Below are 142,375 nucleotides of genomic sequence, written 5' to 3'. Positions count from 1 at the left end.
CGAAACAATAATCCATCGGCAAGATCCTAACATAATAATGCCGCCATTTTCAGAATTAAAATATCCTGTACCAAGATCTCTTCCAAGTCATGATTACTTGCCATCAAATCATTTGTACAATCCCTTGATTATCGTGCAAACAGTTACCATATCCATCTAAACCACCTCGACCCACATGCGCGCGGCATAGAGATAAGTCCAAAATACCCCTACTCCGAGCGGCTTATAAATAGATTTCTTCGGAACGCTCGTCTTCTACCCTCAGACTCCAATCTTTGGCATTCTCTCTTTCCGGCGGCGACTCCGACGAACAACTACGCGACCTCAACCAACAAGAACTTTTCTCCAGCGTCAACCTTGAGTCTCCAGCTCGTGCCCCCATCTACCTCAAGATAATGGCAATCAACTTCGACGTCCCTGCGGTTCGTTCCACTTCCATTACTTTTTACCTCGATTCCTTTGGTCTTTGCGAGTTCATACAGTTGGTAATTTTTTCTCTTTTTCTTTGTCCTTTGGATCCTCTAAACTTAGGAACTTCGCAACAAATTAGTTATTTCAACCGATCAGCCGCATTTCCAATGCCTAGGACCAATGGGCAACCCAGATCCAACTGATCTGATTAATGCAGAGGTTAATAGAATCCCTTTTAGAGCCCAAAATTTCTCTCTGAATTTATGGAAAGATACATTCCGATCTTGGCCCAAAACCACCAAAGGGTGGAAAGATTGGTACTTGAGGGTCAACAGGTCGATGCAAGTACACTGGGCAGAATGGAAGCTAGACCAATGCATTAGGCTATCCATTGCCGATATGCAAAAGAACGAGTCAATGATGATTGCAGCTGCTTACTTCTGGTCAGACACAACAAACACTTTTATGTTTGGACATGGCCCAGCTACTCCCACACTTGCCGATGTCTACATGCTCACTGGCTTGGACATTTCAACTACCGATGAAGGCTCCATCTATGGCAAAAAATCTGAATATAGGGTGAATACCCACAACATCGGCGGTTGGATGGGATATATTCAAGAATGCCAGAGGACCAGGATAGTTAACTAGAGGGAACATGCCACATTCTTGAATATGTGGTTAAAAAAATTTATCTTCTGTGGTCGACCAGTAGGACCAACCAACGCCTTCCTCCCCACGGCTGAACTCTTGGCCAATGGTGTAAGGTTCCCTCTTGGCCGATACCTTCTGAGCTCCACTTATCATCTTCTTCATCAAGTGTCTCAGAAACTTTTGCTTGGCGAACCCATCGGCAACTTAGGAGGCCCGTGGTGGTTTATCAACATGTGGCTGAATGCCCATATGCACAAACGTTTGCAATGGGACTTTTTTGCCCAACAATTCCCACGAGAAATTGCTGAAGACCACGTGCTTGGGGATGAGAAATCGGCAACACGCTCACCTCTCAATTTTGGTGAAGCCATAATTGTCCTCCCTGGAACAGAGGCCAATGAAGACCAGATCGGCAGATTCTTCCAAATCTTCTACAATGGTCTTTCTCATGATCATAGGGCCTGGGTATCTTATATTGACGAAGAAAATAGATTCCCCCTTCTTTTCAACTTTGCCGACGACACTCTAAATCAGGATAATGAACTCATGATGGCCATCATTACTCCCAGGGCAATCCCAGTAAACACATTCGGTAGCGGGAAAAACACCAATATCACATATGAATTTTACAATCCATCAGCAGTATCCCATCAATTGGCTTTTGGGCAACTGCCAATCAAACTTTGTTTTGCTGATGTGATCAAACCCAGAGAAACAATCACCTGCGGAACAGATTGGAGCAGGGTAGTGCGACTCTCCCCCGATGCCGATACTATAGATGTCGATCTATCCATCTGGACGCTAGTATCTTTCATCACAGAATCATATAAGCAATGGTGGCAAGAGTGGAGGGAACAACTGTTTGCAACATCTGCTCACACATATCGGCACATGATCGACCCTAAATATGCCATTCCCGATGACGCAGTAAGTTTCTTTTAACTCCCTTCTGCTTTTTCCTTTCATATATCAGTAACTAACTTTCTCGTGATAGGTTAACAACCCAGCACCATCTATGAGCAAAAGTGGGAAACCCTTCGATCTTCGGCCTGTTTCCCCGATATCACCGATCGGCTACAATGCCCCCACCTTAGCTGCTTTGACTCACCAGAAGACCCGTGCCAAGACTATCACCTCCAAGTCCAAATTAGCTACAGCTAGGGCCTCTCCATTGGCTGCTGCTACAACCCTGATCAAGGCATTCAAGGTAACAACCCTGTTTATTTCTACTCATGCCGATTACAGACTGTATTAACATTAATCATCAGGGTGTAAGAGCTGCTGCTGGATCATCATCGGCAATTCCTTCGACATCAAGCACCATTACCTCTGACAAACCTTCAGAGGTATTCCTTTGATTTTACATTTTATCTGTTAAATATCATACCTTACACTTATTTTGTAGCAATAAATGGGTACATCGGCAAGCGTACCAGATGTTCAAGCTCTACAACCAACAAGTGCCGATGCCCCCCAGCCAACCGTTGCTGAGGCCCAAGCAAAGTGCAAAGCCTTAATAGATGCCGAGGCACAGCCAAAACGATAGAAGTCCATGCTGATCCCCACATCTGCCCCAACGTCTACAAGCCGGCAAAAATCAGTCGATGCAACTGAGCAAACAGTTAATCCTCCTGTATAGGACATACCATCGGTCATCATACCCCAAGGGCCAACCACCGATGAGGCCACAGAGGATATCCCATCAGCAAGCTCAGCCGATCCTCCACACGGCATACTCCAAGCTGCTTCCTCCAGCCAAGTATAGGAAATTGCCTTAAAACAGGTAAGCAGATTGACCTAGTCGATTTATAATATTCATACTTATCCTTAACTAACCTCCTTTTCTTTTTCTCAGGAACAAGACTCCCCAAACAGCCTATTTTCCTTTGCCATTGATGTTTATGATGATGATGGAGAGGAAGCAAGTTCTTCCCTTGCACTGGGAATAATATCGGCAGAAATTAAATCCAAGTTGGAAGCTCTCCTAGACTTGTTACAGCAGGATACCGCCCAACTGGTAGATGACTCGGACCCCACAAAGGCAATTTTCAAAACAATCCGTGGCCAGGTCCCTGCCGATGTTGAAGAAGCACTCTTCCCAGCAGCCCATTTAGAAAGCCGCCAACTACAATATCAACGGGCTGCTCAACGCATTGCCGATAGAGCAGCTCAGGCTCAACTCAAAGAAGAGATGCTACAACTGAAACAGATTGCCGATGAGAAGCACAAGGGCATCGGCAACTTGCAGACTTCGGGCGCTGAACTTAAGTAGAAAATCTTAGATTTATCGGCAAAGAGGATGGTTCTATTGGCTGAATTGAAAGAAGTCGAGGCAGCCTTAACTCATGCCCAACAAGAAGAAAGCCAGCTACCCAATGCCATCAAGGCCCTTCAGCAAGAAAGAGACATCTAGGCTCGCAAAGCCTTGGCCATGAAGAAAAAACTTAAGCCTGTGGAGGGTGCTGCCGATGAAGACATCAAAGAAATGAAGGAAGCCGACCAGATTCGCCTACGTGTGATATTGTCTATCCAATCCTTGTTAAACTTGTAAATCTTGTCTATTGCATCGGCACTTTATGAGACATTGACATCCTTGTATAATTCTAGCCGATAGGACTATTATCGACACTTATACTTTTATGCATCCATCCAGATACTAGAGTAATATTTCTTTAAATATTTTCCATTTAATGCTCTGGGAAACACAACCCCTTCGAGGGTTTCTAGAATATATGCATTACCAGGAACAAACTGATTTATCCGATATGGACCTTCCCAATTAGGAGACCACTTTCCAAACTTTGAACTTTTAGTTCCAATCGGTAAAATCAATTTCCAGACCAGATCTCCATCGGCAAACTTCTTTACCTTCACCTTCTTGTCATACCATCTGGCTACTCTTTTCTTATTTTCTTCGATGCTAACTAAAGCCCTTAACCAATGACCCGCCACATCTTCCAACTCATCGTTCATAAGAGTATCATAATCATCGGCTGTCAGCTGATTTTGAGAACATATTCGCCTAGAGCTAGTTTTAATTTCCCAAGGCAATACTGCGTCGTGTCCATATACTAACTGATAAGGCGTTACTTTGGTTGCACCATGACATGACATCCGATATGACCACAAGGCTTCATTTAATACTGTGTGCCACCTCTTAGGATTTTCTTTAATTTTGCGCTTAATGAGTTTGATGATCCCTTTGTTAGAAGCCTCAGCCTGACCATTAGCTTGAGCATAATATGGAGAAGAATTTAAAACTTTAATTCCCATACCTATAGCAAACTCATCAAATTCTCCCGATGTAAACATAGTACCCTGATCGGTAGTGATAGTTTGAGGAATACCAAATCGGTAAACAATATGCTCTTTCACAAAATCGATCATATTAGCCGATGTCACCTTTTTTAAAGGAATTGCCTCAACCCATTTTGTGAAATAATCGGTAGCAACCAGAATAAATTTATGTCATTTGCTCGATGGCGGATAAATCTGACCGATGAGATCGATAGCCCATCCCCAGAACGGCCAAGATTTAATTATAGGGTTCATAGCCGATGCAGGCGCTCTTTGAATATTACCAAACTTTTGACACCCCTAACATCCTTTAAAATATTTAAAACAATCTTCAAGAATAGTCGGCCAATAGTATCCATTCCTTCTGATCATCCACTTCATCTTGAAAGCCGATTGATGCGCTCCACACACTCCTTCATGAATTTCACCCATCAAGCTTCTCGATTCATCACTGCTAACACATCTAAGTAAAACTCCATCTATAGTTCGATAATATAATTCATCATCGAGGAGCACATACTTGGTAGCTTGGAACCTTATACGTCTTTCAACCTTTTTATATGGATTCTTTAAATAATCGACAATCTCCTTTCTCCAGTCATCGGTATCGACTGCCGATGTTAGCACTTCCTGAATAGGCTGATACCCTGAAGCATGTTGAGCTAGTCGATTAGCCTCTTCATTATGCAGTCGAGAAATATGTTCAAGATGAAAATCTCTAAACCCTTTCAACAATTGCAAACATCTTTCATAATACAAAATTAAAACTTCACTTCGGCATTCATAAATCCCAGCCAATTGATTTATAACTAGCATAGAATCACCAAAGATTTCAACAGCATCGGCACGTATCTCCTTCAGCAATTCTAACCCTTTTATCAAGGCTTGGTATTCAGCCTGATTGTTTGTCGATGTAGCAACAATCGGCAATGAAAACTCATACTTCCTTCCTTGAGGTGAAATCAACACAATGCCGATACCTGCTCCTTCACCACATGTGGACCCATCGAAGAAAAGTGTCCAAGGAGCAACCTCCAGAGAGTCCACTGTATTACAATGCTGAGTGACAAAATCAGCCATAACCTGCCCCTTAACTGCCTTAGTCGATTCGTAACATAGTTCAAATTCTGATAATGCTAAAATCCACTTGCCAATTCTACCATTTAATATCGGCATCGACAGCATATACTTGACTACGTCGTCTTTGCATATGACCGTACATTCAGCAGATAACAAATAATGTCTTAATTTGACACAAGAAAAGTATAAACACAGACATAATTTCTCGATGGCCGAATACCTTGTCTCAGCATCCACTAATCTTCTGCTCAAATAATAAATAACACGTTCTTTCCCTTTAAATTCTTGAATAAGAGCTGAACCGATAACGGTATCATCAGTTGACAAATACAACCTGAAAGGTTTCCCGTGTTGAGGTGGAACTAGCACTGGAGGATTTGTTAAATATTTCTTAATTTCATCTAGGACTAACTGCTGCTCAGCTCCCCATACAAATTCCTGATCGGCTTTCAATTTAAGTAATGGACTGAAAGCCTTGATCTTATCCGACAGATTAGATATGAATCTTCTAATAAAATTAATCTTACCGATCAAAGATTGCAATTCAGTTTTATTGGCAGGAGCAACCACCTTGTTAATTGCATCAATAGACTTTCTACTGATTTCGATACCCCGCTGATGCACCATAAAACCCAAGAATTGACCTGCCGATACACCAAATGCACATTTATTAGGATTCATCTTCAATCCATGCTTCCTTGTGCACTCCAGTATCTTTTGTAGATCGGCTAGATGTTTTGTGATATCTCCAGACTTAATCACTACATCATCAATGTAGATCTCCACAATGTGCCGATGTATTCATGAAAAATAAAGTTCATAGCTCTTTAATAAGTAGCGCCGGCATTTTTCAAACCAAACGTCATGACTATCCACTCAAACAACCCTACATGACCTAGACATCTGAAAGCAGTCTTGGGAATATCTTCTTTAGCCATGAATATTTGATTGTAACCTGCATTACCATCCATGAAGCTGATAATTTGATGTCCGGCTGCAGTATCAATCAACAAATCAGCAATCGGCATTGGATAGCCATCCATCAGTGTGGCTTTGTTGAGATTCCTGAAATCAATACAAACACGAAGTTTTCCATTTTTCTTATAAACAGGAACCACATTAGAGATCCACTCTGCATATCGACACTGCCGAATAAAGTTTGCCTCAATTAATTTAGTTATTTCGGCCTTAATGTCAGGAAGGATATTAGGGTTGCATCGGCGCGCTGGCTGCTGATGTGGCCGAAATCCAGATTTGATAGGTAACTGATGTTCAACTATCGATTGGTCTAATCCAGGCATCTCAGTATAATCCCAAGCAAAACAATCTTTATACTCTTTTAACAAATCAGTTATTTGCTACTTACACTTGGAATCTAACTTAGCACTAATAAAAGTAGGTCTTGGCCTATCACCATCACCAATATCTACTTCTACTAAATCATCTGCCGATGTGAACCCTTGACCTAATTTTCCATCATCGGCAAACCTATCCATTAAAACTCTTCTTCAGAACCGACTGCTTGGATCGGTGGAATTTCATAATCAGTAACTCTAAGGAACTCTTTTTCCCAAACTTCTCCTGATATGCATTTAGTTCGCTCATAAGTATCTGATTCTGCCGATGCGATGATATAAGAAGAATCACCAGGGACAAACTCAATCTTATCCCTAATCCACTGTACGAGGCATTGATGCATTGTAGAAGGAACACAACAACTAGCATGAATCCAATCCCTCCCTAGAAGCAGATTATATGCACCCGTGCCATTAATAACAAAGAACATCGTCGGTAAGGTTTTGCTACCGATGGTCAATTCAACGCATACTGCCCCTTTAGCCGGTGACACATTGCCTTCAAAATCCTTTAGCATCATATCGGTTTTGGTCAAGTCTTGATCTCCCTTACCAAGTTTCCGATACATCACATAAGGCATAATATTAATCATAGCCCCTCCATCGATAAGTATCTTAGATACAGGCTGCCCATCAACTCTGCCTTTCACAAACAAAGCCTTAAGATGCTATCTCTCGTCATCGGTAGGTTTCTCAAAAACAGCCATCATTGGATCTAGTGTCAACTGAGCTACTTGATCAGAGAGAACAACTTCTTCCTCATTATCAGATAGTGCCAAAAACTCCATCGGCAACATGAATACCATATTAACATCTGCCGATGGACCCTTATTTTTGTGTTTTACCTGCCACTGCTGATGACCGGACCTCTCATTGGAGGAATTTTCCTCTTAGTATAAATCCTCCTGATGCTCAGGTTGCATCCTCCTTTTCTGTGTCTTTGTCAGACCCTCCGGGCACCATCGAGGAAACTTGGTTTTCCAAATCGGCTGATAACAGGTCCCAGTTGATTCTACACGGCGTATATTAGGGTCCCTATAGAATATTTCTTCATCGGGAACTCTTGCGTTTGCCATCTCCTCAAGCTCCTCTTGATTCCTTAGAAAATATCCAGCACGTTTACCAAGCCTTTCATGTACACTAAGTCTGCCCCCTAGCCGATCATGCACTGATGCTCTGCCTCTGATCGGCTCATTGATAAATAAACCCTGATTGCTAGATTGAAACCTTCTTTCTAACCGATTGACCTCATAATAACCATTGCACTCAGGGCAATTTTCAACAGTTGGCAATTTAATACCTTCTTCCCAGCAATGGATGAAAAACGGACACCTCCAATGATCTTTATGCCGATACCATTCTTCCCGACGTCTCTCTTCTTGCTGTTGTCGATATCGGTCCTTATGCTAACGCCAACCCTCCTGCTGCCTTCGATGGGTAATCACAATGCCAGGTCGAGGAGGTTTTTTTGGAACTACTGCTTTCTCCCAGCAAACCCTTACTTTTTGCATCATCGGTAGTTATCCGATGTTGGGGATCCACTGATGCATTTTTCTCAGCAGCCTCTGACGTCAATACCTTGGTCTTCCCTTTGGCCTCCAACATATTTGCTGGAAAAGGGTGTTGATCAATTTTCATCGGCTTCTGGGCCTTGGAAGTACCAAACTTAATTCTCCCAGATTCAATAGCCGATTGTAACTATTGCCTAAACACCTTGCACTTATTTGTACTGTGTGAAGTTGCATTGTGCCATTTGCAGTACAAGATCTTCTTCAACTCTTCTACCGATGGGATCATATGATTAGGTGACAGCTTAATTTGGCCCTCTTGAAGCAGAAGATCAAATATCTTGTCGGCCTTGGTGATATCAAAGGTAAACTTTTCTGGCTCTTTTTGACCAAAGGGACAAGATATCGACTTTTTATTCTTAACCCACTCAACTAAGCCGATAACTGGTTCTTCATCAGAATCAGAATCTCCTACTTCTTCAACAAATGATACTTTTTTACTCCAATTCTTTTTAGGTTCAAAAACCCTAGTATCTTGATCAGAGATCCTTTGCACAAGATGACTGAGGCTTTCAAACTCCTAAGAAGCATATCTGTCTTTAAGATGTGGCAATAACCCTTGGAAAGCCAGATCGGCAAGCTGCCGATCATCCAGTACCAGGCTGTAGCACTTATTTTTTACATCTCGTAGCCTTTGCACAAAGATTTCTACCGATTCATCATTACGCTGTCTCAATTTTACTAAATCGGTAAGCTTCTTTTCATGGATTCCAGCAAAGAAATACTTATGAAATTGTTTTTCTAGATCAACCCAAGTAATAATAGAATTTGGTGGTAATGAAATGAACCATGTAAATGCCGATCCAGACAAAGATGATGAAAATAATCGAACTCTCAATTCATCTCTGCTAGCTGCCTCTCCACATTGAATAATGAAACGATTAACGTGTTCCATTGTTGATGTATCATCTTGCCTAGAGAATTTAGTGAAATCTGGTACCTTGTACCAATTTGGGAGAGGAATTAAATCATATGCAGGAGGGTATGGAGTCCGATAAGAATAAGTATTGACCTTGGGATTTATCCCAAACTGATCCTTCATAATTTCTGCTATCTTATCGGCCCAAAAAGCATCAGCCTCCTGCTGACGAACTGGCTAAATTTCTACAGGAGGTGCCTACTGATATCCCTCCACATATCTTTGTGGCCCACGATCTCCAGCAATCGACATATTTGCCGTTACTTGTGGTCCATTAACCTATTGGAAAGGATTCATCGGCTGAGCTGCCGATGCTTGATTTTAGAAACCAGCTTGCATATGACCTTGTTGAATCCCTACAACCTGCTAATTTTGCTGAACTGTATGTTGAACAGGTAACTGTCCTGACCAACCATTATTAGAACTCATCGGTATAAAACTTACCGATGGCTGGTAATTTGCTGCATTGTTGGATAATTATAACCAGCTTGAGGCATGAACTGAACCCCAGTTTGACTCATAGCAAGGGCTTTCTGCTGCATTGGTAGCAAGCTTGCCGATGGACTTGAATTGGGTGTTTGAACCAAAGGCATCTGGAAACCTCCTGGAGTTGGTTGCACAGTAGTTGCTGTGACATATTGAGACACTTGAGCCATCGGTGAAATAGCCGATGGTATAGGAGCTTTTCCTACTACATTAAACACTTGAGGTAACCCAGGATTGAAAGCAGATGACTCCGGAGGCATACCATATCCCCACCAATTAGCAGGAATCTGGCTATTCTGAGACACAGGGCCTGACATAGCTGATGCCGATAGATCTGTATTAAGCTGAACTCGTCCTCCTGGTAGTATCAGATCTGATCGTATCGGTGTAGATTGAATATTAGGTAAGCCTGCCGATACTGGAGGAGAAGTAACTTCTGTACCCACAACGGCCAAGGGAGCCGATGGAGTATTGATAGATGCCGGCTCTGGTTGGTGATAGGCAGGCCCAACGTAATGCGGTGACGCTTGTCCTTCTTTGAGAGTTCGAACCACAGCATTATGAACAGTATTGGACAACACATTGGAATGATTAATCAAAGCATGATTTACTGTAGAATTAACCATCTCTTGAAGTTTACCAGGATTGGAGTCAAAGGTAACCTGCCGAGGCAACGACAAATCTTGCTTCTGGATGACTTGTCCACTCTTGTTCAGGCTAAACGATTTCAGACAAAACTGCCTGTATTCTTCTACAGCCTTTTCCATAGCCTGCCTCTGCTCTTCCTTAAGATCTTCTTCTGATACCGTGATAATGTTCCCTAAATCGATCTCGAGATTGAACATATTGATCGGATTGATTTGGTCCCACTGGGCATGCCAAAAGATGTGTTGATGCAAAAGTGGATCTGCAAACACAAAGGGCTAATACCCGAATCGATATCCAAAGCATGCCAGTCGATTTGACCTGTTAATCGACAATGATGAAGATACGAGCACTTTGGTCCTGACAACAGCGATACGTCCAGAAGTCACAGCCAAGAGATACTCACGCGGAACTCGAGAATCACCGAAGGTCGCACTGAAGCGATGCAACTCGCCGAATCAATGAGAACTCGTAAAAAGGAAAAAATATGCAAATTGACAAAGTCGCCGAAAAGTAAGTAGATGCAAATAGGAGTAAAAATTGGTTTTGATATTGATTGATATATATTACATTGCCCCTCAATCTATATTTATACCCTGATCTAAAGAGACATAACCAAATACGACTAGGACACCAAGTCCATATCTAAGGAAACACGTGACTCTTACATGAATCATACTCTAACAAATATAGAAAAGAAAATCAACTCCTATCTATTTCCCTGTCCACCTCAATTACGATGGAATTCTCACCGACCTCCTTTCCATCGGCATACTTCCTGTTTCATCGATAGTAGTTTTAAAGCCTTCCTTCATCGGCATCGACAATAACATCTCCAACCTTATCGGCAATGCCCGAGCCTAAATCAACCTCTCCATCGATCACCACCATTCATCGGCAACCATCTTTACAAGCTGATTTTCATCGGCTGTCAGCGTATACAGTAACTTTCCTCCTACCGATTAGCCCACTCTGATCATTTTGACACATGCAAAAAACAGTGTCAACACGACGATGAGTGGGTAGCGACCTAGTCTAGCGACGTGGGAAGGATGGTCCCTCTAATAAAAAATGATCAAAGATTCTGACCAGCTAAGGAAGGAGGAGATGACCGTTTCGACGACGCATGCCTCTCTGTAGCGCACTTTGTGCTAGCGCTTGGAGTAGATGGCATCAGATCCCCTAAAGATCATGAGGCATTCCTTAGGATTGGGAAAACCATCCCCATCCTTACCCGCCATGCCTCCTTTCTTGGCCGCTGCCTCCTTGCCCTTTCCTTCTTTGGGTCCACCAGCCTGTCATAGAAAGCGCTTGAGGAGTTCATGGTCTTTATAGAGGTATTTGATAGGATAGGCGTGGTTGGTGCATGGACTCTCCATGAGCTTGTCGAAGTGGTCGGGCTGGCCCTGCTGGAGTTGCTTGCCCGCGTGATCAGCCGTGGCGACCAAAGCGGAGTTGGCTGGTCGGCGCTGATCCTTCTTGTTTTTTTGCCCCTTTGTGTGGGGGGCCCTCGTCTTGGTCCTCGTGCTTGGCCTTGCCCTTATCTTGGCTTCCACTAAAGACCACTCCAACAACCTTCTCACTGAAGGCGTGGTTCGTGGCGACATCGAGCAGGTCGTGGGTGGTACAGGGCTTTACACAACCGAGCTTGTGGATCAAGGACTCATAGGTTGTCCTAGAGAGGAACACACTAATGACATCCGTGTCAGCAACATTAGGAAGAGAGTTGCATGATTTCGAGAACCTACGGATGTAATCCCACAGTGACTCGTTGGGCTGCTGTTAGCAACTCTTGAGGTCCTAGGAATTCTCAGGGCGAACATACATCCCTTGGAAATTCTCGATGAAGATCCTCTTGAGATCCACCTAGTCGCAGATGATGTCAGGTGGGAGGAATTTGAGCCATGCTCGAACATGCTCCCCCACATAGATGGGAAGGTATTGAATGATGAAGTGGTCATCATCCACTCCTCTGGCTCAGTAGGCAAGCCAAAAGTCTTTAAGCCATATATCAGGATTTGTTTACCTGGTGTATTTGGTGATGTTGGTGGGTGGTCAAAAACGCCGTGGGAACGACGCTCTCTGGATGCGACGACCAAAGGCCCGTGGTCCCGGGTCATTCGGGCTAGGACTTCGATCGTCTGGTCGGTGACCATGCCTAGGGTGTGTTTCCCAACTTCCCTCGATGGTTCGATCGAGGCCCATGCTGCCTTATCTCACCACCCCTTGATAGACATCATCATCACGCCGGGCTTGATGTTGATTGTTGATGATGCTGCGAGCGTCTCGGTTTGGCCTGAGCCATTTGCGCACAGGCGACCGGTGTGGAGCGGGCGCCGGGTCAGGCCATGGTGTAGCTGCGGCCTCCTGTTCCACGCTCGACGACTATAGTGGTGAGCGGATGGAGCGGTTTGACTGGTGTGCCCCCATTCCCCCGGTAGGGAGAGAGGCCGCGAGTTGGTGTCACGACATGGAGCTCTCCGCCTATTGAATGGCGGTGGTTTCCACCAACGTCCGGAGGTTCTGGTGGATCGCCTGCTCCTGGGGGTTGTCAGGCTCTAGAAGGCCGCATAGAAGCATCGCCGCAGCGACGATGTTCTGGCTAGCCCGAGCAAACTATGGGGGATCGTTCCCCCTATCCATGATGTTGCGCTAGACCTGGCAGGCGTGACCCCGGGCACCGCTCGCCGGGTTATGCGTGTGGGGCACAGCGTGCTGCGCCGAGCGTGCTGGCACAGGTGGCTGCTGGCTCTGTCGCCTTTGTCGTAGCTCCGTGTCGTGCTCCTGCACACGTGCGAGGGCCTCCGCACGATGGTCTAGAGGGGTGTGAGTCTGTAGGGACTCTGCCACCACCGATGGCTATCTCGGAGCGTCTGCCATAGCGCATTCTTGGGTCAGAGGATGGTTAGGTGCCACAATGTCGCCGATGCTGGAGCCCTCACTTTCAATCTCGTCATTCACGAGGTCGTGGAAAGCGGTGAGGGCGTAGCCCGCCATCCCCACGAATTCAGATGTGAGAGGAGTCAGCGTCAACATCCTTCAGAGCCCCCCGCACGTACGCGTCTATGGGGGACGCGAGGCCGTAGGGGAACCGGTTGCATGGCGGTCACGGTTGGGACAACAGGGTCCCTTTGGAGAGTCGGCGGAAGATATTAAATAGCGAGTAAAGAACAATATGTACGTTACTCACAGAGGGGTTTGAGCCCAGCATGGGTTCGGAGTGGAGTGCAGGTGCCTCGTCGTTGAGGTCGCCGGGTGGCCCAGAGCCGACGGAGGGCGCTCTTCCTTCGACGGGCGTCGGGACAAGTGCCTCCTCACAAAGGCAAATCACGCCGAGCTGGTCAGCGATGAAGTCTAGGCTTCCAAAGAGGAAGGTCTGGGGTGGCTCGAAGATGGGAGAAACCCACATCCCAACAGGTGGGAGAATGGAAAACTCCAACGAGCCGAAGCGAGTCGTATCGCTTGAGCCCGCCATGCCGAAGATGGCAGAAAGGCGGGCCATCCGATAACCAAAAGCGTGAACGTATGACGTCCTTCCCATGGACGGCGCTAACTGTCGGTGCAAAAAGTGATCAACAAGTAAACATTTATCGTTTTGCCGTATGTTGTGATCGGATGTGGCCTAACACTCAATAACACAGGGTTTATACTGGTTCAGACAACGTGCCTTACGTCCAGTTTGAGTCGGTCGGTGACTTTATTCCTGAGCCCAGGTGCTCGAAGTTTGCTGTGGGGTTACAAACGAGTGTGAGTAAGATGGGGGTGTTAGATGTCCGATCGGACTCTGGACCGAAGGGCCGAGAGTGACGGAAACTCCTACGTGCGCTAAGTATTGAAACGTATGCTATGTGTAGCTTTAGAGTTCTAGAGCCATAAAACTGTTCGAATGCTCAGAATGTCTAAACCTTAGCAGAGAGCGAGTCGGAATGATCCGTCCGTCTTAGGAGAGAGCGCATCCTCTTTTATAGGTGAAGGAGATGGCCTTACAAGTGAGAGAGAGAGTGTGTGCTACCTAGTCTTGTTGCCCACGCCGTCGGGTACAAGACGGTTTGTCGGCGCCTACAGTACTGTTGACGACCAGATGCATGTGGTAGGCTCCATCGTGTTCTTCTGGTATGGCAAATGTTGGCGCCTGCCATACTGTAGGATAAATGTCGGCGCCCACAACACTGTTTATGTTCTGACATGGCCTGATAGTACTATCCTGCAGGTGTGCAGGGTACGGTCCTCGATATTGCGGTTGACTTGAGTGCCTTGCCTTATCTGCTCCGCCTGATTCTTGGGTCCTTACCGAGCGGGCGTCCCCGTTCGGTCGTTTTCCAGTCGGCTCCGACCGCGCCGGTCGGAGAAGAGTTGTAAGCAGAGGTTCGGTGTACTTTCGGTTGGAGAAGTGGGTCGGAGTCGGAAGCGAGCGTCCTCCCCTCCTTGGTCAGGCCTTCCGGTCGGAGAAGCGGGTCGAAGTCGGAAGCGAACGTCGTCTCCTCCTTGGTCAGGTCTTCTGGTCGGAGACTGGATCGCTCTTCCGGCCTGTTGTTAGGTATCTGGGCCGGCTCAGGAGTTACGCATTGTTTGTAATGTCGTCTGCTGGGCCGAGCTTTTGTTGAGAACCAAACCCATTAGGGACCATGTGTTTATAAACCCGACGCCGGTGACTAGTGCCAGTTATACTTTTACGGATCTTTTTGCCACGGTCATGACTCGTGAGCACAAGAGCATTGCCCTGTTTTTCAGGTTCACATTGACACGCTGGGACTAGCAGCTTGCCCTTGGAGCCACTCCAGTTCCGAACCTCACTCTTCCTGATCAGCCACCACGTTGCCACTTGCCAGGCACCACCAACACGGCACCACCAAAAGCTCCACCGGGCATCGGCGCCCAGGCCCAGCCAGCAGACGAGACGAGGCTGGAGGCTGGAGCTCACACGCTGAAGTGAAAGGGATCGGGCAAGCCGTGAGACGACGGGCCTGCGGCCGCTGTAGGCGTAGTTGAGTGCCATTAGTTGGCTAATACGACACGGCTTACAGCAGGGCTGCGCCATCAGTGAGTACTACCATGCTCGCGTCACGAGCGCGAGTGCTTCAATTCCACTCCACTAGTCTCGTTTCATGTACAGCCGCAGCCCGCAGGGGCAGAGCTAGAGCAAAGCATTCAGCTGGATGCCTGGATCATGTGCCGATGTGCGTGTCCGATCCTGTCACAGCAGTCAAACTGTTGCCCGGCAGCAGGCAACACAAGGGACACTGGGACAGGCAGTCACTGGCACTCCGACTGAACTGTGTGAACCTAGGGCTAGGCAGCTAGCATGTGCTGGTAGGGCGGTTATGTACTGGTCACAGTCGTCGGCAGTCAAAAAAAGGGGAGCGTGAGATCCCATCCTTCATCCCTGCCCGTTTGTTTCGCTTGGCCGAGTGAAAAGATGGGGGTTTGTTTGTCATGGGACGGTGCCAGTTCAGTACAGTACGACCGGGCCAGGAGTTGCACCTGCAGTTGCTGCACTCCGCTCGGGCCAGCTGCGGCGCTGGGTGAGCGAATGAGACAACAGGACGAGGCTGCAGGTGGTTGGTGAAGGGCCGAGGGCTGAGGACGACGCCACACATGGGGTGCCCCGAAATGAATCCCGATCCACTCCAGCGCCAGCGCCAGCGCCATCGCCATCCAATGAGATCGAGCACCAGCTCGCCGCACATTGCAGTTGGCCCTTGGCCGTCCCTGCCCCTGCGCAAATATCTTCGTCGGCGTACAGATCCAAGCGGCCGGGCAGCACCAGATCAGTTCTGAAAACGAAATAATGAACATATTTGTTTTCTTATAGGCTTTGTTCGGTTATTCTTCATTTAACGAAGGTTGGAGGTGATTCAGAGGGTTTAAACCCCTAGTAGGCAAGTCAAAATCCTCCAACCCCTTAGATTGATTTACAACGGAACAAGTCCTTATAGAATCAGACAAAAGAGTTGTCAGAAAATAATGAGCATATTTGGCTTTGCGTTGTCTGCATATGTTTCAAATTATAAGGCGTTGCTCTGGTTTCTCTATGTACATAACAAAGCTATGCATGTAGATATAGTGTATCTCTAGATGCGTAGCAAAAGTTAAGCCGGAATGACTTATAATTTGGAAAATGAGGTAGAACGTAAACTAAATAATACAATAGTCATTGATGATTTTAGTTTTAATAAGATTTGACCAAATCTTGTCCTGAATGACAAGTTTAGCCAGAGGGGAAGATTTCGTAGTTCAATCATGTCGCTCTAAAGCCGCCTGGGGGGTTCTTTGTCCCACGGTTTTCATTCAAAAAAAAATCATGTCGCTCTAAAATTCAGTTCTAAGGAGACGATTATGTGGCCCAAAACAATTTCGTCGAACAGGATAGACTTAGGGTCTGTTTGGTTTCATGGGACTATTCAGTAGTCCCCCATTTTAATTCCATTTAGAGTCCCTAAATTGCCAAATAGGCGGACTAAAAGAGGGACTAAAGTGGGTTGGTCCTGTAGTCCCTTGAAAGATGACTATTTGGGACTACTAGCCCAAAAGGACAGCCCATGTCCCTCCCTCTCTCTCCTCCCTCACGTGGCGCGCGGCTCCCTCTCTCCCTCGCGCGGCCGCCCGCTTCTTCCCCGCCACCGCGCCCACACCCCACGAACGCCACCCCTGCTCCCTCCGCCTCGCCCTCTCCTTCCCTCTCTCCCTCTCTTTGCTGTAGTTCTCGGTTGAGATGAAGGGAGGAGGACGTTGAGCCATGTCGCCCCCAGGACCCCGGCCATCTCCGACACTGCCACCGGAGCTGAGGCCGTGACCGTCGCCGCGCCCCTCTTTTCCCTACGCCGCCCTGCCCCCCGCTGGGAGCTCTCCACGGTGGGCGTGGCTCGTGGATCTAGGAGCTCCCCGCTGGGGCGTGTCCGAGGACGCCGACGCGTCCGATGAAGAGGAGAAGGGGGGCGTTCGATGGCTCACGAGCTTCTCGGAGAGCACGGTGGGAAGGGAGAGGAGCAACGATGGCGGCAGGGGAAGAGGAGAAGGGGGGCGTTTTGGTCTTTGTTCAACTACCTTAATGGTCTTTAGTCTCATTTAATCCTTTGAAAAAAAAGGTTATAGACTAAAGTTTAGTCTCTGTTTTAGTCAGTATAGTTCCATGGACTAACGAACCAAACATGCCCCTACGGAGGTACCCAGCCCACAAAAGCATGTGAAAAAGAGCAAGCTTGCAATTGTCGCAGCAGACCAGCAATGTGCAATCACGGCCCAGCCCAATGCTTAACAGCGGAAGTGCACGATCCAGCTGAATCTGGGAAGGCCCAAAAAAGCAGCCCAATACGCGCGTTCCACTGCGCCATTGTTTCCTTGGTAGTGAAGCAGAGAGAAGTCCCCCCCCTCCCTCAACTCCCACGCCACCGTGTCCTCCCCCCACGGCGTCGCGCATCAACTCTCCAATTCCTCCTCGCCGAGCCCCCACCTAAACGCCTTCGCCGTCGAGATCTCACGCGCCCGCGCCCGCGCCCGCGGCATGGCGACGCGGAACCGGACGCCGCTCTACCGCAAGTACCGCGACGCGCTGCGGCACGTCCGCGCGCCGGCCGGGGCGCCGTCGTCGTCCGGCGGGGGCGGGGGAGGGCCGGTGATCGAGATGGCCTCGCTGCTGCTCTCCGACCGCCCCTACGCGCCCCTCAGCACCGAAGACCCCTCTGGCTCCAGGTGCCACCACCTCCAACTCACAACACCCCCCTCGCATCTCGTCTGGTCTCTGTGCCGTTTGGGGATCACTAGAGGTTGCTAGCTGCGACGCGGGGTTGCGAGATGGGAGTTTCTCAGCTAGATCGAGAGGCATTTGACCATGCTAACGAGTAGAGTGAGCTAATTCACCGGCGACTCAAATGAATTGGTTGAATTGCAGAGCACTAGACTCGCCCACTAGCTTGTCTGATCTAGTCAAGCCTTTGTGTATTTGCTAATTGCTAGGAGGCAACGACCTGTGTAGCCTTACTGGGGATATGGATTTCCACCACTAGATCGAGCGAATGGAAGACTTGTTATAGCATGTTGGTCAGTGATCAGTGGCTTAGGCAGTAAGCTGTAATGGTGTTTGACATTTGGTTTCTGTGTTTCAGAAGAGGCGCTGTGACAGTCGGGCTACCCCCAGCCTGGGTGGATGTTTCCGAAGAGATATCTGCAAACATGCAGCGGGCAAGGACAAAAATGGCGGAGCTGGCTAAGGCACATGCCAAAGCCTTGATGCCATCCTTTGGCGATGGCAGAGACGACCAACGAGCAATTGAGGTTCTCACACACGAGGTAACGGGCTTGCTCAAGAGGTCCGAGAAGAGGCTGCAGAAGCTGTCCATGAAAGATTCGTCAGAGGATTCAAATGTCCGAAAGAATGTCCAGGTGATGATAGAACCTTATTTATCATTGGCAGTTACAAGTTAAAGAGTGACAGTTTGTTCTTTTTTTTCCCTGTTTGATGGACAAATACCCCTGGCTGTTATGTGCAGCGTTCTCTTGCTACAGACCTGCAAAACCTGTCAATGGAGTTCCGGAAAAAGCAGTCATCATATTTAAAGCAGCTTCGCCAACAAAAAGAGGTTCCCTTCTGTTGGCATCATCAGATAATTAGGTGCTGATAGAATGCTTGTCCAACCCTGACTGATATCTTTGTTGACGAATACCTTTGCAGGGTCAGGATGGTGTTGATTTGGAAATGAATATAAATGGGACGAAGTCTACATTTGAAGACGATGAGTCTGACGATGTGGTATGTTTTATTTTGGTCTTTACATGCTTGATTCTGGTGATTCTTTTTGTCTCTGCATATTTGATATTAGCATGAGGAGTGCCTATAGTAACTTATGTCAGATTTAATGCACTATGAGTCAGTCTTTACTAGATATGGGATGTTAGCCGCATAGTAGATATTAACAAGAGGAGTGTGTTTGGGAGAGGCTTTATGTGTTTTCTCCCCTTTCTTTGTACATTTGTACAATTCTTTTTCTATCTTAATGAAATGACACAAAGCTCTCCTGCATGTTCAAGGGGGAAAATCTTTATTCGACACTTGCTCACTCTCCGGGACTCCTTGTGACTTCCATACTAGAGAAATAAACATTTTCTTGACAGGACATGCTTCCCTCTTTATGCATAAATAGAAAAATAAAAAAAAATTACAGGTAAAAGACAAAATAATAACGACGAAGTTCTGCCTTATGTGCACTGGTGTTTGTTTATTTGGGTTAGTTATACAGTTCATAATTCAGTCTTTGAATCGGGTTTCCATTATGGGTAACTCAGTTCTCCTCCTCCTTGATGCTGTGGCTGTGGCTGGGGCTGGATGCTGATATTAAATTTGTCTGTGGAAATGGATAACTCTGTATTATGCCTCCCTGAAACCTTATATTAGCACTGTTGATATCCACATCTGTGTACAGAGAACACTTCCCACCCTACCACACACACATTTTTTCTTTTGGCTGCAAACACACTGCTTTGGATAGCATAAAATAGATTATGAATGGAGAATAAGATTGGATACTAAGCTATATACTATGACAAGCACCTGGGTAGTACCTGGTCCTTTTGCCTAGCAACTTTGAACTGATTGAAAAGGGCATGGTGCACTCCGTTTCATTAGAGGCTGTGGTATCGTTATTTGAGGCCCATTGTAAGAGATGGGCACTTGACTAGTAATATATGCTGTATATGATATATGTGAGTAAAATGCAAGAAGTTTCTTTTACTTCCTTATCTTGTTGTAGCAATTAACATTGGCCCAATTAAACATAACAGCACAACCATGCATTCACCATCCAGAGTATAGTCCTGCAATGATGCTTTAGGAAATTCTTCGGCACTATCTATCCTTTATTGTGTCAGTATTTCATTTCTTTCTTTTTTAGAATTTTTTATTATCCATGCATGATAGATTTGGCTGAATTTGAATTTATTGTGTTAAGAATATACTTGTTGGGATCCAGACCAACAGATGATGAGAAGTGCAACTAGTTCTTTAAAGTTTAAGTTATTGATGTAATTCATAATTGTATTTTGTTACTAGGGTTTCACTGAGTTTCAGATGTCAAAACTTAAGAAAAGCGAAGCGTTCACTAGAGAAAGGGAGAGAGAAATTGAGCAGGTGAGTTTTTATTTATTTCTCTGATGGTTCTGTCAACCGCATTTTTATTCTCTTTTTGACAGCACATGTTCTGAAGTCTGTTTATTATTGTTTGTGGCTTGAAGGTTGTTGAATCAGTCAACGAACTTGCACAGATCATGAAGGATCTTTCAGTTCTCGTGATTGATCAGGTATATGAAACCCTGATTAATTGTCAATATTGGTTTTAGATAACTAGTTGGGACCAGACTCTTGATTTCTTACTTCAAACAGGGAACCATCATCGATCGGATAGACTACAACATACAGAACGTTGCAGCTTCAGTTGAGGAGGGTTACAAACAGTTACAAAAGGTTTCATCCTCAAATCATATTTACCCTCACTAATGTTTCCGCTGTATACATTTCTGTAACAATGGACCTTTAGTAATGATGAACCAAGCCTTTATGCTGCTGGTAGGACTTTAAGCTGTATGGTGCTTGGTTGTTTTTTTGAATAGCATGATAGGTGTGTAGAGATTTGGTCTTTTGTTATATATGCCTTCAGGGTACCCATAATTTTTTGCCGTCGGTGGAAATCATGCGAGTAAAATATTTCACCTTTTTAGCTGGTATATTATCTCGAAATATCCTGATTGTCATTAAACCATACCACCCTGCCTTTATTTCCATGTCTGTAAAAGATGTCATTTTCCGCGACTGGGGCGGTAAATTACTAAATTTTTAACCAACCCTTCAGGCTTCAGTTTACTGCTTACTGCAGGCACTTTCTTGTGCCTTTATGATCTCCCCCCCCCCCCCCCCCCCCCCCTCCTCCTCCTCTATGTATTCATTACTGTTAAATGTGTGCATTATGTTGAGGTTCCATGGTGATCATGTGTGCTTCACTTACAGAACCCAATAGCGTTGCTTGAAATAAAGAAGAGTAGCTGCTTCACTTGTGGTCTAATATCTTGGTCCGTCTGTTCTGCAGGCTGAGAGGACCCAGAAGAAAGGGGGCATGGTGATGTGTGCCACTGTCCTTGTCATTCTGATCTTCATCATGATAGTACTTCTGATTTTGAAGAAGATAATTTTCTGACATACATAGCTATCTCATTTTAATGGTTGATGAATGGTGGCCAAGCACACACCATGCTCATCTACTCATGTGAGTGAGGATTACACCATGCCTGCATATGGAGAACGCCACAGTTCATCTGAATAGCGCGATACGACTCACTGATCTGAAGATGGTTCTCCTGCCCGTGTTCATAATGGCTACGCCAGCAACTGTCTTCAGTCTTGGCCACAATTTTTTGCATCGTTGCAGATGTAGAGATGCCCTATTCATACATGCCTCTTATTTTTAGAAAAAAAATCTGAAGAGTATTGTTTGACACGTTTCACCTTCCAGTTTGCCATGGAGCAACCAGGTTAGGCTGGCTGTGTATGCCTCTGTATAGAGTGAGTTGTATCATACATGAGGTTATCAGAAATCCGAAAGTAGATTAAGTTCCTGTGTCATCTCTTTTCTGCTTTATGTTGTCTGCCCTTGTATGTTGAGCTAGTTTTGAAGTGGCATTTCATTGTACCAGACATTCCTAACAATTTTTTGACAACTTTTCGCTCCTGTGTAGTTACAAATGCAATGGGATTTTGTGTTGGTGTGTGGGGGGCAACAAGCAGCGTCCTGTTGCTACCAGTCTATCATCACACAATTTTATCTGCTGATTATTATTACTGGAATCAACCTATGCTGTGAGCCACAAATGTTTGTTTGGAGCTTGTCGGTGTTTCGTACAAGCACCGGCAAATAAATTTATAGTAATACGCGTTAGGCCTGGATGGAGCGCTAAAGGACACAAGATTTATACTGGTTCGGGTCGAATGTTCCTACGTCCAGTTTGCTGCTGCTTGTGTTATTAGCACCGTGAACGGTCTGTAGTAAAGGGTACAAACGATCGAGAGAGGGACTGATCCCAAGTCTCTGATGAAAGGGTTGAAAGGAGGTCAAGAGCTTCGTAGCCGCTTGACTGTGTGTATTGGTCTCGCTGTTTCCTCTTCCCCCCTCTATGGGAGAAGTGATGAGGACATGGCACCTTCGGATACGAACAATGATTATAAGGTGCGCTCATTCCTACATTTGCATAGTGGCTTTGGTTATAATTCACTTGGTTCCACATGTACATGTTACTATTTGATGGTAGGTTCAAATGTGTTTCATAATGGAAGTTCATCAAAGTTGAACTTTCGGTTCGTCGGCAGCCCGACAGTGCCTCATTGGGAAGGCCATAACTCATCCATCCGGAGTACGATCGAGGTCAATGAGCACTTGATGGAAAGCTTGTTTGATAAGCTTTCAAATAGATCTGGTCCCATCTCAATATCACGTCGGCAAGGCCTCCAAATTACTAATATATTCTGTCGCTATTTTTGGTGGGAGCTACACTATCGTCATGGGCTTGTTAGACATCCTTGGGACCCCGGCCCAAGTTGGAGCACGCCCCAAGAAGATGGAGAACACCTAAGAGATGGCCTTGGACGTCCTCCTCCTTGGCCACCACCTTAGGAGGCCAGCAAGGACGTCCAAGCCAAGCCAGAGGCCCAGTCCAATCCGAGTTCGAGTCTGCCTCGGCCATCAGGACCAGTCTGCAATAAAACGGACGCCCAGGACGCATCCGAACTCCGTTTTCGATGATCCACATATGGATGGAAATATAATTTGATAAGGAAGCCAATCCAAGTGGTTTCACATCAAAAGCTCTTCGGAATCAACGGGAATCGTCGAAACAAGTCAGCGTCCAGAATCTGTCAGGGTGCTGCGACACCTTCTTTTGGGCCGTTGGGCCTTGTAACGTGTTGGGACACCTTTAGGACGTGAAGAGGGATCCTTGGACATCCCTTAGGCTATATAATCAGTAGCCACCACCTACTTTAGGGTTTGGGGTTTTGCTTAGATTATTCTGTCAAGAAACAGTTTCGCCGTTCTTCGGTTTGTGAGACCCCAACTCGTGAGATTAATCATACATCTGCAATTTGGTTGCGATCTTTCTTGTTCTTGCTTGTGTTCTTCGTTGCGCAGGCAGGGATTAGCCTTCTTGGCGAGGTCAATCTGGTCCGTGACTCGATTGATAACCAGAGGAGCTGTGGTGCTAAGATTGCAGGGTTCGATCTTTCGATCTGAAGCCGGATCGGTGTGTCATTCTCCGCCACAACGATAGTTACCATCACCTGACGGAAGATCGGGATCCCCGTCTCCATTAAGTGGTAATCAGAGCTAAGGTATACCATCAGGTTCACATTTATTCCCTCGCTTGAGTGTTTCGCATTCATCCCATAGTCCAATGCCATACTCGTTTTTCCTGTCCTAGAACCTTCCGCGCCATAGCCTTTGCATATTTCAGTTTCAGAGTCCGCTTTGTTGAGTTTGTGTCCTAGGTCAAAGTCTTGTTGCTGGTTTAGATTGTGTTCTTTTCTAGTTTGTGTTGATCCCTTCACCCGCCGCTATTCCGTATCACCATCGGTTTACATCTTGTGTCCACTAAAACCCTTATTCGAGCAGCTTCCTTAAAACAGTCATAACTTTTGCATCCGAACTCGAAACGGGGAAAAATTTATATCGACAGAGAACGCCAGAAAATTTTAGATCTATTTCATCCCAGCTTTGCTGGGTTCGCAAAAATTAGATTTGCGAAATTCGATTAGGAAAATTAAGTTTCTGGGCCCACAAGTTTTGGTATGCTTTTTAGAGCACAGTCCTAATTTTTTATAGGCCACATCTTTTATTCAATTGAGCTCAAATTTTTTGTGGTTTATTCTTGTGTGCTCCTTGCTGAGAAAAAAATATCAAAAGAGCAAAAGCAAGAAAAAAAAGATTGGACAAAAAAATAAAAGAAAAAATAGTAAAAGAGAATAGAAGATATCGAAAAGGAGCACATAAGAAACACTCAATAGCTCTATTGTTTGTGGTACCTTTTGCCTTGTTCATATCCATTGCTACCTTTAATACTTGTTTCCTTTCATCCTTGTTTTCTCTCTTGTTTATCACAACTGGTGATAGGAACACGTATAGGCCAGCAACTAGGACAAGTGCTCTGGACATTTATTCAATATTGCTGTCTGTCACTGACTTGTGTGCCACATATACATATTTGTTCTTTTGCGTGCCTCCCAAGCTCCACATATACTTCAGATCGGTACAGAAAAAGACCCTTGCAATCTTGGTGTCACACCCTCACAGGTATCATGTACCAGCCACCGGTTGTACCGTCCACTGCTTTGCGTTGGTAAGAACCTTGCAAGAGCTTGATAAGGTGTTTCCTTTTGCTGTGATCTTGAGAGGCAGCACCACTCCACCTGCGTAGTAGGATTATTAGGGATAACCTTCACTGTTTGTTCCTTGTTTTTGTGTTTACAATGACAGGTTGTTCGTATCCACCGACTTATGATGGTATAGGTGCTGATGAGTACATGGAGTGGGAAATTGCTATCGATAACATATTTGCTACTCGCCTTATGTGTCCAAGGAGGAAGGTAAAAAATGCAGTTAGTGTTTTGCGACATTCTGCTTTATCTTGGTGGGAGTCTTTAGATCCTTCTAATAAACCTCAAACTTGGAATGATATGAAACTCCTTATGCGAGAAACCTTTATTAATCTACCTCCTATTTTGACTTCGTATGCTGAGGTGCACCATTTAGAGGAAGAGTCTGTTGTTATTCCTCTTGCTATGACTAACCTTCTGCAGAATAATGTACATAAGCGAGAGGATGATGTGGAAGAAAATGAGGAGCTCACAACCTCATATGCAAATTCAGAACCATCACTTCACCATGCACCTATTACTCCTGCTGAGAACACAGGTAATGCCTATGGTCCTACACTCACGGAAGGTGAAAATTGTCTTAATGTACTAAATTTTTCCACAAACCATGCTGTCATAGAGCAATTGTTAGTGGAACCCTCTCTTGATTTATCTTTGTCCCATGATAATTTGCTTGATGTTCCTTGTGACAAAGATGAATTGGTTGAAGATGCTTTAGTTTTACATGTTTTGGAACCAATTACTTATGCTGAACATAAAAAATTGCTTCCCATTGCTATCGAAAAAGATGAAAAGAAATTATTGTATTCTTCAAATACTTTGGGTTACATTGAATTTGATGTTCCGTGTAATCTTAGTTCTTTAGAGGAGAAACTTTATGCATATGCTGATTTGCCATGGTTCTCAAGACATACATATCATTTTATTGGAAAATATAATTGTAAAGGAGAGTATATGGTGCATCGTGTCTATATTTGTTCAAATCTAAAATCTCCTTATATTGTGCAAAAGTATGATCAACCAAAGGATTGTAATTGCTATAATCTTGTCATGTCGAGTTCCCCTAGATTTGTTATAAAGAAACATGTTAAATTTCAAGAAGGGGAGCAATGTTGGCTACTACCAACAATGTTTTCTTCATCTAATCCCAAACCGAGGACGGTTTGTTGTCAAGAAGGGGAGGATGATGAGGACATGGCACCTTCGGATACGAACAATGATTATAAGGTGTGCTCATTCCTACATTTGCATAGTGGCTTTGGTTATAATTCACTTGGTTCCACATGTACATGTCACTATTTGATGGTAGGTTCAAATGTGTTTCATAATGGAAGTTCATCAAAGTTGAACTTTCGGTTCGTCGGCAGCCCGACAGTGCCTCATTGGGAAGGCCATAACTCATCCATCCGGAGTACGATCGAGGTCAATGAGCACTTGATGGAAAGCTTGTTTGATAAGCTTTCAAATAGATCTGGTCCCATCTCAATATCACGTCGGCAAGGCCTCCAAATTACTAATATATTCTGTCGCTATTTCTGGTGGGAGCTACACTATCGTCATGGGCTTGTTAGACATCCTTGGGACCCCGGCCCAAGTTGGAGCACGCCCCAAGAAGATGGAGAACACCTAAGAGATGGCCTTGGACGTCCTCCTCCTTGGCCACCACCTTAGGAGGCCAGCAAGGACGTCCAAGCCAAGCCAGAGGCCCAGTCCAATCCGAGTTCGAGTCTGCCTCGGCCATCAGGACCAGTCTGCAATAAAACGGACGCCCAGGACGCATCCGAACTCCGTTTTCGATGATCCACATATGGATGGAAAGATAATTTGATAAGGAAGCCAATCCAAGTGGTTTCACATCAAAAGCTCTTCGGAATCAACGGGAATCGTCGAAACAAGTCAGCGTCCAGAATCTGTCAGGGTGCTGCGACACCTTCTTTTGGGCCGTTGGGCCTTGTAACGTGTTGGGACACCTTTAGGACGTGAAGAGGGATCCTTGGACATCCCTTAGGCTATATAATCAGTAGCCACCACCTACTTTAGGGTTTAGGGTTTTGCTTAGATTATTCTGTTAAGAAACAGTTTCGCCGTTCTTCGGTTTGTGAGACCCCAACTCGTGAGATTAATCATACATCTGCAATTTGGTTGCGATCTTTCTTGTTCTTGCTTGTGTTCTTCGTTGCGCAGGCAGGGATTAGCCTTCTTGGCGAGGTCAATCTGGTCCGTGACTCGGTTGATAACCAGAGGAGCTGTGGTGCTAAGATTGCAGCGTTCGATCTTTCGATCTGAAGCCGGATCGGTGTGTCATTCTCCGCCACAACGATAGTTACCATCACCTGACGGAAGATCGGGATCCCCGTCTCCATTAAGAAGCGCATCCCCTTTTATAGATCAAGGGGCTGGCTTTACAAGGATAAGGGCTTTAGCTAGTCTTGTGGTTCACGTCTACCCGGTTCGGTCCTTTATTCTGATGAGTGCTAAGGAAGATAAGTGCCTACAACACTGCTGATATCCCTGTAGAGTGTCAGGTTGATTACAGAATGTTGCCCTACTCAGGGTATGGGCTGTAGTACAGTGGTTTTGACTCATTAGCCTTTCCCAGCCTTGCTCCGCACGTCTTCCGGTTCTTGTGAGTCTTCGTCGGAGTGTCGTGGGATCGGGGTCCGGAGTAACATCGAGGTCAAGGCCTTCTAGCTTTGGACCTGAGGGGTCGGGAAGCGGGCGCCGCTCCCTCGGGTCTACAGCGTGGTGACGGAATTCCCGTCGTTCGTGGAAATAGCAAATCTTCTTCTGGAGTGTAGCGGTTGTCGTATATCTTCATCGGGTTCCGTGTCCCAGGATTGAAGGTGGCGCCTACAATTCTACAAGGCGAGGAGCATGCACCGATACAACCTTTCGGGCCCTGCGGCGCCCGGAAGGGTGTAAAGCACCCGTCCCGTCCTCCCCTGGTAGTACTTTTCTTGTCAGGGCGCAGGGTATGGTTCTTGGAGCCATGGTTGACCCGAACGTCTTGTCTTGCCCTGTTTCTATCATCCTGAGGGAACAGGGAGAAGTGGTCAGGTAAGGTGAATCCAAACTTTAGATACGGAGCAGGGTGAGGCTCGTTCCTCGCCATCGGGCGAAGCGAAGACCAATCCCTATCTCCTAGGCGAGACCGACCCTGCCCCTCTGGGGTCGGGCGAGGCGGAAACTATCTCGCAGCCCTCGGGCGAGACCGAGCCTGCCCTAAAGGCGTCGGGCGAGACGGAGCTTATCCCTCGGCCCTCGGGAGAGACCGAGCCGGTCCCAAAGGCGTTTGGGCGGGGTGGAACCAAACTCCTGTTATTCGAACAAGGGATGAAACGGCGCCCTTATGCGTCCAGAAGTTTTTTACGTTCGGTGGTTATCGGTTCCACCTTCTGGGGTACCCCAGTATTAGGTCCCCGACAGTAACCCTCGAGCCTCTAGGTGATTCGAGTAGAACCGCCTGGAGGGTGTTTTTTCTGATTTCGTCGATGTTATTTTTGCCAGAGGGTGCGCGCGAGCGCACCCGATGGGTGTAGCCCCCGAGCCCCCGGGTGATTCGAGTAGAGTCGCCTGGGGGGTTGTATCGGTTCCTTCGTGGGTAAGGCTGAAGGACTTGGCTTTTCGTTAACTGGATGTTTTCCTGAGTGGGTCATGGTATCCCATTCGCTGGGAACTGATTCAGGGCTGACCTAACTGGTACTTTCGCCTTTGATTTTGAATTGTTCACGGATCCTACCTTAGTTGGGCCGGCCTCCGAGTTTCTGGGCCCTAGGTGGGTCAAAGAGAAAAGAAAAAGGCCTTCGGGGCTTGCGTTTCCCAGGTGGGTAGAGAGTCCGGATTTGCCTGGGGAAGGCGAACCGTCCGCCTAGATTCTTTGGGGTGAGAGGATAGGGACTGCGGGCGCGTGTCCCGCGACGTGATGCGGTGGCGCGCGTGGCAGTCCCAGAGATCGAGGCGGACGGTTGCCCTTCTCGCGTCCGTCGCCCCCTATAAAACCATGGGGTTCGCCCCCAGGGTTCCGTATTTCGCTCCCCTGCCTTTGAGTCCTGAAACATCCGCCGCCAACCGCCCCAGCTACATGTGCCCATATCGCCACCATCGTCTGACTTGCGCTCGTGTTGCAGTCATCGTCAAGCTCGTGCCCGCCCTTCCCCCCATCGCCTCAATGGAGTTGTGGGGCAGATCTAACATCACCCCACGGTGTCTGGAGGGCCTTGTCCGCCGCGGCCTTCTCCGCCCGCTGTCCGCCGTCTAGGAGTGGCTGGTACCTAGCGACGAGGGCAAGCCAGTGCCGCCGGAAGGGTATGTCGTCTCTTTTGCCATCTTCCATGAGTGGGGATTCGGGGTACCCACACATAGATTCCTTCAGGGGCTGCTGGATTACTATGAGGTAGAGCTGCAGCATCTAACTCCCAACGGGATTCAACACATGGCAGCGTTTGTTGCCCTGTGCGAGGGTTTCCTAGGGATCGATCCCCATTTTGATCTGTGGCGGTACTTCTTTAACATTAGTCTGTCGAAGAGGAAGATTGGGGGGAAAGACGTGCACGCGCCGATGGGGTGTGCCAGCATTCATCTGCGCCATACCCAGTCGAAGGGTTACCCATACATGCGTCTGGCGACATCCAATAAGGGATGGCATTCGCAGTGGTTTTATGTTAGGGATGATGTGAGTGCCACCCTACCGAAGTACACCAAACGTCTTATTGTGGATGCTCCGGAGTCGTGGGGCTGAGGCGTCCAGTCTAAAGACAAGAAACACATCTCTGACCTTCTCTCCGCCCTCCATGCCCTGAAGGGTCAGGGTGTAAAGGGGACGGGGATTATCGGCGCCTACCATGCGAGGAGGGTGGCGCCACTGATGGCGCGTGTGCTTCCCCTGCATCGGATGATGCCCGGGATATCGTTCGAGGGGATGGTGCTCGTTGACGAGGCGCTCCCTTATTCGGAAGTGGCGCATCATATCAAGGAGCCGATGGAGCCGATGAAGGATTCCGCCGGCAGGGTCCTCGACATCGTGTATCTGGTGCCCGGGCATCCTCCAATGCGGCCGGAGCCTAGGTTCTTCGAATTTGTAAGCCCTCTTCTCCCGCACTCTTTTCTTTCTCCTGAATCTCCCTTTTTTCATACTTGCTTTTGTGATGTTGGGGCTAGCCGAGGGGGCTAGTCTTCAAGGATAGTCTGGCTCCGCTACCGAAGGACAAGGTTGTGGCGGCGGCGAATCGGCTCGCGGCCGAGCGGGACAAGAAAGCAAAGGAGGAGATGAAGAAGGCGAAATGACTGAAGCAGGAGGCACGGGATAGGGGAGAGGACGTGAGCAGTGAGGATGACGACGATGATGATGATGACGATGACGACGACGAGGAGGTAGCTGTCAACGTGGATTGGGGCGTCCTAGAGGATGAGGACATGCTGACAAGTGGCGACCCACCCGTGCAGGGGCCCTTCCCTTTTCACGCAGAGGGAAGTGAATCGATGAGGTCAGTGGAGGCCGACGAGTCCACCACTTCGCACGGCGTGCCGGCCGAGGATCGGTGGACGGGGGGAGGCGGGCTTGCTGTCACCGACCCCGAGGCGATCGTGGAGGGGGGTGGCACCGGAGCCGCGCCTGGCTCTGATGCCACACCCTGTGAGGTGATGGAGGGGAGCGGCTCTGGTGCCGCACCCCATGGGACGATGGAGGGGAGCGGCTCTGGTGCCATGCTTCAAGAGGTGAGCCCCCGTGCCCTGGGGCAGAAGGCAGGCTCGAAATGGTCCCGCCTAGATGAATCGGGGCAGGGAGCTGGGGATCGGTCCCCAAAACGCTTTCGCCGGCCGAAGACGACAACGTAAGTTGTTGATTCCCCTGTTTTCATCCTTTTTCCATGTCTATTTTGACCTAATGGTTATTACCTTTGTACAGGTTCTTGCGAACGGGTCACCCTCTGGGGCTGGCGCCCAGGAAGAGCCTCGCCATTCAAACGGGACAGATGGCGTCGCCTGCCGTCACCCCTGTTTCGAGCAGGAGTGGTGCCGATGTTGGGGCCACGTTGGCCGACCCGACGGCGTCTGTGGTGGCGCCCACGCCCGCAGAGGTTACCGAGCAGGCTGCTTCCTCCATGGCGGACGTAGTATAGCCGGCCGAGGGCCGTATACCGCCAGTGGAGGTGGTCATGACCGCGCCAAGCCAGGACTAGCCGGGAACGGCCGTGGTAGCGCTCGAGGGCGTAGTTCAATCCGCGCCATCGGCGGCCCAGGTGGATCCGCCCGTGGCGCTTGAAGTGGCCCAGATGGAGGAGGATCCAGTCGGAGGATCCTCGAGCGCGGCGGTGGTGCCGCATAGGGTCAGGAGGGAGCCGCCCCCGACCCCTTTGTCGGGAGGAGACCGCTCCCCTGCGCGGGGGGAGCCGCCGCTCCAGTGGATGTCCGCTCAAGACCCGACGTCGGCTCTTTTCTCGCTCGATGATCATTCTGAGAGCATGGAGCGGGAGGGTCTTAACATTGGGATCTCGACCATGCTGGATGCCCTGGACCAGGCCAGAGGAGCTCTCCGTGAGATCGTTATTCCTACTTCTCAGGTATTTGCTGGGCCTTCCTCTTTCTTCGCATGTTTTTGTGTTTTTGCTTTTGTGATACCGGTCTTCTTCCTCGTCAGATTCTTGTTGCTCGTAGCCGGAAAAAGTCCCAATTTCTCCGTGAGCAGAAGGCGGAGAGGGATCGCCTTTCTGAGGAGGCCCAACTACGAGCGACCATGGCCGCCTAGCTTGCTAGCGACCAGGAGCGGGAGGCCTAGGCGTGTCAGGACGCGGAGGAGGCCCACGGGATGTTCGAGGATTTGTCGACGAGGTCTAAGCTGGATGGGGAGGAGATCGCCAGGCTCCAAAAGGAGCGGGACAAGCTGCTGCAGAGGAATGCCACGGCTAATCAGAAGGCCGGCAAGGTCCTGAAGGAGCTGGAGATGGAGCGGGACCTCTGGCGGGAAGCCGAGAGTAGGGCCACGGCCCTTCAGCAGAAGGTGGACGAGGACATCGAGGTGGTCCGCTCTCTCCGGGCGGAGCTCAGTGACGCGGTAAGCCGTAGGTTGAGCGCCGAAAACGTCTTCGTCAAGCTGGAAAAGGAGCTTGCCCATGTACGAAGGACCCTTCAGGTTGAGAGCGATGAGCACGATCTCCTACAAGCTGCGGTTGGGGTGGTCCTTGATGCCCTGAAGGTGGAAGAGCCGGTGGAGACCAGCCCGCTCGCGGCTCGTGCCGCAGGTATCACGGCTCGGGTGGGTCAACTCGAGGAGAGTGCTTTTCATGCCGGGATCACCCAGGCCTTCACCGTCACTCATGCTCATTATGAGAAGGAAATCAACCTGAAGGTGATGAGTGAAGGTTTCCCGTCCATCTACGAAGATGAAGAGCTGGAGGAGATGGTTGCTCCCCTTGCGAAAAACCTGGCAGACAATTTGAAAGAGATGGTTCTCCCTCCGCGGGAGTAGTTAGTCGAACAATTTTGAAAGCAACTTATATGTAATATGTGGACAAGTGTCATATTTTCGAGTCTAGACGCAGTTTCGTGATTTTGCGTCGTAATTTCATTTTGTTTGATTTTTTGCGATCTTACCAACCTGTTCCCCCCGAATCTTGCCGCTGGTCGTGATGCGAGGAGATTGTTTCGAAAGAAAGAAAGAAGGTGGCCGTACCTTAACCAGGCCCCGAGTAAGGTCCGACCCCCTGCATTTGTTGGGGTCGGGGGTTACTGGAGGTCGGAACTGTGGTTTTGGCGACAGGGTCGACGAAGTCCATGAATGATATCGCAATATTCCCCGCCCTATCTTCCAACAGAAATCCCCAAATGAGGATTCTATGGGCTCGGCAAGGTGGGGCCTTCGAACCTGTGCCCCTGTATTGATAGGCTCGAACCCTTGAGCCTTGTTAGGGTCTGATAGGGGTCGGCCGTTATTTGCGTGTTACCCCATCCTCGGTTTTCGTAATCGGAGGGGCTGAGTGAACGACACTTGCCTCGACGGCTCGAGTATCGCTCTCAACGAGCTCACTAACAGGTACGTTCATGTGGAGTCCGGGTCCATCATTTGCTGATGGGGTCGGTAGAGCCCTCTGGTGGCATTCCACAACTTCTTAACCCACCTCCCGACAGATGCCCGAGCTATTCGACAGGCTCAGGCGGCCCGATGGCCTCTCCTCAACGGAGATTCTATGGGTTCGGCTCGGGGTTAGAATCGAACGAGAAAAGGTTGAGACGTCCCTGTTCGCTTCCGAGCGGGGTCAGGCAGGGCCGCTAGGGCTTGTCTCAGTTATTTCTCCCTGGCTCTATTCGGCACGAGGCGACCTCGAGCCCTTCGTGGGCCGGCCTTCGAACCTCGGCCTATCGCTGCTTATATCGAATGAGGCGATGGTCGTTTCGTGATGTGACACGAAGCGTCGGGATGTCTTATATATGTATAATATAATTGAAACGAAGGCGGGGTTGGTAATGTTACCTTGGCGGTATGTTCATGCAGGGTTCGGGCCCTGATGATGAGGTTGGAGTAACCTTGTCCTGTTGTCGGACCGTCCTGTGGTCCTGCTTGGGGAGGCGAAGGGTTGGCTGCCCACGTGGGCGCCTTAATTGCCGTGTCCGGAGTGGGTCAGTGGCGGGCCATACCCGGGCAGTGTCCAGTTTGACCGGGGAGGAACGCCTCATCGCCTGGGGCACATCCCGTTAGTTCCGGTGCGTCCCCTCAGGTATCAATCGGCATTGATTTTGTATTTTAAAGAGGAGAAGGGAGAGGGGTATTCATCCAACCTTTCGCCTTTCCTTAGCTGTAGTGGCTCTTCTTTAAATAGGGAGGGGGAGGGGAGTCCTATCCCACCTCATCTTCCGCCTCTGAGCTGCTATCTCTCCTTCTTCTTCCTTTCCCCCGAATGCATCCGTGCGTCGTGGCGGTTCCTGAGTGAGGAAGAGTAATGCCCGAGAGAGAGAAAAAACTCACAAACCCGTTCGTGAATCTGGAGCGTGATGTTGAGCCGGAGGTCATCCAACGTAGATGAGATGGTGTACGCTGCCCTTGGTGAAGGGTCGCTGCTGCCGAAGGAGAAGGGACGCTGGGGGGCGCCGTGCATTATCGACTTCGCCATCGTTCGCCGTGCTCCTTCTTTGGTGGGAGGGGTTCCCTGCCCTGACGCCGTTGTTAGGGTTGTGGCCGGTGATGATGGCGTAGTCCCCAGACGCCCTGGCGGAGACGTCGCTATCGGGATCACGGTCATCGATGATGGCGTAGTCCCTGGACGCCCAAGCAGAGGCGTTGTAGATGATGGCGCCTTCGAGGATCCTACGAAGCGGCGGAATGTTGCCGATGGAAAGCATGGCACGGTGACCGAGGTAGACGAGCTGGCTCGTGTACACGCCCCGGACATCGCCGATGGAGAGCATGGCGCGGCGGTCGCAGTAGACGAGCTGGCCCGTGTACACGCCCTGGTCGCCGATGGAGAGCGTGGCGTGGCGGTCGCAGTAGTACCTGTAGGAGGCTAAGCAGAGACTGGAATTGAAATACTTTTATGGGGGAAGCCCCTGAGTAAGCAGTCCTGAATTTACAAGTATGTTAGTCCTTTTGTAATGAGCAAATTTGCGCAAAAAATGGACAGAACTTCATCTATTGCCTATGGCAAAAAGGATAAAACTTCATCTATTGCCTATGGCAAGTAGTTTCAGAAGTTTCTCTCTTTTTGTAGAAACGGTTTTAGTGTCCCCCAACCCTTCTCACAATCTAAGTCGTAAAAAACTAAGAACATGGGTGAATCAGTTCTGAAATGAGCTGGTGAGCAAAGAGGTCGCAGCCGCTGGGGCGCGGGTCTCCCACAGTCCTACTAGTTGTATTCAGAATTTGTTCCCAAAATCTTAGCCCTTAGGACTTATTTATGAGAAGAATGGAAAGCCTAGCGAATGTTCGCAGCTATAACACAGGAGGTTTTTTGCAAGCGTAATAGTTGTATTTCATATGTCACATGCCAGCCCCTGAGTGAGGTCTGACCCCTCGCGATTTGTAGGGGTCAGAAGTCACTAAGGATCGGTGTTTTATTATGACAAAAACTGATAAGGAATAGTGTATGCTTTAAGGATAAAAACGACGTAGCTGCTCAATGTTCCAGGCGTTGGTGAAGACCTCGCCGTTGATGGTTTTCAACCGGTAGGCGCCTGGGCGAAGTACTTCCGCGACGACATAGGGCCCTTCCCAGGGTGGGGAGAGTTTATGGCGGTCCTTGTTGCTCTGCACAAGACGGAGGACGAGGTCTCCAACGTTGAAGGCTCGACCTCACACCCGTCGGCTGTGGTACCGCCGCAACGCTTGTTGGTACCTAGCTGAACGGAGGAGGGCGATGTCACGGGCTTCATCCAGCTGGTCCATGGCGTCTTGGTGGGATGCCTCGGCTCCCTGCTCGTCGTATGCTCTGACTCTTGGCGCTCCATAGTCAAGGTCTGTCGGAAGAACGGCCTCGGAACCGTAGACCATGAAGAAAGGTGTGTAGCCGGTGGCCCGGCTAGGAGTTGTCCTTAGGCTCTAGAGCACGGCCAGGAGCTCAGCGAGCCAGCATGCGCCGAACTTGTTCAATCGGTTGAAAATTCTAGGCTTGAGGCCTTGAAGGAGCATGCCGTTTGCGCGCTCGACCTACCCGTTCGTTCGGGGGTGTGCGACGGCTGCCCAATCGATCCGAATGTGTTGTTCATCATAGAATCGAATGAATTTCCTACCGGTGAACTGCGTGCCGTTGTCTGTGATGATGGAGTTTGGGACTCCAAAGCGATGGACGATGTCGAGGAAGAACAGAACAGCTTGCTCGGATTTGATTGTGGATATTAGTCGGGCCTCGATCCATTTTGTAAACTTGTCTATGGTGACAAGCAGGTGGGTAAAGCCCCCGGGCGCCTTTTTGAGTGGCCCAACCAGGTCGAGTCCCTAGACCGTGAAGGGCCACGTGATGGGGATCATCTGGAGAGCCTAGGCTAGGAGGTGCGTTTGCCGAGCGTAATACTGGCACCCTTCATAGGTGCGTACAATTTGCTCGGCATCGGCTACCGCGGTGGGCCAGTAGAAGCCTTGTCGGAATGCATTCCCAACCAAGGTTCTCGGTGCGGCATGATGACCGCATACTCCACTGTGGATGTTGCCCAGCAGGAGTTTTCCCTGTTCGCTAGGGATACAGAGTTGCAGAATTCCGATGTGACTTCGTTTGTAGAGTTCGCCCTCTACAAGAACGAAGGACTTGGCGCGTCGTGCGAGCCGTCGGGATTCCATCTTGTCTACCGGTAGTATGTCGTGGAGGAGGTAGTTGAGGTAAAGCGTTCTCCAATCACCGGGAGGGTCGGACTCCCCTACTGGGTCCTCTTCAAGCTCCATGACCTCAGGGTCGAGTGGCGTAGTTGGCGGATCGGCCCCCGGGGTCAGACTAGAGAGGCCGTCGTTGGCTTGTTCCGACCCCGCGTAGCGCACCGAGGGTTTGTGTTGATCACTGGCGAAGACGCCTGTTGGGACCAGCTCTCGGCCAGACGCTGCTTTTATGAGCGTGTCGGCTGCTTCGTTGAGACGCCTGGGGATGTGATTGAGTTTGAGGCCATCGAATTTGTCCTCCAATCATCGGACCTCTTTACAGTATGCTTCCATCTTGGCGTCGTGGCAGCATGACTCTTTCATGACCTGGTTGATGACCAGCTGAGAGTCGCCCCTGACGTCGAGGCGTCGGATGCCCAGCTCGATGGCGATTCGTAGGCCATTGATGAGCGCTTCGTATTCTACAGTATTGTTTGATGAGGGGAAAAGGAGCCGAACCATGTACCTCATGTGGACCCCAAGGGGAGATACAAAGACCAGTCCTGCTCCAGCGCCCTTCTTCATCAGCGATCCGTCGAAGTACATTGTCCAATACTCTTGATCGATGGCTGCTGGTGGCATCTGGACCTCGGTCCACTCCGTGATGAAGTCAGCTAGTGCCTGAGATTTGATCGCTGTTCGAGGGGCATAGGAAATGCCCTGATCCATCAGCTCGAGTGCCCACTTTGCGGTTCTTCCCGTAGCGTCATGGCTACGAACGACCTCACCGAGGGGGAATGATGTCACCACTATCATGGGGTGTGACTCGAAGTAGTGGCGTAGCTTCCTTTTGGTGATGATGACGGTGTAGAGGAGTTTCTGGATCTGGGAGTAGCGGGTTTTGGAGTCGGATAACACCTCGCTGATGAAATACACAGGGCGCTGTACCCTGAAGGTGTGCCCCTTTTCCTCTCGCTCTACTACTAAGGTGGAGCTAACCACTTGGGTGGTGGCCGATATATACAGTAGGAGGGACTCTCCGTTGCATGGAGGGACTACGACTGGCGGTTTAGTTAAAAATTGTTTAACCATGTCAAGCGCTTCCTGAGCCTCGGCTGTCCACTCGAAGCGGTCGGCTTTCTTCAGGAGTCGATAAAGGGGGAGTCCTCGTTCACCGAGGCGTGAAATGAATCAGCTGAGGGCGGCGAGGCACCCTGTGATCCGCTGAACCCCCTTTATGTTTTGGATCGGGCCCATTCTTGTGATGGCTGATAATTTCTCTGGGTTGGCTTCGATGCCGCGCTTAGAGACGATGAAACCGAGTAGCATGCCCCTTGGGACCCCGAAAACACATTTTTTGGGATTGAGTTTGATGTCGTTTGCCCAGAGTTTCGCAAAGGTTTGTTCAAGGTCAGCGACAAGGTGGTTAGCTCGCTTGGATTTGACTACGATGTCGTCGACATAGGCCTCAATGGTTTGCCCGATGAGGTCTCCGAAGCAATTAAGCATACAGCGCTGGTACGTTGCCCCAGTATTCTTCAGACCAAACGGCATTGAAATGTAGCAAAACGATCCGAAGGGAGTGATAAAAGATGTCGCGAGCTGGTCGGACTCTTTCATCGCGATTTGATGGTAGCTAGAGTATGCGTCAAGGAAGCAGAGGGTTTCGCACCCCGAAGTGGAATTGACTATTTGGTCTATTCGTGGCAAAGGAAACAGATCCTTTGGACATGGTTTGTTGAGGCCGGTATAATCGACACACATTCTCCATTTCCCGCTCTTTTTTCGGACAAGAACAGGATTTGCTAACCACTCTGGGTGGTATACTTCCTTAATGAATCCTACGGCCAGTAGTTTGGCTATCTCCTCGCCGATGGCCCTGCGTTTCTCCTTGTCGAAGCGGCGCAGGCATTGTTTCACCGGTTTGGAGCCCGGGAGGATCTGGAGAGTATGCTCGGCGACCTCCCTTGGGATGCCCGGCATATCCGAGGGTTTCCACGTAAAGATGTCTTTGTTGGCGCGGAGGAAGTCGACGAGCGTGCTTTCCTATTCTGAGGAGAGCGTGGTCCCGACACGGGCTTTTTTGCCCTCAAAGCCGCTAGGATCCAAGAGGACCTCCCTGGAGCCTTCTGCTGATTCGAATGACCCGGTTGATTTCTTTGCGTCGGGTGCCTCTTCGACGACCTTCTCCCTAAGGGTGGCGAGCTCTCCGGAGGCGATGACTATGGACGCGTGTCCGCAGCATTCGACCTCGCACTCATAAGCGCGCTGGAAGGAGGTGCCGATGGTGATGACTCTACGGGGGCCCGGCATCTTCAACTTTAGGTATGTATAATTGGGCACGGCCATGAACTTCGCGTAGCATGGTCGCCCCAATATGGCGTGGAAAGTCCCTGGGAACCCCACTACATCGAAGGTGAGGGTCTCAATCTGGTAATTGGACCGATCCCCAAAAGTGACAGGCAGGTCGATCTACCCCAGTGGCACGGCTTGCCTCCCAGGTACGATGCCATGGAAAGGTGCTCGGATGGGACGAGGGTTCGTATGGTCGACGCCCATCTCGTCGAGCGTCTTGGCGTACATGATGTTAAGGCCGCTGCCCCCATCCATCAGTACCTTGGTGAGCCGCTTTGGACCGACGATCGGATCGATGACAAGCAGGTACCTTCCCGGGTGTGGGATGGCATCCGGGTGGTCGGTCCGGTCGAAGGTTATGGCGGATTTCGACCACCGGAGAAAGGCTGGCGTGGCTGGTCCGGCGGTATAAACCTCACGACGTGCGACCTTCTGGCGGCGCCTGGAGTCATAGGCCGTTGATCCTCCGAAGATCATGAGGGCGCCGATCGGCGTTGGGAAGGCGTCGTCCTTCTCCTCCGTGTCATCGGTGGTGGGGACAGGCTCCTTCCCCTGCTCCCCCTTGTTAAGGCCCCCGGCCAGGTATTTGTGCATGAGGCCACATTCCTTGTATAGGTGCTTGGCCGGGAAGGTGTGGTTCGGGCATGGCCCCTCGAGCATTTTCTCGAAGTGGTTCGGAGTGCCCTCCGCGGGCTTTTGGCCACCTTTGCGGTTGGCAGCGGCCATGAGCGAGTTGTCGCGCCGTTGCTTCTTATTTTTCCCTTTGGTGGGACGGTTGGAGGCACCTTCACCGGCGTCCACATCCCGCCTTGTCTTTCCGTCGGAGCGATCAAAGATGGCTCCGACCGCCTCCTCTCTAGAGGCGTGACTGGTAGCGATGTCCAGGAGTTCCTTGGTAGTCCGCGGGCCCCTTCGTCCTAGCTTGTGGACCAAGGATTCGTAGGTCATCCCGGACAGAAAGGCTCCTATCACATCGGCGTCGGCAACGTTCGGGAGCTCATTGCATTGTCGAGAGAAGCGCCAGATGTACCCGCGGAGGGTTTCATCGGCCTTCTGGCGGCAGTTCTTGAGGTCCCATGGGTTTTTAGGGCATTTGTACGTGCCCTGGAAGTTGCCCACGAAGATCTCCATCATATCGGCCCAACACTGAATAGCATTGGACGGTAGGTGCTCGAGCCATGCTCGCGCCGAATCGGCCAAAAACAGCGGGAGATTGCGAATAATGAAGTTGTCGTCACTCGCACCACCGGCCTAACATGCAAGCCGATAGTCTTCGAGCCAAAGCCCGGGATTTGTTTCGCTAGAATATTTTAGAATGTTGGTAGGCGGTCGATACCTTAGGGGGAACGCAGCATTGAGGATGTGTCGACCGAAGGCCTAAGGGCCTGGTAGGCCGGGGCTCGGGCTCTGGTTCTCGTTGCTGTCGTAGCGTCCGCCACGTCGGGGATGGTAGCCGTGGCATGCTGCTTCACCATCGTCGCCGTGGGCGCGTCTCCGGGCGTCGATGGTGCTGCGTACGTCGCGGTCACGGCCAAGGCGTTGATGCACTGGGACGGTGAAGAGCTGCCTGCCGCCTGGCGGTGTTTGGTGGACGGACGCGTCTTTGGTGGGATGCACCGAGGGCACGCGCCGGCTGGTGTCGGGTTCGCGTCGTCGAGACAACGAACTTTCCGCCTGCTGCGCCGCCGCCCGCTCGAGCAACGTGCGAATTTCTCGGTGGGCGCGGCGATCCTCAGACGTCGCGGCCTCCAGAAGGCCCCGCAGCAAGGCGGTTGCTGCGGCGATGTTCTGACTAGCTCAGGCAAAGTGAGGAAAGGCCCCATCGTCGGTGAGGATCCTTTGGTGCACGGTGCGGGCCGTGGCGCGCGCACGCCCCCCGTCTTTGCGGCGTTCAATCTCACGATTGATGTCCGCGTACTCCCAGACGAGCCCTTGCCCGGCCTCATCGATCTCTTGCTGACGGGCCCTCAGCTGCTCCATCCCTAGGCGAGATGGGGCTGCCGTCTCATCCCCGGATCCACAGTCAGGGTTGTTTGTGGGGGTCACCTCTTCCCCAGGGACACTTTCGACGTGACCCTCGGGGGTCTGCGTCATGAAGCATTCCCGAGAAGGGTGGTGGCTCCCCCTACTAGAATCCGAGCTGGAGAACGATCCTGGTTCCTCGTTGAGGAGCCCGTAGAGAGTCTCCGTATCCTGCTCAATTGCCCCCACGAACTCGATGTCCGTGGGTGTTTGAACCATACGTAGCGCCAGAAGGCGGCCAGTGGTCGCCGCAGCATTGCGGAGACCGATCGGAAACGCTGTCGGGGCGCTCCGTACGGACCCTCCTGGACATAAGGCGGCATTGTGAGGAGCCTCCCTTGATGACGGGACTCCCAGGGAGTTGCCTGGTGGACCATCGAGCCTAAGACGGCTGAGGTTGATAGAAGGGAGAGATGGGGCGGCTGAGTGAGTCAGCGCCAGCTCTCCTCCTAGTGTCATGATGAAGTCTAGGTCACCAAAACGCACGTGTGCACCCGAGGCCCAGGTGATTGCGTGGGTGGCCATCCGAGGCCTGATTTGGAACGCGCAAAGCCCCTACCTGGCGCGCCAACTGTCGGTGTTTCGTACAAGCACCGGCAAATAAATTTATAGTAATGCGCGTTAGGCCTGGATGGAGCGCTAAAGGACACAAGATTTATACTGGTTCGGGCCAAATGTCCCTACGTCCAGTTTGCTGCTGCTTGTGTTATTAGCACCGTGAACGGTCTGTAGTAAAGGGTACAAACGATCGAGAGAGGGACTGGTCCCAAGTCTCTGATGAAAGGATTGAAAGGAGGTCAAGAGCTTCGTAGCCGCTTGACTGTGTGTATCTGTTCGTGGTCTCGCTGTTTCCTCTTCCCCCCTCTATGGGAGAAGCGCATCCCCTTTTATAGATCAAGGGGCTGGCTTTACAAGGATAAGGGCTTTAGCTAGTCTTGTGGTTCACGTCTACCCGGTTTGGTCCTTTATTCTGATGAGTGCTAAGGAAGATAAGTGCTTACAACACTGCTGATATCCCTGTAGAGTGTCAGGTTGATTATAGAATGTTGCCCTGCTCAGGGTATGGGCTGTAGTACAGTGGTTTTAACTCATTAGCCTTTCCCAGCCTTGCTCCGCATGTCTTCCGGTTCTTGTGAGTCTTCGTCGGAGTGTCGTGGGATCGGGGTCCGGAGTAACATCGAGGTCAAGGCCTTCTGGCTTTGGACCTGAGGGGTCGGGAAGCGGGCGCCGCTCCCTCGGGTCTACAGCGTGGTGACAGAATTCCCGTCGTTCGTGGAAATAGCAAATCTTCTTCTGGAGTGTAGCGGTTGTCGTATATCTTCGTCGGGTTCCGTGTCCCAGGATTGAAGGCGACGCCTACAATTCTACAGGGCGAGGAGCACGCACCGATACAACCTTTCGGGCTCTGCGGCGCCCGGAAGGGTCTAAAGCACCCGTCCCATCCTCCCCTGGTAGTACTTTTCCTGTCAGGGCGCAAGGTATGGTTCTTGGAGCCATGGTTGACCCGAACGTCTTGTCTTGCCCTGTTTCTATCATCCTGAGGGAACAGGGAGAAGTGGTCAGGTAAGGTGAATCCAAACTTTAGATACGGAGCAGGGTGAGGCTCGTTCCTCGCTATCGGGCGAAGCGGAGACCAATCCCTATCTCCTGGGCGAGACCGACCCTGCCCCTCTGGGGTCGGGCGAGGTGGAAACTATCCCGCAGCCCTCGGGCGAAACCGAGCCCGCCCTAAAGGCGTCGGGCGAGACGGAGCTTATCCCTCGGCCCTTGGGAGAGACCGAGCCGGTCCCAAAGGCGTTTGGGCGGGGTGGAACCAAACTCCTGTTATTCGAACAAGGGATGAAACGGCGCCCTTATGCGTCCAGAAGTTTTTTACGTTCGGTGGTTATCGGTTCCACCTTCTGGGGTACCCCAGTATTAGGTCCCCGACAGAGCTGGAGGTCAATCACTTGGGTCGTCTCTTGGCCTCTCCCATGGCTGGTTTGACCAGCTGGTCCCAAAGCCATGGATGGATGCCATGCAGGGATGATGTATGTGCTGGTGGTGATGTAAGATCCCTGTGCGGTAGTCTATTGATTAGGATTGTAGAATCAGGCTCCTTAGTTAAGATCCTAAAGAAGTAAAATTCTATTGCAAAATCACAGATTTTAGCAACTATGGTAGCGTGGGCCCTGAACACTTGTTACTGGCTCACCATCCCAATCAAAGAGTGGAGAATCTCAGTCATTAGAGCAGACAGTCCCCAAAGCAAAGCAAGGCAAAGTTGCCTTTCAGTCAGCCACCACTTCAGATAGGCCAAAGAGGACTTCTACAGCCTACAAATATGCTTCATCCAACACCTGCGTAGGACCTGCACTTCAGCCAGAGTAGATAGAACAGGATCACAGGACCTTCAGGCTTCTGGGAATGCGTATGCTACTGATTTTCCGGCGCCCATTCTTGTAAACCTTGTAGTAATCTGAGCCATACACAAGTACAGAACATAACTAATGTTCGGTTTCATGTAAATATCATACTAGTAGTTCACCAAATCATAATGCCCCTGCAGCAGCTGTCTGTATTACTAGTTAACTTCACTGGCCCATGCTAAGTGAAACTTGCAATCCAAACTTGATTAAACATTTAGCTACATTATTAGGCCCCCATTACCTCAATTAGCGAGGCCAAGTGTCGCTGTGTGACTTGCAGTCCAATTTACCGTCACTCCGTCAGGGAATAAGAGCATTGCATGGTCCCTGCAAATGGAGTGCGCTCTACTTCACTTCTACTCTTTACCGCCCTTTTTAAATCCCTTCCACTGCAAGAAGCGCGCCAAAGCACCTGCGGCCTCTCTCTCGCCCTCCTCCACCCAAGGCACCAGCCATGGCCAGCTCCTACGTGCCGTTCCTCCTCGTCTTTATCATGGCTTCCGTTGTACCGATCTCCGTGGCTTCGCTTCCTCACAAGATCCGTCTCTCTGCCTCCGACGTCGCCGCGATCGAAGCGGTGGCGCCGCCACGGCCGCCCTCGCTGGACCAGCCGACCGTCTTCTTCGAGGTGGACCGGCCGCACCGGCCGCCGCCGGGCAGCTTCGGCCCGTGCTCTACGCTGCTCCTCTCGCACTCCTTCGCGTACACCTACGCCAAGCCCCCCGCCACGGCCCCCTACTCGCCGCCGCCATGCCTGGCGGCGGCGGGCGGCCGCGCGTCCGCGATCTCGCTCGCCGTGCTCGAGTGGCGCGCGACGTGCCGCGGCGTCCAGTACGACCGCGTCTTCGGTGTGTGGCTAGGCGGCGCCGAGCTCCTCCGCGGATGCACCGCTGAGCCGCCCATCCAGAGCGCCGGCGTCGACTGGACGGTCTCCAAGGACGTAACCAAGTACGCGTCGCTCCTCGCCGCCTGCGACTCCACCACGCTGGCCGTGTACCTCGGCAACATCGTCGACCAGCAGTACACCGGCGTCTTCCACGCCAACGTCACGCTACACCTCTACTTCCGCCACCCGCCGCCGCCGCCGCAGCCCGGGCTGGGCCCCGCCGATGCCGTCGTTCCGCTATCGCGGAGCCTCCCGTTGAACGACGGCCTGTGGTTCGAGATCGAGAACGACTTCGACGTCGCAACCGCGAGCGTCACGGTGCCGGCCAACACGTACCGTGCCGTTCTCGAGGTGTACCTCTCCTACCATTCTGAAGACGAGTTCTGGTACGAGAACAGCGCCGGAACCGGCCCGTTCCGCGAGGTCAGCGTTCAGATCGACGGCGACTTGGCCGGCGTCGTGTGGCCGTTCCCCGTGGTCTACACCGGCGGCATTAACCCCTTGCTCTGGCGACCGATCACCGGCATCGGCTCGTTCAACCTCCCGTCCTACGACATCGAGCTCACGGCCTTTCTCGGCAAGCTCCTGGACGGCGAGAAGCACGAGGTCGCGTTCACGGTGACCAACGCCATGCACACGTGGTTCGTCGACGCCAACCTCCACCTCTGGTTGGACCCCAGGGGCACGGCCGCGGCGGCGGGCATGGTCAGCTACGACGCGCCGCCCCTAGACACGGCCACCGCAACTCTGCCCGAGGGCCCCGACAACGGGCTCTACTACACGACGGCGTTCCGGCACGTCTCCGCCTCCGGGTGGGTGCAGACGCCGTCGTATGGCAAGTTCACGGCGACGTGGACGCAGAGGCTCGGGTACGAGAACACCATCCGCTCCCGCGACAGCTTTTTCCGGCCGGAGGTGAGCCAGACCACCGACGCGTACTCTGCCGCCCACGTCGCGAACCACGCCGGCGTGCTGTACGCGCAGGAGGCGCAGCAGAACTTCGCGCTGTACGAGTTCGTGGGCGTGGTGAACCAGACCGACTTCGACTCGTTCACCGCGGCGACGAAGGTGCGGCTGGGGTTCCGCGAGGAGCGCGTCGCCGCCGGCCGGTCGGGGTTCTGGTCCCGGTCGCTGAGCAACTCGCAGGAGTGCGCCAGGGACGTGGACTTCGAGGACGGGGAAGCCGTCCGGGAGTCGTGGGGCGCGCGCCAGACGTACAGGTACGAGGCCTCCGACGCGTGCTACTTCCGGAACGTGACCAGCCGTGGCTACGACGTGGTGTCCGACCACTCCGACGAGGCCTGCGTGAAGGGATCGCCCGCCGCCGCCAGTGGCATTGCGGAGTGGGCGGCAGCGGCAGGAGCGCCAAGGCTGAGCTCTTAGGACTGGAGCTGACTGTCCAGAGATGTGTTTTTTCTTTTCGCTGCTTAACTGGATCACTGAAAGAACGAGCTATGGTCTACAGAAGACGTACATATGTATGTATGCATTTCCCAATTGCAGACTGGAGGTCGTCCGCTCGCCTTCGATCCAGGGAACACTCCCTCGGACTCATTTCTTTCCTTTTCTGACCTACTACGCTGGATTCATTTTTTACGTCAGGTGAGCATTCATGAACGGTAATGCTTGGGCGTCCGTCCATCCACACGCTTCCATGGGCCGCATAGTAAGCCCAAATAACTACCTCGTATCTGCTCGTCTCGTTCAGCTTATCCACTCGCACAGCTGAGCCACCGTAGTTTCTTAAAAAAAAAAAAACACCGGAGGTCCGCAACGGAGCTAGGACCGCACAGCTCGTGGCGGCTGGCCGGGGCAAAGGCCGCCCGCGCACATCTCGTGCTCGCGTCGGTCAGCGGCAGCGCGCTCCCCCACCCTGGTGGCCCCTTCCCCCACCCTGGCGTTCTCTTCCACCGGGAGCGTCCAACATCCGCAGATCTGGTGTCCCTCTCTCTCACCCCGGCGAGATCCATGGAGCATGAGCAACATCCATGGAGGTGGCGCGACGGTGCTGCAGGGGAGTGGGCGGCTCCGCCCCACCCCGGCGCGGGGCCCTCCCTACCCTCTGTGGCGCCCTCTCTCACCCTGGCGACCGAGCTCCCCCCACCCCGGTGGCCGGAATCGACCGGCCAGCCTTCCCCTCCGATAAGTTGCATATGTACGTTTCAAGTATTTGAGGCGTTCCAAATGTATGTTGCATTTGTTTCGTATGGATGTTGCAAAAGCAGATCGGGGATGTTGCATATGTTGTAATTGTTTCAGAGGCATGTTGCAAGCATATGTTTTGAGTGTTTCACATATTTCAGAGGTATGTTTCATCTCATCATTTGTGTTTTCCGGACACATGTTGTAAGTGTGTTTATCTGGATGTTGCATATGTTTCACACATACGTTGCATGCGTTTTATTTGGATATTTGCTTATGGTTGCAATGGTTTTCAAGTGGTTTTCAGGTGTTTTTTTCAAGTGTTTTAGAAACATGTTTCAAGTGTTTCAACTCCCTTCAGAAGTATATTGCAACTATTGTATTTGGATATTTCAAAAGTAGATCGTGTGTTACATCTCTCCTCCCCACCGTCTGCTACATCGTCTCTCCCGACGTCGGTAGGGCATCCATACGATGCCGCGGCCGGATCCTTTCGAATCGGAGGCACCACACGCCCTTCTCCTCTTGTCTTTCGGGCGGCACGACCCTGCGTGGAGTGCGAAACAGAGTGTACCGCGCGAGCGTCCGTCCAAACATCAGCGCGCTAGCACTTTCTATTCGTGAACATTCTCTTTTCGGATCCGATCGACTCGCACGTGACCTAGGTCATGTGCAGGTCACATAGGTTGGCACGCTTATTTACCTCCACGAATCTATATTACACATGCACGCCTTATGGGTTGGCTCGCTTACTTTCCCATGGATCCAAATTAGCACGGTCATTTGCTTCGCAGGTCCGTTCACTTTTCTCTCGTTTTTTTCCTTCTTTCATTTTTCTTTCATTCCTTTTTCTTTCTTTTTGTATTGTTTATATTAACCTAACTAATTTTCTTCTCTCTACTATGAACAAAATATTCAGGTTGAGAAATTTGTTGGCAATAAGTTGTGCAAAAATTATGCTGGATAAGTTGTGTATAATTTCTTTCACAGACATTGAAGGATGAAAAACTGTGTATAAGTTGCGTTATTCATAAAATTTTATTATATAAAAGCTTAGCTAGAAAATTTAGTCGAGAAATTGTTACGATAAATTTATCCATTAATAATAATGAACAAAATTTTGGTTGCAGCTGGCATATACAGAAAAAAATTATGATTAGTTGTCTATAAAATTATGTAAAGAGAACTTAATTGAAAGATTTTGATTCATATTTGTTTTTTCATCTAAGCTTTCTAAATAAATTTTGTATGTATATGACTCTAATTTTGTATCACAACCCGAAGTGACACGTCTCCGATTCCTATAATTCTTGTGCCGTCTTAATTTTTATATTAAAAACTTATGATGTATGATTTCATATGTGTTTTTCATTTTCAACCTGAAATAAAGGCAATAGCTGAGCAACACGTAAGATTTCATATTTAGGTCTTAATTTTTGCATTAAAATTTTGCTACCTTTTATTTCTTATTTGTCTATTTATTTTTCTATCAGGACATAGAACGTACAAATCGTGCATTAGTAACGCATAAACCGTATTATATTATAATATACTTTAAGTCTCACAAAGTATTCCTTTTAAGTTTTAAGTTATTTAGACTTATGATGTGTGCCTAGAAAGATGATTTCCTTTGTATTTAGTTATATAATAAAATCTTCATATTAGATTATGGTATTAAGATGTGCAGGTTCTACAATGTTACATATTTATATTTATAAGTTATACTACATAGTTATTTTATACATAATTTTATATTGCTGCTAATATAGTAATATATAATGATATTAATTTATAAATCTAAGTTTTTTAATATAACTTGTACGTCCAACTTTACATCTACGACATTCAAGTCCTACATCTAAGTTATCACACTAGTCTAATTTATTCATCAAATGATATCGTTAAGTTCTCATGTTAATATAATATTTTATATTTATGCAGGTTTTCCAAGTTATAATAGATTGATTTTATGTTTAACATGAAGAAGATTTAAAATTGTTAATTAACAATCTCTTTCACAACCAAAACATCATCTGTTTGACTGATACTTCCGTTATATATGCTTATGTAAATAAATTGACCATACAACTTATAAAAGTACCATGTAAGTTATACAAAATAAGTTATTTTCATATAAGTTATCTACGCTGACTTGTACACATAAGTTTATCCATGTAACTTATAAGTCTAACTTTAACATGCATGCCATTCGTTAAGTTTCATCATATTCTATTGTTAAGTTTTACATACATTTTTCGTTGTTAGTACACTATTTGGCACGACAAGGGTACACTGCCATTGTTACATCCAGCAACATCTAATAATTGTTATTGCCACACATACAACTGTAGCAAAAACCTATGGACTATGCTATATGTGTTGCAAATGGAAAAAAGTACTGCAACACATCCCAATAAAAGTATTGTCCAATCTTTGTACCACGTGACTTCTTTGTAACACCCTCGGTGTTACACTATAAATCTTTTGCTAAAACATGTCATGAGCATCATGGTTATGTGTTAATGCATGTGATATAGTGTGTAGATCGATTTTCGTAACTCGAAACGATCAACGAAAACGCGAAACGAAAGTTACATTTCATAGTCAAGTTATATCACCTAGGGTTTTAAATAAATTTTTATTAAGTGAAAGCACTATAGACGTGTATACGAAACTTTAATAAAGTTTGTAGTACAAGTCTTGTAGATGACGATGAAATACCTACGGTCGAATAATGAACTCACTAGCTAACTGGTCTAATAGGTTGGAAATTGAATTTGACGCGAAACCGATCAAGACTTGGTCAAATTTCTTAAGTCAGAAAAGGGTTTGACGAGGCTAAGTTTGGTAATTTTTGTAGAGTAATCGGGTTAAGAAGGGATCGGGTATTAGGGCATGTTTTAGTAGCCTAACATGCCCTCTCGAGTATAGAATATGTGGTTTAGCAATTGAAGCATCGAATTGGGTTTTTAGGACACTTTAAAAAGCGTGCATGGCACGTTTTAGGCCGAGTTCCTCACGTGGACGCGGTCACCGTGCCTCGGCACTCGGTGTCGCCGCGCCAGCCGCCCGACACATGCGCGCGCACGCCCACACGCGTGCCACCACGCTGGCCTGGCCGCTTCTGCCCCGTAGTGTCCTTGTCGTTGTCGTCGTGGGCCAGTCGCTCTGGCCGGTCCGCTGCTTCCTGGATGCGCCTCATGTTGTCACCGCCGCACCATGGACCGTTGCCGTCCTATCACCGTGCTGCCTCATGCCATCACCGTCGTGCCATAGCACGAGAACGTTTCCTCTACGTCGCGTCGTCACATCGCGTGTACCTGCGCTCCTTGTGTCGCGTCGCCACTATCACTGTTGCGCGATCCTGCTGCACCGACACATGGTCGTGTCGCCGTTGGTTTGCCAATTAAGGCGATGTGGCCGCGCGAGCCGTGTCGACCCCGTACGCACACGTGTAGCCTCCTGTGTGTGCCTTGTTGAAAGGTCCTAATATGGCTAGAGGAGGTGGATAGCCTATTTAAAAATCTATAATTGAACTAGAGCAATTTGATTAGTATGACAAATAGCGAAATGCAAACTTGCTTTAGCTCTACAAGGGTTGCAAGCCACCTATCCAATAATTCTAGTTACAATGATTACTAGGCACACAACTTGTAATGTTACTACTCACTAAGAGCTCTCAATCTTTCTACTCTAAAGAGCTCCACTAGATGAACTTAAAATAACAAAGCAAGCTCTCAATTCTAATTACACTAAAGAGGTTGCCACAACTAGTTTGCAAGAATATAAATGAGTAAGGTGATTATACCACCGTGTAGAGAAGTGAACCAATCACAAGATGAATATTAAACCAATCACCGGGAGAATACCAAATGGCAAGAGACAACCAATTTTCTCCTGAGGTTCACGTGCTTACCAACATGCTACGTCCCCGTTCTGTCGACCAACACTTGGTGGTTCGGCGGCTAAGAAGTGTTGCACAAACCTCATCCACACGATGGGACATCGCAAGAACCTATCCGCAAGTGAGGTAACTCAATGACATGAGTAATTCACTAGAGTTACCTTTTGGCGCTCCGCCGGAAAAGGTACAAATCCCCTCACAATCACCGGAGATGGCCACAAACAATCACCAACTCATGCCAATCCTCCACCGCTGCACCAAGCCGTCTAGGTGGTGGCAACCACCAAGAGCAACAAGCGAAATCCGTAGCAAAACACGAATACCAAGTGCCTCTAGATGTAATCACTCAAGCAATAAACTTAGATTCTCTCCTAATCTCACAAAGATGATGAATCAATGATGGAGATGAGTGGGAGGACTTTGGCTAAGCTTACAAGGTTGCTATGTCAATGCAAATGGCCAAGAGGAGTGGGCTTGAGCTGGCCATGGGGCTTAAATAGAAGCCCCCATAAAATAGAGCCATTGGGCTCCTCACTGCACTGAACACGGGCCGACCGGACGCTCTGGTCATATTGACCGGACGCTGGACCTCAGCGTCCGGTCACGCGATGTGCGCCACATGTCATTGGCTTCAAACGCCGATCGCCCGATCTCAACGGTCAAGTGAAGACCGGACGCGTCAGTTAGAAAGTGACCGGATGCTAGACCTCAGCGTCCGATCATTTCCAGTAAGGTTCCAAACATGAATTTTCATGACTGGACGCGTCAGGTCATGCCCGACCGGACTCACCCAGCGTCTGGTCACTCAACGTCTCGTCTGTACGCCCCCACGTCAGCGTACGTTAGCTCTGACCGGACGCACCCTGCCAGCGTCCGATCACTTTTAGCGCCAGTGTTCGGTCAAAGACCGAAACACGCGCCCTCTGCTGCCACTGACCGGACGCGCCGGTCCAACCGAGATCAGCATCCGGTCACTTTTAGTGACCTTTGTCTTTTTCTGTAAAGAGTGCCGATGGCACCGTCGGACTGTCCACACTCTACGGGCAGACACTCCGTCAGTGAAGTTACTAACCCTTGCTCAAATATGCCAACCACCAAGTGTATCACCTTGTGCACATATGTTAGCATATTTTCACAAACATTTTCAAGGGTGTTAATACTCCACTAGATCCTAAATGCATATGCAGTGAGTTAGAGCATCTAGTGGCACTTTGATAACCGCATTTCGATACGAGTTTCACCCCTCTTAATAGTATGGCTATCGATCCTAAATGTGATCACACTCGCTAAGTGTCTCGATCACTAAAACAAAATGGCTCCTATAATTTATACCTTTGCCTTAAGCCTTTTGTTTTTCTCTTTCTTCTTTTCCAAGTTTAAGCATTTGATCATCACCATGCCATCACCATCGTCATGATCTTCGCCATTGCTTCATTACTTAGAGTAATGCTACCTATCTCATAATCACTTTGATAAACTAGGTTAGCACTTAGGGTTTCATCAATTAACCAAAACCAAACTAGAGCTTTCACTTGTCCTCTTCTATTGAGTGGCAAGCGCCACGCTGCGCTCCCCATTCACCTCCGCCTTTAATGGCATCGCGCCAGCGTCACCGAGCTGCACCTGAGCCAGCTCGCAGCGTCTGGTCTAATCCAAGAAATTGAGTGCGCTAGATGGTTGAGTGGGAATCTAGCTATGCGCTGTGATTGCTACCACCACAGCTGTGCGCCGTAGAGCTCCAATTTGGAGTCTTCTTCCCTATCAGCCATCTTAAGGCTAAACGGCGACGCTCACCCCAATTAGCCTCGTACCTTCCACCTCCATCCAATTCCTTGGCACTGTGCCTTCACCTTGATCCCCTCCACCCCCCACGCACCTTAGCCTAGCCGCCACCGGCCCGCCGTGGTCTCTGACGCGACGGTGTCACCGTAGTGCGTCGCCGCGTCTTACCGTCGCACGTGGCCAGCTTGGTTTGAGAAATCCTTAGCCAAATCACCCCCACAGCAGCAACAAGGGTACGCTAGTGGTGCTTTAGGGCTATCTATCTCTCACTGTGGTGGCTTAGGGTGGACGGCGCGGTCGTGCCGCCATCGCGCGTGGCCGCACGTCGTGGAAACTGTTGCCGCGAGCTCCATCGCCCCTGTAGCTTTGGCTAGGGAAGGCTCTAGGGCCATAGGTGCTATTCAGCTCGCTAGTTTGGTCAGAGCGGGTCTTGGTTGGCCGACGTGACCGCTCAGTGCCAGCGCCGCCATGTCGGTGCGTGCGCGGTGGCCCTAGGACTTGGCCATAGTAAAGATCGTTTGTTCCAAGGGCTAAAGCGCTTAAGTCGAGACTGTAGGAATAGGGCGTGTTGGAGTATGGGGAATAGCAGTTAGAACGAGGGCATTTTCGCAAAAAGGCCAACGCGCGGGGGCCTCCACGTCGTGGGCCGTTGCTGTGTGGATGGGTCGCGCACTCACGTGGGCCGCATCGATGGGTCGCATGTGCGCGCGCGGCGCGGGTGTGGGCCAAGCCGCGATGGGCCACGCGGATGGATTCTGGTTTTTCATTTTTCCAAGGAATTAGTAAATGTTTATTCAATTTAGTTTTGAGCTGATCTTTGGAAAATTATCATAAATTCTGTAGGTGTCCAAAAATAACGAAATAAAATTTGTTAGGTTCACAAAAATGCTATCTATCTGTTGGTGTAGTTAGTTTACAGTTATCTATGATAATAATAGAATCATTAATTCGTTTAGGAACGCTTAGTATTATTTAGCTTAATATTTGTATTAATTTTTATGGTAAATTGGTGATAGCTTTAGCCATAAATTTTTATAGTAGGTTTATTAGATTATTATGTGCTCACTGTAATTTTTATAGCCCTAGAGTATGTTGATAAATTGAGTAGCTAATACTCCTTGTTTTATCACATATAGAGTAAATTGATAGTACGAATAGGAATGCCTTTAGTTGCTAAGATAATGCATGCAATGTTTCATACCTGTTAGTGGTAACAATATGTAACTTAGCATCTTAGTCGGTAGAGCTAGCTTAGTAGCTTGATAGCTGTATTTTATTTTAAGAGTTGTTGTTGTCGTATTACTAAGTGTTGCATCATTATTTTATGCATATAGATAACAAGTTGGTAGAGTTCGTGCCTGCAGACGACCAGGAGTACGAGGAGATCATTGAGGAGTACGAGGAGGAGATTCTCGAATAGGAGGGAGCACCAGAGCTATTAGTTGCTGACTTTGTTGATACCCCACCTGCCCAAGGCAATCTCCAGTGCATAACCCTTATTTTAAATGATCACTGAATATATATATGATGTGCATTTATGTTACAGGCATTTTATGAAAACTACATGCATAGATATACCTACCTATGAGTCCTACTAGTATAGGTCGAGTAGCTGCTATGTTGAGGATTTCGGTAGCGTGAGTAACCTACTGTTACTCACAATAGGTGATTATTAAGATCACTCATGATAAAATAGTGGAAAGAAAAATGGAGATCGGGCAGAGATATAGTTTGGGTATTGGTTGGTGTAAGAGGTTGTGTCCTGTGGTCAACAGTGCATAGCTTGGTTACACTGTTTCCATGTCTATGTCGGTTAAGGGCCAGTCATTGCATTGGGTTCTAGGCAAGTCATAGACTTATTATCCCTTGCACATACTTGGGTTTGGGCGTAGAGAAGACTTGTTGCTCTCTTGTCGTGGGTTCTAGCTCTTTCTAGACCAACTGATTGGAGGCGGGGATGGTGGAGATCTAAGCACCGCACTAAGTCCGAGACTTAGGAGCATAGGCTTGGAGTCCAAGTTTGAACGGGGACCTAGACCCCATGACATGAGAGTGATGGGTTGGTCCTGCTTGTGCCTGGGGTACAAGCGAGGCGTGTGTTTCGAGGTACTCAGCTGGACACATTGATTCACGAATCGCTGGCGTTCTACTACGGCTTGTCTACAGTCTAGCACCGTAGCAAGAACTAAAAGATGAAATGGAATTGTTTGCTCAACCCTTGCTTAAAAGTAGAACATGTGCTTACATAGAATGGCTAGATAATGAATTAATCATGACTGCTCATAATAACATAAATAATGATTCACTATTAGTGTTGCTTTCGACAAAAAGGAAACCCAGCAAACCATAATGCTGATCATATCTCTTGGAGTCGGGAAATTATTCCCACTAGTCGGATAAGTCTTACGAGTATATTGTGTACTCAGGGTTTATTTACCCCTGTTGCAGGTGTAGCTTAAGGAGTAGCCGTCGTGTGAAGGATTCTTCTGGTGGGCACAGATGGATCCTTGTATCTTATCGATAGATGTTTATTTTCATTCCACTGTTAAATTTCCGCACTCTGAATTAGGTACTGTAATAATATATTTTTATGAATTTTGGATGTATGAAATAGACTAAGTATTGTAACTCATTCTCATTATTGGATCCTTGGGGAAAATGTGGATTATTCAGGCTCTCCCTTGAGGTGTGCTCGACGGAACCCGCCTGACGTAGCTTGCTTTCGGGGTGCTTAGTGTCTAGTGGAAGACGAGCGCCTCCAAAGGTGTGTTATTTCAGGCAGTTCTACCACAACTGTCTTCGTGGTGCTCGATCTCCTAATCGAGCTCTGTGCGTTCTAGCTCGAGCTAGAGTTGTGCTTCCTTGAGCTCTAGGTGTCGGGCCTTCAGTTGTTCCACCCATAGGTGGGGTAGGGCCCCTATCTCCCCCTCGACCTCGTTGTTGAGGTCATCGTCGGGGTAACCTCCTTTTTATGGATGCTTTTGACATGTTCCTCGGGGGTACCTACCATGAAACACTCACGAGAGGGATGATGACTCCCCCCGCTGGAGTCAGAGCCAGAGGGCGACTCCAATTCTTCCATGAGGAGGTTGTGGAAAGACTCTATGATATATTTGGTCATCCCTATGAACTTGTCATTCGTGGGTAATGGAGGCATGCATTGCGCCACAGGGTGGCCATCGATCTCTACGGCGTTGCGGAGATCGAACAGGAGCGCTGTCGGGGCGCTCCGGATGAGGTATTCCGAAGAGAGAGGCTTTCCTTCAGCAAGCTACACTGTGATGTTGGTGAACGAGAAGGTGAGGTGGCGCAGGTCCTCTCGGGGTGGTCGGGGTCTCAGGAAGACGTTGAGCTGGCGCTCTAGCCTCCCGTAGTCAAAGTTGAGGAGCTGGTCGCTTCTGGGGGCGCGGGCCTCCAGTGCGTGCAGCTGTAGCTCCTCAAGCGCCTTAGCGATTGTGTCAAGGTCGGTGGAGTGAAGAGGTCGGACAGTGACAGGAGCCATCGCCAACTCTCTATAGGGTCGAGATGGCGACTAGAGGGGGGGTGAATAGTCATTTCTAAAACTTAATCGCGTTGGCTAACCAAAACAAGTGCAGAATTAAATCTATCGGTCTAGCCAAGACTACACCCCTCTATCTATGTTCTCTAGTACCTTACAAAGATCCTAATTAAGCAATTAAGGTGCCAGGCTAGCTAGAGCTCACCTAACTAATTCTAGACGCAAGGTCACACAAACCTATACCACTAGTACTTTAAGCCACAAGGGAGCTCCTACACATGCTAGTAAGCAAAAGCACAAAGCCACCTAAGCTCACTAGCAATGCTCAATAACAAGGCGACCAACACCAAATTAGAGAGCGCAAATACTTAGCTACACAAACTAAGCAATGTGACTAACTAGGTTACATAAACTAAATTAGCCACGCAAGGGAGCTACTTCTATGCTACACAAGTACGAAGGTAACTAGTAAGCTATACAAGCAAACTAATTACAAGAGCAACTACACAAGCACAATGTATATGAAAGTAATTGCAAGCTTGTTTAATGAGGATGCAAACCAACAGGAAGAACAAAGTTGACACGGTGATTTTTCTCCTGAGGTTCACGTGCTTGCCAACACGCTAGTCCCCGTTGTGTCGATCGCTCACTTGGTGGTTCGGCGGCTAATTGGCATCACCCGCCAAGCCCGCACGTCGGGCACCGCAAGAACCTACCTTGAAAGTGAGGGTAGCTCAATGACACGCTCAACTAGAGTTGCTCTTCATGGCTCCCACGGGGCGAGCACAATGCCTATCACAAAGCTCTTCTCCAGAGCACCGCACAAGCTCCTTGTGGGCTTCGACGAAGACCACCACCAAGCCATCTAGGAGGTGGCAACCTCCAAGAGTAACAAGCACCACCGGCTTGTAACTCGATCACCTAGTGCCACTCGATGCAATCTCACAATGCAACGCACTAGAATCACACTCACTCGCAATCGATTCGCACTCTTGCAAGCACAAGTGAGTTAGAGGGCATCCAAGCACTCCTACACAAGCCACATAGGCGTGAGGGTGCTTAGCTCAAGCCATGGCCGAGACCACCTTCTATTTATAGCCCCACGGGCTAAACTAGCCATTACCCCTTCACTGGGCAAAACTCGGGACGACCAGACGCGCCGGTCGAAACGACCGAACGTAGGACCTCAGCGTCTGGTCAACGGATGCTTGCCACGTGTTGCCTCCGTTCAACCTCAGTCGCTTGATCTCAACGGTCAAGTGATGATCGGACATAGCTGGTCAAAGTGATCGGATGCAGGACCCCAGCGTTCGGTCATTTCCAGTAAGGTTCCAGTCACAACTGAACGCGTCCGGTCGGTCATGATCGAACGCAGCATCAGCATCCGGTCCTTCTCCAACTTTTCTGTGTCGTCTACATCACCGTATGTCAGCCTGACTGAACGCACCCTGCTAGCGTCCAGTCACTTTCAGCGCCAGCATCTGGTCGAAGACCGATGCCTGCGCGCACTCTGCTACCACTGACCGGACGCAGGACCCCAGCGTCCGGTCACCATGTGACCAACGTCCGGTCCACTCTGTGGGACCCTATCTTTTATGTATAGGGCGTTGGTGGAGTTACGAACCCTTGCCTCTGTTCCTTCGCCGAGTTGATCCACATCAACTCAAACTTCATCTCCTTTGTAAATATACCAACACCACCAAGTGTACACCACCATGTGTATGTGTGTTAGCATTTTCACAAACATTTTTTAAAGGATTAGCCACTCAACTTGCCACGCCACTTAATCCTAGCGACGATGCAAAGTTAGATTACTCGGGTGGCACTAGATGACCGATATGCAAACAAGTTTGCCCATCTTGATAGTACGACCATCTATCCTAAATCTGATCATAAACTTCTCTACACACCTATGACCGGTGAAATGAAATACCCTAGGTTATACCTTTGCCTTGCGCATTCCATTCTATCTTCTCTAATGTCGATGCAACACATGCACCAACACGATCAACAATGATATGATCCACTTCATATCATCACGTGATCTTGTTGGTTCATCGATCTTGACCTCACTTGCTTTTCACTGTTGCCTTCGTCCATCGACACCAAGTCTTGCTCAAGCTTCATCGCCACACGGTCCATCGCTCCAAAGCCTCCAACTTGCTCTTCATGCCTGCAACCAGTCCATCAAACCAAGTCATGTCTTGATCTTCTCCACCTTGATCACATGACTCAATGCCATGTCTCATTTGCACCATGTGTGAGCTTTGCAACATCTCCAAGCCATTTTCACCTTCATGGCATATGTTGCTCACACACATATACCTGTGGACTAATCACATGTGTATCTCACATAAACATAATTAGTCCACCTAGGTTGTCACTCAATTACCAAAACCACATAAAGACCTTTCAATCTCTCTCTGTCGTGACGATGAAGTCCAGGTTCTTGAAGCGCACGTGCGCGCTCGGGACCCAGATGAGGTTGTGACTAGCCATCCGAGGCCTAGTGTGGATGTCGAGATGTGCAAAATACCCCTACCTGGCGCACCAATTGTCGGAGTTTCGAGTTGCCACCGGCTAGTAAATTTCTAATATTGCGTGTCTGGCCCGGATGGTGTGCTAAGAGGACACGAGGTTTATACTAATTTGGGCAGAATGTTCCTACGTCCAGTCCGTTGCTGCTACTCGTGTTACTAGCACTGAAAGTTCATAGTAGGGGTTATAAACGGTCGAGAGAGGGACAGGTCCCAAGTCTTTGGTGAGAGGAGCGAATAGGTGCCGATGGCTCAGTCGCTTCTTAGCTTTGTGCTTGTGTGTTCTAATCGGTTTGGGGTTCGAGTCCCAATCAGTGTGATGTGTTGCGATGTGTTTTTGTCTAGTCCCCTTCTTGGGACGCCCTGCTTTCCCTTTTATAGGCCAAGGGAAAGCACGGGTTACAATCGAGGGAAAAGAGAAGAATCAGAAGGAGAAGAAGTTCTCTAGGATCGCCGGATTCTTTCCCTTCACGCGGGTCCCGTCGACCCTGTAGACGTCAACAGGGAGAGCTCTACATCGTGGCCCTATCCGTCACTGGCGCCATGCGCAGATGTCGTCTCCTGGTCATACCGTTTCACTCCGTCTTGGCGGACGTCATGGTGAACTAACGCGCCTGTCAGTGCCTGTATGAGGGTTAGGCAGAACAACACCGGTACGCCCGACGTTGTTCCTGATGTGAATCCCTAGGTATGGCCCGTCACGGCCACGGGTTATATCGGGGCATGCCGGTCACCTCCCTGGCGCTAGAGCTTTGACCTAGGCCCATTCGCTTGGACATGTAGTGGTTGGCGGCGATATGGGTCTCCGTCGGGCGAGACGGATCCCGCGGCCCTGGGGTCGGGTGAGGCAGAGTCCTCCCTCAGAGGCCGGGCGAGGAGGAGTGCAGACCCAAGGGTCAGGCGAGGTGGAGCGCAGACCCAAGGGTCGGGCGAGGCAGAGCCCGCAGCCTCGGGGTCGAGCGAGGTGGAGCCCTCCCCTAGAGGCCGGGCGAGACGGAGCCGGCGGCCTCGGGGTCGGGCGAGGCGGAGCGCAGACCCAATGGTCGAGGGAGGCGGAGCCGGCGGCCTCGGGGTCGGGCGAGGCGGAGTCCTCCCCCAGAGGTCAGGCGAGGCGAAGCACAGAGCCAAGGGTCAGGCGAGGCGAAGCGCAGACCCAAGGGTCGGGCGAGGCGGACCATCAAAGAGCTGAATTATTAATCGTACTAATTCATGGGGCATAGGAATATTAGGGGTGCTAGGCTTCCTCCGTCCTCCGTCCTCCCTCCTCCCTCCTCCACTAGATAGGATCACAGGGCACAGAGCTAGCTAATGACGCTATTTGTACTTTGATTTCGTTTTTTACTTTCGCATTAATCTCTAATAGTATCATGCTATGATTAAGAATTAGGTTTTCTATTATGTTTTCCTATTTTCCTCTCGTCTTGCCTATGGACCCAGAGCTCAGGCAGACTATTTGTTTGTTTTATTGAAATCATGGGTATTCCCAGGAATACGCAGAGTATTTTGTCATTGGGCCTTTCTTTAAAGATGCAGCCCAAATAAATCGGGCCCATATATGACCTAGGCCAGGAGGATCGGGCAACCTTCAGTTCCGGACGAGCCCAGCCTCGTCCGCTGCGGACGCCGCCCGTAGCGCCGCCGTCACGCCGCCAACTCCGGCAGGAGCCCCGTCCTTGGCGCACACCTCATTGGACTGGTCCGACGCGATGCTGTAACCGCTGCTGGTCACGTTCCTGAAGTAGCACCCGTCGGCGGCCTCGTACCTGTACGTCTGCCGCGTGCCCCACGACACTCCGTTGCCCGCCTCGCCGCTCCACCTCTTCCACGACGCTGCTCTGCGTGGTGCGCAGCGACCGGTACCGGGGCACCGACGACCACCGCCCGGCGGAAACCGTCGTCACGTCCAGCCCGTGCGTCACGGTCACGCGATCCGTCTCGGAGTCCAGGTAGAGCGGGAAGTCCTGGCGCGCCCGAACCGCGTAGTACACGACGCCGGTGCGGGGGTCCGTGGCGAAGACGCCGTCGTACGTGACGGTGGTCTGGTTCACCGTCTCCGCGGTGCCGTCGCTGATGGCGTTGGTGTTGTCGAACGTGAACGTCCGCGTGGCGTTCGTCGTGAGGTTCCCGTACGACGACTTCACCCATCCGGTCGACGAGATTTGGCGGCTGGCCGTCGTGTGGTACGTCGTGTCGCCGCCGGACTGCACTGACGTCGTCGTGTTCACCACTAGCTCCGGCGCGACGTAGGCGATGAGGCCTGCCGTCGTGGCCGCGCTCCCGGGGTCCAGCCAGAGGTGGAGGTTGGCGTCGACGTACCACATGTCCAGCGCGTTGGTCACCGCGAACCCGAACTCGTGCGCCTTGCCGTCCAACAGTTTGCCCAGCAAAGGCGTCAGCTCGATGTCGTAGGTCGGGAGGTTGAACGAGCCGATGGCGGTGATGGGCCGCCATAGGAGGGGGTTGATGCCGCCGGTGTATATGACAGGGAACGGCCACGCGGCGCCAGCGAGAACCCCGTCGACGCGGACGGTGACCTCGCGGAACGGGCCGTTGGCGGCGCCCGGCGTGTTCGTGTACCAGAACTCGTCGTCCCCGTGGGACGAGGCGTAGACTTCAAGAACCGCGCGGTAGGTGTTGGGTGGCAAGGTGACGCTCGTGGACTGGACGTCGGTGGCGTTCTGGATCTGGTACCACAGCCCGTCGTTCAGAGGCAGGCCTCTCGACAAGGGGACGATGAGGTCGGCGGGCGCCGTGGCCGGCGCCGGCGGCATCCACGTAGGCGCGCGCCGGAAGTAGAGGTGGAGCGTCACGTTGGCGTAGTACACGCCGGTGTACTGGCTGTTGACGAGGTTCCCGAGGTAAACGGCGAAGGTGGAGTTGCCGGCGGCGAGGAGGGACGAGTACTTGGTGATGTCCTTGGAGACGGACCAGACGATGCCGTTCGGCCGCGGCTCGGCGGTGCAGCTGCGTAGCAGCTCGGCTCCGCCGAGCCAGACGCCGAAGATCCTGTCGAACTGCACTCCCTGGCAGGTGGCGCGCCACTCGAGGACGGCGAGCGAGATCGCCGAGGCACTGCCGCCCGCCGCGGCGAGGCAGGGCGGTGGTGAGTACGCGGCGGTGGCGGGCGGTTTGGTGAAGGTGAACCGGAAGGAGCTGGAGAGCAGGAGCGTGGAGCACGGGCCGGAGCTGCCCGGTGGCGGCCGAAGCGGCCGGTCTACCTCGAAGAAAGTGGTCGGTCGCGACGCGTCGGATGGGGAGGACGGCGGTGTGCCAGCGTCGAGCTCGGCCGTGTCGGCTGGGGATACCCGTAGCTTCCGAGGTGAGGCGACGGTGGCCGGGATCAAGGAGAGGAGAATGGCAAGGTGAACGAATGACACGGACATGGTTTCTAGAGTAAAGGCAGTCTATGTCGCGCAGCAGCGCGGCTCTGGAGTTCGTATTAAAAGGAGGATTGGGTGGTGAAGCACTGAAGCAGAGCAGTCTTTGCAACAGGTCAACTTTTAGAATACCCTCAAAACAGCTTCGACTTTACTGTTTTTAGTTTGTTTTCGACTTCAGAAGATGTTTCCTTGTATACTCGTTTAATAGGCCGGTAGCCCTTCCACTAAAGCCGATAGCCCTTCCAAAAAAAGGCCTTGGACTGCAATCAAAGTTCCATAGTGCTAGTTAACTGACTGCCTGTTCAAAGTTGGTTTGCTTGGCTGGAGGATTAAGTGCAGCGGACTTGGGATGGCACACCTACAAGGCGAGTTGCTTGGCATGCTGCAACAAGCCGTGGCACGGGACCTTGTTTCTGTATGGTGGTGAGGTGTGTGCTCTTGGTTCTATCTGTTTCTGTTCTACTCCTTGGATGCCAGGTCTCAGCAAGTCTCTACCAGTTCGTCAAAGGAGCTACAAGGTAGTAGTTGCTAAATTTCAGGTGCCTAAATGTTTAGATGATTTCAGATGATAATCTTATACAACAAAGTAGTACTATTACAAGAATAACTCGCAAGACGTAATTCATAATTTTTTTTTCTATAGCCATGCAATGATAAAATCACATATTATTGAACAAGAACCAAAAAAAAAAAAACAGGCACGTGATATACAAGAGAAGTAAAGTTTCTACCAGACATCTGCAGAGACCACGACGCCCTGAACATGCATGGTACAGATTTTAAGGCTGTGTTTGGTTGGGTGAAATTTGGGAATTTTGCTACTATAGCACTTTCGTTTTTATTTAGCAATTAGTATTTAATCATGGACTAATTAAGCTCAAAACGTTCGTCTCATGATTTCCAACCAAACTATGCAATTAGTTTTTTTTTCGTCTATATTTAATGCTCCATGCACGTATCGCAAGATTCAATGTGATTGCTACTGTAGCACTTTTTGAAAAAACTTTTTAAAACTAAGCAAGGCCTTTCACTTCATCTGCCTTCCTATGCAATTAGGCAATTAGTGATGAACTTGTACCTCAGGTCCTAGCCAACGAAGAGCCTGTTCGCTGGTTAATTTCTGGGCTAGTTTGAGCTGGCTGGTACTGGTTTGTTGTGAGAGAAAAATATTATTGGCTGACTGGTTTGGGCTGGCTGAAACCAACAAGCGAACGGGTGGAAGGCGAAAGGCAAACCGGCAAGTGGCGAAGTAGCAATCGGCCAAACACGGATTCTGTATTTTTGTTCACCGAGAGGACAAATCAGGATTCAGAAGTGGACAACGACAATGATCACTTAATCGTGCAATTAGCCAAAATGGAATAATGGAAATCAAGTGCCAGGGTTCGTTCGCTGCGCTCACCGGAATGGTTGGTAACAAACGGCCTGGGAGGCCTCGGCTTGCAGCTTGGCCTGCGGCTGGGCGGCTGGGACTCAGTCTTCTACAGTGGTGGGTTTTGATTTCTAATATGCCTACTACATACATAATATATGTACTCATTTGTAGTGCTACAATTTGAAAATAATTGTAAGAACTCTCACTTTGCTACCTGCTGGTTTAACAAAGCCAAAGTACAAGAGAACACATTATAGCTGATGATGGATGGATCATGGATAAATTGATATCTTTACCATTGTTGCTTTAACTCTATGCTCAATGTTACTAGCTTCTACTCCCTTCATCCTATAATATAGTGCATCCTAGGAATTTCAAGATAAATTAAGAGAGAACATAAAAGACGCATGTACCCTCATCTTATTTCCTAATCAGACGTTATCATCAACGTGATTAATGGTGATTGGTTGATAAATGAAAAGTATTTAATGTAAAATTGGTTTTTTTCTTTAAAATGCATTATATTTGAGGACAATTTTTTAGTGCTAGAATGCACTATATTACAGGACGGTGGGAGTAAGTTAGTATAGTCGTTTACACCAACAAATTTAAACCAAACATCACTAAAAGGCATTACAACCGCCATACAACATAAATTTGGAGGAGAAATCAATCCTCAATCCTACTTCTGTTCCATCAACCGAACTTATTGAAGACTTTGAGCACCAAAATCTTCAAAGCACGACAACTTTCCCTTAATGATGTTCTCTCTTCCTCTTTAGATAGCTGAGACCAATGTCTAATCCATTATGTCCATCTAAAAATAAATGTAGCATATAACGAGGAATAAAATGAAAGTCGACCAATGGATACAAAGTTAGGAGGGGACAAGGGTGATGATATTAACAGCATCGCGCGGATATCCTAATGTGAGCTACCCGTCTTCAAGCTCTTTAAGGGCCTATATTCACTAGTAGAGAACAGACCTTTGATCCTCGGCCAAAATGGGCTCTAGTCCCGGAATTTTTTGCCTCCGAGGACTAGAAATACCTTTAGTCCCGGTTGGAGGCTCCAACCAGGACTAAAGGTCCCTGCCCAACGGCTACTGCGCCAGACAGAGGTGGCAGAGACCTTTAGTCCCGGTTGGAGCCACCAAACGGGACTAAAGATATACTTTTACTCTCGGTTGGTGGATCCAACCGGGAGTAAAAGTCTACTCCCGGGCCGTGGCTACGCCCGGGGTTGGAAAGTTACCTTTAGTCTCGGTTGGATCCACCAACCGGGACTAAATGTTCTCCCTTTATATATCGGCCGTCTCCTTCTTCCTCCCCAAGCCCGAGCTCAACACATTTTGAAGCTCACTGCACTAGTGTTCTTGCTTCCTCCCTCCCTCCATTGTTCCTCCATCCATTCTTCGATTCCTCCGTCGATTTCTTTGATTCCTCCGTCGATTCTTCAGTTGTAAAGGTTACCAATCTCATACTCTCATTTTCACCATTTTCTTATGCCATTTTGTTCACTATATATATTTATGGTTCTTTATTGTGGTTTTTTTCATTTGTAAGCAATTTGAGCTCAAAATCACTTCAAGCTTGCATATTTACATGAAAGAAGGTTAAAGTATATATAAATATAAACTTAGAAAATAGTTAGAAAATTATAGCAAATCCGTACTAGTTGAACTTGCGGATCGTGTTCAGCTCGGCGAGCATGTTCTCTGCCGAGCGGTAACGGATGTCAAAGAGGAGCTTTGATTCTACGAGGGAGAGCGACAACGGTCGTGGAAGACCATGTTCTCTTCCTCGTAGAATCAGAGCTCTTCCTTGACCAAGTACGGTGCCGTCCGGTGGAGAAATGCTCGCCGAGATGATCACGTAAGCAAGGTCAACTAGTACGGATGGTTATTTATTCACATGTCCCAATATCGTCGCAGTAGTCTGTCAATCACCGTACCTAAACGTAGTATATATAAATATAAACTTAGAAAATAGTTAGAAAATTATAGAAAATCCGTATTAGTTGAACTTGCGGACCGTGTTCATCTCGGCGATCATGTTCTCTACCGAGCGGTAATGGATATCAAGGAGAAGCTTTGATTCTACGAGGGAGAGCGACAACGGTCGTGGAAGACCGTGTTCCCTTCCTCGTAGAATCGGAGCTCTTCCTTGACCAAGTACGCTGCCGTCCGGTGGAGAAATGCTCGCCGAGATGATCATGTAAGCAAGGTCAACTAGTATGGATGGTTATTTATTAAAACATGTTTTTGAGCTATAATGTATTAAAAATAAGTATAGAGATCTAGATAATTTTATAGTTTCTTAATTTTATTTGTTTATAAAAGAAGAAATTTATAGTGTATTAAAAAATGAGTATAGAGAGTAGATGGCAACTGCTTCCGGGTCCTTTGCCTCTCATGGGTTTCCAAAGCGACTTAGGCCGGGCATCCCTCTCATTCCATGCGGTAAGTGTCGTGATGAGATGAAGATTATGATGGAGTACCGAGTGAAGAAGGAGGGTCCCAACAAGGATCGTATCTTCTACAAGTGTCCGGATCACAATGTGAGTTATTTTATCGTATTTAATGATTATGGTTAGTTTATACCTATTTTCATGATGGTTGTGATTAAAGTTCTAATTTTTTGTTTTAATTTTAGTGGGATGGCAGTGGACGATGTTCAGGCTTCTACTGGGAGGAAGAGTATGTTGAACTCGTGCAAAAATATCTTGCACAACAAGCAGATACGGCGGCTAATGAGGCAGTGATCCAGCCGAAGAAGCCCAAAGATGTTGCACAATCGGGGGATCTATCTGTTTTAGTTGAGATTGGTCGCGAAATCCTTGTGCTCCTGAAATGTATTTTAGCTTTAGTTCTTTTAGTGGTAGTTGGGATTGTCTACATTGTAGCGATGCTTTCATAAATTTGTATCTTTTGTGGTGGCACGCATGTTGTATAAATAATTAATTATGATCTAGGTTTTAATATGATATTTATGCCATGTAATGCAGATGAGCCGTCATTGGATGTATAATGCTGATCGCTGCTCCCAAGAGTTCATTGACGGCGTACATTCTTTATTACGTGCGGCCGAGGCAAACAAACGTGACGGTTTCATGTGCTGCCCATATGCCATATGTAAGAATACGGTGGAATATCCTTGCTCAAGGACTCTTCATTCACACTTGTTCAAGTCGGGTTTCATGCCAAACTATATTTGTTGGACAAAGCACGAAGAAACCGGTGTTGTAATGGAAGAAGGTGAAGAAGAACAATGGGACGACAATGATATTATTCCTGATGGTGCATGCTTCAATGATACTACAATGGGAGAAGCTGAAGAAGAGGTAGCCGCAGAAGATGAGCCGGCTGATGATCTTTCTCAGGTCATTCGTGACGCACAAAGAGAATGTAAAAGTGAAAAGGAGAAGATCAAGTTCGAGCGGATGCTAGAAGATTACAAGAAATTGTTGTACCCAACTTGTGATGCAGGGCAGAAAAAGTTGGGAACCACACTAGAATTGCTGCAATGGAAGGCAAAGAATGGTGTATCTGACAAGGGATTTGGAGAGTTACTAAAAATCCAAAATAAGATGCTTCCGAAGTACAATGAATTGCCCGCCACTACCTACGAAGCAAAACAAGTTATCTGTCCTATGGGGCTAGAAATAGAGAAGATACATGCATGTCCTAATGACTGCATCCTGTACCGTGGCAAAGAGTACGAGAAATTGGATGCATGCCCGGTATGCCATGCGTCGCGGTATAAGATCAGGCGAGATGACCCTGGTGATGTTGAGGGCGAAAGTCCGCGTAAGAAAATCTCTGCCAAGGTTATGTGGTATGCTCCTATAATACCACGCTTGAAACGTCTATTCAGAAACAAAGAACATGCAAAATTATTGCGATGGCACAAAGAAGACCATAAGGTAGACAATATGTTGAGACACCCTGCTGATGGGTCCCAGTGGAGAGCAATCGACAGAGAATTCTCGGAGTTTGCAAATGACGCAAGAAACTTAAGGTTTGCTTTAAGTACAGATGGTATCAATCCTTTTGGAGAGCAGAACAGTAGTCATAGCACTTGGCCTGATACTCTAAGTATCTACAACATTCCTCCTTAGTTATGCATGAAGCGGAAGTTCATTATGATGCCTGTGCTCATCCAAGGCCTGAAGCAACCTGGCAATGACATCGATGTGTATCTAAGACCACTTATTGACAAACTTCTCATTTTATGGAATAAAGAAGGTGTACGTGTGTGGGATGAGTACAAATAGGAACACTTTGATCTGCGAGTATTGTTGTTTGTAACAATTAATGATTGGCTTGCTCTAAGTAATCTTTCAGGATAGTCAAACAAGGGATATAATGCATGCACACACTGCTTCGGTGATATTAGAGGTGTATTCTTGAAAAAATGTCGAAAGGTCGTGTACCTTGGCCATCGTCGATTTCTTCCTACAAATCACCCCATAAGAAAGAAAGGCCAGCATTTTAAAGGGAAGGCAGACCACCTGACCAAGCCTCGCAACCGAACTGGTGAGGATGTACTTGATATGGTCAATGATGTGAAAGTCGTCTTTGGAAAAGGACATGGAAGCCAACCTGTTCCGAAAGACGCTAACGGTCACGCACCCATGTGGAAGAAGAAGTCCATATTTTGGGACCTACCCTATTGGCAAGTCCTAGAGGTCCGCAGCTCAATCAACGTGATGCACCTGACGAAGAATCTTTGTGTGAACCTGCTAGGCTTTATGGGTGTGTATGGAAAGCCTAAGGACACATTTGAAGCACGACAGGACCTGCGTTGTTTGAGAGAAAGAGACAACCTGCATCCAGAGAAGATAGATGATGGACGCCATTACTTACGTCCTGCTAGCTACACTCTAAGCAAAGAGGAGAAGAAAATTATGTTTGAATGCTTAAACAACATCAAGGTACCATCTGGATTCTCCTCGAATATAAAGGGTATTATAAATGTGCCAGAGAAGAAATTATGTAACTTAAAGTCCCATGACTGTCACGTTCTCATGACGCAATTACTTCCAGTTGCATTAAGAGGAATTCTACCTCCAAATGTACGTCTAGCCACCGTGAAGCTATGTGCATTCCTCAATGCAATTTCTCAGAAGGCAATTGATCCAACTGATCTAGCTAAACTACAGAATGATGTGGTTCAATGTCTCGTCAGCTTTGAGTTGGTGTTTCCTCCTTCCTTCTTTGATATTATGACACACCTCCTAGTTCACCTAGTCAAGGAGATTTTCACTCTCGGTCCTGTGTTCCTACACAACATGTTCCCCTTAGAGAGATTCATGGGAGTCCTGAAGAAATATGTTCACAACCGTGCTCGCCCAGAAGGAAGCATCGCCAAGGGCTATGGAACAGAAGAGGTCATTGAGTTCTGTGTTGACTTTATTCCCGACCTTGACTCGATTGGTGTTCCTGAATCGAGACATGAGGGGAAACTAAGCGGAAAGGGGACACTAGGGAGGAAAACATATATTGGTATGGATGATGATTATTTCAATAAAGTGCACTACACAGTTCTACAGAACTCCTCTTTGGTAGATCCGTATATTGAGACACACAAGGATCTCTTACGATCCGAGTTTCTAGGGAAGACTGAAGCTTGGATTACGCGTAAGCACATGAAAACTTTCGGCAGTTGGTTGCGAAAAAAATGTCAAGGTGATGAGAGCATCCATGAGCAACTGTATTTATTGGCTATGCAACCATCATGGCATATCGTCACATACAAAGGGTACGAGATAAATGGGAACATATTCTACACAGTAGCCCAAGATAAAAGGAGTACCAACCAAAACAGTGGTGTCCGCATAGATACCACAGACCCGAATGAGAATAAGCAGACATATTATGGACGCATAGATGAAATATGGGAACTAGAATATGCACCTACTTTGAAGATCCCATTGTTCAAGTGCCAATGGGTCAAGGTGACCGGAGGCGGGGTAACAGTAGACAACGAGTATGGAATGACAACAGTAGACCTTAGTAATATTGGGTACAAAGATGAACCATTCGTCCTTGCCAAGGATGTGAATCAAGTGTTCTATGTCAATGATATGTCTACCAAACCAAAAAGAGGGAAAAACGATAATGACTCAACCAAAGAGCCAAAGCGCCACATAGTTCTTTTAGGGAAAAGAGTCATCGTGGGAATTGAGGACAAGTCGAACACGTCAGAAGATTATGAAAAGGATGACCGAATTCCGCCATTCAAAGTGAACAAAGACTCTAGCATTTTGGTAAATGATGAGGACACTCTATGGTTACGAAGCGATCATAACCAAGGGATATACGTAAAGAAGAAGTTCACTGCTGTGCCCACTTGATGATATAGTGATTTAATGTAGTGTGTGTTTGAGATATTATGTAATAATTGTGAATTCAGATGTTTATTATGTCATGTTTCAAATTAAATCAATGTTTGATTTGGTGGGATTTCTCTCTCAAAAAGGTAAATTAGGATACTGAGTGATGAAAAATTAAAATATTAACGTTAAAATGATGTAAAAACAAATTTTCTGTCCAAAACCAATAGTTTTAATAATTTTAATTAAACACTACATTTTTGCATTAACAAAATAATAAATATTAGTTACATTATGTTTTATAATTGTAACAAAAAATAAAAAAAAAGTTAGGTTATAGATTTTTCCTATGTGCAATAAATAAAAAGAAAATCCATATTTTTAACAAAATAATTTTATGCCTTTTATTTAATTTACTATGTATTTAATAAGAAAATCCATATTTCTATTAAAAAAATCTGCTCAAAACAGGCGGGAAACGAAACTGCAGGCCACCTTTACTCCTGGGTGGGCACCCAGGAGTAAAGGTGGGCTACAGTTTCGTGGCCCGCCAAAAAAAACTCTTTACTCCCGGTGTGTGTTACCAACCGGGAGTAAAGGTATACCTTTACTCCCGGTTGGTAACACGCATCGGGAGTAAAGGACCTTTACTCTCGGTTGGTGGCTGGCACCGGGAGTAATTCTCTCTGATATATAACCTCCAGCACCTAGCGCAGATCGATCCGCTCGTCTTCTTCCTCGTCGAACACCGCCGCCCTCTTCTTCCTCGTGCCGCCGTCCGTTCACCTTCCGTGACACCGCCGTCCTCTTCTTCCTCGTGTGGCCTCCACCGCGCGCGCCCATGCCCCTCCTCCGCGTGCGCCTGTGGCCCTCCACCGCGCCCTCCTCCGCGCCCGAGGCCCTCCACCGCGCCCGTGGCCCTCCACTGCCGAGCTCGAGGTGATCAGTTCGTCGATCTCTTTGTACATTCTCAGACGGTGGCCGGAAAATAGAACATTGTTTGATGAATCTAGAACACTGCCTTTGCTCAATAGAAGAATTTTTTCTATCTTCATAGATCAATGTTTGTTAACGAAATTTTATCCAAATATATTCATGTAGGGTCTTTTTTTTGAAGGATTTGTTGTAGGATATATAATGGTCAAATAGGAACTCAATTTAGATACCCAGTTTGTAAACTAAGCGTTTTTTAGTTTATAAAAAATATCACATGTGATGATGTAAGCATGGTTGGACTTGCATGCATGGCTACAGACAATGAAGGAAAACTTCAACATTTCTTCATTTGTGAACTTTGAATATACAGATATAATATATTAATGTTGCTAAAGTAATATGAGCATTACATATTTTTTCGGGAAGACTATCTTCAAACTTTATATTATAGCATCAGAGATCGCCTGTAGAAGAAGAAAATAAATTCTTATCATTTCGGAAATAGTAATGGTTATATTAGCAATAAGACACATATACTTACATTTCATAATGACTTATACTTACATTATCAGCATAGAATTTTCTCATATGATGAATGACTACATGGTTCACATGGTACATAGGATCACAACATCACGCACCGACACCGCCCCGGCCTGCCTCACGTCGTCGTCGTCAGCACATCGGCCACCACGCCGACACATATATATATGTCATTTGTATTCATATGCATGTATATATACGTCGTGGAGCACCGCCGCCCTCGTTCGCCCATGCGTTTCTATGTATACGGCGGAGCACCGCCGCCCTCGTTCACCCATGTGTACAGACATATATACGGCGGAGTGTGGAGCACCGCCACTCTTGTCACACCGCCCTCTCTCGTGGCCTAGTTGATCAACATTCGTATTATCGTTATCGTTAATGCTAAACAATCACACCAGGGCGAACCGCGCTGTTGTTGTCACCGACGTGGTTCGCCCTAGTCACCGACGCAATTCGCCCTTGGCCGTTTATGTATAGCCCTAATTCACCCTAGTACCGACGCAGTTCGCCCTAGTGTGGCGAATTGTGTCCGTGACCGAGGGGCAAGATTTAATAATGCATATTGTTCGTAGATTTTACGCATGTAAGCAAAGATTTGACGTACTATATATTGGTTTTGTTTTTTGAAGCTAGATGGCCGACCCAAGAAACATGGATGAGGAGGAGTTGATGATGAATTTGATCAACACTGGCACTCAAGTTGCCGGCGATGATGGTGCTAAAAATAACGTGCAAGAGGATGCAGATGATGGGAGTCAGTACTTAGCTCTTGAACAAAATGAGCAACAACATATTGACAAAGTATATATTTTTTATTATTAGCTATATATATTATCATATGTCTTATGTGTGCTCATGACATTAAAAATAATGTTTATGTTTTGTAGCCCTCTGGATCGACATCAACAACTACAACAAAAAGTAAAAATGTTCGAGGTCCCAAAAAGCCATTGGAGGGCCGCTTCATCATATCGGAGTTCAATGTGGATATAGGAGAACCGGGGGGCCGAATAAAATGAAATTTGTGCACCACTGTGGTTACCTTGTACGGGACTGGCTCCCGATTAGTACCCGTGAATGGAAGAAGAAGACCAATGCTCCTTATATCAGTTTTGTCTCTGATCGTGACAAGGCGTTAATTTGGAAAGATGTCTTGGTACATTTCACGCTCCAAACAGATGGTTATGATGATATAATAGATGGTGATGAATTGAAGGAGCGAGTTAGGGATTGGGCAATGAAGAAGATGGCCACCCAGTTTCAGACTTGGAAGAAACACCTATACACGACGTATGTCAAGAAGAACATAGCACCAGATTTTACTGTCCCAGGCCCGATCTCAAAGCAGAGGCCCTATTGGGATGAGTTTGTATAGTACAAGACTTCGGAAGAGGGTGTGAGTCGGGTGATAAAGAACCAACGTAATGCCCAACAGAAGACATACCACCATAACTTGGGATCAGGTGGCTACCCGACTGCCATTAAGAAGTGGAACAAAATGGAAGCAGACCTTCTTGCCAAGAGTATCAGACCAGAATCACTTGAGTGGGGAGAACGTGCAAAGAATTAGTTTTTCGCTCATGGGGGAACACTAGACCAGGAGACAAGGAAGTGCATTTATGGCGCAAGACTGCAAGAAGCAGCAGAAAGATTGTTTTATGCTCAGAGAGCTACTGCTAGTGGTGTGTTCAGGCCTAACAGAGAGAAGGATGAGCTGACATACGCCATCGGGACTATTGAACATGGTGGCCGAACTAGAGGCAAAGGAAGTGTCTTGTGGGAGCATGGATTCCCTCAGGACAGACCTTCCTACAGAAGTCGCCAGAGAAAGAAGGAAGAAGAGGCACAGCGGCTCCAGAGGTTGGAGGAAGCGGTGCGTGAAGCACAGGAGCGGGAAAAAACCTTGAAACAAGAATGCAGGAGGAAATCAGAAGGCAAGTGCAAATAGCAGTGAGTGCAAGCAAGCAGGCATCAGAGCCAGGAATCAACATTAGCCAATCTGTTCAGTTGAAAAGCAGCTGCGCTTCCACGGAGATACCAAATCAAGGGGACACAGGACTGCGCTTCCCTGTGGATGACGTCACTAAACCTTGTACAACATGTGAGCTACACATTCCGAAGGAGAATTCCACAATCAAGGTGGCTATCGGTCTTGTTAATCCTATCGACCGAACCAAGACACCAAGGATTCATAGGAATATAATCCAAGAAAGATATGCTACCATCTTGGTAGATAAAGCTGAAAAAGGTTTTAGTGATTTGCCTCTTGACATTCCTGGAGGTGATGGCGAGAAGACTCTAGGAGAAGCGGAGAAGACATTCATTCTATGGCGCAAGCGCTACATCATCATTCCAGGGATGTCGGCTCCACCTCCTCCTGAACTACCTCACCATAGGTATGTGTGGATGAAAACACTACATCATTAATTTGTATTGGCTTAAATAATTAATAATCTGCTCATAATAATATGTCATTCCTTTTTTTGTAGCAGATCCTCCCCTAACCTAAATCCAATTATTCAATCGCCAGATCATCATAGTGCTCTGTACGATGACATTATGTTGGAAGGCGAGGCTGCATCCACACCATCTCCAAGGAGGTCTCCAACGCCGCAGCCGCCACCTCCAAGGAGGTCTCCAACGCCGCTGCCAACACCTCCAAGGAGGTCTCCAACGCCTCCCCCGCCCTCGCCTACCAAGAAGCCTAGCAAGAGGCCAGCCCCTCAAATGAAGAACCAGTCCCCGCCTGCAAAGAAAGCCACCGTGAAACCAAGGGCTATTCCCAAAATAATATCTGAAGAGAAGGAAGAAGGAACTGATGCATATAAAAAAGACATGTCTAGATTCTATGACAAACTTAAAATGAATCAAGAAGCAAGGAGAAACCCGGAGAAACCGTACTTCTTCGTAGCTCCAGATATTCTAAGAAAAAAGGTGATTTCTTACCAGCAACAACAGCGGGAATCTCGTAAGCCGTTCAAATCAACGTTATCGGACTATGACCGCACTCTCACCAAGTCAATTAAGGCGGCACAGAAAAAGAAGCGGGCAGGGAAAGGAGTTGCCCAACTCGGACAACAAGCGCACCAATCAATCCCCCCGCTAGTTGTTGGTAATGAATATGGTTCGAATTTAGGATTAATGCATCAGGCAAACATACCTCCGGATGTCGATTTGGATCACCTTGGTGAATTTATTGATGAGACTGGTCTCGACCTTTACCAGATGTTTGGTGATAGAAACATTGAGAGTGCGGCGGAGGTTGATATTTGGAAGAAAAAAATTATACTAGGCTAGAGTCTATACAACCCTCAAGCCTTATCTGATCTGGGGACGCAAATGTACCTGCTAAACAAGTGGTACATGCAGGCGTCTACCAGTGGAGACTTCTGCGTTGGTGTCAGAATTAGAGACGAACATTGGTTCCGTGGCGATGATGTTATGTATATTGACTTTACAGAATTTCATCAACTATGCCACCTAACCTCTCTGGACAAAGTTATCATTAGCTGCTATTGCCTGTAAGTAATAATTCTTTTGATCTATTATTAAACTCATCATATATGTGTATATGCATATAAATTATCCTAACAAGTACTATATATATGTAGATTTACAATGACAGAGCTCAGAAAGGAAGGCTGCAATGAAATTAGTTTTGTTGATCCCCATATAGTATTCAAAGACCCAATTACTCCAAAGACTAATTGGAAGAATGAGTCAGAGAGTAACCTCATGAACTTCTTAGTGAACCAATGCCACAAGAAGGATATACTCTTTCTCTATAACTTCAAGTGAGTGTTAATCATGTTGATCATCCTTAATGGCTCATATGTTGATTCTAGTTAATTAATGAGTGTTATGCGTTATATCCTATAAACACATGCAGCAATCACTGGATATTGATGGACATCGATCTGGTAAAAAGTCACTTGATAATCTATGACTCGATGAGAAAACCACAACAAGACTACCAAGATATGATAGATATTATCCAGAGGTAATTTCGGTATCTCTAGCAACTATATATACACACAAACATGATGATTAACTATATCTGATGACGTGGCAAATTTTTTATTGGGCAGTGTTTGGAAAACCTTTATTGAGAAGCAACACATGGAAAAATGCAAAGCGCCACTGAATATAATCCCTTTGAAAGTAAGTCCCCTGAATCGCATCATCTTTATTAATTAAACATATAGCTTTCACCGGATCACCAGATTGGATGACAAATCTTTTTCTCGTAAAGTGGTGTCTGAGGCAGGAACAGGGGAACAACTACTGTGGTTACTATGTTTGCAAGTTTATCAATGTGGTCTCCCAAAGAACTCCTATAGAGAGACTCAAAGTACGTTAAAAATACACTATATATTCATTTAATTATTATTATTGATTGTGTTACTATGTCTTTATATATATATGTACATATATTAATTTATTTTCCTTTAATTCAAACCTGTAGACTCGATGGTTGGAGGAAAAGGTCATACGGCAAGACCAAATCAAAGCAATTCAAGAGTCTATAGCCGGATTTTTTAATGAGCAGGTCATCGATTCCAAGGGCGAGTTCTACTTTGACCCAACACTGCCATCGAAGCCAAGCTAGAGGATGAGAGGAAACTTGTTATGTCACAACAACTGTAATGCAATCTTTTGTAATATATGCACATGAAATAATATAATGTAAAATACACATATGCATGCATGCATGTAAATATATATATGATGCATGCATGCATATATATATATATATATATATATATATATATATATTTCTATGCTTGAATTGTGTGATTTAATACGTTCATTGTGCTTGAACCGAAACATACTATACGCGCGTATAAATGTATAATTAGCAGCGTACAATACGACTTCGAAAACCTATTTTGAAAAGAAAACAAAAAAATGAAAAGAAAAGAAAAAAGAAAAAAACCTTTAGTCCCGGTTCATATTACCAACCGGGACTAAAGGTGCCGGCCATCGTGGCATGTCAGGAGGCACCTTTAGTCCCGGTTGGTGTTACCCACCGGGACTAAAGGTCCTCCTTTAGTCCCGGTTCCTGACCCGGGACTAAAGGACCCCCATTTAGTCCCGGATACTTGCTCCCGGGTGGGGAACCGGGACTAGAGGGGGTTCCCCACCGGGAGTAAAGCTCTGTTCTCTACCAGTGATTTGGATCTCCTCCTCTAAACTTTAGAGCTCTAAAAGCTTTAGAACGCTTTAGCTCACTTTTAAGCTCTAAAGTTCTAATGTGTGAGGTGGGCTAAAGTTTAGAGCTAATTTTAGACCACTTGTTTGGAGGTTTAGCTCGCTAAAGTTTAGAGGAGAAAATCCAAACGGGCCCTAAGTAGATTAGGGTCATATTAATGGTGCGTTTGGTAGGGATTCAAATTCTCCTAGAAACGTTTCAGATTCAGATTCTCTCCAGAAACATTTCTCTGTTGAAATAGAATCACTTAGTAAGAATCGGTGAAACTGTTTGGCTGTTGATCCAGATTCTGCTCGAAATAAACTAGAATCACTGCGAAACACCTATTTGGGTGATTTTCATTCCTAGTTTTTTTTGGATAAAAAGCAAACTTTATTAGCAGCACATTGCTGCAGGTGGAATATAAGGTTCCTCGATTACAGATTGCAGTGCCTCTCTAGTAGGGCAACTGGAAACATGAGTGTGATTGGAGCAAAGAATGTTTACATGATTGTGCTCACTAGATATTGATCTGAAAGTTTGAGTGCCTAAGCTATGCGCAGTAGCATTTAGATTTCTAGCTATTTTCGCCACCTTCGAGTTTCTACCAGCTGTTATATTTATGAACTTTTGAGTGAGTGGCTTGATCTTCCAATGAGGTGGACTTGAGTGATCTTGTCCATTGAAGAAGTTCACCATTTATTGGCTGTCAGTAAGGAAGAAAATATGTTGAATCTGTAATGCAGAAGTGATAATGCCTGCAAGAGTGAGGGAAGCAGCCTCTGCCATGAGGACAGAGGAGACAACATTGGCTAATGCTTTGACGTGGATCATCAATCTTCTCCTAGGTTCCAGGATAAAGATACCAAACAGAGAAACGTTTCTAGGTGTTTCACGGAGAATCGCTTCACGGAAAAAGGTGTTTGGAAGGGGTTCTGGTGATTCACCTGAGAATCCGAAACGTTTCTGTCATTCAAACGCACCCTAAATTGTGGAGCATGCAAGAGATGGGAACACTTGATCTACATGACCGAGAGCTAGCAAAAGTGAAACTTAACCCTCTTAATGCTATCTTTTCTATGTCAACAATCTTTTTTGAAAGACCAAATGCTGTTTCAATAAGAGCCATTTTGCCACACTTTTTCTCAGTGACCCAATCCATTGGACTGGCCCGCTCCAACAAGCCGCGTGCAATGGTCATCCCACATGATCGCACCTGCATCCCAGCAGTAGCATGGTCACGAGAAGAGGTCTTCGCTATTCGTTCCTTGGCTGGAGTGGACTGGAGTCTTTGAATCTTCCAAAGGAGAACAGAATGAAGCAATGGAAGAGGCAAGATGACCTCACGGCCCTCATCCGGCCTGGTATATCCACGACCACGGCACAATCCATCCCTTGGCCAAGCCAACAAAGCCAAGCTCAGAAGCAAGGACCGCGGTCCCAGCTGTCACGCAGCGCAGCCAAAAACACCCAAAGACCCCTTGCGTGATCCGGTGTTTCCGTTAGGCGAGCCGTCGCGATCGAGCGTGCTCGATCTCTTTTCATCTTTTGCATGCATGGGGTCCGCGATCGATCGGCTCCGGGTGGGGCGTCGCCGGGCTCGGGCTCCACCCCGGCCATCTGATCGCCCAACGGGTTGGGGGTGAGGCACGGCGCGTCGCGGTAGGTGCGCAGCCGCCGTCGGGGCCCGATCCATCCCCGTCTGCGCGCGCGACCTCGTCGTCGTCGGGCCGCTTGCGTGGCTGCCCCGGGACCGATATGATCCATCGGATCGGAAGATTATTTATTTTCTTAGTCAGAGAGCAGCGGGAGATGAGAAAACGAAGCCTGGATCCGTTCCAGCCTAGCCTTTTGGACGCGACGCGAGTGGTCGCCAGCTGATAATTCTGCCGGAGCGACCACGCCTCCCTCCACCCTCGCGGTTGAGTGGGAAATGATCTGCAGCCATGCCATAAGATAATGAAACCAATACGTACAATGCTAGTCTGGGTGCGTGCGAATCTAACTACCCCACTCGAGTGGTGGTTGCACTAGCCGGCCGAGCGTGCATGCCTGAAGTGTGTTTGTAGTAATTTTGTAGTGTACGTGCTAATCCACGGAGGCCGATCGAGGCTCCATTTGTGCACTACTGCACATGCACAAGAGCACAACTGACCAGTGGCAGTGGGTTGGGCGGTTGGCTATGGGTATGATGAGAATTGAGAAGCTAGGCTACTACTAGCTGATTAATTATTGCTGAACATCAACAGTTTTAACCTCGTCCGTCCCCATTGTCCTGTCATCTAGTAAAACAAAAACACCATCCTTAGTATACTTTCCAGCAAATAGCTCTCCAACAATTTCTACGTTCAGACGCACTGCACCGCTTCTGCAGCCGCGGCCGGGAGCATCTGTTTTGTAGACCTGATCACACGCTAGGTACGGTCAGATCATCAGACCGCGCCCCAAAAAAAACACTAGGTTAAAATTTTTGGCCATGTCCATCAGGCGTGTCCACATTGAGCCAGGTCTATTTCTCAGGTTTTCTGCGTATTAGGTAAGGTTTTCTCAAGCTATGTCGTCGGTCGGACTAGTGGAGATCAAAAGGTATGATCTGAGCCCTCTCGATACATTTTGGTTCTTTTTCTTTGACAAGTCGGATGACCAATGATCAAGTACTCAAGTTTATCTTTGACATTAGCTCTACTACCTGCTAGACGAGTACCAGTACGTACTCCACATGTTCAGACTGATGCTGAGTTGTTCCTTGATTTGTGGCCAGCTGGACAGCTGGTGTCTTTGGTCTTCTGACGAGGAGCGGCCGACAGTAGTAGCTATCCGGTAGGCCGAGCCGTCCGTCAGGAACAGAAACACGAGCCGAGCCAGTTTCCGCTTAGGTACTACTAGTACAGAAAAATGCAGATTATTTACGAACCACGAGTTTTATTTATACAATATACACGCACAAGTGTGTGTGTGTGTGTGTGATCCTGCTGATGATGATGTCCGACGCAGTATTGACTCATCCTTTGCAAAGTTGCAAATGAGTGGAACCTGGAAGTGCACACGCAGCTTTTTTGGGGTCCCTCGCACTCGCACGGATATTAAATTCTCCGAATCGTTTGGTGGCTTTTATTCCGGATCTAAGTGTAACGGAATGTCTTCTTGTCTGCAGTACGGTGTATCCCCCCCCCCCCCCCCCCCCCCCCCCCACCCAACAAAAAACTAAGGCGCCGTTTCAAATACTGGAATTTTTCTACCATAACGCTGGCACACGGGCATCCATCAGCCGTGTTCCATCCGGACGGTTCGTTCCCAGGCCTAGGCAAGGATCACGTCCAACAGACCCTTCTCCGTCCTACCTTCGGTACAACGTGGTTTCTTAAAAAAAAATAGAAAACACGGTGACATTTCATTTTCTCACTGTCGCATGCATGCGACCGCTGTGGAGGCATCTAGTGCTTCGCCCGCCCGCCGTTGGCCTTCTCCAACGCGGCGGCCTTCCCGTCCGAACGCCACATGTCCACTCCGCCTCGCTGCTGCCGTACGCCCATCCCGCACCGCTCACTCCCGCCCGTCGTGCTCGGCCATCCCGCGCCGCTCGCTCCTGCCCATCGCGCGCACCGCCCTCCCGGCCAAGCCAAGCCAGACACTACTAGTGATGGTGGTGGTGGTGCTCGTGCGCCGCCGGCTCTGACCCCAATGGCTAGAATCGCCTGGCCCTGGCCTCCCCATGTTGCAAGCATATGTTTCAGGTGTTCAAGTGTTTTATGCGGATGTTTTGTATGTATATTTCAAGTGTTTTATGCGGATGTTGCAAAAACAGATAGGGATGTTGCATATGTTGCAATGGTTGTACACGTATATTGCAAGTGTTTGTTTCCAATGTTTCATCTGTTTTTTCAGACGTATGTTGCAAGTGTGTTTATCTGGATCTTACATATGTTTTACACATATGTTATATGTGTTTTATTTGGATGTTGCATATGTTTGCAATTGTATTTCAAGTGTTTTTCATATATTTTTGCAAGTGTTTCAAACGCATGTTTTGAATGTTCCAGTTGTTTCATACGTATGTTGTAAGTGTTTCATCTGTAATAATAGATCGGGGGTGTTGTGCATGTTGCAATGTGAGCCACCTACCGCAGCTGCCTGCTGTAGCTGTTGGGGCGCTCGTGCATGGGGGAGCGGTGCAGCAGGCGTGGAGGGCGCGCGGGAAGCAGGGAAGCGTGGGGGAGTGGCACGGGCAGGCCTCGCCTGTGCGTGCAGCAGGTGCTGGCGCGGGTGTTGCAGCAAGTGCGGGCATCCAGACGCAGGGTCCATTCGGACGCCCGGCTGTCGATTTTTTCTATGTTACTTATTTGTATAAGATCTTTGTATTATTTCTATGAAATTTCTACGTTTCAAATGAGTACTCAACCTAACAGGCTAACATGCTTGATTTGTTTAACCAACTAGTGAAGTGGCCAAATCCTTATGGTTTCTCAAGTCATATACCGTTCAACTTAAAATTCAGATACGGTTTCGAACCAGTGGAGGTGGGGAGCGTCCCGGTATAAAACGGGCTACTTTGCTGCATGGCGAAACCTAAAGGCTGTGTTTCGTTGGGGGAACATCACCTTCCCGGTGCTTTAAGCACACGATAAAAAGTCATAAAACTTCTGTACTTGCCCTCTTTCTGTTCTTTTCTATTTTATTTTTGTGTTTAATCATCATGGGTTATACTAGTGGACAAGTCGAAGTGTCCCAAAAGCCTACTTTGCGTTGCCATTATACGCCGCTCACAACAACATACATACCATACATACACTTTGTTTATGCCACCTCCCTAGATTGTAGATAATGATGGATATTATTGCCCCGGGTTTATTTAATAATATATATATAATATATTTTCGTCGTTGTAATTCGCCGGGTTTAAATCCTCAGCCTTCACGCGGACACCAGCATGCAACACGCCTCCATTTCGGCTTTTCCTTCCACAGCAAAGCAAAGTGAGTGAGGAGGTGAGCTAGCCATGCCGACGGCCTCCTCTGCCCACCGCTCACTCCTCCTCTGCCTCTGCATCGCTCTGCTCTCCAACTCAGCCGCCGCCTTGCCGTCGCCACGCGACCTCCGGTTCTCCGTCGAGGACATCGCGGCGGTGGAGGCCGCGCTGCCGCGCCGCAGCAGGGCGTCGTCCTCCAAGACCACCTTCTTCGAGGTGGACCGCCCGCTCCGCCCGCCCAGGGGCAGCTCGGGCCCCTGCTCCACGCTGCTGCTCTCGCACTCCTTCGCGTTCACGCTCACCAAGCCGCCCGTCACCGCAGCGTACTCGCCGCCGCCGTGCCTAGTATCCGGCGCGTCGTCGGTGTCGCTCGCGGTGCTCGAGTGGCGCGCCGAGTGCCGCGGGGCGCAGTACGACCGCACCTTCGGCGTGTGGCTCGGCGGCGCCGAGATCCTGCGCGGCAGCACCGCGGAGCCCCGCCCCGGCGGGGTGGCCTGGTCGGTCTCCAAGGACGTCACCCGCTACGCGGCCCTCCTCGCCGCCGGCAACGCCACGCTCTCCGTGTACCTCGGCAACCTCATCGACGACACCTACAACGGCGTCTACCACGCTAACCTCACGCTCCACCTCTACTTCCGCCCCCGCGGCGGCGCGGGTGCGCGCTCCTCGCCACCTTCGGCGGCCGCCGACGCCGTCGTCCCCGTCTCCAGGAGCCTGCCGCTCAACGACGGGCTGTGGTTCGTCGTCCAGAACGCCACCGACGTGCAGTTCGCGCGCGTCGCCGTGCCGCGGAACGCCTACCGCGCCGTCCTCGAGGTCTACGTCTCGTCCCACGACGCCGACGAGTTCTGGTACATGAACACGCCCGACCAGAACGGGCCTTTCCGCGAGGTCACCGTCCTGCTCGACGGCGACGTCGTCGGCGCCGTGTGGCCGTTCCCGGTGATCTACACCGGCGGCATTAACCCCCTCATCTGGCGGCCCATCACCAGCATTGGCTCCTTCAACATGCCCACCTACGACATCGAGCTCACGCCGTTCCTGGGCAAGCTCCTGGACGGCGAGGACCACGAGCTCGGGTTTGCGGTGACCAACGCGCAGAGGTCGTGGTACGTGGACGCCAACCTCCACCTGTGGCTGGACCCCAAGAGCTCCAAGACCACCGGCGGTCTCGTCGCCTACGACGCGCCGAAGCTGGCCGGCAGCATCGTCTCGCACTCCGCGGACGGCATCGACGGCGAGTACGAGGCGACGGCGAGCCGCAACATCACGGCCACGGGGTGGTTGAGCTCGTCGCGCGGCAACGTCACCACCACGTTCGCGCAGCGGCTCGGCTTCTCCAACACGAACGTGGTGAGCGGCCACGGCACCGCGCAGTCGATCAACCAGACGACGGACGCGCTCACGACCGTCACCGGCGGTGACGCGTCCGCGCAGCAGCAGGTGCAACAGAGCTTCCCGCTCTACATCTTCCTGGGCGGCGACGGCAGCGGCACGTCGTCGCAGCGGCTGATGCGGCGCGTGGAGATCGGGTTCGACGAGACGCGGTCGCGGGGAGGAGCGGCGACGAGCACGCTGCGGAACTCGCAGGCGGCGGCGGCGGAGGTGACGCTCCGGGACGACGCCGTGGTGGGCGCGTCGTGGCGGATGCACCAGACGTACGCGTACGGCGCCAGCGACGGCGGCTGCTACCTGAGGAACGTGAGCAGCGTCGGTTACGACGTGCTTTTCGACCATCATGACGCGTCCTGCGCCGGTACTACGCGCGGCCGCTGACGCTTGTCGCCGACAGCGCCTTGTCGCCGCCTCCGCCTCCGCCTCCGCCGCGCGGGCCGGTGGATAACGGCCGGGGAAGCGACAGGGTGTAAATGGAACGCTGCACCGGTGGACAAACTGTACTGGCTTGGCGTAGCCGGCTGGCCCACATCCGGTCTTCATCAATCATTAAATATACTGTCCTAATGATGGGTCATTTTCATGCGCTAATTCGCTTTTCAATAAGAAAAGATGTGATGTGATGCAGCAAGCAGTAGACCTGTAGTACAGGTAGCCCCAAAATGTAAAGAAAACCGCTGGCTATGTTGTTCAATAGTACTTGCTTTTATACAATCTGTAGGATTTTCCCCGAATTCTATTTCTATATATGGGCCTTAGACTGTTATTATATTACATGTAGAACACATTTTTTATTTGAGAAATGTAGAACACAAATTCATACAACAAAAAATTAAGCATTGAGCTTTTTAGAGACAAACCCATAATAATTCACGAAAAATTCCATGACTGCCATTCAGCGTACGACATGTCCATTTTCATAATTAACTGACCACTTCTCTTTTACAATAACAAAAAGAAAATGTTTGATTTTGTGCTAGCTTTTGTTTTTCAGCCAGAGATTGAAACTTATAATTATGTTGGGTTGAGTGTATAACTAATGTAGAGATCGAAATAAATACTATCCTTCTTTAAAGAAAAGTAGAATTTCTAGGAAGTTCTGGGACTGGATCGATGAAAAAGGCTGTTATACCTCCGTCGGAATGAAAATTCATCTCGCGGAGCCTTCAATTATCCGTCCCACGTGGACTAGAGGGTTGTTTGCTTTGAAGATTGGGATTCTTGCCTGGCTCAGGCACCTCACCTAGGCCGTCGATTTCCAGCTCCTGGGGCTGGATCGGCTTGCATGGGCGGGTGCCCCCACGCTAGGTCGCAATCCAAACGAGCCCTAGGTACGGGAAGACAAAGACGTGACTCGGTGAGTATGTGAGTAGCAGGTAAGTACTTTTTGTAATCTATATACATACATTGTACAGTCACAACTATATAAACCCATAGTTCTTCCTTGAAACGTCTCTTCCAATCATTGATACTAATTTGTGCATTGTCAAAGATCACCGCATTTCTCGTTGTCCAGATGACCCAACAGGCAGTGATGCAAATTTCTCTGAAAATAGGATTACCGAAATTTGATCTAGCATCAATCACCATGTCTAGAGGTGGTAGACTTAGGTTCCAGGAGATGGTGAGAGTATTCCAGCATGATTGACTGAAGGCACATTCAAAGAAAAGATGGAAGCTGATCTCTTCCTGACATGCATTGCAGAGTACACAGTTGTAGTCATCACGTATAAAATAACTTTTATGGTTTATAGAACTCTTACTAGTTAACGTAAAACTCTTCCTTTTAAAATAGTACATGGACATGGCGTTTAGGATAAGTGAATGAGTACTTGAAAGCATCATGCTACCAATGTATGGATGGATTTTGGCTGTATAGACACGCTAATAAAAACAAACCTGTACTACGCCGTACGGAACCCGTAGGCTCACGAATTCAACTGAGCCGGTGGCCAGGACGCACAGGAGCGATGCGTCATGCGTAGCGGTAGCGTAGGACCGGACACGGGCGTGTAGTCGTGTACGCAGGTAGAAGAGGAAGGAACCGAGATGAAGGCAAGCACCAGACCGAAGCCGATGCTGCTGCCAGCCGGTGCGGCGGTGCCGGACAGTCGGACAAAGCGAAACCGGGGCCGAAATGCATCAGCTGATGATTGGTCCCCGGCCAAAGCTGACCCCCACTGGCCACTGGTGTCCAAATGGCTGCCAGCTGGAGGCGACATCGGCATGTCTCTTTGTTCGCATCCAAACGGGTACAGTTCTGTCTCTAACAAATACCGTGCGAGCTAGCACTTTCACCAGATTTGCGTCAGTATATTGCCTTCTTTCGTTGAGTTGGATGGTGATAGCAGTAAGCACTGCGGAAGGAGGATTATCCGTCGGAACCCACACAATTATTATCGCCCGCCTCTTTTTGAGAAGTAAAAAAAAAAAACAATACGTATTATACAATCAAGTGCTGCAAGTTGAGTTTGCCATCACTCTTTATTTCTCACACGCGCGAGTTACAAAGGAATGTTCAGTGCATGCAGTTTATGCCACCAGCAATACTTTAGTTTACGTGAATATGCTTTTGACGAAGCATTATTGTCATACGGAAACGGTTTATTCGAGTAGCACAACTCACAGGGCGCCAAGGCGGTAGAAGACGGGTCAAAATCGTTGCTCGAGAATGACAACACAGAGTCACCGAAGCAACATGGTTTCCCTTTTTTTTTAATTAGCATGGCTAGCGCCCCGAACGTTCGTGAGGACAAGCGCCCCCGCGCATCCAGTCCCTGTCCACTAATTCGTCCCACCTTGCTCTTGCCGCTGCGCTCACGCGTTCGAACGACTCGCCTCGCACGTGCAATCCGCTCCGTCCGCCTCGATTCGACCCACCCCCGTTCGTTTGGCCATTCGCCCTGCCACACATGTGTGAAACATATGCAACATCTAGATAAAACACTTGCAACATGAAAACACTTGCCGCAACATAAGACTGAAACAGATGAGACATTTGGATCATACTGCTGCAATATATATGTGAAACATGTGCGACATCCTGAACAAAACACTTGCAATATACGTCTGGAACAGATGAAACATTTTGAACAAAAGCTTGCAATATACCTCTGAAACGCTTGCAACATATGCAACATTCCAGATCTACTTTTGCAACATCCATATGAAACAATTGCAACATACCTCTGAAACATTTGAAACATACATTTGCAACATAGGGGAGGGGAGGCTTAGGCCAGTCGATTCTGGCTTTGGGGGTGGGAGCTGGCGGCAAGCGGCGGCGTGCGAGCACCACTAGCATCCGGCTGCGCTCGTGGGTGCTCTTGGCTTGGCCGGGGACGACCCCAGACACCCCCGCACGTGCGCCCAGTGGCCATCGGCACGGGCGGTTGCGACGACGCATCCTGGCGGTGTTGGGGGCTGGGGAAGAAGCCAGGGAGGCTCTCTGTTGTTATCAAGCGCGAGATAGAGAGTGAGAGTGGGGAGAGCAGAAGCAGCTTGCGCGTAGGATGGGGACGCATCGAGGGATGGCCGCGGTGGGCCGGGCGCACGATGAGAGGGAGCAAGTGTCGCGAGCGAGGCGCGCGTCACAGGTGGGAGCGAGCAGCGCTGGCAAAATCGGCGGGGTGGAGTGAGGCCCACGGTGTCCAGATGGGACGGATGCCCGTGACCAAGCATTATCGCTTTTTTATACGTTGAAAGCACCCTGGTCAGTGCACAGGGAACAATGCTGGGAGCCTCCAATCCTCATATATAAAAAAAAGGAAAAAATGCTAAAAATGCTGGGAGCCCGGGAGGGTCGGCCCCATGGGCCACGGACGACAGGGTCAGTGTAGCTCCCCTCGAGATGAGCCTAAATGAGCCTGTAACCGGACGGAACACAGCACAGGTGCCTTCGCGCCTCCAGTAGAATTGGCCTGTGGAGGCCCATTTTTGTGGCTCATCTGTGGCTTTCGTCTCCTCTGTTCCTTTTCCTGTCTGTAGGGCCGTAGTGGTCCCCCATCGTAGTATCAATATCTGCTTGACGTTCAGTGTGACAGTGTTTAATTGTTCTATCCCCAACCTGTTCTGTTCTGCTTCAGGATAGCCATTGCTGAAGTTAGATTCATAAATAACCTGTCTCGCCTCGTCGCACATGTACCATGGACCATTGGTCCCACATGTAAGTGTTACTCGATTTCGAATATTACAAGTGGAGTAAAAATCTCTGTTAATCTGCCACTGCATATTAATGTTCTATTTACCTTTCCTATTTTCTCAATTCCTATGTCCTATGCTATAAATTCCTGCATTCCAAACGTCTCTTTATGTCTTTTTTCTATGTTTTTTTAATCATCTGTTTCGACACCTCGCTTCTATTCCTTTCATGCGATTTCTTATATTCCTGTGTTATGTATCCACACCTTCCAAATCAGTCCTAGTGTGCGTTTTAAAGATTCGGATTATAATGATGCATTCGGTGAGTCTACTTTTTAAAACCGCTACAAAATTAGGTTTGAAGTTTAATCGAATGGTCCATCATTATCTCGCTCCTCAAATAAAATGTGCTATTATTCTCTCCTTGAAGAAAAAAATAGGTTTATTTATCAGTATCAAGATCTGCTTGACGTTCAGAGTCTCAGCATTTTCCTTTTGTTGACCTATTCTGCTTTACTTTATTGGAGAAGTTATATAAGAGTTACTAAATTGAGGGTGCTCTAAGTGTGAGTGTGACCGCCTTTGCTTACCTGGTTGCAGCGGAGCTATGTTCTGTACAAGTACTGTGCAACTAAATGGTCACGCAGTCAGGAGTGCAACCCATACATTTGGTTTAACTATATGAAGAAGTAATCTGGTGTAAAAGGTTCAGATCATTACATGATACTTTTAAATGAATTAATTTCTTATCTATCTTTTGACGATTCGGGTTATGACATATCATTATTTTTTGAAAAAAGGCTCAACAAATTTAGGATTGGAGTTCGATCGGTTAATCCATTGCATCAAGGTCAGCGGCCATGTGTCTCGTCTTGTAGGGGAGTTCAAAGTATCCCAAGTAAGGAGAGATTGTAATCAAGTTGCAAATGCTTTAACTAGTTTAGCTAGGCGCACTAAACTTTATGAGGCACGGTGGGGTCAGGCACCTGACTACCTGAGTGTGCTCAGGATCCCCTGAAAACCGGTTGTATTAACGCTGGTGTCTAGCTAATAAAGCTCTCTCTTTACTCGTAAAAAAATCCAAGCAAATGGTGTACTATTCTCTGTACCAATAAGGCCCCATTCGCTTCGAGGAATTCTGGAGGAATCTGGAGGAATTTGTGAGAGGAAAATACTGTTCCGAATGAAAAAAAAAAGTAGATCAAATCGAATTTAAGGATACGCGAACGGGGCATAAGGCAATTTCTTGCTGCCGCCATACCTTCTCATGTAGATATTGTGTTCTTAAAGTGCTTGCTGATTGGAGCTAGACAACAAATACAAAGGCGGCAATCGAGATCGATCGCAGCCACATTTGCTCCTTCCATCCCATAAAACTAGGATTACATAGAATTCTAATTTTGTCCCACGAAAAAAGACATTATTGCTATTGTACAATTTATATCTCTTATAAAGATAAACCTCACTAGCAATTTATATTGCCATGCAAAGTGTCCACATCAGCATCTACCTAGCACATTCAATTATCTTACCATGCAAAGTATCCAAATCAGCATCCAGTGACATATCCAACTAACACATGGCATTATGTCTTTATTCAAGCTATTCACATTAGCAAACCACATCATTTACTAACATATATTTAGTTGTCCACATCAGGATGCTAAAATCATCCACTAACATGTATTATGATATTTATTCAATTATATTAGTAAATATAAGTAGTATAATTTTACCAGCGTTTCCCCTTCCAGTAATAATGTATAAAGTAATGCCCATAAGTTCTTTTGAGGGTGCCCCGATCATTTTACTTCATCACTAATGTGTTATGTGTTCTAAAAATCTTATAATCTCTTTCTTTATAAGATGATGAAGGGAGTAGTCCATTAATACAAATCGTGTCATCATGTGTATAAATTGTAGTTACAAGTCATAGAACATTATATTATTGTTATCTCTAATTTTCTATACAATCGCATCGGCCTGTTCGCTGGTTGGTTTCTGGGCTGGTTTGGGCTGGCTGGTGCTGGTTTATTGTGAGAGAAAAACACTGTTGGCTGGCTGGTTTGGGCTGGCTGAAACCAACACGCGAACAGGCTGATGGTTTTGTGTCGACACCAAAGTAAAGTACGCAACAGTCTTCCCTTTGAAAGGAAGAATCCAAAACGCATGGAATCTTGTGACTCACTACGCTTCGCTAGAATCCTAAAAATCATCACCAAACGCAGAGCCAGGCCCACCTGTCAACCACCTGTCAATCATCACAACAACCTCCGATATATTATCACACAGATCACCTCGTTTAAACCCCCAGGTAGGTAGTTGACTTGTCCACTTCCGCTTCCGCCCAGTCCACCCTCCCCTCGTGCCCACCGCTCCGACCATGGCGCCATCCGCCGCCGCCTCGAGCGCCCTCCTCGTGCTCCTCGCCCTCCTCCTCTCCCCCGCCGTGTCGGCGGCCGCGGCGCCGCAGAGGAGGCACCGCCTCGGCGCGTCCTTGCAGGTCGCCTCCCCCAACGCGTCGGAGCCGCCGACCACCTTCTTCGAGGTGGACCGCCCGATCCGCCCGCCGCGCGGCAGCGCGGGGCCCTGCTCCACGCTGCTCCTCTCGGCCACCTTCGGCGCCACCTACGGCCGGCCCCCCGTCACCGCCGCCTACGCGCCGCCGGCCTGCCTCGGCGCCGGCGCCGTCGCGCTCGCCGTGCTCGAGTGGGCCGCCGACTGCCGCGGCCGCCAGTTCGACCGCATCTTCGGCGTCTGGCTCTCCGGCACCGAGCTCCTCCGCAGCTGCACCGCCGAGCCGCGCCCCAACGGCATCCTCTGGTCTGTGTCCCGCGACGTCACCAGGTACGCCGCCCTCCTCGCGGAGCCCGGTGAGGTCGCGGTGTACCTCGGCAACCTCATCGACAAAACATACACCGGCGTCTACCACGCCAACCTCACGCTCCACCTCTACTTCCACGCCGAGCCGCAGCAGCAGCAGGCCGATCTGATTGTGCCCATCTCAAGGAGCCTACCCTTGAACGACGGGCAGTGGTTCGCCATCCAGAACGCTACCGATGTGCAGTCAAAGAAGCTCGCCATTCCGTCGAACACCTACAGGGCCGTACTTGAGGTCTTCGTTTCCTTCCACTCCGACGACGAGTTCTGGTATACCAATCCACCCAACGATTACATTCAGGCGAACAACTTGTCCAATGTCCCCGGCAATGGCGCATTCAGGGAAGTCGTAGTTAGGGTGGATGGTGAAGTCGTCGGCGCTGTTTGGCCATTCACTGTGATTTATACCGGTGGTGTCAACCCGCTTCTATGGCGGCCAATCACTGGAATCGGCTCATTCAATCTCCCGACATATGACATTGACATCACGCCATACTTGGGCAAGCTCCTGGATGGCAAGGAGCATGATTTTGGGTTTGGCGTGACAAACGCTCTTGATGTGTGGTACATTGATGCCAATTTGCATCTGTGGTTGGATCACAAGAGTGAGAAGACCACTGGGAGCTTGCTGAGCTATGATGCATCTGGATTGGACCTTAATGTGAACTCAGAATTCACTGGGTTAGATGGGCAGTTTGTGACAAGTGCAAGTCGGCATGTCTCTGCCACTGGATGGGTGAAATCGTCGTTCGGGGAGGTCACCACAACCTTCTACCAGAGATTCAGCTATGAAAACAGCAATGTGTTTAGGAAGAACGGCACTGTGCAAATCGTGAACCAAACAATCGATGCAAAGTCTGGCATTTTTGCCAAGGATGCTTCTGCCGTGCTGCTCTCCGAGGAATTCCATGAGGTTTTCCCGCTGTATCTTTATACTGGAACCTCAGATCAAGTGGGTGATGAGTACTCTCTGGATTCACTAGTCAAATTTGGTATCAATGAGAAGAAGACTTCTGGTGGGAAACTGGGCTTCTTGTACAGCTCCCTGCGGAATGCACAATCGGCACAAGGCACTATGAGGGTGAAGAAGAATTTGGTGGTCAGTGGATTGGGGAAGACCCATCAGGTGTATAAGTATGTGGGAACTGATGGATGCTACTTCAGGGATGTGAGCAGCAAGAACTACACTGTACTTTTCGACCGCTCTGATGATTCTTGTTCAAAAGGAGCATATAGAGGTGCCAGCGCAAAGTTTAATGATCAGCCAGCAAGAAGAAAGTTGCTGGCGAACAAATTGTAATGCACGGAAAAGATCTAAATTCGGCCACGTTTCAGTTTTTTTACTTTGCTTCTTCAATAAAGATTCCTTAGGTAGCTCATGCTTCAGAAAGTGGGTAAGAAACTTGGGCATGCCTTTATAAATACGCCAATTCAGATCCAGTGGCAGGCTATTGTCACTATCAATTGCATCATCATCATGTCTACTATTTAGCTGCATCGAAGGATAATTCAAACCATTATACTTTCGGTCAATACTAGTACCAATCAAGATTCTGACACAATCACACTATTAATTTATGCCAGCATTGCTTACTCCACATTGATCGGTTTGGTTCCAAATTTCCGATCTCCATCAAGGCATGAACAGATTCTTGCTGCTCTTCTCTGTCCTCTTTGCAGATATGTATTTTTTAAGAAGCTATTTTAAAAAAAAAATCTCTTTGCACATATGTATGCTGGTAGTTATTTTTGACTCAAGGCATACTTGGACCTTGATTGCCATGTTTCGCCAACTGTTATCTTTTTTTGCACTGGGGAATCACTGATTTTTCCCTCTAATAACCGTATAGCAAATAACAACATCATTCTCCTGATCATCACAGAACCAACTATGTACTTCATTGAAATTATATCATAAATTAAAATAGCTAAATTATCACCATCACATGCATGGTTTTCCCCCAAATGCCTGAATCCTTTTCTTCAGACGAACTGAATCATTTCAATAACCTATACCTCCAAATTCGTATAGGAAAGAATGGTGGGAAAGGTGAAGAAAATCAAGGGACGGATGAATGCCGAAGAGAGGAATGGACGGCTGTGATGAGTATACATGATGGGGTTGGTCATGCCTTAATTGCCTCTCCCCACGAGGGCCCACCGAGGCAGTGGCTTGGCGCGCGCGGCGGCGACGGGCACGCTCCCTCGCTTCCCTGTCCCTGGCCACCTCTGAACCGAATCTAACCGCCGCCCGCCACCTTCGCGCGCGAAAACTCCCCCTCCCCCTTCGCGCCGCCGCCGCCGACCACCACCCATCCCGGCGACAAGGGCTCTATCCGGCTGCTCCGCCAGGAACCCAATTTTCTCGGCGCCAGAAACGCCGGGGGGAAAAGGCCAGGACCCCATTCTGGTGCGGCGGGACCAATGGGCCCCGGCGAATAGCTCGAGCACCTCGAGCTCGCCGGAACAACCGAGGCGGCGCGGCGTCTGTTCTCCCCGGCGTGATGGCGACGCAGCAGGGGATAGATAACCGACCCCCAAGCTGAGCCAACATTTTCCGTGCCCGGCCGTTGAACGCTGCGGTGGTCCCGTCTTGTTCTTTCGTTCTCCAAAGTATTGGGAACCTGAGAGGCAGAGGCTCGGCCCTCGGCCAGCGACGGTAGTTAGCGAACTGGCGCCTGGTTACTGGGTTGCTATTCTCCGGGAGGAGGCGCTCCCGTTGCCATGGGTGCGCGGCGGTGGCTTAGCCACGGCTCTGGATTCCAGCTGCTGTTTTTCTTCCTCGTGGTGCTGCTCCAGGCACAGGCCAGCCGTGGCGCGGCTTCGATCAACGGTGAAGGTAATCATTACTTATTTTGCAGAGCGCAGTTTTGTTCTGGGACATGACGTGGGTGGCGATCGCGTTCGGTGAATTCGGTTTGGTGATTTGTGACTGTTAAGTCCTGTTTGTGTGTTAGGACTGGCGTTGCTGGAACTAAAGGTGAGGGTGGAAGCTGATCCCCATGGTGTCTTCCAGGATTGGGATCCCATGGACGGCAGCCCATGCAGCTGGTCCGGCGTGCGATGCTTTGACGGTAAAGTAGAGATTCTGTAAGTGTGGTTTTCCTTTATTCCACACAAATTGATGCCACGAACAACCTCTGGATGTTTCTTGAAGTTCCATTTTAATAGTTTTCTACAACCTATTGATGATTTTTGAAGTTCCATTTTTAATAGTTTGCTACAACTGTCCATTAAGAGGACATTAGATTTAGGAAAGAACTAATTTATATTGTTTCTTTCTTGTAATTAGCATGATTTTTTCACAAAGCTGCTGTGCCGATTTGACTTGCTGCTATTGTTTTATTTGTGTCTTGACTTTTTACACAAATCATGTACATTGGATTCTTATTTTCTTTGTCATACAGGAACTTAACAGGCCGAGAATTGGCTGGAACTCTCGCACCTGAGATTGGGAGCCTTCAAGGTCTGAAATTCCTGTGAGTTGGTTTTTACACTCATCTCCACAGTCAAGTCACTTCTTAGCTCTTGTGCAATGTATTATGTACCGCAAATCCTTGTGTGGGATGATATTTTCGTACTCCTTATTTTGTCTAGTTTACTTCCAAAGAACAACTTCCGCGGGAGAATCCCCAGAGAATTTGGAGGGTTGTTTGCTCTAGAAGTGCTAGATTTGAGCAGCAACAAGTTGGATGGAACAATTCCAGAAGAACTAGGGGCTATGCCACTGCTCAAACAACTGTAAGGCTTCTTCTGTCCTCTGTTCTCCGTTCTGTTCATTCCTTGGTATAATTAAGGGCTCTTATGTTTCAGATCCCTTCATGATAATCAGTTCCAAGAAGGCGTCCAAGCGATAGCTGATGATCAGGCAGGATGCTTGAGCAGAAAACTAGGGTGCTGGTAAGGGAATATACTTGGTGCCACTTCTGTCTGTGCTCCATATTAGCTTCCAACATTTCTAGTCTTTGTTTCTAAATATTTCAACTCTTTAAAGGTCTTTGCTGTACAAGTCGGACTTTAAGGATTGGATATCTCTCTGTGGTCTCCGAGAGAAATATAACACCAATGTACCAAGTAATTTTGCATTTTTCATGCTGCAAAATCAGCCCTTGTGCTTTTATGTTATATACACTGCATTTAACATTTGTATCCTTGTACATCTTTCAGATTTCAGTGAGGCATACGTCATAAAGAATTTGCAGTCATTTGCAAGTGCCATGCGCCGCAGGCTTCTTAGTGAAACTGACAACCTGCCTGCTCTTTCGGGAAATGATGCTAAATCTTCTGATCCAGAAAATCCAAAAGAAATTCAGAGACCTGTTGATGTGATTTCTCTAGGAAGTGGCTCATTCCCTGCATTTCCGGGCATATATGGCGATGCTCTGACACCTTTGCTTCCCGAAGATATTGATGCTACCACAGTTCAGCAGCTGTCTACAGAAGTGGCCCAGTCCACTGATGTAGAGATGTCTGGTACAAAGTATAGCAAGTGGGCATATATTATCACAATTCCAGCTGTAATATTGCTCATTGGTCTGATAGTTTTGATAGTTTTGGTTTTGCGGAAGCGAGGGCGTGCATCAGTAGCCCCTTGGAAAACAGGGCTAAGTGGCCCTATTCAGAAGGCCCTTGTAACAGGTGAGACATTGTTATTGTTCTATTTAATTTTACACTTGGGAAGGGAATACATGCAAAGTTTGAAAAGTGACATTCTGCGTTGGCAATTATACAAAGATCACTAGCCTGTGCAACTTTTGTGAGGCTTTGGTCGTTGAGACTCCCAGGTTTTCTTGGTGGGTTAAGATATGGCCAGTTCAGGAGTTCTATTTGTGCTTGTAGTTGTACTTTTATATCCATAGTTCCTTACCACTCATAATTACGTCTGAGCATCCAGGTGCTTCAATGCATTTCTGTTTCTCGTATTCAGGTGCCCAAAAACTGAACAGACTTGAGCTTGAAGCTGCTTGTGAGGATTTTAGCAACATCATCAATACTTTTCCTACCTGTACTGTATTCAAGGGCATATTATCAAGCGGAGTTGAGATTGGTGTTGTCTCCACTGTCATATCATCGAGCAAAGACTGGTCCAGGAGTGCGGAAACATGTTTCAAGAAAAAGGTTTATGACTAGCAACATCTTGTTCTCTACACAAACTACCTGAGAATAGAAGATCTTTCAATACTAATTCTTCGTCGATAATCCTCCCCTCCATGTAGATAGATACACTGTCAAGGGTCAACCACAAGAACTTTATCAATCTCCTTGGCTATTGTCTAGAAAATGAGCCTTTCACGAGAATGATGGTGTTTGAGTTCGCTCCACATGGCAGTCTCTCACAGCATCTTCACGGCAAGTGATTTTACTTGCGCATAACCACCTAATTCATACACATATGTGTTCCCTGCAACTTGAGTGCACTGTTTTTTTTTTGCAGTCAAAGAATTTGAGCATCTGGACTGGGCTGCGAGGATGAGAGTCATCATGGGCATCGCATACTGCCTTCAATACATGCACCATGAGCTCAACCCACCTGTCGCGATACACGACGTGCGATCTGACACAACCTTCATTTCAGATGATTATGCAGCCAAGGTACAAGCTTCAGCTAGCTATGCTACTTTCAGTAACAAATATAAATTCCAGTGAAGGAACTGGCACGGATATTTTGCTCAATTAACCTGTGGATGGCTATTGTCTTGAGCTAATATAGTGTAATGTGTTCTGCTGGTGCAGATTGCAGATGTTGGTGTATGGAACGAACTTGCTGCCAAAGCAAAGGCTGGAAAGGAGGACGGCAGCAGCCGTTCTGAAGCTCCTCCAGATCTCCCAAGCAACGTCTACTGCTTGGGCGCGCTTCTGATTGAGATCATATCCGGGAGGGTTCCTGATCCAGATGATCATAAACCCATATGCAGCTGGGTATGGATTTTCCAATCTCAGCTCTTCAAATTATGTAGGGTTGCACTTCTAAAGTTCTTTCTCGTCGCCACAGGCTTCTGAGTATCTGAAAGACAAGAACTACAGCAAGCTGGTGGACGCGTCGCTGAAGGAGCACAAGGATAATGAGCTGGAGGCCGTCTGCGAGGTGATCCAAGAGTGCATCGACGCCGACCCGACGCGGCGGCCATCAATAAGAGACGTCGTGGGAAAACTGCAACCACCTCTCGGCATCTCACCGGAGGCAGCAGTGCCGCGGCTGTCGCCGCTCTGGTGGGCGGAGCTGGAGTTGCTGTCGGTGAAGTCAACTTAGTGGAGAACGCTGTATATACTGTTACTGTACCAACATGTTCCAACGCCCCTCTCTAACAAGATCACATATTGTATAGGAGGCTCCTGCTGTTGATGCTATCAACATTTCTACTGACCGTAAGTGGTCATGGTTGATGCAGAGAAATGTTGTGAAAAATGTGATCGATGTAACTCATGTACATGCTGATCTTTACCAAGGAGGGGAAATACAGTGACTAGTATAAATACCTGTAATTCCAAACTCGTGTGACTGTATAGAAATAAAAAAAAAAAGCTGGCGTTTCCAGTTGCCACTCACTTATCGTCAGTGTGCAAAGCCTTCAGTTTCTGAGCATCCATGGGTGTAGACAAAGGGAGTTGTTATATTCTGAATTTCCAGGCAACAATCTTGTACCACCGGTTAGTACAATTAAAAAAAAAACTTACAAGAAACAATTTATTATTATTTTTATAGCCAAACAATGATAAAATTACATGTTGTCTACACAACAATAAAAATCAGGGATCTAAAATATAGGAGAAGTGGTACATTTTTTTTGATTGATTCAATGCTCTTAAGTTTGTGGGCCTACGAAAAGACGACATGTTCCACACATAAGTGTCGCGGAAATACGCATGTTGCGTTAGATTTGCGGTCATACAAGAATTGATCAAGTTCGAAACGATGATATATGTGATAGATTAGGGGTAGCACCAATTGAAGAAAAGCTTGTCCAATACCGGTTGAGATGGTTTGGATATGTCCAACGGAGACCTCCAAAGACACCGATGTGTAGTGGAATCCTAAGCCAGGATAGTAACATGAAAAGAGGCAGAGAAAGACTAAAGTTGACTTAGGTAGAGGCAATAAAAGAAGACTTGAAATGATGGAATATATCCAAAGACTTAGCCTTAGATAAGAGTGCTTGGAAAACAGCTATTCACATGCCTAAACCTTGATTGCTTCTGCTGGGTTTCAACTCTAGCCTATCCCAACTTGTTTGGGACTTAAAAGGCTTTGTTGTTGCTGCTGCTGCTGCTGTTGCTGTATTCAATGCTGTCAAAATTCAGATCCACTCCAAAATCATGGTCAATAGTAATAGAGAATTATAAATTTTCGTTTAAGTTTTGAAAAAAATCATGTGAACTTTTTTTTTTTGGAAAAAATTCAAAATAGATGGATTATCTATTTATCTATCATAGTTCAGCAGCGTTTTTTTAAGAATAAAGTATTTTTTTAAGGGGGGGGGGGTCAGCATTGTTTGACTCCAGGCTCAGCAGCGGTGGACTTTGGGCTTCGTTCCTCATGGCCGTCGTCGTCTTTTTCGAGAGAAAATGGAAATTTTGCCCTCGTGAGGAGTCGGTTTCCGTTGAATGCTCTTAAGTTTGTGGGCTTCGTCAGAATATCCTTATGAAAGGTGTGTTTCACGCTATTTTACTATTTCATGTTTTTTTTCAACTTTGTAAATTTCTGACCCCATCTTTTTAACCAGGCGTGACCGTTTTACCCCTGTCTCCTTCTACCTTATCCTCTTGCTCTGCTCCTCACGGTCACGGCAATTTCTTCTTTCTCTCCTGTTCTCTCTCCGTCTCGACTGGTGTTCGGGCGGGAGCCCGATGCCGTCCGCCGCCGCCCGTCCGTCCGACGCGGGCCTCCTAGTGACGCGCGGCCTGTGCCTGCTCGGCGGAGTCTGCCCTCCTCGCCGTCGCCACCTCGGGCTGCCACCACGTCTTCGCCCCTTCTTGCGTCCGTCTCCCCCTCCCCAGGCACCTCGCCCTAGCGCAACCCCGCAACAGGGGAGCACAGCAGGTCGCCGCCTCCCGGCAAGGCGTGCCGCGGCGCACCCGCGCCAGTGGAAGGTCCAAATATGGTTAGAGGGGGGTGAATAGCCTATTTAAAATCTACAAATCAACTAGAGTAATTTGATCAGTATGACAAATAGCGAAATACAAACTTGCTCTAGCTCTACAAGGGTTGCAAGTCACCTATCCAATAATTCTAGTTGCAATAATTACTAGGCACACAACTTGCAATGTTACTACTTACTAGGAGCTCTCAATCTTGCTACTCTAAAGAGCTCCACTAGATGAACTTAAAATAACAAAGCAAGCTCTCAATTCTAATTACACTAAAGAGCTTGCCATAACTAGGTTGCAAGAATATAAATGAGTGAGTAGGGTAAGTATACCATCATGTAGGGGAGAGAACCAATCACAAGATAAATATTAAATCAATCACCTGGAGAATACCAAAGGACAAGAGACAACCAATTTTTCTTTCGAGGTTCACATGTTTGCCAGCACGCTAGCCCCCGTTGTGTCGACCAACACTTGGTGGTTCGGTGGCTAAGAGGTGTTGCACGAACCTCGTCCACACAATTGGACACCGCAAGAACCTACCCTCAAGTGAGGTAACTCAATGACACGAGCAATCCACTAGAGTTACCTTTCGGCTCTCCGCCGGGGAAGGCACAATACCCCTCACAATCATCACGATCAGAGTCGGAGACAATCACCAACCTTCGCTCAACGATCCTCGCTGCTCCAAGCCGTCTAGTTGGCGGCAACCACCAAAAGTAACAAGTGAATCCCACAGCGAAACATGAATCCCAAGTGCCTCTAGATGCAATCACTCAAGCAATGCACTTGGATTCTCTCCCAATCTCACAATGATGATGAAACAATGATGAAGATGAGTGAGAGGGCTTTGGCTAAGCTCACAAGGTTGCTATGTCAATGTAAATGGCTAAGAGAGTGAGCTTGAGCCGGCCATAGGGCTTAAATAGAAGCCCCCACGAAATAGAGCCGTTGTACCCCTTCACTGGACACAACACGGAGTGACCGGACGCTCCGGTCAGTTCGACTAGACGCAGGACCCCAGCGTTCGGTCGCCCGATGCTAGCCCATGTCATCGGCTTCAAACATCGATTGCCCGATCTCAACGGTCAAGTGATGATCGGATGCGTCAATTAGAAAGTGACCGGACGCAGGACCCCAGCGTCCGGTTGTTTCCAGTAAGGTTTCAAACACGAAATTTCACGACCGGATGCGTCCGGTCATGCTCGACCGGACACATCCAGCGTCCGGTCACACAACGTTTCCTCTATGCGCCTCACGTCAGCGTACGTCAGCACTGACCAGACGCACCCTGCTAGCGTCCGATCACTCTTCGCGCCAGCGTCCAGTCACAAGACCGAGACGTGTGCTCACTGCTGCTACTGATCGGACTTAGGACCCCAGCGTCCGATCACTGCGCCACTAGTGTCCGGTCACTCTGTGAACCCCTGTCTCTTCTGTATAGGGCACCGGTGGCACCGTCAAACTGTCCGCACTCTACGGGTGGACACTCCCGCCGGTGAAGTTTCTAACCCTTGCTCAAATATGCCAACCACCAAGTGTATCACCTTGTGTACATGTGTTAGCATACTTTCACAAATACTTGCAAGGGTGTTAGCACTCTACTAGATCTTAAATGCATATGCAATGAGTTAGAGCATCTAGTGGTACTTTGATAACCGTATTTCAATACGAGTTTCACCCCTCTTAATAGTACAGCTATCTAACCTAAATTCAATCACACTCGCTAAGTGTCTTGATCACCGAAACAAAATGGCTCATACTATTTATACCTTTGCCTTGAGCCTTTTGTTTTTCTCTTTCTTCTTTTTAAGTTCAAGCATTTGATCATCACCATACCATCACCATTGTCATAATCTTTGCCATTACTTCTTCACTTAAAGTAGTGCTACCTATCTCATAATCACTTTGATAAACTAGGTTAGCACTTAGGGTTTCATCAATTAACCAAAACCAAACTAGAGCTTTCAATCTCCCCTTTTTGGTAATTGATGATAACCCTTACACAAAGATATAAATTAAGATTTAATTAAATCCACGTTGCTTGCCCAAGCATATTTACCATGTGTAAAAGAATATAGACAAGTTTCATGAACTCCAAATGCTAGCAATTGCTCCTCCTACATATGTGCTAATAGTTTGGATTGTAGCTTACACATATGCTTAGATAGGAAATATAGGAGACAATTTGTACCGTATGATGCTAAGCTGTAAGAGATGAACCTTTGAAGCGTGATACCAATCAGAGTGCACCAATATATCATCCTTAGCACCATTAGTAACTATACATACATAAAAACTAGAATACCCCATGAGATCAACATTACAAGCAAGGGTCTAGTTTTCATAAGTCTAGTTACTTTAGCCTATGCATGCTAGTTTTTCAGTTCACCATTTAAGCATATAACTAGCATACACCACATAAGTATGGATATTAAAATTTAGAACTTGTGCCATGCAAGCAAATATATGAAATGCACATTTAAAAGCAACATACAAGTTTATGAGCTTGCTCCCCCTACTTATGTGTATTTTTTATTTTTCTCTTTACAATGTCATTTCATTTGTTTACTTCTCCTATCTTACTATCTTTGTGAATTTCTCTCCCCCTTTGTCAACAATTAGCACAAAAAGGTAAGCTCAAATTATAGATAGGTTGGGGTGAAACCATGTGAAATGAGGATTATTTTCCTAATTTGGTTTAATCTAGATTACTTGCAAAAGATATTTAATTCGATTTGATCCAAGGACAAGCTTCTTCACACCTCTAAATAAGGGTTATCTTATACCATGTTGAGTTAAACACTTATAGCTTATTTTCTAGATCAAACACTAGGTTTACAAGCCCACAAACATGTCATATGCTACCACTAGATCATTTCAAACATACAAGCAATAGTGGTAGCATACAAGCATCAAATTCATTTGATTTTAATGAATAAGCCTAGGACATGATAAGAATGACTAGATGCATTAAATAAGTCCTAAGCAATAGATGGATGACATGCTAATCAACTTTACCTTGCTTTGCTTGAAGGAGAGGCATGTCATATAAGTGGGGGGTGTATTAACACATATTGGAGAAGTCAAGTATGTTCAATTTATTCCTTAGCTTACAAAACCGCTTTTCATCAAGTGGCTTGGTGAAGATATCGGCAAGTTGATCTTCGGAGCCCACACACTCAATGCAAATGTCCCCTTTTTGTTGATGATCTCTTATGAAATGATGGCAGACATCAATATGCTTTGTTCTTGAATGTTGAACCGGGTTGTTGATGAGCTTTACGACACTCTCATTGTCACATAGCAATGGCACTTGCTTGAATTTAATTCTAAAGTCACTTAAAGTAGCCTTCATCCAAAGTAATTGAGCACAACAACTACCGACCGAAATGTACTCTGCTTCGGCGGTTGAAAGTGCTACACTATTTTGCTTCTTTGATGACCAAGACACAAGTGATCTTCCCAATAGTTGACATATGCCCGATGTGCTCTTTCTCTCAACTTCGCATCCCGCATAATTAGAGTCCAAATATCTAATCAACTTAAATCTTGCTCCTTTAGGATACCATAATCTAACATTTTGTGTATGCTTCAAGTACTTCAATATTCTCTTTGTTGCTTTCAAATGACTTTCTCTTGGTGAGGCTTGGAATCTAGCACACATGCATACACTAAACATCACATCCGATCTTGATGTGGTCACATAGAGTAGGCTTTCAATTATAGATCGATACATCTTTTGATTCACCATGTTGCTACTAGCATCACTATTCAAGCTTCCACTTGTCCCCATTAATGTACTAATAGCTTTACTATCATCCATTCTAAACTTCTTGAGCATTTTCTTGATATACTTGCCTTGACTCACAAATGGTACAAGCATAGGCTAACAAGATCCTAATTGCTTCTAATCTTACAACCGGGGCATATGTTTCTCCAAAGTCAAGACCTTCAACTTGAGTGTAACCTTGAGCCACTAATCTTGCTTTGTTCCTTATTACTATCCCATCTTGATCTTGCTTGTTCTGAAAGACCCACTTGGTTCCAATCACATTATGATCCTTAGGCCTCTCAACTAACTCTCATATTTGGTTTCTTATAAAGTTGTTTAGCTCTTCATGCATAGCATTGACCTAATCAACATCCTTTAAAGCTTCATCTATCTTCTTAGGTTTAATGGATGACACAAATGAGAAATGCTCACAAAATGAAGCCAATCTTGATCTAGTTTGTACACCTCTTGAAATATCACCGATGATAGTGTCCAAGGGATGATCTCTTGTAACATTGGTTGGTTGAAGCACTTGATCTTGATTGCTTGCATTTGATAGATTACTTGGTTGAGATGATGAACTAGTCACTTGTTGTTGATCTTGCACTTTATCATCACTAGTTTTTGCTTGAACTTGATTATAAGAACCACTAGCTTGCACATTTAAGTTAGAGAGCACTTGATTCTTGTCATCTTCAACATCAATCATCTTTCTAGACCTTATATCACCAATGTCCATATTCATCATTGCATTGACTAATTGAGTACCTCTTACATCATCTAGATTTACATCTTCCTCTTAGGAACTATTTGTTTTATCAAACTCCACATCATGAACCTTCTCAAGAGTACCACTAGTCAAATTCCAAACTCTATAAGCCTTGCTAGTAGTGGAGTAACCAAGCAAGAAACCTTCATCATATTTTTTTTCAAACTTGTTCAATCTAGTGCCTTTCTTCAATATGTAGCATTTACAACAAAAAACCTGAAAATATGCTATGTTGGGCTTTCTTCCATTCAAAAGCTCATAAGGTGTTTTCTTCATCATGAGGTGACAATAGAGTCAGTTGTTGTAATAGCAAGCCGTGTTGATTGCTTCGGTCCAAAATGAATGACTCACATTGTACTCACTCAACATTGATCTTGCCATGTCAATCAAAGTTCTATTCTTTCTTTCAACTAGGCCATTTGATTGTGGGGTGTACTTAGCCGAGAATTGGTGTTTAATTCCAAATTCATCATACAACTCATCAATTCTAGCGTTCTTGAATTCACTACCATTGTCACTTCTAACTTTCTTGATGGTTGTTTCAAACTCATTGTGAATGCCCTTGACAAATGATTTGAATGTTGCAAACACATCACTCTTGTCAACAAGAAAGAATACCCATGTGTATCTAGTAAAATCATCCACAATCACAAATCCATATTTGTTTCTACCAATGCTTGTGTATGTGGTTGGTCCAAATAAATCCATGTGCATCAACTCAAATGCCTTAGATGTGCTCATCATGCTCTTTTTAGGATATGTGTTACCAACTTGTTTTCTGGCTTGACATGCACTACATAGCTTATCCTTCTCAAATGTGACATCTTTCAAGCTTCTAACTAAGTCATGCTTAATCAACTTGTTTAATTGTTTCATTCCAACATGACCAAGCCTTCTATGCCATAACCAACCCATGCTAGACTTAGTGATCAAACATGTTGTCAATAGAATTTCTTTAGTATTGAAATCAACCAAGTATAGATTTTTATATCTAAATCCTTTGAATATTAAGTTAGAGCCATCTACACTTATAATCTCTATATCATCCACACCAAATATGCACTTGAAACCAAGATCACACAATTGAGCTACCGACAAAAGGTTAAAGTTTAAGCTCTCTACTAGTAGCACAATGGAAATGCTCAAGTCATTGGATATTGCAATCTTACCAAACCCTTTGACCTTGCCTTTGCTATTGTCACCAAATATGATACTATGAATCCTATTACTCTTGTTTTTATTGATTGAATTGAACATTCTTGATCACCAGTCATGTGTTGTGTGCACCCACTATCAAGCACCTAATGCCTTCCTCCGGCTTTATAATTGACCTACAAAAGAAGATCAATTCTTTTTAGGTATCCAAACTTGCTTGGGTCCTTGAAGGTTAGTTACTAAGGTCTTTGGTATCCAAATGGTCTTCTTCTTTGGGTCCATAATTGGTGTACCAATGAACTTAGCCTTTACACTATTTGCACCCTTAACAAGCATGTAACAAGAATCAAATTTAATTGAGGATACAATAGATAGCTTGTTCTTGTTAATCTTGCAATATTGCTCTACATGCCTAACTTGCTTGCATCTATTACAAAACCGATCATTGCCCTTCACAAAGTTAACTTTGGGAGTGATAAAGGCCGCCTTGCCTTTCTTGAGGGTATAGCCTAATCCCTCTTTGTTGAGAGAAAACTTTTGGCTACCTAAGCACTTTAGCAAGTGGGCATCTCCACCATAGGTATTGCCTAAGGCACGAGTGAGCTCATTCACCTTCTTCTTGAGGGTCTTATTTTCCACCATTGAGGCATCACAAGTGAGACCATCACTCAAAGGTGAAGTAGAAGTAATAGTGCTACAAGAAGTGTTAGTGGGAGCAACTATAATGGGCTTATAAAAAGATTCATCAATAAGATCATATGTTAGTCCCACATCATATGATACAATCGCTTGCTTCTTCTTGGCTTCCTCTTTGACTTGCTCGATGAGAGAGGAGTGAGTTTTCTCAAGCTTAGAGTGAGCTTTGCCAAGCTTCTTATGGACTTCTATTAGCCTCTCATGAGTGGTATTGAGCTCATCAAGGGATTGCTTAAGAAATTTGACTTTCTTGTTCAATTCCTTACACTCCTTTCTCTTCATCTCAAAGCAAGTATGCACTTGCTCACACATGTCTATGAGCTCCTCCTTAGAGTACTCCTCATCATCATCATCACTCCTACAAGCATCACTTTCATATTCATCATCATCACTCACATCATATTTTATCTTGGTAGGTTTTGCCATAAGGCATGTTAAAGGAGTGTCAAAGATGAAGGGCTTATTGTTGATGGCGATGCTTGCTAGTGCTTTCTTGATAGATTTCTTACCATCATTACTAGAGTCATCATTATCCGAAGAGCCATCACTATTTCAAGTGACCATATAGCCTCTACCCTTCTTCTTTTTTTAGAAGGTCATTCTCTTCTCCTTTTCTTTCTTATCCATCTTGTGCTTCTTCTTCTCATCCTTATCATTGTCACTATTATATAGACAATTTACTACAACGTGATCGAAACTCTTGCAATTATAGCATCTTCTCACATATTCTTTGTTTTTGGTATGATCTCTTCTCTTTCTTGCACCATAGCCCTTCTTCTTCATAAATTTTCCCATCTTGCGTACAAAGAGGGCCATAGCTTCATCATCAATATCACTAAGATCATCATCATCACTTGATTCTTTTGTGGACTTGTCCTTGTTCTTAGATGATGATGAGCTAGCCTTGAATGCTATACTCTTCTTCTTCTTTTCTTCTTCTTCCTTCTTGTCATCCTTGTCATCCCCCTTCCTTTCCATATGGTATGTCTCTTAGGTTATGACATCACCTAGTAATTGGTTAGGGGTAATCTTCTTCAATCCTCCTCTTATGATAAGCAATCTCAACATCTAAAATTTTGGAGGTAAGCACATCAAGAATCGATGAGAAACATCATCATCCTTGATCTTCTCTCTCAAGGTCTTCAAGTCATTTACAATCACTTGCAACCGATGGAACATTTCTAGAATACTTTCATCTTCCTTTATCTTGAAGCTTGTCAACTTATCCTTGAGAATGTATAACTTAGCACTCTTCATCATCGGTGTGCCCTCATATGTTTTCTTTAATCTCCTCCACACCTAATTTGCTCTTTCACAATCCTTGATTTGCTCAAACACCTTGGAATCAATGACATTGTATATGGTATTGAGAGCCATTGTATTGCATTGCTTGTTGGTCTTTTTTTGGTTGGTGGGGTCATCAGGATCAATGATAGCATAGTCATTCTCGGTCACCTCCCATACTTGATCATTGATTGAACCAAGATACATCTTTATCTTTCTCTTTCAATAATCATAGCATGTGTCATCAAAGAACGGTGATTTGCCCCCCACATGGTTGAACACAACTTGAGCCATAATTTGACACTAAGGTTGTTAAGCCTTCAATAAAATGGTGATCACAGCTCTGATACCACTTGGAAGGTCCTAATATGACTAGAGGGGGGTGAATAGTCTATTTAAAATCTACAAATCAATTAGAGCAATTTGATTAGTATGACAAATAGCGAAATACAAACTTGCTCTAGCTCTACAAGGGTTGTAAGCCACCTATCCAATAATTCTAGTTGCAATGATTACTAGACACACAACTTGCAATGTTACTACTCACTAGGAGCTCTCAATCTTGCTACTCTAAAGCGCTCCACTAGATGAACTTAAAATAACAAAGCAAGCTCTCAATTCTAATTACACCAAAGAGCTTGCCACAACTAGGTTGCAAGAATATAAATAAGTGAGTAGGGTAAGTATACCGCCGTGTAGGGGAGAGAACCAATCACAGATGAATACTAAATCAATCACCAGAAGAATACTAAAGGGCAAGAGACAACTAATTTTTCTCTCGAGGTTCACGTGCTTGCTGGCACGTTAGCCCCCGTTGTGTCGACCAACACTTGATGGTTCGGTGGCTAAGAGGTGTTGCACGAACCTCGTCCACACAATTGGACACCGCAAGAACCTACCCTCAAGTGAGGTAACTCAATGACATGAGCAATCCACTAGAGTTACCTTTCGGCTCTTCGCCGGAGAAGGCACAAGACCCCTCACAATCACCACAACCGGAGCCAGAGACAATCACCAACCTTTGCTCAATGATCCTCGCTGCTCCAAGCCATCTAGGTGGCGACAACCACCAAGAGTAACAAGTGAATCACGCAGCGAAACACGAATACCAAGTGCCTCTAGATGCAATTACTCAAGCAATGCACTTGGATTCTCTCCCAATCTCATAATGATGATGAAACAATGATGAAGATAAGTAAGAGGGCTTTGGCTAAGCTCACAAGGTTGCTATGTCAATGCAAATGGCTAAGAGAGTGAGCTTGAGCCGGCCATGGGGCTTAAATAGAAGCCCCCATGAAATAGAGCCATTGTACCCCTTCACTGGGCACAACACGGGATGACCGGACGCTCTAGTCAGTTTGACCGGACGTAGGACCCTAGTGTCCGGTCGTCCGATGCTAGCCATGTGTCATTGGCTTCAAACGCCGATCGCCCGATCTCAACGGTCAAGTGATGACCGGATGCGTCAGTTAGAAAGTGACCGGACGTAGGACCCCAGCGTCTGGTCATTTTCAGTAAGGTTTCAAACATGAAATTTTACGACCGAACGTGTCTGGTCATGCTCGATCGGATACACCCAGTGTCCGGTCACACAACGTTTCCTCTATGCGCCTCACGTCAGCGTATGTCAGCACTAACCAGACGCACCCTGCTAGCGTCCGATCACTCTTCGCGCCAGCGTCCGGTCACAAGATTGAGACGCGTGCTCACTACTGCTACTGACCAGACTCAGGACCTCAGCGTTCGGTCACTGCGCCACCAGCGTCCAGTCACTCTGTGAACCCCTATCTCTTCTGTATAGGACACCGGTGGCACCGTCAGACTGTCCGCACTCTGCTGGTGAAGTTTCTAACCCTTGCTCAAATATACCAACCACCAAGTGTATCACCTTGTGCACATGTGTTAGCATACTTTCACAAATACTTTCTAGGGTGTTAGCACTCCACTAGATCCTAAATACATATGCAATGAGTTAGAGCATCTAGTGGCACTTTGATAACCGTATTTCAATACGAGTTTCACCCATCTTAATAGTACGACCATCTAACCTAAAATATGATCACACTCGCTAAGTGTCTTGATCAACAAAACAAAATGACTCCTACTATTTATACCTTTCCCTTGAGCCTTTCATTTTTCTCTTTCTTCTTTTCAAGTTCAAGCATTTGATCATCACGATGCCATCACCATTGTCATGATCTTTGCCATTGTTTCATCACTTGGAGTAGTGCTACCTATCTCATAATCATTTTGATAAACTAGGTTAACACTTAGGGTTTCATCAATTAACCAAAACCAAACTAGAGCTTTCAGCCAGCAAGCCCCGGCGGTACGGGCGAGCCCCACCGGTGGCCGCGCCGCGCGTCACCCGCCCAATCGTCCGCTCATCGGTTTGGTACGTCCCCTCTCTCTCTCCTCACCTATCCTTGCTGAGCCTCCCTCTCCCAGCGCCGATAGGGCTCTTGGTCCTCCAAGTAGTGAGGCTTCCTGCCCTGGCCGCACGTGGCCACGACAGCCTCCTCGACTCGCGCGCGTGGCGCCTTGCTGCCCCGGACCCATCGCGGAGGCCACGGCGGCAGCCCCGTTGAAGGGTCGAGATGGCGACTAGAGGGAGGGTGAATAGTCTTTTCTAAAACTTAATCACGTCGGCTAACCGATACAAATGCGGAATTAAAATTATCGGTCTAGCCAAGAGTATACCCCTCTATATATATTCACTAGCACCTTGCAAAGATACTAATTATGCAACTAAGGTGCCGGGCTAGCTAGAGCTCTCCTAAACAATTCTAGGAGCAAGGTCACACAAACCTATGCCACTAGTACTTTAAGCAACAAGGGAGCTCCTACACATGCTAGTAAGCAAAAGCACAAAGATAACTAAGCTCACTAGCAATGCTCAATAACAAGACAACCAATGTCTAATTAGAGAGCGAAAATACTTAGTTATACAAACTAAGCAATGTGACTAACAAGGTTACTAAAACTAAATTAGCCACGCAAGAGAGTTACTTCTATGCTACACAAGCAAGAAGGTAATTAGCAAGCTACACAGGCTATCTAATTACAAGAGCAACTACACAAGCTTAATATGTATAAAAGTAATTGGAAGCTTGTGTAATGGGGATGCAAACCAACGGGAAGAACAAGGTTGACATGATGATTTTTCTCCCGAGGTTCACGTGTTTGCCAACATGCTAGTCCCCGTTGTGTCAACCGCTCACTTGGTGGTTCGGCGGCTAATTAGCATCACCCGCTAAGCCCGCACGTCGGGCACCGCAAGAACCTACCCCTTGAGTGAGGGTAGCTCAATGACACGCTTTACTAGAGTTGCTCTTCGCGGCTCCTACGGGGCGAGCACAATGCCCCTCACAAGCACTTCTTCGGAGCGCCGCACAAGCTTCTTGCGCGCTTCGACGGAGACCACCACCAAGCCGACTAGGAGGTGGCAACCTCCAAGAGTAACAAGCACCACCGGCTTGCAACTCGATCACCTAGTGCCACTCGATGCAACCTCACGATACAATCGCACTAGAATCGCTCACTCACACAATCGAATGATCACTATCAAGTATATGTGTGATGGAGGGCTCCTAAGCACTCATAAGCATGGACACTAAGTCCCTTGAGGTGCTCAGCACCAGCCATGGCCGAAGGCCACTTCTATTTATAGCCCCAAGGGCTAAACTAGCCGTTACCCCTTCACTGGGCAACGGTCGGGTCGACCGGACGCTCCGGTTGTGTTGACCGGACGCTGAACCCCAGCGTCCGGTCGCTTGCAGACGACCACGTGTCCCGATTCCAACGGTCACTTGACCTGACCGGACGCTCCAGCTTCAACTGACCGGACGCTGAACCCCCAGCGTCCGATCGTTTCTAGTAAGCTCCCAAGCATGACCGGACGCGTCCGGTCGAACGCGATCGGACGCAGCCAGCGTCCGGTCACTCTCCAGCTACTGCGTCACCGTACGTCAGCCTGACCGGACGCAGCCTTCCAGCGTCCGGTGCATTCAGATCCAGCGTCCGATCAGTTGACCGACACCGGTATCTTCACGACCAACTCGTTTTCACTTCTAACTTCTTCACCCTTGCACCAATGTGCTAACCACCAGAATTTGCATCCGGCGTAATAGAAAATAGACATTCCATTTTCTCGAAAGCGCCGAATCCCGCCGAGCTTGCTCGGCGGGAGGGAGAGAGGGACCCAAACCCATCTCACCCCTGCAAACACCACCTCCTTTGTAAATGTGCCAACACCACCAAGTGTACACCACCATGTGTATGTGTGTTAGCATTTTCACAATCATTTCCCAAAGGATGTTAGCCACTCAACTTGCCACGCCACTCGTTCCTAGCGACAATGCAAAGTAAGATCACTCGAGTGGCACTAGATGACCGATATGCAAACAAGTTTGCCCCTCTTGATAGTACGACCATCTATCCTAAACCCGGTCATAAACTTCTCTATACACCTATGACCGGTGAAATGAAATGCCCTAGGTTATACCTTTGCCTTGCGCATTCCATTCCATCTCCTCCAATGTTGATGCAACACATGCACCAACACGATCAACAATGATATGATCCACTTCATATCATCACATGATCATATTGGTTTATCGATCTTGACTCTACTTGCTCTTCACCGTTGCCATCGTCCATCGGCGCCAAGTCTTGCTCAAGCTTCACCGCCACGCGGTCCATCACTCCAAAGCCTTCGACTTGCCCTTCACGCTTGCAACCGGTCCATCAAGCCAAGTCTTGTCTTGATCTTCTCCACCTTGATCACATGACTCAATGTCATGTCTCATGTGCAATAAGCTCCTTCATCATCACATGTGTGAGCTTTGCAACATCTCCAAGCCATTTTCACCTTCATGGCATATGTTGCTCACACACATGTACCTGTGGACTAATCACCTGTGTATCTCACATAAACACAATTAGTCCACCTAAGTTGTCATTCAATTACCAAAACCAAACAAGGACCTTTCACCCGTGCCCTTCGCGCAGCGCTGCCTCGATCTACCGTGCGGCCCGAGAACCACGCCGCCGCCGCTCATAATGCCCCCACTAAGTCTATATGTACGAAGATTGGCAAACACAATTTTGTCTTTATTTGTCCAGTTTTTGGCCGCGCGTCGCCAAGAGGCCGGCGTCGGACGGACGGACGGCGGGCGGCGTCGGGCTCCCGCCCGAACACTGGTCGAGACGGAGAGAGAACGGAGAGAAAGGAGAAATTGTCGTGACCGTGAGGAGTAGAGCAAGAGGTAAGGTAGAAGGAGACAGGGATAAAACGGTCACGCCTGGTCAAAAAGATGAATAAAAAATTTACAAAGTTAAAAAAAACATGAAATGACAAAAATAATCTGAAACACACCTTTTATAGGAGCGAAGAAAAAAAACGCATTCCAGGGAAGCCCACTCCCGGTAGGTGTAAAATTCCTATTTTCTCCTTTTTCGAGAAGATGTTCGTGACCGTCGTCGTCTGCAGAGATTCGAAAGGAAAGTGAGAGAGCATCGCAGAGGGAAGAAGGCGCCCTTGGCTGGCTCGATCGCCGCTGTGTTCACGCGGAGGAATCAGATCAGCACCGCGAAATCCACCAGCGCAGTCGAGGCAGCGAGCAGTCCAGGGGACCAGGATGGCGGCGGCCGTGGCGTCGCTGTACAGGCGGGTCCTCCCGTCGCCGCCGGCGGTGGACTTCGCTTCGCCGGAGGGTAAGCGCCTCTTCGCCGAGGCCCTGGCGGCGGGCACCATGGAGGGCTTCTTCCCCCTGGTCTCCGTCTTCCAGACGCAGTCGGAGCCGGCCTTCTGCGGCCTCGCCTCCCTCGCGGTCGTCCTCAACGCGCTCGCCATCGACCCGGGCCGCCGCTGGAAGGGTCCCTGGCGGTGGTTCGACGAGTCCATGCTCGACTGCTGCGAGCCCCTCGACAAGGTCAAGGCCCAGGGCATCACCTTCGGCAAGGTCGGCTGCCTCGCGCACTGCTCCGGCGCCGACGTCCAATCCTTCCGCGCTAACCGGGTCACCATCCACGACCTACGGCGGCATCTCATCCGATGCGTCTCCTCCCAGGACTGCCATCTTATTGCTTCCTACCACAGGAAGGCTTTCCAACAGGTTACGGCCCCCTAAATATCACATTCCCCTGGCGAATTCCCCTAGTCACGCTCTCCTGATCACTTGCACTACAGTACTACCACCAATTAATCTTCATGTACGCATTCGGTTAGATTGGATTGGTTAGTTCGTCATCCTCCATTGTATATAACTACTATCTTCATGTACCCATTTGGTTAGATTGGGTTGGTTAGTTCGTCATCCTCCATTGCATGTAACTACTATCTACATGTACCCATTTGGTTAGATTGGATTGATGAGTTCGTCATCCTCCATTGCGCATAACTTGATAACTACTGTCTCTGTGTAGACTGATGCACGCCTTTTGCGATGATGCAGACTGGAACTGGGCATTTCTCCCCAATCGGTGGCTACCATGCCGGACAGGATATGGCGCTCATCTTGGATGTCGCCCGTTTCAAATATCCTCCACATTGGGTTCCATTGCAACTTCTTTGGGAAGCCATGAATACAACTGATGACTCAACTGGACTTCTCAGAGGGTGTCTACTCTTGCCTATCTTCCTCTCACTCACTCTTGATCATTTTCTCTTGGGTCAAGCCAACATTAAGATAACTGTACCTTTGTACCGAACAGCAAGTATATAAACTGTGTTGTCCATAATACATACAGTATACCTTAACGCCATATCGTTTATATGCACTTCCCTATGCATTCAGAATTTTTCAGTGATGTTTCGGCTTGATACATTCAGAAAATTTCAGTTTGATCAAATTGGTCAGTAGTCTGTCTTTACTTTTAATCATGCCATTTTAAGATGTTGGCATCCTCATGTTTGATAGGTTCATGCTTATATCGAGACAGACTGCAGCTCCTTCATCATTGTACACAGTGGTAAATACCAATGCTCGGTCAATTAAGCATAAATGAGGCATTTGATGTAGCTTTCTTTGCTCAGCAATTTCATTTCTCCAGAGTTGCAGAGATGAAAACTGGAAAAGCATGGCACAGTATTGTGTTGAAGATTTACCAAATCTTTTGAAGGCAGAAAATCTAGACAATGTTCCAGCGCTTTTGTCCCGTTTAATTGAGTCTCTTCCAGCTGATGCTGAATCTTTGATCAAATGGGTTGTAGAAGTTAGGATAAAAGAGGAGGGTGGACCAAGCTTAAGCAAAGAGGAGAAAGAAAGACTTTTCTTGAAGGTGACATTTCCTGATTTCTGTTTCATTTTCGGATGCTGGGTTAGGCTTTTCCTCCTTATATAACACACTCACACTGTTACACACCTTGTGTTCACTTTCAGGAAAATGTACTACAGCAAGTTCGTGATACCAGGCTATTTGCCATAGTCCATGATCAGCAGTATGCTAATAAACCATGTTGTAATTGCTCATCGCCGAGCGAAGAAGATTCCCTTACTAGGATTGCAGCAGTTGTTTGCTGTCAGGGAGCTGCAATGCTATCAGGAAACCTTGTGCCAAGAGATGCCTTCTGCTGCAAAGAAACATGTATGAAATGTGTACAAGCGAATGGTGATGGGCTTAAGACTGTTATCTCAGGCTCCGTGGTATCTGAAGGCAGTGAACAAGGTGTTGATATGCTTTTACCAATGTCTTCACCTGGTGCCAGTTCATGCAATTCAAACTTGAAGAACAATGTCATTAAATATCCATCAAGTGTGGATGTTCTAACTGTTCTTTTGCTGGCTTTACATCCCAACACGTGGTTGGGCATCAAAGATGAGAAGCTGAAAGCTGAATTTCAGACTCTTATTTCAACAGACAGTCTACCTGATGATCTGAAACGAGAGGTCTGTTGTTGAAATCAAAGCATGCCTATTTGTCTACCTTTTCTTCCTCGCATAGTATTTTCCTGAAAATATGGTGCACAGCTATTTTCTCTTGTGGAAGTCATGTCAAGCTTTAGAGGTCTATAGATGGGGCAGGGCTGTTTTTGATTCACCCTCATCCACCCTAGCCTAGTAGGGGTGGGGTCAGGAGGGTGGACGGTTGGGATCGAGTAGTCAATGGTGCTTTTGGAGATGGGAGCAGGTTTTAGTTTACAATTTTTAGGTGCAAGGCAGATAATTGCTGCATTGGGAGAGAGCCTCTGTTGGTATGGAGCAAGATCTAAATCTCTACCAAGTTTTGTGCCAAGTGGATACATATGCTTTTAGTTATGAAAGCTAATCCCAAACCAATCACTTCCATCAAACAAAATAACATAGACACAAAGGTAAACTGTAACATAGAAAGATAACAATCAAGCATGCTTTTATTCATGAAGTTATTTTTAGGTGCACCCTGCAGAAGTTTGGCTGATTTGTGATGTTGAAACTCTGTAGCTAGTTGAATTGTGATACATATAGATATAGTATGTTTCTTCTAAAGCTCGACATTCTCTTCACACCATATTACACTTGAAACACAATTCCATATGATACTATTCCCATATGAGTTGTATTCACATCGAAAACCTTTAGAAGCACTATCTCCCTCCACACTGAAATGTTATTTTTGTAAAATAATCTTTCTACATCTCTTATGCCTTATCCATCATTCTGTAGGCTTATTGTCTTGTCTCGCTGGACAGAAATAATTTAAGTGTCATGTGTTTTCATTTCCTTCTGATAAATGTGAAAGCCTGGAGCTTGTGTTGTAGCAGGTAGAGTAACCATTGACTATTTATGTGCTGACAGATATTGCATCTAAGGCGGCAACTCTATTATCTAAAGGCCTGTAAAGAAGAGGGATGTGAAGATGCCGAGCAGCCATCGCCTAAGCAGCAGTCCTGAAGTAGCAATCTGCCCATGTTGTCAATTTACTTTACAAGAAATTGATGTCAAGAGAAAAGTTTGCAGAGAGTCTAGACTACCAAATGAGCAGAATTATGATAGTAGTGTAGTGATGGTATCTTATTGTTCAGTTCTGGTGTCGTTTCCTTCGAAGAGAGGCCATTATCCTCCTTACTCAAGGAGATGCTATTATTATTTTTCTGAATGATGATTAAACCATTTCTCCTTACTTCTGTGCTAAACCTTGTCATATTGTCTATACTCTGAATAGATTCCTCGTATCGTATCATTTGTATCTATGAATGTACCGTGTGTGATTAATTCATAAACAAAATTGCCCTAAAAACATAATTGTTGTGACTAATGTAGATGCTGATATCTCTACAAACGGCAATTCAATTTCAATATATTCTCCGCAAACAGAAGGGTTAAGCGAATTATCGTTGTTATCAGTAAGACATGTTGTTACCGTAAGACATGACTGCTCAAACTATCTAAGTTTCTGAATATCTAAAGTTATCTACATTCCACTCAGCGCGTGATTCAGGTTTTATGACAGAGAAGGCTTCCATAGTCACTAATAAGTTATCTAGCATTTCTGTGTTGAGGTTAAACGAAAATAGTACTAAAGTGTATATTTAGCCAATATAATTTATTTTTTTCTTACAAAAATATAGTTTATTTCTAATATATAGAAATACTAATTTTATGTATATTTATATATAAATAAAAAAGAGATGTGTTGTACCAGTATGTCGGTTACAAGGGGTCGAGGGTTGGAGCTAGAGGTGAGACATCCTCGTGGGCAGCGGCGGATCCAGGAAAATTTTTAGGGGGGGGGCTGAATAACACATACCTCCAACTGTTGCTCGATCTTAAGTCTCAGCCCTACCTACACTATATAACTTTGCCTAAAAATTCATGAGGGCTCCAGGGGTTCCACTGCTCCGGTATGGGTAGGGGGCTCGAGCCCCCTCGCCCCACAGTTGGATCCGCCCCTGCTCGTGGGCCCGAGGCAATAAAACCAACCGTCGAACACACGTATGCCTTTGAACCTGATTTCTATTTCGAATTCCAAGAATGTCGTCGTTGACTTTGTGGGCGCTGCACACAATGCAGGCTTACATCAGAAGAGTTGTGCAGTCATTTCTCTTTGAAGCAATTCGTGAGCATATGGTCGTCCTTATCGTCGAAGTCGGAGGGTGAAGATGCGCTGCCGCCGGAGGTCGAGGGCTCATCGGTAGCGACAGCGGGAGGGGTGCCTATGGAGGTCTCGTTGGTGGCACCAACTGTTAACGGGTAGCTCGCGGAGGGCTCTTCTACCATTTCGACTATCGGCTTCTCCACCAGAACCAAGGTTGTTGTAGCCCTACTTCGGCTCCACTCGGCACCGGAGTTGGACGAGTAAACCCTTCTCCTAAAGAATATATGCTGGGGGATTTGAGGGCAAGAAGAAGAAGAAGAAGCACAATGTTGCATCTAGACGGTTGGATTAGAATATTATTCCGTTCCTATTATGATTTTCAATTTCTGGTATTATTTTATTTTGTCAGGAGAAGCACAAGAATTTGATGGAGCTAGCTCAACTTTTCTTGCAACAAGAAAAACAATAGAGAAAACTAAAATAGTTTGATTGCTGGTTGAACCATTCTTTCCTTTTCTATTGGAGTTACACTACTCTAAGGAAATTTCTCACTCTCGGAGCATCTAAAGCAAATGATTCTGAGATACATAACTAAAATAAACTACGAGTACGTAAACACTGGAGTGCAGCACATGCTTATGGATTACCACTGGAGTAAACATATGCTGGGGGTGCTCTATTTTGTATAGACATAGGAGTGCATGATACTAAATCGAGTAAACATATGTTGATGGGTTTTCATTTTGACATAGGAGTGCATGATACTAAATCGAGTAAACATATGTTGATGGGTTTCCATTTTGTTATAGACTTAGGAGTATGATTAGTGAGAGAGTGACAAATAAGTAAAGGGTCAACGACTCCCTCTCCACCTTCCCCCTCTCCCCTTTTATAGGGAAGGTGAGAGAGAGGAGGTTTTCATTATTTTCTCTAATGGGATTTTGTATTTACAAAAGAGTCTCTAGTGGCTACAAATTGACCCTAAACATTATCTCATAAGCCTAGGCTAAGTAATTGGGCCCTGAACACACTAACGGCTAATGGGGTCCCTAATATATGATACACCCCTAATAAGTTGTTCCATTTTGTACATACTTAGGAGTGTATGATTAGTGAATCGAGATTGAAAGTCATCAAATTGAGATAGTTAAGTTTACCAGATTTCTTGGAAATCTTTCACGGATCATTATGGCATTGGTTTGCATTCTAGGATCATAATTTTGCTAAGATAGCCTGATGTTTCTTGGAAAATCTCTTGTTTTATTTTCTTCTCTTTTTTTTGAATCTAACTTGTTTTTTCTCTCTACCAAGTTGCAATCATGTTCTTCTAGAAATTGTGATGTGATTACCAGAATTTATTTAATTTATTATAAATGCCTATAACCAGAGTGTGTTTTGCTAATCCCCATGATTGATAAACAAGGTTCTTATTCTCTTTTTCTCTTGAAAAAATGAGGTTTCATCTTTCACTGCATTGCAATGAGGTTTCATCTACTCCATTCAATCCCCAGATCTTCATTAGATTAATTGCTGAATCGTTACATGGAAGTCAGAAGTCACAAAATTCATTCATCAATGGCCACTCCACCACCTATTCATTATTCAGTTCACACCTCCTCTCTCCTCGAAGACACAAACCGTAGTAGCAAATTATTAAAGGCATAACATCTTGTCCACATGAATGGCACAACAGGCAACACTCTAAACACACTCCTTTATATTATTATTCTTAATACAGAAGAAAAGAATACAATTTTCAAGAACCATACATAGACCAACTAGAGACAAAGAGATGAGATGAATTTTTTCTCTGTCATTCCAAAAATTTCTAATCCAGAAACACCCTTTCTTGTTGGGTGCTATTTCTAGATTGGAACGGGATAATAGACTAAAAGGTATTGTTAGATCCTCCTATTACTCCAAGACCGTGAATCTAATGGGATCAATGTATCAAGAGCTAGGAATATATAACATTTGGCGAGAAAACTAACACTCCCATCAAAAGAAACGTCAAATCTATATATGTATGCCCGTTTATTGTCATAGAAGAATAGATGCTCCCACAAAGACAGCACCCCAAGATGCAAGACACATATCCTATCTCATACGCAACTCTGTGTAGCGAAGCATCAGGATCTCCAATTGGAGGCATCGTAAATCTTGCAATGTCAGGATACCTGGAGACATGTTTTTTTTTCAAAAAAAAAAGATGTGAGTAACCTTTTCATGTTTATGACATGTAAATTATGAGACTTGTTGTGCCTTTAGATGTATATATACTAGCCACACGTAACACTGGTTGGTGAGGTTTACCGTTTACAAGGCACAAATCATTCACACTGCTGACTTCAATAGAACCTAACAAAAGATGTTTTGAAGAAAAATGGAACAGGTAGATATTAACCTAAAATTGATTTGCATGCATTGATTATACCCAAAAACTTAAGCTAATAAATGAGAGAGGACAATCTTATACTTCGACACCAAGGACTATAACACACAATGACATAATTATCCTAAAAACACTGCAATATGAATAGCTTAACGACAGTAGTATTTGATGTTGAAAATAAGCAAAAACATAAGAAAACAATTTTTTTTGCAATAACTGTATTAGATTATCCAACTGCTCTAGCTTAGGGCCATAAATTCGATGGATAGAAGAGAGCCAGAGGTTGGCCTGCTAGAGTTATAGGGCATTCAATTGAATTGCCCATTATTTTTGTTAAATAATTAATATTTCTATTTGTTGAACACTTTCAACTTATGATCAAAGCTATGAATCAAAGATATAATGTTTAATTTTGTGTTACATCTTCTATTCGTTATACAGTTAGTAGTATATGATTCCTATATATAACCAGATATACAAAAAAAAGATAGAATCTAGGCTGTAAAATAAGAATAATCTCTTTTATCCTTTGCAATTTTTTAAGATCCACACTCAAAACCCTGCCCCTGTCTAGAGCTAAGAGTACAGCTGGAACAACATACAGAACATACTTATGCAACACAATGTGAAATCTAAATGTGTGATTGCCTACACACGAACAAGTCACGTGTGCCCCTAGCAACGAGCGTGGTGTGTAAGGTATGTCATAGGAGAAGACTCATCGATAGCATGACACATTGACGATGTCTATTGAATCTACTTTCACCTCACCTAAAAGGGACCTGTTCAGGGCGAGCAATGGCAATGGGGCTATCCTAGGTCAGTCTGATCGCCTCTAGGACCTTGTGGTTTCCCGTTGCAATGAAGTAGACGGCAGCTGACAAGAAGTAAAATAGGGCAAATAAAATACTAGATGCGAAGTAGATTGATTCGGCGATTATACGTTATCACATCGATCAATCGGTTGCTACCTCTGTATATATAGGGTTGCTTGTTTTTTCCTTCTCACTAGGCCGCCCGCAGATGATAGCGCCATCATTAAACAACAATTAGCAAGTCATCACAGGATTCCTTTCCCATGTCTGTGGTCACCCCTAGCTAGGTTAGATGGATCAAAAGTGACACCAACAAAGTCATCACACTCCATTAGCAAGCGGCTCACTTTTTGCCAGATTAACATGTCCTAGCAGGCTAGTGTATTCTAATCCGCACCGTATCAACCTTGGCGAACACACACCGCACATAATCGCATTGTTTATCCTCCATAACCCGCTGCAGCCATCTCCCTGCCCAGCCTTGCTCAGTCGGTTTATCAACTAAAATCTATAGTATTTTTCTCTCATAACAAATTAGCTTCAGTCAGCTTATCAACCGACTTTAATACCAGCCAATCAGACCGCAAATGATTAAAAGGCGGCAGGACATGACGATGACACTGTCTATGTGATGTCGACAGTGCAATGCTTGTATACCAACAAATCCTTCGATATATATGCCTTCTCTGTGTTTTTTATTCCAGACTGGATGAGTGTTCGTGCGTTGCAACGGGTGCAACATAAATTGAATGAGATATTTGTTAGCCAGGTCAAAATCAAGAATATATCAATTTAATTTTTCACGTGTATTATACCATGATAATGTCTAGAAACATATTCATTATCGTAATGAATATGAAATAAAAGATAGGCTTGGAACTTTTTGTCTGAAAGTTACGACAAACATCAGTTGCCTCAAAGGCTGAAAATTTATTGCTAGGCATCGAATTGAATTTATCCATGCTCTGCCTTGCCAAAGCATGTATACTCGGACTTACAATATCCTAGCCCGCATGAGGAATGTCAATAATTCATTTTTTGGGGAAAAAAGTATTTGTTGTCAACACGCAACGCGAAAGACAATGAACGGGATTTAGATTACGATCATGATCATTGCGTGGTGATATTCCAATAAATTTCTTTCTCTTCCCATAATTCTCTTTCTGTTTTATTCTATTTTATTTACTTGCCTTCCAGTGTCTCTATGCGGTGATTATTTGCCTGCCGGTAATTCGGTGAGTTTTATTCTATTTTATTTACTTGCCTTCCCGTGTCTCCATGCGGTGATTATTTGCTTGCCGGATATGGATCGCATGAGATGCGGTGATTATTTGCCTGCCAGATATGGATCGCATGAGTGTTTTGGTCCTGCCGGGTAGATGTTGACAATCCGTATGTTTTAGTTGTAGAGATAGTTTGAGCCGAAAAATATACTCTCTCTGTCCTAAATTATCTGTCGCTTTTGGTTTTCGTGCCGCAAGTTTGACTCGATTTGTAAAAAATACGTGCAATATTTGTATCTTTAAATAAATTTATTATAAAACTAGATTCAAAGATCTTTCCAATGATATCAATTATATACTATAAATATTAATATTTTTTAATAAATATATTTTATTAAAGTTGTTTTTCAGGAAGCGAAAACGACAGATATTTTGGGAGAATACCTACTTTACTTCGGCTACGTACGTATAGAAAGCAAACACAGCTCTCTTAGCTCGCCTGGTTAACGATTCGCAACAGAATACGTACTTTGTCACGTGTACATATTTTTTTTTTTTTTTGAGGAAGGTCATGTCTCGGAGTCGGCCCACGGGAGAAGAAACCGGGCCGCCACGGTCCACGGAGAGAGAGGAACAAGTGCCGCCGCTAGCCCGCTAGTGCCGTTTCATTCGCTTCCGCAGGCCGCATCCGCGGTGGACACGCGACACGGGCACACCGCACACGGCTGCGTTGTGTAGCGATGGCCCTCCTCGGGAGCATCGGCGGCGATAGATACCCTGCGCCGCGCGTGCGCCGTGCTGTGCTTCACGAGGCGTGATTTGTCCTTTTGTAGGAAACAAAATCTGCGATCCGTGGAGGCAGGAAATATTTAGAAACGAAGGTGTGTGTCCATCAGATTTCCCTACGAACAAGATGTTTACAAATTCGATGCTGTTTAGTTGATAATCTTTGTAGCTAATAAACCAGCCGCAACTGTTTTACTCTTAGAGAAAAACTCTATACCAGTTCTAACGAGCAGAGCCTAAGCACTGCGGAATACTCAGAGCGGGGCCCGGTCCCCGCTGCCGTTGCCGGCGAGACTTCAACTTCAAACGTGGTGCTAGCTGTTTCAAAAGCGTTTAACTTAGGTCTTGTTTAGATTTAGTCGATAAAGTTTTAGGGTGTCATATTAAATATTATATGGGATGTCGGTAAACCACGAGACGAATTTATTAAACATAATTAATTCGTCATTAGCACATGTGTTGCTGTAGCACTTTATTATCGAATTATAGTTTAATTAGGCTTAAAAGATACATTTCGCTAATTAGTCGTAAACTGTATAATTAGTTATTTTTTTAAATTTATACTGTGTCAAACATTCGATACGACATGGTGTAAAGTTTTGATGTGAGAACAACAAGGGAGGAAATTCTTTCAAAAGCGTCTAATGATTCGAGAATCTTCCAATCCGATATCGAAATGAAGAAAAGCGAGTAGGGCCGCCGAATACGAATTTAAATTCGCATTCGCTGCTGCTGTTGTGGTGTGTGTGTGTGCAGACTGCAGAGGGACGAGAACGAAAGAGCAACATCGACGGAGAGACCAGAGCGATCGATCATCCAGCCAACCAGCAGCCAGCCAGGGGGGAGACAGGCCAATGGCGGCGTCGGCGCCGTCCCTGTACCGGCGGGCGCTCCCGTCGCCGCCGGCGGTGGACTTCACCTCGCCGGACGGCAAGCGCCTCTTCTCGGAGGCCCTGGAGGGCGGCACCATGGAGGGCTTCTTCGGCCTCGCCTCCTGCTTCAAGACGCAGTCGGAGCCGGCCTTCTGCGGCCTCGCCTCCCTCGCCGTCGTCCTCAACGCGCTCGCCATCGACCCGGGCCCGGCGGGGGCGGCGCCCTGGCGGTGGTTCGACGAGTCCATGCTCGACTGCTGCGAGCCCCTCGACGCGGTCAAGGCCAGGGGCATCACCTTCGGCAAGGTCGCCTGCCTCGCGCACTGCGCCGGCGCTAAGGTCCAGCCCTTCCGCGCTCACCAGGTCACCATCGATGACCTCCGACGCCACCTCGTCCGCTGCGCCTCCTCGACGGACTGCCATCTCATCGCTTCCTACAACAGGAGGCATTTCAAACAGGTGAGACCCTACCGTTCCTATGATACTTTGGATTTAGGGGATTGTTTATATATGTGTGCCATGTCCGTTGTTGCAGACCGGAACCGGGCATTTCTCCCCAATCGGTGGCTACCACGCTGGACAGGATATGGCGCTCATCTTAGATGTCGCCCGCTTCAAATACCCACCTCATTGGGTTCCACTGCCACTTCTTTGGGAAGCTATGAACACGACGGATGAATCAACTGGACTTCTCAGGGGGTATCTTCTCTTCTCTGTTTTCTACTATTGATCATTTTCATTTCCTTATCCGACCTTTATCCAAAAAAAAAAAAATCCTTAACTGACATTTATGCAGTTGGGATTGCTGTCTTGTTATCTAGGCTAGTATCTATTGCAACTTGGATTAAGCAAATCTAGTTAGAACTTTGGAGTGCGATTTACTGACTATCAGGATTTAGTGGAAGCAAATATCATAGGATTAAAAAAAATGAAAAATCAGTTGCTGGTGTTTTGAGGGCTTCCTCTTACGTCCTTCAGACCTTTTAGGGCTAAGGCATGATGTGATGTTATAAGAACGCCTCAGTTTGCTTGGTGGGTGTTTTTGTGTTTTCTATTGACCAAGAAACTATTGTAATTCGTTGTTGGCACTTGAGGTAGGTAATTGGAGGGAGGAACGTCAGGCATTTTTTTCAGTTACAACTAGTAATTTATTATGTATTTGTAATGCTCATAGACAATGACACTTCTGTACCTGTTGTGCATGCTCTTTCGTATTCATTTAAAAAGTTGCAGTGCAATTGAGTTTTCTTCCATATGATCATACCAGTCACTTGTACGCCTTGCATTTAAAAAAATGGTATTTTTATTATCTGCTAGGTTCATGCTTGTGTCAAGGCACAGTGCAGATCCTTCATCGCTTTACACAGTGGTAAAAAGTGCTGATGCTCGCTCTGTTGAATGTAAGTGAACGCATTTGATGTAGTGTTGTTTTGCTCATTACTTTCAGTTTCTGCAGAGTTGCAGAGATGAAAGCTGGAAAAGCATGGCAAAATATTGCGTCGAAGATTTACCTAATCTTTTGAAGACCGAGAATCTTTACAATGTTCCAACACTTTTGTCCCATTTGATTGGTACTCTTCCAGCTAATGCTGGATCTTTTATCAAATGGGTTGTTGAAGTTAGGAGAAAAGAGGAAGGTGGGCAATGCTTAAGCAAAGAGGAGAAAGAAAGGCTTTTAGTGAAGGTCATTTTTCCATTTCATTTTCTGCTGCTGGATCAAAGCTTTTGCTCCCTTACATAGCATGCCTTGCGCTCATCTGCAGGAAAATGTATTACAGCAAGTACGTGATACCAGGCTATTTATGATTGTCCATGACCTGCAATGTGCTAGTATCCAATGCGGTAATTGTTCACCATCAAGTGAAGATCCTGTTACTAGGATTGCAGCCTCTGTGTGCTGTCAAGGAGCAGCAATGCTTTCAAGGAACCTTGCATCAAGTGACGGTTTCTGCTGCAGTGAAACATGTTTCGAATGTGTTCCAGCTAATGGTGATCGGCCTAAGACTGCTATCTCAGACTTTGTGGTATCTGAAGGCAATGAACCCGGTGTTGATATGCTTTTACCAATGTCCCATCACAGCTGGAGTTCATACAATTCAAGCACGAGAGATGAAATCATCAAATATCCTTCAAGCGCAGATGTTTTAACTGTTCTGCTGCTGGCTTTGCATCCTGGCACATGGTCAGGCATCATAGATGAGAGGCTGAAAGCTGAATTTCAGACCCTTGTTTCAACAGATGATCTACCTGATGTTCTTAAAAGGGAGGTGTGTTGTCACAATCCAAGCATCCCTATTTGTCTACTTTTGGGAAAATGTTTTTGGGGTAAAGAAGATACACACATGTTTTCTTGTGGAAATTATGCCAAATTTTAGAGGTCTTGATGGTGGGGAGCTGTTTCACTTCACCTTGCGGTTGATTAATCAATGGGACCACAGTGAATCAGGGGTTCTTTAGTTTATTTATGATTAAAAATACTTTCAACCTAATTTGATATAGTTATTATCACGAAGACTACTGTTTCAGACCAGCTTAAAGTTGGCACAACTGTTTCTAACAGTTTCCTAATGTATTTGGATATATCAACATTATGTGTTCAAGACGGCATTTGGCCGCAACCCAATCCCCCAAACCCTATAGCAAAGCAAGGAGGGCGTGACCGGATCGGGGTAGGACAGATATCAACATCTCTATATCAAGCTTTGTACCAAGTAGAAGCTTGAACTTATCAGCCGGCTTATCAGCTAGAATCTACAGTATTTTTCTCTCACAACAAAACAGCTTCAGCTGGCTTATCAGCCGGCTTTAATACCAGCCGAACAGGCCCCTAGAAACTAGCCCAAACCCATCACTGCCATGACAAACAAAAAGGCAGACACAATGGTAAACTGGGATGTAAAACAGGTATAGTTAAGCATCTTGGCATTCATAAATTTATTTTTTATTAGGTATTCACTGCACAGGGTGTGAGTGTGAGGTGTTGATGTTCTCCTGACTCGTTAAAGTCTGATGTCTTAGAGAGCACATTGTTATCTTTTTTTAAAAAAAAAAAGAAAAAAGAAAAAAAATGGCTCTGGTCCTGCACCTAAGTTCCTTTCTTCTAAGGTCCAGTGCCCAGCACTCACTCGCACCATATTTAGGATACAAGTTTTCTGTGCACTGCACCTTGGCATAGAAACTGTAAGCAGTATATTTTTAGCTATGTAAAGGTCATCTCTCTCCAGAAGTAGAACGTTATCACAATAACCTTTCACATGCCTTTTGCTCATTCCATGGCTTGTTCCATTATAATGTCACTGGAAACAAATTTATCATATGCTATTTTTTCCATGTCACAATTATGAATGCTGAAAACTTTCCTTACACTAGCAGATTAGCAGGGAGAGTATCTAGTATAACTATTTATGTGCTGACAGATACTGCATCTAAGGCGGCAACTCTACTATCTAAAGGCTTGTAAAGTCGAGGAATATGAGGATCCTGTACCACCATCCCCTTAGGCCTTAGCAGTTACACTTGACGAGTTTATTTACTGGAAATCGAGGTCAAGAGAAAAGTTACAAGAGTGTGGTTTCGGGGCATCACATGAGCATGGTTCTTACAGTTCTTGGGCAAAATTGCCTATGTACCACTGATCCTGAACGTGTTTGAAAACATATTTGGGTATTGATCAATATCTTATTGATCAGTTGTGGTGCTGCTCCAAGAGAGGAGATTGTTTCTTTCTCAAATAATGGTGTAGTTTTTTAATATAGTGAAACCTGGCTATGTTAATTGCTATTGTGCCAAACACTTTTCCTCTCTTCACTCCAAAAAAATTATGAGTGTACTGTAATGATAATTCATAAAGAGAACAGTTGAGACAAATGCGGTCTAACTGTTGTACACTGAGGTGGAATATTTGAACTTTTGGTCATACACCTTACAAATGGTTTTATCACTAGGACGTAATCACGTAAACGTTCACAGAATTCAAGTTCGTGAGCATTTGCGGGTGTTTACACCAAACAGAGTTCAAACTCACTGGTACAGTTCGTGAATCGTGATTTAGGTTTTTGTACTTTTGTGAGAACGTCATCCATTTCTTAGATGTTTTCTGGCCTGCCTTCGCTGCTGAATGAAATCATGTGGTGAATCATGTACTATGTAACACCCTTGCAAAGTTTTTTTTCGACGTAAACACCGTTACGAAATGGGAAAATTGGTTCCGAAGCATCGAAAGGTTGTGACCTCCGTAAATACTATTGAAAGATTTCGGCCCCGTAAAATACCACTGAAAGTTGCCACTGCGAACTGAAAATACCATTCCGAGAGACCAAAATAACCCCAACTCAGTAGAACGTGAATGCATGACCCCAGCACATAGTAATAGGTTGAACCTAGCACAAATGAACAGATAATTAAGCACCTGGGTCCATTCACATATTAACAGCACATATATGCAGATTCATCCAGCACCATTTTTTACCATTTAACACATACACAAGGACAATCATTCCAGCATATTAGAACTGTCATTGCAGCGCATTACATTCATGGAAACACATCCATAGTTTATAACATGCACCCAACACTTAATAAGTCTACCAGCACACAAAAGTCTAATAACACCAACACTAGCTAGAAAATAACAGTGGCACCACACATAGGCTTTGCTCTTACAAATCCAATGCCTAGCCTATGATAAGTCGTCTCGCAATACCTCCTGGTGAGGTTTCTGCTGCTGCCCTATTCCTTGTTGTAGGCCCTGGACCGAGAGGACTAGAAGTAGAAGCTGCCATCAACCTCGTTGTTGGCCCTGGACTAACCGGTGTTTGTGTGACTAAGGAAGTAGAGGCTGCTGCAGATACTTTCTTAGATTTCTTAGGAGCTTTGCTGGAATTTGAAGTACTTGGTTTTTCTTTCCTTCTCCTACATAACAGCAAGGTAATCAACAATTATATAAAAAAGAATTGGTATTGTACTAAGTGAAAGGAGCATAAAATTAATTTACCTAGATTTAGTAGGTACTGGTTGCGGTAATTCAACACCAAGCTCAGTCGGGGGCTCACGACAACCCTTCTCAATGTGCCTAAATTGAAAACATCATTTACATTGGTAAGGACCCCTTTTTCCATGCTCACCCTCGCTCTTGATCCTTTCTCATCGGTGATCATCCTCATATCAGGTGAAATCACACACACAAATGAACCGGATAACACAGGAACACTCGCAATTCGTAACTAATTTCAATTGTACTACGAACCACGAAGAAGTAGATAGCGAGGTTTCATTCTTACCCGTCAGGGATCTTAGATCGATGCATTGTTCCACCACATGCGCACTAGAGGTGGAGGAGTCGTGGCCGGCGCAGCACGCAGTCGAGGAGAAGGAGGAGGCAGCGGCCGCCGGAGGCGCCGCAGTCTCGGCGCGAGGAGCGGCCCGCGACGGACGGCGTGGGTGGGGCAGCCTCCGCGCGAGGAGCAGCCTGCGGCGGACGGCGCGGCCTCCACGCGGGGAGAGGCCTGCGCGCTGGGAGCGACCCGCGGTGGACGGCACAGGAGACCCTCGGAGCTCAGCGGCCGGCGGAGGGGGAGCGCGGCGCGTCGTGGCCTGTCTGTCTCCCGTGCGAGCGACCCCCAGTTGCGTGCGTCCCTTTCCTGTATATGTGGATAAGGTAAGGGCAAGATGGTCACCAATTTTTTTTTTTGAGTTTACGTCAAATTAACGCTTTTATGTGTAAAAATTGATGGATTGATATTTTTAGTTCACGGTTACAACTTTCAATGTTATTTTATAGAGACAAAATCTTTTAATAGTATTTTACGGAAGTCCTAACCTTTCTACGCTACGGAAACAATTTTTCTTTACAAAATTATTATCTAAAGTTCTGAGCCTTAGAAACTTGCCGCATGTCCCTCAGACCCTCAGTGCTGCTCTGTCACTCTGTGGACTTCCTCCCCCATTTATTTATGCATGCCCAAATTATGCATGCATTTGACACCTGGCACAACCTTGACATTTAATTGTCAACAAATTAACACGACACTCACGTTTAACTGTCAACAAATTAACTCCTCTATTTAAATAAAAGATACTCCCTCTGTTCCAAATTTAAGTTACTTTTACTTTTTTGGTACATCTATTTTGCTATGCATCTAGATCTAACGTGCGTCTATATATATAGCAAAATAGATGTACTAAAAAAATCAAAACGTCTTATAATTTAGAATGGAAGGAGTATATGAGTCAACAATATGTAGCCATCAGAGCCATGCTTTTTTCCTCACAAAAATAAAAAGAAAATGCATCTCCATTTGTTTCTAGACGAAAGGAGGAGCACATAAATACATGATCCATAATAAAAAAAAAACTGCACGATCATCATGGTTTAATTTAGTCCAGAGAACAAAAATGATGTTTTAATTTATTTTTATTAAAACGATGACAGAAGCTCAGCCAATTTGCCAAAAAAATTTGGAATTGGCATGTCCGTACAAACCATAGGGCATATTTTGACACAAATTAAAATGGAAGGCACGTTCTTGTCCTATCCGTCCATGTTGCCTGAGGAATTAAAATAGGCTAATAGTATATATACTGCGTTACGCGAACATTGTATCTGTCTAACTTGCGTGTATATTCATGCATGCCAATTGCCAAGTCATCATTTTGAACTGAACTTGGCAGGTTTGGCTCAGCCTTAACTGATTAACTCACACAAGCCTATGAGATGGCAGCTAAGTTTTTGCTGGATATCAAACCATTTTTTGCATGATTGATCGAGTACCGCAGTAACCCTGTGACTGTGACCCTAGAACCATGCATCTACACATCAGGGATCAGGCTCTAGCAAGTAGCAACAGCTCCCTACGCCATTGCTATGAGAGACTGACTATTCGTTCGGTGTTCAGTCTCATTCGAGGGAAGGGACCAAAGCGCTTCAGCCAACCAGGTGTCCCCATTGGACCTCGCGTTTAACTAACGTGAGGCCAAAACATGCTCATGCGTTCTAGCAGATTCCTTTCGCTGAAGAAGTGGAAAAATTCAAAACCAGATTCCAAGAATATCAGTCACCTATCGTCTGCTTGGTGCAAAATATAATGTTCAGAGTTTGTGTGGTGTGTAGTATGCCATAGGTAATGCTGCAAAAAGAGATGACGGAACTGGACCCTTCGAAGTTGCAGTCATGCTTAGACACAAGAAGACCACTTTTGTGTACACGCAACGTACAAATTCAGAAGACCACAAATAAAACGATGGAACACAGAGAAGGACAGGTTGGTATCAGTTGCATGATCGAGCCCAGATGGCACCAGACTTTGGATCAACGATGGCCAAACTGTACAAGAACGTACATATATACACATGCGTACTCGCCAAACTGTTGTTCCAAGAAAACCTAACATCTTTTTATAGAAGAAGCATCAGAGAGACATGGCCAGCTGATGGCCACAAGCATCGCAGCTCTAGATATCTGACATGCTGTAACTTGGAAGCTGCTGCTACACTACACATCATACCATAATCAGTTGCCCACGTGGCGGTTCGCCAATTTCATGTCCTCTGGATGAAACCAATCATAGATGCAAATGCAATGACATCTCAAATAATTGATCCACGGTTTCCATCACGAAAGACACATGCAATAACTGAGTAGAAAGGCCAGCATATTGATAGCTGCTGCACTCGGCAGTGAGTACCGAGCAGGGATCGAGATCCTACAAATAGCACTCAGAACCACAGCCGTCCAACACAAACACCAAGCCTATTATTAGCCACCTACCAGTGAGCCGATCCATCTGAAAGGAAGAGCAAATCCTGGCCTCATGTCACAGGGAAAGCTCTGACCACCACAAGAGACTGGTTCCTGGCCTCCTTTTCTCCTCCCCGTTGGAGGAGAGGAGGATCCTGAGCACTCACATCAGTCGTGTGTGTTAGTTTCCTCCTATCACAGCGCCCGCTCTGTCGCCCTTCACCTCTCCTTCCTCTACTCCCTGTGTGCCAGGGAGAGAGGAAGTAAGAGGCACGAAGTGGCGCAGAGTAGACGCTCGTGAACCATTGTAGCTGTCGTCGTCAACAAATCCGAAAGGATGGAGAAGAAGCCGACCATCCTCATGAACAGGTACGAGCTCGGGCGCATGCTCGGGCAGGGCACCTTCGCCAAGGTGTACCATGGCCGGAACCTCGCGTCCAGCCAGAGCGTGGCCATCAAGGTCATCGACAAGGAGAAGGTGCTGCGCGTCGGCATGATCGACCAGATCAAGCGGGAGATCTCCGTGATGCGCCTCGTCCGCCACCCCAACGTCGTGCAGCTGCACGAGGTGATGGCCAGCAAGAGCAAGATATACTTCGCCATGGAGTACGTCCGGGGCGGCGAGCTCTTCACCCGCGTCGCCCGGGGCCGGCTCAAGGAGGACAGCGCAAGGAGGTACTTCCACCAGCTCATCGGCGCCGTCGACTTCTGCCACAGCCGCGGCGTCTACCACCGGGACCTCAAGCCGGAGAACCTCCTCGTCGACGAGCACGGCAACCTCAAGGTCTCCGACTTCGGCCTCAGCGCCCTCAAGGAGTGCCAGAAGCAGGACGGGCTGCTGCACACCACCTGCGGCACGCCTGCGTACGTTGCGCCGGAGATCATCAACAAGAAGGGCTACGACGGAGCCAAGGCCGACATCTGGTCCTGCGGCGTCATCCTCTTCGTCCTTCTCGCCGGCTACCTCCCATTCCATGACGCCAATCTCATGGAGATGTACCGCAGGATCAGCAGGGGTGACGTCAAGTACCCGCAGTGGTTCTCCTCTGATCTGCGGCAGTTCATGTCCAAGCTCCTCGATCCGAACCCAAACACCAGGATCACCATCGAGAAGCTGGTCGAGCACCCGTGGTTCAAGAAGGGGTACAAGCCGGCTGTCATGCTGGCACAGCCGCATGGCTCCAACAGCCTCAAGGATGTTCAGGTTGCCTTCAGCACCGCCGACAATGAAGGCGGCAGCAAGGTGGAACAGCCGGCGGGCAGCTCCTTGAAGCCGACGAGCCTGAACGCGTTCGACATCATCTCCCACTCCAGAGGATTTGATCTGTCAGGCCTGTTCGAGGTGGACCAAGAGCAGAAGGCCAGCAACTCACGGTTCATGACCCAGAAGCCGGCGTCAGCGATAGTGTCAAAGCTGGAGCAGATTGCTGAGACAGAGCGCTTCATGGTGAAGAAACAGGACGGCCTGGTGAAGCTGCAGGGGTCCAAAGAAGGGAGGAAGGGGCAGCTTGCGATCGACGCCGAGATCTTCGAGGTGACACCGGCCTTTTATGTCGTCGAGGTGAAGAAGTCGGCAGGCGACACGTTGGAGTACGAGAGGTTCTGCAACAAGGGCCTAAGACCTTCACTCAATGACATCTGCTGGAGCAGCCAATCAGAGGAGAAGCCGACTCCTTCAGTGGTTCAGTCATCACCATTGAAGCCATCCTCTTAGTCGATCGTAATTTAAGTGCAATCTCTTCGGAGATGCGATTACAATCCATCCTCTCCCTCCTTTTTTTCCCCTTTCTCAAAGAGCTAGGACCTTGCTCGATTAAGCATCAGGCTGTAGGGCTCTTTGTGATCCTTTTTGCCAGCTTTCTTCTTGTAGTAGCAGTTGTTCAGCATGGAACTCCTGTTCCTTTCACCAATAGAAGCACGATGATCAGCACTGCCATCATTTTTCCTGTTGCTCTGCTTTGGGACAGAACTACTATTTGCCTTTAGAAAAATATCACTGAGGAAAGTACGGAACTTAAAGGGCAAGAAAACAAATAATAAATGGATAACGCGAATGAAATGTTACAGGTGCCATAAACAAGGGTAATTAAGCAGATTTCATAAGAAAATAAACAAATCTGCTGTGCAGAAAATTGCAGAACTGATTCCTCGTAATAATAACATATTTCTGGATGCAATATTGTCAGCAAGGCATGCCCTATACTCACTACGATGTTCAAATTAAAATGTGGATACATTCTGCGTGAAGAAAATAATCTCAATGGAAGGATTTTGGACAAATTTTGTGTGCTTGAAATTATCAGGTATATATCATAGCAGATTTAGTAGAATAAAAACATATAACGAATAGTGCAATCAGTTTCATATCAAGCTACCAGGAGAAACTAAACACCCCCTCTCGATCTCACGACTGTACATAGATGCACCACCACATATGGATACCTCTTGCCAGACTATTCAGATTAAACTCATAGAAGAAATGGCTGATGATAAGCTTTTATAGCCTTATAAGTGATCAGACAATATAAAACATAAAAGGTGTATATCACCAAGGAATCAGAAACTATTGGCTTGTATGTAGATGCAAAATGTGACATCAGATTCTTGCAGTACTAAGTCAGCATTTTATGTGATAGACAATGAAGCAGAGAATGAGGTGGTACTTCTAGATAACACACAGGCAATGTTATTACAGAGATGAAATCAAGGTAGATAATACAAGTGCTATGCCAAAACAAATGAGCACTGTGCCTTTGTTACACAAACATTTTGCAATTCAACATCTATTAACAGGATGTGCTGCCCAGTACCATTGTCTCATATTGACCCTACTTGCTGAATGAAGCTAACAAAACAAGGATCTTGGAAGTATCTAAATGAAAACCATTCTTTGTCCAAGATGAAAAACAAGCTTTATTTTTTCCAATAACTAAATGAAAACATTCGTTGTTCTCCAATATAAGATCAACTCAATGAATCTATAAATCACGATTACCTGTTTACTTGACAAAGTTACTGATAGTGAAAAATGTCGCTTTTTCCACTATCACAGAATTTGTTAAAGATAAGCAGAGGAGTATAGGTAAAAGGACCTTCAGTATGCTGCATAAATCTGAACCAATGACATCATGTGGAATGTTTGGAAAGAAAGAAACCACCGGATCTTCCAAAGTGAAAGCTTCTCATCAGGATCAGATGATGTTGCAGCACAGGCTAAAGAAGACATCAACCAAAGGAGACATAATTTTATTCAGAAACAGCCTGTTTGCTTCCCTCGAACCCTTTTTTTTCTAGTATGGTGTGCATTACATTTGAGCAAGTGAGTTGTAATTGTCTTGTTGTGGTTGGCCGTCTGTACGAATCACACAGCCTGAACTCTATTTTTTGCCCATTTCTCTCAAAGAAAATCTGCATTTAATTGGAAGTTTGGGGAAAAAACAGCAGGCAGCAGCTTCTAAGAAGTAAGAACTAAACCTTATCTGAAACACCAATTCAATCAACACATTACCTCAATTATTACTTGTAAACTACCTAGCTCTATAGCATCTAGCAATCTATCATCTTATACAGACTACAGAAACATATTTCATACCTCAATTATAAGTGCTAAACTACTTCCTTCCTGATTCTCCCCAATTGACATAGCAACCCATAAGATCACAATACCAAACAAAACAACACTGTGGTTCTCTCTTCGCAGAATTAGCAAAAGGCAACGCACCGTGGTCACGGATACTCAGCTAACAAAAGTGCGATAACAACACTAAGCATCATAGGGAAATGAAGTACTAGCAACAAAATTCAAGACAGTGGCACCATGATCACGAGACAGGAAATGAAGGATTATTATTGATGATTCATGTCAAGACAAACACGATACATGTGACAAAAACATCAGAAACAAAAGATAATATCTATTTCCGCTCTGGCGAGCAACATCCCGAGAACCCTAACCGACGAAGAGAGACTCCGCAATCAGGGCTTCGCGGCGGCGGTTGCAGGAGCGGGCTCGGCGGCCGCGGCAGCAGCCAACGCCGATTCGGCGGCGGCGACGGCGTCGGAGGCCTCCTTCTTGTGCTCGTAGTCGCGATAGGTGTTGATGGCCTTGGTGCAGATGACTGAGGAGGAGAAACGAGAGGCGTCAGGTCAGGGGGCGAAGCGCACGAGAGGAGCGGGCACGCGTGCACGAGCTGTAGGGGTGAAGGTACCTCCGGCGCCGACGAAGTAGAGGAAGCGGAGGAGCTTGCTTGAGGCCTCGCCGGCGGCGGCGGCCATGGCGGTGGGGAGATCGCCGGAGTCGGGGTCGGGGAAAAGTGCCGGCTGTCAGGGGCTCGCTGGGCTGCGTTCACCGGCTCTGTTTCACTGGGCTGCGTGGTCGAGGGGACTGACATGCTCTGGTAACATGCGGGCTTTGGACTCCTGATGGGCCGAGGTGGGCTGTGAAGTCAAGCGAAAGCGGCCTTTATGGGCCTCAAAAGAACTATAGGATTCATATGTTTATTTTAAGTTCACATCTGCAGCCTTATTGGCCGGCGATCGTATATGATCGTGGATTATTACTGTTGGCTGGTTTAGTGTGAGAGAAAAATACTGTTCTGGTTGAAAATTTACGATCGTTTACGACCAAGTGAACAGGCTGCTAATCATGGACCTGTTACACTTTGAATAAACCCAAATAATCATTTCAAGATATTCATATTCATAGCAATATAGAGAAAGTTGCGCTCTATCTTTATGTTTAAACACAGCTCATGATTAGCGCATGCAAATCTTCGTACTATATCCAGCATGACACTAGTCACCACTCACCAGTCGTTCCAGAAGTAGCTAGTAGCACCCAAGGGCACGGTACAGGCCCCACACGCACACCTAATCTTGCCCTCTTGGTAGACCAACGTTTTATTATACTTCCGAGTCTTCCGCAGATCAAATGTCTGACCTCTATTTTGCATATATATATGCACACCTGTTCTGTCTAGGATCTCGGTCTCCCACGGCTTCCGTGACCCAGTTCTCCTCCTGCGACGACGTGGGCGAATGCCGTCGAGTTCCTGCGTCAAATAAAGATAAAGATAGTGAAAGAATTGAAGCAAAACTCTGTCAGACTTTTCATTGCGATGATAACAATAGCTTATTATTGGTAGCGTCGCATCGCACTCTTAATGAATTGTTTTGTGGATAATTTGAAAGGACAGGGCAGTAATAAGGCTGTGGTTGGTTTGCCAGAATCGTTCAACGACCAAGTGTCCCGTTTCTGTGGATGAAATAAAAGCTCTTCAGAGTTTCATGTTTATGGTTGGCATTGATCCAAACATGCGTAGAAAATCGAGGGATCTTTGGTGCACCTAATAGTTGCCATAAACTGGAATGCATGGTTTTTTTAATCGAGAATGACAGAAGCTTTACCTAGTTCAAAGCACACAAAACTGAATCCTCCAACAGCAGTATATAGCATTGCTTTTTTTTCCTTGTATGTTTTTAATCCTGCAGAACGTTGTAATCATGAATGAAATATACGATCTGTGAGACATTTTGAGAGAAAAAAAGGAAATACACGCCAGGGTAGTTTTGCCAAAGCAATTTTGTTAACACTTTTGCAATTAGCACATTGGTAACAACAACCCCCAGTATCTTTCAAACAGCGTACAGCTAATTCTGACCGATTGAAGAACGCACGTACTTTCTGGAGCTGTTATGAACTGTCCGTCTGCTACATATAGTTGTCGCCTCCGTGTATCTTGTGGTCTTAATCTTCTGGTTGTATGTCAAATCACCTGTACAATCGTTTTCTTGTGCATTGCATGGTCCTGTTGCAAGGCAGCAAATTAAGGGGGTGTTTGATTCCGCCTCTTAAACTTTAGTCGTGTTGTTCCATCGGATGTTTGAATAAATGTATGGAGTATTAAATCCGTCCATCGATTACTCGGCACGCCGGCAGGACAGACTTCTCACAACCTATAGCAGATGATGAACCACGCTTGTCCAATCAGTTTTGTCGTTGCAGTTGCAGCCGATCTACTTCCTCATAGCACTCAAACCTCCTGAAGACATCCTTGAGGAACCCAACGTCAAACAACGTTGTTTCCTGTGGATGAGCGGCACACGCTTATCAGGAGGGAAATGCAAAGTGACTTAGAGACGGTACGGCACATCGGCCAACAAAATACAAATTTTGGTGCTATGGGAGTGCTACGTATATTTATAAATCTCCGTTTGCTATATGACAATCATGAAGGCCTGAAAACAAACCTGGGTTAGGGTGGAGATCCCATGCAAAAGGACTGATAGGAGCAACCAAAATTACGATTGGAAACAGGGCAAAGTCCATGTTTTGGCACTCCGCGTGGTTGGATGGGATCTATCACTACACCAAAACGGAAAATCTTGAGGGTTTGAAAACCAAGAAAATGGTCAAAAAAAAGTTTTAAACCTCAGAAGAAATCTCGTGCCCACCTCGATCATAACCCCCAACCCTCACGAGTTGCTTCCTTACCACTCTTGGAACTCAAGGTTGGCCTAATCAACAGGGGTGACACCATCTGCAATGTAGATGAATCCGTCATTCACTTACTTGCACATTACGGCTAAACAGCCTGTTCGCTTGTTGGTTTCAGCCAGTCCAAACCAGCCAGCCAACAGTGTTTTCCTCTCACAACAAATCAGCACCAGCCAACCCAAATCAGCTCAGAAACCAACCAGCGAACAGGCCGAAAACTTGTGAATTTGACATGCGTATCTGGACAGGTGGCAACCTCCTATCCACCTCTCACTCTCAGTGGGGCAACCCCTCCTAGGCCCCGTTCGCTTGTCTTAAAAATAGCTTATTCGGCTTCTTTTTTCAGCCGAAACAGTGTTTTTCTCTCACAACAATTCAGCCGGAACAGTGTTTTTTAGCCAGTTTCAGCCAAGTTTCAGACCAGCGAACGGGGCCATTAGGAGTAAATAACATTGTAGTTTTAGACATATAAGTTCGACATATCTTCTGTCGCCCGCTTAAAAAACTGAATTAAATAACATTGTAGTTTTAGACTTTTGGTCCAGCAGTAAATGAATGAATAAATAACAGCAATTGGAAGCGTTTTCTTCTCAGTTACAGAACTTTGACACATCAACAAATCTCACAAAAACAGTTGCAACAAAACAAATCCCCAACCTATTACATCCTTTTATATACGTATATCCAACAGTGCTGTCATGTATGGATGCTCCCAAATACCATCCGCAAGACTACACTGCAAAAACAAAATGTGTCCTGGTGTATCACCGTATATACGTATAAAGCAACCAACCCCTTTCACGCTTACGTACGTACAATTCCCTTCTGCATGTATTTGTATTTTGTGTATATATAGGCGTATAATAACCAGGTATATATACGCGGCAATAATGGACGACGACGACGAACGTGCGTGCATGCGCATGCGTTGATGCGCCGGCCACGATCACACAGACACAGCTCATCATAGGCTCCGAGAGCTCTCGCCGGACTGAAGCAGTGTCGGCTCGTCGCAGACGAGGTCGCGCAGGCTGGGCTTCAGCTGCGCGCGGAAGAACTCCTCATACTCGGCGGCGCCGCCGGACTTGCGGCGAACCTCCACCACCAGCAGCTCCGGCGTGAGCTCGTAGATCTCGGCGGCCACGGCCAGCGCGCCGTGCTCGCCCTCCCGCGTCCCCTCCATGCTGATCGACCCGTCGTCCCTCTCGCGCACCACCATGCCGGCCGCCGACGCGGCTCCCTCCAGCGTGGCCAGGATCTGCTCCACGGGAGCCGCCGACACGAACCGCGCCGGCGCCGGGTGCGGCGGCTGCTCCGGGACACCGCCCCCTTCGCCGTCCTCGAACAGGCCCGAGAGGTCGAACCCCCTCGAGAACGAGATTATGTCGAACGCGTTCAGGCTCGACCGCCGCCGGCTGCTCCCGCCGAGCCCGCTGCGCGATTCCAGCTGCAGCAGCGACGGCGCCGACGCGCACGACGTCAGCCCGGCGGCACTACCCTTTCTCGGCTTCCTGGGAGCGGCGTCCGCCCGTGGCGTGTCGGGCTCGGGCGGCGAGGTGGACGCGTCGACGCCGTCGTCGTCCAGGTCGAAGCAGGTGAAGGAGCGGTCGTCCTCGATACGGAAGGAGAAGCGGCGGAAGCCGACCTTGAACCACTCGTCGTCCATGATCTCGTCGGCGGTGGCGCGGCGCTGCGGGTTGGTGTCGAGGACGCGGCGCAGGAGGCGGGTGAGCTCCGGCGAGAACCATTTGGGGCAGCGGAACTCGCCCCTGTGGATCTTGCGGTACATGGCCATGAGGTTGCGGTCCTGGAACGGGAGGTATCCGGCGGCGAGCACGAAGAGCACGACGCCGCAGGACCAGAGGTCGGCCTTGGCGGCGGCGTAGCCGCGGCGGGAGAGCACCTCCGGCGCGACGTAGGCCGGGGTGCCGCAGAAGGTGTGGAACAGCCCGTCGTGGCGCATCTGGTCGGCCACCGCGGAGAGGCCGAAGTCGGAGACCTTGAGGTCGCCGGCGTCGTCGAGGAGGAGGTTCTCGGGCTTGATGTCCCGGTGGTACACCCCGCGCGCGTGGCAGAAGGCGACGGAGGACACCAGCTGCTGGAAGTAGCACCGGGCGTCGGCCTCCCGGAGCCGGCCCCGCGCAACGCGCGCGAACAGCTCGCCGCCGCGCACGTACTCCATCACGAAGTAGATGCGCAGCTTGGTGGCCATCACCTCGTAGAGCTGCACGATGTGCGGGTGGCGAACCCGCCGGAGCACGGCGATCTCGCGCTTGATGTGCGCCATCAGACCGGACTTGAAGATCTTCTCCTTCTCCATCACCTTGATGGCCACCTCCTCGCCCGTGCGCACGTTGCGCGCGTGGTACACCTTGGCGAAGTTGCCCTGCCCCAGCAGCTTCCCCACCTCGTACCGCCCCAGGAGGAGCGCCGGCTTCTTGGACTCCCGCCCACCGCCGCCGCCGCTGCCATTGCTTCCTCCCTTGCCTACCATCGTCCTCACCATTGACGGTCGACCCACCAGCAAGAGCTCACTAGCTAGGCTAGCTGCTGCGGCAACGATCGCCGGAGATAGATAGATGACGTGTACCAGAGAGAAACGGAGGGAGGGAGGAAGGGAGAATATGATCAATGAAGTTGAGGTGGCCATATATAGAGAGTGTGCTCTTAAGAAAAGTTTGACTTCTTGGGGGATCTTCTATTGTCTACTTTCTTTTCATAATTTGAATTTTTCTCGAGAAAATTTAAGCATTTTTTGGTACAGGTGTCATGTGATGGGAGAGCACTAGTTGTTCAGTCATTGCTGACTCGGATCTCTCCAACGCCGTTCGATGTGGATTGTGATGCTATCTGGGCCGTTGGTTCTGGGTAAGGCTAGCTGATGTTGTGCTCTGCTTGGTCGGTGATCTGGTGAAGGTGTCTTCTCTTTTCTGCACATTTGCATTTTCTGTCATGACACGGATGGAAAATGATTTTTCATCTAATTTGGTTTGACATTTCTGTGTTTTTTATACTAGTTGGAAATGGTACGGAAAAAAGGTCGGTGCACGGTGACAGTTAAGCGTTTCACAGGTGATTTGTTGCTATCCTCCACGCACGCAGGAAAAGGTTGGTGGGAAACGAGTTAAAGCCCTCTTTGACACGGCTCATCCAAAACGGTTTTACCGGTGAAGCTAAAGCCGGTGAAGCTAGAAAAACTGGCTTTTTCCGGCTTCTAATTCATTTTAACCCCGGCTTACAAAACAGTTTCACGCTACAGTACCTCGATTTGTGCAAAATAGATGAAGCCGAAGCCGACATAAGCCGTGCCAAAGAGGTCATAAGTTTATTCGCTCTATATTCTACTCCAAAATGTTCTGGTGCAGATTGAGATGCTGCTGCCACCTGTATGTCCTCATGGCCATCAACTTCTTTTAAGGACTGCGATTTTATCATAAAAAAATATAGGTGAGCAGAAAATGTCAATTAGCTCTTGATATTAAAAAAAAGGTAAATAGAAATTACTCCTGATGAAAACAAAATGTTAGGTTTTTTTGTTTGTTTGTGTGTTCCTGAAAACAGAAGGGACAGTGTGTAGAAGCAGTGTTCAAGGATGGGTGTCGTCAGAAGTTACCATTTTTTTTTCTTTTTTCCAGAGTTGAACAAGAAGAGCCCTCTTCGTTGTCCCAAGGTTATTGGTCTCCAAGAAACAAACAAGATGAAAGTATGTTCTAGAATCTGGAATCAACCCTCCACATCACGAGGGGACACTTATTTTGCGTCCAAAGTCCAAACACAAATGTTTAACCCCTCTGCCTCGATTTTGCCAGAAGAACTGTAGCCCTCTATGCTTCATAGAGACATTAAGTACTTTTCCACAGTGCAATTGCCTCCATTTATTTAGTTTGTTCAAAGATGCATGCATTGCACGACGAAATGTTCATGACAGAAAAGAAAGAGAGAAAGAAAATAATTTTGATTGATGTGATGACTAAGTATTGGAATAAAGAATACCCTGGAAACATTCAATAATGGGGTAAGAACTTTTAAAATGTTGTGGATAGTAAGGATTAGGGAGGGAGGAATGTGATGCCCAGGATTCAGTGTTACACGTTGGATCCAACGCATGGATCAGAAATTGTATAGTGGAAGCAAAAGAAAATTTCCTATTGTATTTTAGCCATTTTTTGGTCAAACGCAAGTTACAAATAAGACATTAGGTTTCGGCAGAGAAGATTATTTAGTGCAGTATTTATAAAATGCACCTGCATGCTTGTATAATGTGAACTAGCATGATACTTTTCCAGATCAACTGATACGTCAAACGTATCTTATTTGGACCTTATACATAATACATCACCATAGATTCACAGAGCATGATGCCATGATGATGAACACATGCTAAACATAGTGATAGTCTTCACTCATGGCATCCATCCATGCATGGGAAAAAATCATGCAGATGGAACAGGACAGAAGTTATGCTTAACAATTTGCCTAGTGTACGTACATGGATAATACAAGAATTGTACACTCTCATGTTTGGAACAGTATTAGGAAAACAGATCGTGTCCATATGTGATTGTGCAAATCTTCAGGCCATCATGTGGCCTTCATCAACCTAAACGTACACCAAAGATGCACGTATGCTGGTCCATGCATCAACACAAACTATTCTGCTATCGCAATATGCAAAACCCTAATATAACAAGAGTGCATGACGAAAAGAAAGTACACGCATGCAAGAATATGATCAACAAACAGATGGAGAATCTCTGTATGACGTTTGGCTCCATTCAGTTACACAAATTAAATCCACTTCCAGTGTTTTGTCATGGTAGTGCGCTTACCAACAACAGCATACGTCAGTAACAAAAGTTACCCGGCAATTCTCTAGAGTACAACAAATGGTATGGCTATTTTGGTGTCAAAGGATCAAACCCCCATGTAGCATATAAACTTCAAGAAATCAAAACTCTGAATTTTGTCTATAAGAACCAATTGCTGGCTTATAAAGCAGTTGGATTATTGTAGTTATTATGTCTTAGGCAGTGAGGCTGTCTGGAGCATGACCAACCACAACCAACCTGGGTCCTATTCGGCTGGCTGGAAAAAACGGCTGATGCTGATGCTGATTTGTTGGAAGAGAAAACACTGTTATTTCGCTAAAATGGTACGGCTGATAAGTTCAAGCGAACGAGGCCCAGATCTCAGAGTCATGTATTCTTCTCAAACTTTTGGATATGATTTAAGAATATCCAAGTCAACTACACACAAAAAAATAAGTCAATATACGATAGAAACATGTCGTAAGGAAGATATCTATCGGGTTCATAAACCCGGGGTCCCTCATGGACCTGCTTCCCAGCAAAAGCTCGGCCCAACAGACGACGTTGCGAACGACGTGCAACTCCTGGTCCGACCCAAAATACCAAACGACAGGCCAGAAGGGCGATCCAATCTTCGGCCGGAAGGCCTGGCCAAAGAGGAACGGCGCCCGCTTTCGACTCCGGCCCGCCTCTCCGACCGGAAGGCCTGGCCAGGAAGGAACGACGCTCGCTTCCGACTCCGGCCCGCCTCTCTGATCGAAAGGCCTCGCTTCCGACTCCAGCCCGCTTCTCTGACTGGAAGGCCTGGCCAAAGAGGAACGGCGCCTGCTTCCGACTCCAGGCCGCTTCTCCGACCGAAAGGCTTGGCCAGGAAGAAACGACGCTCGCTTCCGACTCTAGCCCACCTCTCTGACTAGAAGGCCTGGCCAGGAAGGAGCGATGCTCGCTTCCGACTCCAGCCCGCCTCTCCGATCGGAAGGCCTCGATTCCGACTCCAGCCCGCCTCTCCGACTGGAAGGCCTTGATTCCGACTCCGGCCTGCCTCTCCGACCAGAAGGCCTGGCCAAAGAGGAACGACGCCCGCTTCCGACTCCGGCCCGCCTCTCCGACCAGAAGGTCTGTCTAGAAAGGAACGACGATCGCTTTCGACTCTAGTTAAATGCATCACAACGCTCCGTGTTGCGTCACGAAGCGGCAGTTGACTCATTCAACATGAGCAACGATCGACTGGGGTTCGAAGGTTGGCCCACGAAGGGCTTGAGGCCTCCTCGCATCAAACAGAGCCAGGGGAGAAAATGTAGATGAGCCCCAGCGGCCCTCGTCTAGTCTGCTCCGAAGCAGATAGGGTTATCTCAACCTTCTCGTTCGATCCTAACCTCGAGCCATGCCCCCATAATCTCCATCGAGGGGAGGCCAGTGGGCCACTTGGGTCAGTCTCTAGAATGACCCAGACATCTACCGGGATGCGGGTTAAGGAGTAGTGGAATGCCACATGAGGGCTATACCAACCTCATCACGAACGACGGACCTAGATTTCACTCGAACGTGCCTGTTAGCGAGCTAACCGAGCGCGTCACTCGAGCCATCGAGGCAAGCGACGTTAGCTTAGCCCCTCCTGTTGCGAAAACTGTGGACGGGGTAACGCATGAAACTCAAACCGACCCCTACCAAGCCCAACGGGGCTCAGGGGCTTAGAACACCTAACCCCTCGGCACGCTTGATGGCTACGCCCGATGCCTGGGTCCACGAGTCTATCTCGCCTGATCCCTTGGCTGTCCCTTGGCTGCGCCCGATGCCTTGGTCAGAGAGTCTATCTCACCCGATCCCTCGGCTGTCCATCAGTTGCGCTCGACGCCTGGGTCCGTGACTCCGACTCGCCTGATCCCTAGATTCGTGACTTTGACTCGCCCGAACCCTTGGTGTGCCCAATGGCCTAGTTGATGACTCCGTCTTGCCCAGTCCCTCAACTACGACCAAACGCCTAGGACCACGCTCCTAGAAATGATGGGTCAGAAACTAGAAAGGGGAGGCTACGCCCACAAAGGTGCACACACTCAGGGGCTCAGGGGCTACACCCACGGGTATGCTCGCGCGCACCTATTGTTGAAACAAAAAAAATCCCCTCACTGGCAACACAAACCCCCCTAGATGATTCTACCCGAATAGCCCGGGGGCTACACCCACGGGTGCGCTCGCGCGCACCCGCTGTCAAGACAAAAAATCCCCCAGACGATTCTACCCGAAACACCCAGGGGCTTGGGGGCTCCTGTCGGGTTTATAAACCCAGGGTCTCTTATGGACTTGCTTCCCAGCAAAAGCTTGGCCCAGTAGACGATGTTGCGAACGACGCGCAACTCCTAGGATGGTCCAAAATACCTAACAATAAGCTAGAAGGGCGACCCAATCTTCGACCGAAAGGCCTAGCCAAAGAGAAATGGCGTCCGCTTCTGACTCTGGCCCGCCTCTCCGACTAGAAGGCCTGGCCAGGAAGGAACGACGCTCGGTTTTGACTCTAGCCCGCCTCTCCGATCGGAAGGCCTCGCTTTTGACTCCGGCCCGCCTCTCCGACCGGAAGGCCTAACCAAAGAGGAATGGCGCCCACTTCCAACTCTGGGCCACCTCTCCGACCAGAAGGCCTGGCCAGGAAGGAATGATGCTCGCTTCTGACTCTGGCTCGCCTCTCTGACCAAAAGGCC

At 47.3% G+C, this 142,375-nt stretch overlaps 9 protein-coding genes, 1 long non-coding RNA gene and 1 pseudogene across 11 annotated transcripts; 8 read left to right on the top strand and 3 right to left on the bottom strand.

Moving 5' to 3' along the window:
* Positions 1-17,783: 17,783 nt before the first annotated feature.
* LOC136457445 (syntaxin-43-like) lies at positions 17,784-22,020 on the top strand. The gene is made up of 8 exons (XM_066457470.1): positions 17,784-18,104; positions 18,518-18,794; positions 18,902-18,991; positions 19,084-19,161; positions 20,458-20,535; positions 20,640-20,705; positions 20,788-20,868; positions 21,488-22,020. Exons 1-8 carry the CDS (start codon positions 17,917-17,919, stop codon positions 21,593-21,595), a joined length of 966 nt encoding a protein of 321 aa, XP_066313567.1. The 5' UTR covers positions 17,784-17,916; the 3' UTR covers positions 21,596-22,020.
* Positions 22,021-43,330: 21,310 nt separating this feature from the next.
* LOC136457444 (peptide-N4-(N-acetyl-beta-glucosaminyl)asparagine amidase A-like) lies at positions 43,331-45,202 on the top strand. Its single transcript, XM_066457469.1, has one exon. The coding sequence runs from the start codon at positions 43,331-43,333 to the stop codon at positions 45,143-45,145; it is 1,815 nt and encodes a 604-aa protein (XP_066313566.1). The 3' UTR covers positions 45,146-45,202.
* Positions 45,203-59,069: 13,867 nt separating this feature from the next.
* LOC136457443 (peptide-N4-(N-acetyl-beta-glucosaminyl)asparagine amidase A-like) lies at positions 59,070-61,071 on the bottom strand (annotated as a pseudogene).
* A 19,193-nt stretch (positions 61,072-80,264) lies between these two features.
* On the top strand, positions 80,265-82,342 carry LOC136457442 (peptide-N4-(N-acetyl-beta-glucosaminyl)asparagine amidase A-like). Its single transcript, XM_066457468.1, has one exon. The coding sequence runs from the start codon at positions 80,387-80,389 to the stop codon at positions 82,130-82,132; it is 1,746 nt and encodes a 581-aa protein (XP_066313565.1). The 5' UTR covers positions 80,265-80,386; the 3' UTR covers positions 82,133-82,342.
* A 5,876-nt stretch (positions 82,343-88,218) lies between these two features.
* Positions 88,219-90,941, top strand: LOC136461541 (peptide-N4-(N-acetyl-beta-glucosaminyl)asparagine amidase A-like). The gene is made up of 2 exons (XM_066460810.1): positions 88,219-90,165; positions 90,804-90,941. Exon 1 carries the CDS (start codon positions 88,275-88,277, stop codon positions 90,069-90,071), a length of 1,797 nt encoding a protein of 598 aa, XP_066316907.1. The 5' UTR covers positions 88,219-88,274; the 3' UTR covers positions 90,072-90,165; positions 90,804-90,941.
* Positions 90,942-91,477: 536 nt separating this feature from the next.
* On the top strand, positions 91,478-95,317 carry LOC136461540 (protein MALE DISCOVERER 2-like). Its single transcript, XM_066460809.1, has 12 exons — positions 91,478-91,610; positions 91,729-91,861; positions 92,179-92,250; positions 92,369-92,512; positions 92,585-92,671; positions 92,766-92,845; positions 92,939-93,409; positions 93,699-93,889; positions 93,988-94,120; positions 94,206-94,363; positions 94,505-94,690; positions 94,764-95,317. The coding sequence occupies exons 1-12, from the start codon at positions 91,496-91,498 to the stop codon at positions 95,019-95,021; spliced, it is 2,028 nt and encodes a 675-aa protein (XP_066316906.1). The 5' UTR covers positions 91,478-91,495; the 3' UTR covers positions 95,022-95,317.
* A 14,664-nt stretch (positions 95,318-109,981) lies between these two features.
* On the top strand, positions 109,982-113,697 carry LOC136457441 (glutathione gamma-glutamylcysteinyltransferase 1-like). The gene is made up of 6 exons (XM_066457467.1): positions 109,982-110,651; positions 110,991-111,154; positions 111,456-111,507; positions 111,589-111,816; positions 111,918-112,424; positions 113,313-113,697. Exons 1-6 carry the CDS (start codon positions 110,175-110,177, stop codon positions 113,406-113,408), a joined length of 1,524 nt encoding a protein of 507 aa, XP_066313564.1. The 5' UTR covers positions 109,982-110,174; the 3' UTR covers positions 113,409-113,697.
* A 6,837-nt stretch (positions 113,698-120,534) lies between these two features.
* LOC136457440 (glutathione gamma-glutamylcysteinyltransferase 1-like) lies at positions 120,535-124,505 on the top strand. 2 transcript variants are annotated; one of them, XM_066457465.1, is made up of 6 exons: positions 120,535-121,099; positions 121,176-121,339; positions 121,958-122,009; positions 122,097-122,324; positions 122,404-122,907; positions 124,057-124,505. In XM_066457465.1, the coding sequence occupies exons 1-6, from the start codon at positions 120,623-120,625 to the stop codon at positions 124,138-124,140; spliced, it is 1,509 nt and encodes a 502-aa protein (XP_066313562.1). In that variant the 5' UTR covers positions 120,535-120,622; the 3' UTR covers positions 124,141-124,505. The 2 variants fall into 2 exon arrangements, with proteins under 2 accessions (XP_066313562.1, XP_066313563.1); XM_066457466.1 differs by having other exon boundaries at positions 124,013-124,147.
* A 560-nt stretch (positions 124,506-125,065) lies between these two features.
* Positions 125,066-126,256, bottom strand: LOC136457439 (uncharacterized). The gene is made up of 3 exons (XR_010759728.1): positions 125,920-126,256; positions 125,634-125,711; positions 125,066-125,551 (listed from the first exon to the last, which is right to left on the bottom strand). It is a non-coding gene; the product is annotated as an uncharacterized lncRNA (long non-coding RNA).
* A 2,123-nt stretch (positions 126,257-128,379) lies between these two features.
* LOC136461538 (CBL-interacting protein kinase 5-like) lies at positions 128,380-130,314 on the top strand. The gene has a single exon (XM_066460808.1). It carries the CDS (start codon positions 128,713-128,715, stop codon positions 130,087-130,089), a length of 1,377 nt encoding a protein of 458 aa, XP_066316905.1. The 5' UTR covers positions 128,380-128,712; the 3' UTR covers positions 130,090-130,314.
* Positions 130,315-135,464: 5,150 nt separating this feature from the next.
* On the bottom strand, positions 135,465-137,466 carry LOC136461537 (putative CBL-interacting protein kinase 13). The gene has a single exon (XM_066460807.1). It carries the CDS (start codon positions 137,375-137,377, stop codon positions 135,836-135,838), a length of 1,542 nt encoding a protein of 513 aa, XP_066316904.1. The 5' UTR covers positions 137,378-137,466; the 3' UTR covers positions 135,465-135,835.
* Between the last annotated feature and the right edge of the window lie 4,909 nt (positions 137,467-142,375).

The sequence above is a fragment of the Miscanthus floridulus genome, chromosome 6 (assembly GCF_019320115.1).
Source record: "Miscanthus floridulus cultivar M001 chromosome 6, ASM1932011v1, whole genome shotgun sequence".
In the NCBI taxonomy this organism is placed as follows: Eukaryota; Viridiplantae; Streptophyta; class Magnoliopsida; order Poales; family Poaceae; genus Miscanthus; species Miscanthus floridulus.
The sequence above is the reverse complement of the archived record's forward strand: the minus strand, read 5'-3'. Positions and strand labels throughout refer to the sequence as shown.

Excerpts from the sequence above, each read along its gene's own strand:
- LOC136457445 (XM_066457470.1), top strand. The coding sequence starts at position 17,917 with ATGGCGACGCGGAACCGGACGCCGCTCTACCGCAAGTACCGCGACGCG. Across the intron at positions 18,992-19,083 it reads AGCTTCGCCAACAAAAAGAG|GGTCAGGATGGTGTTGATTT; the intron begins GTTCCCTTCTGT and ends ATACCTTTGCAG. Across the intron at positions 19,162-20,457 it reads ACGATGAGTCTGACGATGTG|GGTTTCACTGAGTTTCAGAT; the intron begins GTATGTTTTATT and ends TTTTGTTACTAG.
- LOC136457444 (XM_066457469.1), top strand. The coding sequence starts at position 43,331 with ATGGCCAGCTCCTACGTGCCGTTCCTCCTCGTCTTTATCATGGCTTCC.
- LOC136457442 (XM_066457468.1), top strand. The coding sequence starts at position 80,387 with ATGCCGACGGCCTCCTCTGCCCACCGCTCACTCCTCCTCTGCCTCTGC.
- LOC136461541 (XM_066460810.1), top strand. The coding sequence starts at position 88,275 with ATGGCGCCATCCGCCGCCGCCTCGAGCGCCCTCCTCGTGCTCCTCGCC.
- LOC136461540 (XM_066460809.1), top strand. The coding sequence starts at position 91,496 with ATGGGTGCGCGGCGGTGGCTTAGCCACGGCTCTGGATTCCAGCTGCTG. Across the intron at positions 92,513-92,584 it reads ATGCCACTGCTCAAACAACT|ATCCCTTCATGATAATCAGT; the intron begins GTAAGGCTTCTT and ends CTTATGTTTCAG. Across the intron at positions 94,691-94,763 it reads ATAAACCCATATGCAGCTGG|GCTTCTGAGTATCTGAAAGA; the intron begins GTATGGATTTTC and ends TCGTCGCCACAG.
- LOC136457441 (XM_066457467.1), top strand. The coding sequence starts at position 110,175 with ATGGCGGCGGCCGTGGCGTCGCTGTACAGGCGGGTCCTCCCGTCGCCG. Across the intron at positions 111,155-111,455 it reads TCAACTGGACTTCTCAGAGG|GTTCATGCTTATATCGAGAC; the intron begins GTGTCTACTCTT and ends CATGTTTGATAG. Across the intron at positions 112,425-113,312 it reads CTGATGATCTGAAACGAGAG|ATATTGCATCTAAGGCGGCA; the intron begins GTCTGTTGTTGA and ends ATGTGCTGACAG.
- LOC136457440 (XM_066457465.1), top strand. The coding sequence starts at position 120,623 with ATGGCGGCGTCGGCGCCGTCCCTGTACCGGCGGGCGCTCCCGTCGCCG. Across the intron at positions 121,100-121,175 it reads ACAGGAGGCATTTCAAACAG|ACCGGAACCGGGCATTTCTC; the intron begins GTGAGACCCTAC and ends CCGTTGTTGCAG. Across the intron at positions 122,325-122,403 it reads AAGAAAGGCTTTTAGTGAAG|GAAAATGTATTACAGCAAGT; the intron begins GTCATTTTTCCA and ends GCTCATCTGCAG.
- LOC136461538 (XM_066460808.1), top strand. The coding sequence starts at position 128,713 with ATGGAGAAGAAGCCGACCATCCTCATGAACAGGTACGAGCTCGGGCGC.
- LOC136461537 (XM_066460807.1), bottom strand. The coding sequence starts at position 137,377 with ATGGTGAGGACGATGGTAGGCAAGGGAGGAAGCAATGGCAGCGGCGGC.